This window comes from Apteryx mantelli, chromosome 5 (genome assembly GCF_036417845.1).
Source record: "Apteryx mantelli isolate bAptMan1 chromosome 5, bAptMan1.hap1, whole genome shotgun sequence".
Taxonomy (NCBI): domain Eukaryota; kingdom Metazoa; phylum Chordata; class Aves; order Apterygiformes; family Apterygidae; genus Apteryx; species Apteryx mantelli.
In genome coordinates this window covers 57,727,995-57,840,383 of record NC_089982.1, presented here as the reverse complement: position 1 = coordinate 57,840,383, position 112,389 = coordinate 57,727,995, and the positions used below count along the sequence as shown (strand labels likewise).

Below are 112,389 nucleotides of genomic sequence, written 5' to 3'. Positions count from 1 at the left end.
CCTTAAATGCTAGAGACTTTTAAGAATACTGCAACTGAATACTGCTCAGACTTATTTTGCATTTTAGACCACTTAGCTTGTCCAGTAGGTAACAGATTTCTCTGAGGATGAGGGACACTGTCAGTTAATGCGAAGCTGAACTGTTTCCACAAGATTGTTGTTCCATCTGCTGGGAGACTGCAGCCTGCTCGCTGTCGGACTCTGCTCCTTTTGAGTGGAAGATGAGCGCTTGATAACTTCAGATTGTTCTCTGTTGTCAGCCATCTGTTAGGTGCAGCAGTCTCTCCTCACTGTTTTTGGTACAAAAGCTCAGTGTGGACTTTACAGTATTGTTTTGTGCTTCACAAAACAGAATGGGGTTTGCAAATGGGTCCAGATAGAAACTAACATAGTTCAGTCACAATCAGTGTGTTTTAAATTTTGTAACTTCTTTCAAAAAGGGGCATCAGGACTGGTACCAGTGAAGCCAGCTTTCCTGCGATTTTTGTGATTGACTTTGGGATCAAAGCAAGTAGGAGGTCTGGAGAATTACAGCATTTGTAATATTTTTCTTATTCTTTCCTGCTCTGTCACGCTCTGCCCTTAAAACTCTTGCAGATTTTCTCTTGTTTACCTATCTTCACAAAACTGTGGCGATTCGGAAACTTCTAATCCACAAATCTGGTTCAAAAAGCAGAAGATAGTCATACATACTGTTTGACTGTATAGGAGTGATTCCCATAGGAAGAACAAGATAATAGTGATAATGTAATAAAAATTTAGCAGTATTAAATTTATTTTAGACAAAGAGAAATAAAACAGTGTATATCAGAGACAATTTCCAAAGGAAACTAATCTCAGTACCAACACCAAAGTAAACATAGAAAATTATTATAACTTAATGCAAGGTTTATTACAATTATAGGTAGTTTACTTCTTTTGAGTATCCTACAGTGGTGGTTTTTTTTTTTTTTTTTTTTTTTAAAAAAACAAGTACCATTCTAAATACAAATCCATGGCTTTTGGCTTATGTGTACACAAATGTTTGTGTAGGCCTGAATTACCCTTTGGCTTTATGGTACCTATGTGTTTCTAAATTGGATGCCTAAATTAGATGAATCCAGACTTCAGAGCATAGCATGCAGCTACATTCATCTGATTGTTTAGCCTTGTTCCTTAACTTGCTTTTCTGAAGCTAAAAGCAGCTTATTTTACTGGGGGGGGGAAGGGGAGAGGGTATAAAATCAGTATTTAGCAGTTACCCGGAGCCATAGAACTTCACTTGAAGATACAGTTATTTTTGCACCTGCTATATGACATCATCATTGTGGGAGTCCTAGGTGTTGTGGTTTTACATTTTATACCTCATTTATTGCAGTTTGTTGTTCTCCTGCTTTGCAAAACATTAGCAAATCCATCAAATGCTCTTTTCTTCTTAACAAAAAAGTGACCCTGAGCTACACTGGTCTTATTTTTTTGATCGAGTTTTTCACTTGAATTTTGGAGATTGACAGCTATTGTAGAATTGTTTTCCAATTCTGTCAAAGTAGTATCATCCTCCATCTCACTGGAATCGGTCTTTCTGGAGATTGTATTTCCTCTAGTCTTTTGTGGGAATGACCATAAACTGTATTGTACGCTTTCATTAAAGAAGCCTTGTGGGGGTGGTGAGGAATATGCATTTTCTTCACTCTGATCCAACTGGGAATAATTTTCTGTGTTGAAGACTGACTGTGTTTGCCCAGAACAGTTAAGATGATGCAAATCTGCCATAACATTGCAAGACTGCCTTTCTTCAGGCAGGCAACAACTGGTGCTATCCTGTGTTTCTGTATACTCATCACATTCTCTTTTATTAAAGCCTTTTTGCATTTTCTCTGCACAAGTCTTAGGCGTTTTCACTTGCTTCCCCTGTGGTAATGAGTCTTCTTTCTCAGCAGTAACCATAACACATCTTTCAGTTGTGCTTTGAGGCTGAGATTGAAGAGATGATTCATTGATGGCTGTGTTGGAACACAGTAGCGATGTTTTTCTAACGATTTGATTCAAACCAAAATCAGTGGGAGTAAATGTAAAATGATTGTTCTCAGATGTATTCATGTTTCTTCTTAATGTAATATCCCCTTCCCTGTGATTCTCTTCAGAGGAACTCCTCTCTCTGTGCTCTTCTGCACTGATCTCTGCTGCGTTTTCTTTTTGTTCAGGGGGACTGAATCTCTGACAGTGCTGGGGTTGAATGGAAAGCTGGTACAGCCACAAGCCTGCCTCTGCAGAAGGAGTATTCTCTGTATGCGAGGCATATGTGGGAGAATGTTTTGATGAAACTAACATCGTATCATTATAACTTGTATTTTGTTTGCAGAGAGAATCAGAAATAGAGTTTTGAATTGTTGACTCTGGATTGGTAAAACACTTAAACATATCAGGAACTTTTTGACTAGAAAAAGTGATTGTGTCAGAATCTGACACAGTTAGATGATCACTACATTTGTTAGTGTAAGGTGATTCTGTTTCAGACATGATAGTATCTGATCCGTAACTAACAGTGGTTTCAAAATAGGCATTGTTCATGTTTTCATCTTTTCTAATATGCTGAAGTTCAGCAGCGAGGCTTGGAGACTCTGGCACTGTTGAGAACTTACCAGTTTCATTGTTTGTACCAGCTTTTTCTACTGACGACTGACAGCCTGGGAGATTGTTGCTAGGTTGTCCCAGTTCAAAATCTGCTAAAGAACTACAGTCACTCATTGTAAATACAGTCCCTTCATCTGAAGAACTATCACCAAATATATCTGCTAAATCATCTTTTTCATTACTGCCTTCTGGTTTATAATATTCTATAAGAGAATTTTCTCTTGTTAGGTAGGCACTTAAATTCTCATTATTTATACCTTTCTGGCAGCTGTTTGGTAAAATAAAATCTCCTGCATCACTGATTTTATTTATTTTACCATTTACACCAAGCTCTTCATCGCAGTTTTGTGTTCTGGGCACAAATACCATAGCACTTAGGGGCTCATTATGTGGGATCATTTCTTTCCATTCAGGAGAATCTGGTGTAGCCTCCGTAATTTCAGACTGCAGCAGATCGGATTTGTTAGTTATCTCACTGTTCCCAGAGTCTTGTGCATTTGTATGTGTTTGTGTTCCAGAAAATGGAAAGCCAGTCTCTCCTGTGAAGGGTAAATCTAAATCTGAAGATTCAGTGTGAATTGAGTAAGAATTGGCATTCAATCTGCTGGGTATGGGAGGGAAACTGCTCTTCTCTGAGTCTTCATTATTTGCATAATTTGAATCTTTACGTAATGAAATGTCATTGTTTGTTAATTTTCTTGGTGTTATTTCATTGCTGTTTTTGCAATCCATCCTTATAGAAGATTGTCCATTGTGATCAGCATCTGTATAATTTTCATTGCTGATACTAGTTGCTTTGCTGTTTGAAAACACTGATTTTTGCTTTGCTTTGATCTCATTACTGCTTTGCTTCTGGTACTTTTCCTCAGTATTTGGTGCGTGTACATTGCTATAAATGACACTTTCATATGACCTAGAAGTTTCTGTAGGAAGAATACATGTGTTTTTTAAAGAATTTTCATCACAAATGAACAAATTATTCTGTGTATTTGTTGGTATGCTTGCAGAACACTCTCTGCCCAGAGTTTCATTTGAAAAAGCTTGATTAGAATAAATGTGTTCTGAAGCTGAATTTTTGTTTCTACGCATGAGTCTCCATAAGTTTTCAAGGTAGGGTCTAGCAAAGGCACCCAGACAAAAAGCACAAACAAATGTAATGAACACTGAGAGGCAGACTGCCAATGCAAGGTCTTGCTCGGTTTTTCCTTGTCTAAAAACAGTGTTAGTATCCCGGATTTTTCTGACCAAAGAAGTTGAAAGCTTTTCCTTTACCTCTATATTGTAGATGAGATATTTCTTCCTTGTTGCATTAAAAATACATATATAAAATCCTTCAACAGTTCTATCAGCATTGTATATTACTAAATTATTCATTTTATCCAGTGTCATGCGAGGAAGACTAATATCTTTTGAAATTCTGCCAGTAGGTGTCCACCAAGAGACCCCATTACCTGAAATAAAAGAAAACATGAATTAAATCTGCTTTAAAAGTAGAAAATACTAAGACTGAGAGGTCAATTTATTTCTATAAAGACATTCTATGACCATCTTTGATAAATCTAACATTATTTATTCTTATGAAATGTTTTATTTTTATCCCTCCATAATCACTAGATATTGGGCCAGATGTCTGTTAAATCATCTCATGTTTTTCTCCACACTTAAAATGCAGCACATACTGTGTCTTACTACCAATCTTTACAAGAAAAATAGTGTGGGTAGGAGGGGAAATCGCTGGAATTACGTAAGCATGTTCTGGGTCTTACCAGAAACACATGCTAATCTACTTCATGCAAGATCCATGTTCACAGCCAGCCCTTCTTCAGCATGGCATGGTGGCTACATGTAGTTACTAGGTAAAAACCTATTCCATAGTTAACTATCAGGGTTTCAGCTACTGTGATTTTTTTCGTGTGGTTACTGCTTTGACTGGAGCAAAAATGTTTGAAAACCAAGGCTATTTGTATCTACCTATTGATTATTCCAAACTTCAGCTACTGCAGGAGATAGCTGCTTGTTGGCTTTTGGGAGTACATTTCAAGATTGTGTGTACATGTTTGCTTTTGGATCTGCTTGGGTTTACGGTTCATTTTCAGTGCAATCCAGTATGTTGCTTTTAATCCCATGATCATATTTTTCTCTGTGACTTTCCTTGAAAATAGATAAAGCAGGTGGCATATTCGATCGACCCTAAGTATTTTCGTTTGGGGATAAAGCATTCCAAATGGAAAGGCTTATCACCTCTAAGTGCTGTTAGTCTGTTGGAGTTAAACTGTTTCGGCTTATGACACGTGACAAATACACCTCCTTTTTTAAGTTCTGTCTTCATTTTTCTTCCGCATAGAGAAAGTCTTAACTCTGTAGAATTTGTCATTTGCACTTCAAGTGCTCCCTATTAATTGCGTATGCAGAACTTGTTTACTGAGTGAACTGTGCTGCAGTCTTCGGTGGCTGTACTTCTGTAGAAGAAATATAATTCCTTTCCCTTTTACATGCAAATAATTTTTCATCTCATTTTGCTGTAACTGAGTACTAGAAACACTATTGCATCCCTTCTCATTTTTCTATGTGCCCCAGTAGGACTGCCCCATAGCTATTAATCACAATATTAAGAAAAAAGCCTAATTGTCTCCTATATCCAAGCATTAATTAATTTATAACATAATTATACACAAGTTTAAGTATATACTAGCATCACTTACTAGTTGGATGCAAGATACGAGATTAAATTTAAGATTTTTGGTGGGAAACTGACTTTCCAATATTCTAATTGATGTAATACTTTCTAAGCAAATAATTTGCCTGTTAGCTTGTTTTTCAGTTCTTTTTGAACCAATTTCTTTTATCATTCTGCATGCATTTGGATTTTAGCAGTGTATCGATAGAGTCTGTTTTACATACCCCTTGTGTTATCCAAGTCACAGTTTAGCACAGACGTCTTTCCTGTTGGGATTACAGTTGTTTTAATTGAAACACTGTCATTGCAGTTTAAATGGAAACTTGAAAGAGGCAGGAGAGGTTTTCGTGAGATGTTGGCAGATTTATTGTATGAAATATTCCATTTTTTCCTTATTGAGTCAAAACGAATTAAATGTTTGAAAGCATTTAGTCTGCAGTTACATATCCGGGGATTATTTGATGAATTCACTCCAAGTTGAAATATGTTCAAATTGATTAGTATCTGTGGTAGAAGGGTTGTCAGAGCATTTCCACGGAGATCCACGACCTATTTGGAAATAATTCATTCAAAATTCATTCATTCAAAATTAGTTTATCAAGTCTTAGAATGGAATCTGAATTGGTATATTGTCAACAATAACTTTTTTTTAGTATAGCGAACATTTCTAAGGAAATGGGAAAAACTGTTTAGAATTTCAAGTATATTATTCTAAGCTTTTTGATTTAGATGAAGAAAGGATTGCACTATATTTAGCGCTCTTTCATTGTAGAATACTTTTATCTGTATGACTGGGAATATCACATGGTTCTCATCATGGAATGTCTATTAAATTATGCCCTTAGATGCAGAAGAGGTTTCTCTTAATGAAATGATGCAAAAGATTTTCAGTCATAAAAACACCTTATGTTTTTTCATGGCTCTCTGGTCTCCTTAGAAATGGCCTCTGTAGCCACATTTCCTCTGAAACTCGTCTGGAATTCTTCCTCAACTTGACTATGCTGAAGTTGATAAGGATCTGTGGTATCATTTTAGGGTTTGGGGTTTCCTGGAGGGAATGGAAGAGGGATGTATGTGTATGTATGTGCATATGCAGAAGGAATGGAGGACAAAAAGGATGTGCATGTGTGTAGGAAAGGGGAATGCCACAGAGAGTATGGTCCTTTCCCCTTGTGAACCTCCCTGCAGCTAGTTACCTATCTATAATACTGCCTTGATAGCACTTTCTTTTTCAAAGCCCTACTTGCTGTTAGAAGACCACTGAGATTTTGATTTAATCTGTTTGTGTGGTGTAGGGATGTGATAATGCTTATCTGTTCACACAAAAATAATTAAAAAAAATTGCAAAATCAGAACAAACAATCTTATTAGTATTTTACCCCTTCAGTAGGCATCAGAGGAAGATAATGCTTTAATACTTTGGGGCAAAATGAGATGATACATATATGTTTGTGTGTGTATGTGTGTATATATAATATTTACATATACATGTACATACACTGAATCAACTAATGAGCAATTTATGCTTGGATTAAGTATGAAAGATCTAACTAAAATCTAGTGTGTACTTGATTAAGAGTACTTAAATGTATTCCTAAATGTAATGCTTTTCTGCTCGAGTCCCTCTTTCAACCTGCAGAAGGCTAATAGCCTACCCAGGATAACTTCCGTATTGACTTTCACGTATTTCTGTGTGTGTCCTATTTTTCTTTCCACACTGAAGAGATTAACAGGTCTGCACTGCACAGTGCAGTGTAGTATAGAGATATGGAGGCAGTTGAGTAACAATAATAGTTTGGCTACTGTAGCACCAGCAGCACCTTTTGGAGTTTATCTGTCTTGCCAGAAAGCAGTCTGCAGGGTAGATGCGTCTTTGTTCACAAAACCTAGCAGGAAAAGTAAAACTGATGTGCATGTATTAAATTGTAGAAAATGTGTTGTTTGGTCATTAAGATGGGTGGATGGATAAATGAATGAATGTCAGGACCTTTGTTAAAACAGGTGTCCTGCAGAAGGTAAAGTTATTGATAAAATTAAATTCCATCCTGTAGTGGATCCATAGCCAGTGACCATTGGTTTTCCCCCTCCCCCTGCAGATGAATAATCCAAGTTTTAAGTTAACTAGGTCCTACCTTGCTTCAACACATTGGCCTAAAGTACAGTGTATTAGTGTATATGGCATAGCATGCTTGCTACTTCGTATCTGTTGATATCTGGCCATATTCTGACTTTTGCCATTTAAAGCTGTCCCTGCTTTTTATATAAATCTGTTTATATAATCTGTAAAATCTGTTTACAAGCTTTTCATATCAGACAGACTGCATGTGCCCTGATAAGTTTAAATGAACATAAAACAGTATTGTGAGTCAGAGAGATGATGCTAAAAGGATGCCTTTAAAAATCAGACTGCTTTAAAATATCTACAAGAAAAATAAATCACATATTTTACTGTTCTCCAGTTATGATTGAAGTTTGTGCCATAGATAAATGGTTTTATTTTCAGAATGTATTTTGGATAGTTAAAAAGAGTGGTATGTCTATATATTAAAAACAAATATATGTTATAATACAAATAATGGTTATTTTCACCATTAGCTTTAATTTTTATAATTGTTTGCTAATATCATCTTTGGTGAATAGTTGATAATTAGTATCTTGAACAAGGGTTAATACAAAAACATGTAAACTAATATTACAACTGTTTCTAACCTGTAATTTGTTGAGATCCTTGAAGGCCTCTGGATGAATTTTCGTTATCTTGTTGTCTTGTAAGTAGATGTTCTTCAGTTGTGAACAGTTTTGAAAATCATTCAGATAAATCTGTAATATGTCATTGGATGACAAATGGACAGTTTGTAAAGACTGCAGCATTCCTAGTCCTAAGAAAAACAAAAATGTTTTACGTTTTATATTCTAATTTTCTAATTGCATCAAGCAACTTTTTAAAAATTCTTTGCAACAACTTTCCTTCAATTACTGTCCACTGCAGCCAGTGGCTGCAGGCTTTGATTTATCATGTCTTTTCTGTTCAATGGTGTTATCCCATTTATAAAGTTGTATAGCATCAACAGCAGGCACTTTAATATATTCACAAATCAATGCATGCTTTTTGAAATTCAGACATCCATAAAAGCAGTAACATGACCATGTCTGTACTTCGAGCACACTTCTTTGGAGAATTAGAGATGGGAAAGGAGGAGTGTGAAAAGGGGCAGAATATACCCTGTTTTTTAAATCATAATATGCTAATAGTAAATGAAAGGGAGAGATGTAAAAAGTGATAAAGCTTCTCCTATTCATTGCTGTCTTCAAGTTCGTGCACGTTTTTCATGTGTGGAATTACTTGAACCATATTCGTAGGATGTAAAGTTGACTGAAAACTAAAACTTGTTTGTGTTGATTATGGCAGCGTGCCTGTGAAATACTAAGCGTATCAGCTTATTCTCCAGCGTTTCCTGGTTATGATAGCATCTGTTTTGCATACGTGGCTGTTTTGAAAGCTAGGGATACCTCATTTTTCTAAGACACTGTGCAGGCAGCCTTTATAACTCCAGCCTGCAAATTCTAGTTGGAAGGCTGGCACCTCAATGTTCAGCATCACCGCAGTTTTGTAACATCTATATGTCACTCATGAGTGATTTTTTTGATTGTAGGGCATTGTTTAGAAGCTACTAGTTCTCCTTAAAAATTTTGTCCTTGGTGTCATCAAGTTTACAGGAAATCTTGAATTTCAGTTTGCTCTTTCTGCTTGCTGAGTAACTATCTCTGGGCTTACTGCAAAAGGCTGACAGAATAATTCATTCCTACTGTAAATGTAGAGGTAGGTAGTATGAAAGGCATTCAGAAATTCTGGCAGTTCCATCAATTCTTCCTTGCACCTTTATGAAGATTTGCAGGTTGCCTGATTGAAGCTACATTTGTGCCAAAAATGTATACTGGTATGGCACTGATGGTTTGCAGCCGGATCTCTCGAGTGTTGAGAGAAGGGTTTCTTTATAGTCAACCCCCCTACTCAGAATTTAAGCTTGAGTTTCTTACGACGTCTCCCGTACCAGTGCTTAAAAAACAGAAGGCTAATGAAGTATTTTGGAGAATGAAAATAAAGTTATGAACACGTATTTAAATGAATATGAAATTTAAATGCAACTTGGGAGTATCGTAGCATGATGTGTAGCAATTTGATTTTTGTTCTTAACATCTAGCAATTGGAATTTCTTACAGTAAAAGTGTAATCTTTCTGACCTGGTATGTATAATAATACATTGTTATATTTATATAGCAAAACAATCAAATTCTCATCAATATATTTTATAATGTAAGCTGTTTCTGTACTTTGCACAAGGAAACCTTATAGATACTTACATATACACTTAGCAACATAATGAAGCAAAACAGTTTACTGCATGCCAGAGAATTATTTGGTATCAAAAAAGGAGAATGATAGACCTTCTAGAGCCCTGTGCAATTTCAGGATTATTCTCTTTAATAACCTTTTGAGATATGCCTTTTTTTTTTTTCCTCTGGTATTTATGAAGTTCAAGGCTAATGAATATGATTGATATCAGAGATCAGTAAAATTCAACAAACGAATATATAGGGTTGGGCTGCTCATACTATAGCTTTTGCTTCATTTAAGCACTTTTTGAGCAATGTGAATTGTCTGTTTCTGAGGGCACAGGCTGTCATAAAGGGTATGCTGGCATACTTCAGTGGCTAGCAAATACTTCCTAAAAGTTTACTGAAGACTTAATTCCAGCTTGTTAATAGAAGGTGTCACTTTGGGTGTTCTCTTTTGAAAATATTAACAAAGAGATGGCAGTAATTGTTTTGAATTGGACAAAATGTTTTCCTGCATTTGTGAAATACTGAAATGGGAGCAAGTTTTTAAGAGTATTGACTTTCTTTTGAACAGTAGTATGAAATCCCTTATCCGTCGTTTTCTTGATGTTCAGTTTCACAGTAGGGACTTGGAACCTGGTGTTTTAATTCCAAACATTTTTACTTCCCTTTCTATAAAAGAAGAAAAAAATACTCCTTTGCCTCTCAGAGGATAAATTTGGTAATGTTTGACTGGCACTAAGGCATTATAATTACAAAGACTGTATAAAAAAACCAAACCAACTGCAAAGAACCATTTGCTCTAGTCTCTGTATTTGCACTCAGGTAAAACTTTCCCTTACCTTAAATATAACTAAATGAGATGGTTGTATTCTGAAATCAGTAAGATGTATGAAATTATATCTAAAATTAACTTATCTCTTGGGTGATGTGCTTAAAGGTTTTGAAATACTTACCTCTAGGAATTGTATTAAGATTGTTTCTTTCAACTGATAATACTTTCAAAGCAGGCAAGAGATGATAGGCTTCTCTGTACTTTTCAGACGTGTGTGCAGGTGTAGGTATGTCCAGTGTGAGGGTGTTGATGGCATTACCATTGAGGTTTAGAGTTTCTAAAACTGGTAAATTTCTAAAAGTAGTAAAGGAGAGTTCAGAAATCATGTTGTTACTGAGATTCAGGTGTTTCAGCATCCATTTTTTATTTCTGCCATCGGTGCACAGGAATGTTTTAATGTTGTTGTAACTTAAATCGGCTGTTATCACTGTTTGTGATATATCTTCTGGAATAGCAGATATTCCAGTAAATGAACAATTCACTAAGAACTTCCCATCCCACCAGCAGTCTGAATGATGAGAAATATTGGAAAGAATCTGGTGTGACTTGGTTTCCGTCGATCCAGGAAGGTTAAAGTAAAGGAGCACAGCTATGACGCTCAAGTGAAGGCTATCCATAATATCTATATGTAAGATGTAAAATTATGGTAAGTTCAGCATAACTACAATCAAATAGAAAGTAGAAATACTTCTAACATTCAAAAAACAAAAAAACAAACTTAAACAAATACCCAAACCACTGCCAATGTTCTGCCTTAAACATACAGTTTTGGAGTCTTAGGTATTTTTCAAAAAGCATATTCAGAAATTGGTAATCTTCCCGCGCCCTCCACTTCTCCCCAAAACAATCCAAACTTTTTCTTACTTTTTCCCGTCCTTAACTCGAGAAACACAGCTCCTCAGGAACTCAAGAACTGAAAACAATGGAGACTTTTGAACTAACTTCTGGTATCATACACTATTATCACTGAGCAAAGTCCACCAGTTATAATGTATAACAAATAGATGTGGAATGGTTTTCATACTTTCAGTTAATAACTAGCTTCACTGTCGATAACACAACAACATATCTTTAATGAGACCACAATCTTGCAAGTAACACTTCTAAACCACAGTTGTGTCTTTGTTTTGAAATGGAACAATAAATTCTAAGATGAGAAATTCAATTGTCTTTTACTTATTGAAACAACCACCACCTTTACAAATGCAGAGAATTCTTCACATGTAAGTTGTTTTAAAGTACTCAGTGCTGTATTTTATACAGGCAGGTAGTCTGCACTTTAAACACATCTAGACTCTCAAGTGCATCTGCAGGATTGAAATAAATGTGTGTTTCACACTGTTTTAAACAAGTACAGAAAAATGTATGTTAAGCAGTTAGAAGATAAACCACAAAAAATTCACAACATGGCATGTATGGCACCAACATTTGTCAAATTCTGTAGTGAAAGTAACAAAATACATTAACAATACATAAATAATGGCCAACAAATTAATAATTTATATTAATTGATATCTGTACAATTGGTTTTGCTAGGTTTTTGACTAAAAATCCACACTTCAAAAACAATTCTCCAAACCATAATTTAAACATAGCTTTGTGACAAATTTTTCAGCTATACTGCATGTAGTATTTTAATAGGAGTTCTGATAATTACAAGTAAAGAATCCAGTATTAGCATATAGGCATATCAGTACTAACCTGACAAGAGCTATAATGTGTTCTTTATAGTCTATTTGATCAAGGCAGTATTTGTTATTTACCATGACCTATTTCAGCTTTGGGAGTTCTGCTGATACTACTATTAGTAAGAGAGCAACAGTTCTAAAAATGTCACAGTTTCTTTCCTCCACTTAATTGTAACAAATACTAATAAGGGCACCATTTAGAGCAGGAAAGATGTATGCATGCATGGTTTCAGCAAAATCTTTATTGACATGATTAATAAATACTAACTGTAGTAAAACTACAAATGCAATGTGCAAAATGTGAGCACTTTTCCATTATCTTTACTGTGAGCAATGAAATGACTTCTGTTACATTTTATTCCATTTTTGTTCAAAATAACCCTGACCCCCAACTGAACATCAAAACTTTGCTGTGCCTGTATGCAATTTTAATGACATACTTCCCTCATATGACCCCTCTGACCTGCCATGTGGCATAATACCTGACCTGTAGATCCCCCCTCTAAAATCACTTCCACCCATTTAGTTCCTACTGACTTCTAGTCAAAGGCAGGAATCAAGACCTTAGATAGGAAGTTCTTTGCAGCAGGGACTGACTTGCCCTTTGTGGAATTCTCGTACTTGGACAGCTATAAAACAAGCCTAGATTGTAATTTGTCTTCCCATAACAAATGAAAAATTCAATTCTGAAGTTAATATGTAACATTTGTACAACTTTTATGAAGCAAAGTGGGTGCTTATCTGGAAAAACTTGTCAAGTGCTTGTCAAGTCACCTTTGTGGCCTCCATTAAGGTTACTTGATGCTACTGCAGAAAAAATATTTTAAACTGAAAAAAAACACATGGTGGGAAGGGGGTAATCTTACAATGAGCTGGTCTATTTTTAGTACAAAACACCTTATCTCTCCAAAGTAATTATAAGGCTATAATAGTTTCTGTAAGGTTTCAGTTCATCACATACAAAGTTTCAGTGTTGACAAATTCAGATGCACATTTACTGTGCTGTCATGGGATCCAATACCATCACATTTAGAATTACAGACCTGCAGTTTTGTTAAATTCAGAATTTAATTCTGAGGTTCTCAGTAATGCATTGGTACTGATATTCATGGAAAAAAGAGGCCTAATCTCAAACACTGCTGCTTATAGCCATGCCATGCTTTAGATTATCAGCTGTTAAATAATGAATTAATATATTGTTCACATTAAAGCACCCAGGAAAATACTTTTCTTTTGGGTAGTGAGCAAATTATCAGTACATATTAAAAAAATGTACTTTTAATATAAACACATTTTATAAATACTTCACATAAATCAAGCAAGCGTAGAATACTTAAACTTACACAAATATTATGTAGCTCGAGAAACACTCAAGTAATTACAATTTCCACTATTACCAGCTAGAATATTTCAAAATTAAAATTATACTTCCATACTCTATATTACTTTGCAAATATTATTGATGGTAGAGTAATTTTTTTAACTCCATGAGACTATATGGCAGAAGTAATGCAATATTTAAAAGTGAATCTGCCATTGTCTTTCTTTTAGTACACATATGGTAGACCACTTAATTTGGAGAGAAATCTTTACATCAACCTTTGGAGAGTAGAGGACACAAAGTCTGCCACTTCAACCATCCTAGACAAATCTGCTTCGAACAGCACATTGATGTTCCTGTTGAAGTACTTCAAATTGCAGTTTTGTTCTCAGCAATCTTCAAGGAATTGAGAGGCAGGACAAAAACCTGCTTTAGAGACAACTGAAGGCAGTCAATATAATTTCTAAGAGTATGTTGCCTTTAAATATATTCTATTGGTCCCAATTCAGGAAGGTACTTCAGTATGCATGTAAATTGAAACATGTTACAGCACCTTACTAAATTAGAGCCACTATTAGGACAAATATGATGAAATAATACTGCTGAGCATAACCTGTGTTTAAAAATATTATATAATCAGTGTTAGTATAAACTGCTGTAAAAACAGAAATGCTTGAAGGCATGCAGTTACTTCATACAAACAAATGTAAACAGAGGAGAACTCTCCTGGTAGTACTTTGTGTTCTAGTGTGTGGCTCCACATGGATTGACAGAAGTCTGACAACCCATGTTATATCCTGTCACTTGAACCTTGAACAGTGTTCCATCTGCGCACATACAGAGCTTGAAACGCAACCAGTTACCATTATTAAACTGTTCCCCATAAGAAGAACTTGGCAATCGCGATGGGCTGACCATCACAGTTCCATTCAGGATGATGCTGTTTTCCTATTAAGAGGAGAAAAAAAATAAAAGTACAACTTTTTATGTAACCAAGGCAGCCTGTTTTTGAAAAAGACAAGTTTAACCAATAAATCACATCATTAGGATGTCTGTAGAACTCAAAAGAATAACATTTTTTTAAATCTACAAGGGAAAGTTTCATTTTAAAATTAAATTTGTGAGTGACGTCCACCAATTTCTCAATTATAACCAGGAAAGTACTTTGCTTTTCCAGTGGTAGGTTGCTATTGAGAGAGACAACAGTAGTATGATAAACAGTTCTTCACTTCAGTGAGCTATTAGCCAACACAGTATATCTAAAAATCTATACATGAAATGGAAATCAGGGTTTGAACTTATATTTCCAGATGCACATATCTTTATTTCGCCCCTCCCCTTTAACATTTTTCCTCCTTTTATATGCTCTACAGTCTTAACCTCAAAAAGAGCTTAAATGAATGCTGATGAATCTTGCTGTGACAGCTCATGAAGGTACTGATCCTAACTGTACACTCTGCTCCTCTGTCAACAGTAGCTGTTTGCAATAAAGCTTCCAGAAGGGGATATGTATTTCCTTTGGTGTCTGTTTCAGTGCAGAGGCCCATAGCTTAGCTTTACTTACTTTGTGGGTTTGTAGCATCTTGCAGGAGTAAATCATTGTTACCTTACAATTATTGAACCATTAATTAAAACCAAGATAATAATCCACCTTTTTAAAGTCCTTCCAAATACACCAACTGCAACTAAACTTTTATGCATGCCAATTTAATATAAAATTTGAATCCATACAAAACTACAAGAATTTGCTCTCTGCCTATATTTGAAACTAAGCTGCTCAGATGCTGATCTGAAATACTTACTGCTTTAAGTTCCATGTTTCCTCCCATGCGAAACTCAATGGTCTTGCCTGTAATGAAAACTCCTTCGTTTCCACGGACAATGGCATGTCCATCAACCTTTATGTTTAGATCACTGGTTGCATTACTGGTAATCTAAGAACATAAAGAAAAAAACAAAAAGAATATTACAGATCAATGAAAAAGTGCCACTTGGGTTTGAGTAACTTTTATTACCTTAAAAATATTGTTAAATAATTTAATAAAAAATTTCAATGTATTTTGCACCCTCCTCCCACTATGCTTGTAAAGCTTCCGCCTATTTGTTACTTTCTGCACTTACATATAGAAACAAGAATTACCTAAGTTTGGAAGTATGCAAAATAGCTTATTGCTTGCATATCATTTGATTGCAATAAAAATATCAGCAATTTACATGGAAGAGTTATATGGGATATATAACTAACACTGGTAGCAAATACAACATTCCTGTAAACAGTGATCATGTAAACTTATTTTTCTGTATTCATTTAATTTGGTCTTCCATTTAAAGTTATAGTTGTTATTTTTGTCTCTGAAGCATACTAGTTAACTGTTAGCCTGCAGAGGAAACACAAAAAATAACAAGCTAAGTTCTCTTTTTTGTTTGTCCTTAATAGGATTGGTCACTGCTTCCCAAGACACACTTGACCCTCTGTAAATCTACTGACACTACTAATGTTATATAGTAGAACTATGGACTGTATTCTGTGTGTAAGCCTTTATTATGAGTGATGATATGCAAGAAATAAATTTTAGTCTAACATTAAGATCAATGCTTTTAATGCATACGTGCTGATATTTAGGCTCTTTAGTCTTCTGATCAGAACATGTTTAACCTGGAAGCCTTAAGCTAATGGAACTTCTATAATGCTATTACTGTTCTCTACACTTTCACTCAGACTTCTAAAAATCTGATTGTAATAACATTTATCACCAATGAAAAGAAAATGATGCTGAAATTCTGGTAGTTATTTTTGTAAGTAATTAGAAACAAAGCTTTTCAGAGGTACTCTATTTTTGAAATAGTTATCTGTGCACAGACACATAAATGCTTAATAAAAACATATACAGGCTTTCTAATCCTGGTAATGGAGTTAGTATGGTATTTTAGATGTTACACTCATTTAATAATATCAGTTTTAATTTATATTGGACTTTTAAAGATGACTTAGGTTTTCAAAGCTGCATTTTTTAGCTGTATTAATCAAATTTCTAAACATGCTTGCAAGATCAGATTACAATACAGACATTATTATTCTACAACGAAGGAAATTCTGTAATTAACTTTTGCAAAGAGTAAGTGATGGTTTATAAAAAAGGCATACCCTCTCTGTAGAAGCCTTTTGTACATTCAAGATTTTAACTCCATTTGGCAGATGAAACTCATGAGTTTCATAGTCTGTGCTGAACAAGGTGTTTTGTGTCCGTGGGTCAACAAATTCCATGCCAATGTCACTGGTAATGGATGTTTTGTCCTTCTCCACACTAAGCTTTGTTGTTCCTTGCTGAAATACAATCTTCAGAAACAAAGTCTTAAATTAATGATGTTTCAAAGGTAATGTTTATTCATAATGTGAGCATAATTCCATAGTGTGGCTCACAAACTTTCAATTCATGATATAACTTACAGGCTGATTATTTCCAGTAATCACCAAATCTTCATTACGTCTGCCTCCTACAGTGCTTTTATATAATGGATGTATAACGCCCATGTCAGAAACTTGCTTAAACCTCAGTAAGCCACTCTCATGGAACTCCATACTGTCACAGCCGTTGGGACCAATTCGAATCACAGCCCAGATAACAAGTGTAATCTGGAAGAGAAACACACATTTTTTAAAGCTTACTTTGATCATTCAGGTCTTCCTGCGCAGGGTATTGTACTAATAGATGCTATATTTGAAATAATTATTAATGCAAATGTTTAAGTGAGCTGTAGGGGTAAATTTACTTTAGTATGTTTAATTCCTACTAGAAACATTAGCATACACTTAATTATAAAATGCATTTTGCATGACTTTTTACACTCATCTGAAATAATCTGTGTATTTATATATATACACACACAGATATACATGCATGCATATGTTTGAAATCAAATCATGTCCACATTTAAATCTTTTTCCTGTTTAAGGGTAATCATGGTATCATAAGCTAAACAGTTTTGCAGAACACAGTATTGCAACGCAGGATATACTTAGTTACCTTTGAACTACGAGAAAGCACCTTCTGATGTGGATGTCTAGTTATGAAAAATGATTCACTGCTTTTCATTGTCGAAGCAATAAAAAGGTGGTTCACTGAATAGTCATAATGAGCAAGAGGAGAGGTTTAAACTACAGTGGCTGATGAATTCTGAACAATCATGTGCAGTTCAGTTATTATGTACAGTGTTCCTGCCTGAACAGTTATCCTGAATGCATTTGTACTGCACACACTTGCTGTAAAGTTTTGAGAATGGATAGAGACTTTCAAATTTCCTACTTCTGTGTTGGATAACAGGTAGGTTCCATGCTGGGACCATGATACTGGAATAGTGATGTCTAAACTGATAAGATTTTCCTGTCTAATCTTGTTCAGACTACAAAAGAGCAAGAGGGAGAGAAGAAAAATGAGGAGTCTCCAATACATTTTAAGTACTTCACAGCCACACTGGAGTAAATTTTCTCTCTCTAATAAACAATCAAAATGAAATATATCCCAATGTTACTTACAGCCTCAGTATTATACTCACAATCAAATTGATGACAGCCAAAATGAAAAGAAGAACGATCACACAAATGGCCAAGTTGCCTTTCCTGCCACGTAAGCCTGTCTTATGGAGACGGTCTTCATCAATTGGAATGTATCCTGCTTTAAAGTTACTGTTGTGCTCCTTATTAACATTCCTGCGCTCTACAGCCTTCTCACGCATAGACTTCTTCACAGGGCCGTTAGAACTTTGCTATAATTCAAAACATGGATTAGCTGTTACAAGGCTCGTAATTCACCAAAACCATACATATGTATGTATGTGGGGGAAAAAAAAAAGAAAAATCAAGAATGTGGACTGATTGGTGGAACATACACGATAATATATTCGATATTATATTTTGATCTGCCACTGTATTTGTACTATCCATTTATGCAATGTGCATAAATGCAATCTATGTGCAATCTATGCTGACTACCACTAATATTAGAATCCAGATATTTTCAGACAATTTATAGATGCTTTTATATCTCATTTTTTATGGTGTCAGCTATGAATTATTAGTGAAACTACTGCAGTTAAATAAAAAGGATTCAGCTGTAGAAGAACTTCATCAAGTTTTTACCTCTTGGGAGTAATACAGGACATAATCCTGCAGGTCATTTACCACTACACAAGATTTTAGTTCCCTATACACAAATGCAGGAGTCTCAAGTGAGTTTATCTAAAAATTTCAGGAGGAGTGTGGTGAGTGAGGACTACGCAGGTTACAGTCAACTTCTATTACTTGCATGCAGCATTAAGAAAAGGAAAAATACTTTAAGGCCTCAAACCTGCCATGGAGGGAAGTTGGCCAGTATAGCTTTACCTTACTGTCTTGAAATGACTAGATTGCAAGGTGTATTTTGTCAATCTGATAAATTAACATGCAGAGGAAACTCTCACAGATATTCACAGGGAGAGAAATTTAGATGCATTTTCATAACTTTGAACAAGATTTTGTTCCACCTTCCTTCAATGCAGTGAGGTGCTATTTTAGGGTCCAGTTCTTAAAGCAAGGGGTTGATCTTTCTGATGGCATTAGATTTGCTCATCTGACATGAATCCTGAAGCTGCACCTTAAGCTTGCTATACTCTGTGTGTGTGTGTATACACTAATGTAAAGGGTAAAAATGTCTTCTGCTTTCTTTATTGTTGAAGAAGGAGATGATGTCCAGAAAGAGGTTTCCTTGGTGACACTGTGGAAGCCACTGTAACCCTACAAAAACTCAGAATTAGGTAGGGAAACAGTCTAAGAGAAGAGGTTGGGATTCTGTGGAAAAAAAGACGGAAACCTTGCACAATGGGATAGTAATTTTTTTGTCCCAAGGATCCTGTGTTTTTGAAAGCATTTGATGGTGAGACAAAATTCAGATTCAGTTTTTCACCTTGTAAGGCAGGACAAGAGAAGGCAGGACAGCACCAGGACTGACAGAATATCACTGGCATGGTTGTTGCTGGATTAAGTGCTGTGACATCCATGCAAAGCTAGGGGGTATCTCCTGAGGCACCAGAGACTCGGTTTGGAGAGAATCCCTCAGGAACCGTAGGCTTCTTACCTGCTAATTCCAAAGGCAGCATACATGCATGCACACGCACGCTCGGTCTTATAAAAATTCCCCAGGAAGCAGAGGAGCACCTGAAAGCCCAGCCCTTGTACAGCTCCCCTCTCTTTTCCGGCTGCAGCTGAACCTTGTGTGGTCAGAGGCAGCCACCACGTGCGCCCCTCCAAGCAAGGACGGTACTCCTTTTGAGAAATTTAGCTTTCGCTGAAGTGTGAGAGGTCAGATGCTGATACAGAAGCTGAATTTGAGCTTAAGTCTTATTTATACATTGTCACTGAGCTATCCCACTTGTACTAAGTAAGATGACTCATGTGGGAGCTCTATTTATACCGACCGCACTAGCTAGCTGCTCTCCGACTCACAGATTAGTGGCGAGTATCTGTTTACACAGGGCAGTTACAGCCCTGTGCAGAAACGCTAGAACATTTTATTAGTGACATTCAGATTCTGAAAACGGTATTTTTCCGTGCTGTAGAGTTTACACGTGCAGACTCCGCGGCAGGGCTCTGGGTCCGACGCCGTCCTTGCCCTGCGCAGCGCCGCGAGGCGGCTGCCACGCTGCAAAGCCCCTCCGGGCACCGCGCCGGGCACCGACGCCAGGGGCCACCTCGGCGCCGCCGGGCGCGGAAGCCGCCGCTCACAAGCGCCGTTTCCCCTTCTCGCGGCGGCCTCGCCGCAGCCACCGCGCGGCACGAAACGCGCCTCAGCCACGGCCGCTCCAGAGCCAGGCTCGCACGGGCCGAGGACGCCCCGGGCGGGGTTTCAGGGCTCCGCGGAGCCCGGCGGGGGGAGCCCGCGGGGCGCGGCCGCCGCCCGCGACGCGCCCTGGCGCCGCAGAGCGACCGCGCCGCCCCCGAGGGCCCCCTCCGCCGCAGGAGCCCCGGCCCCGGCCCCCGGCCGGCCGCCGGGCCTCGCGCCCCCCTCCCCGCCGCGGCGGGGCGTCCCGCTGCCTCCCTGTGCCCGCGTCTCCGCGCGGACAGACCTGCTCGGGGCCGGCCGCCGCCATCTTCCTGCGCTCCTGCTGCCGCCGCGGCCGCGCCCCCCAGCGCGCCGCGCCCCCTGGCGGCGCGGCGGGACGCGGCGGTCGGGAAGACCCCGCGCCCCGCGGCGCGGCCCTGCGCCCATGGGGGGACCGGGGCTTGTGACGTCGAAGCGAGTCAGCCAATCAGCTCCCCCGTCCGCCCGGGCCCCCGTGCGGCCGCGGCGAGAGGAGCCCGGCGGCGGGGCCGAGTTTGGGCTCCGTCAGTTATGGGCTGCCCGCAGCCGCCCGGCCCAGCCGCCTCGCAGGTGCCGGGCTCGCTGGCATCTCCGGCGTCGGAATAAGCTTAATTCAAGGGGTTCGACCTAGCTTCCTGTTTTTCAGATGGTGAAATTGAAATATCGCACACCTGGCTACGGTGCCGATGCCACTCAGCCCTTGTTTTCTGGCTCTTCTTTCACAATAGCAGAAAACACAGGCCTGTGTTAATAGACTTGCTGAAGAATGACAGGCTTCTGGCAAAGACGCACTCTGGCTTCAGAGCCAGTACAAGCTCTGCTGCCAGTCTCATTCCACTTCGAGGATCTATAGGAATAGAACATGGCCCTGTAGCATAACACTGATTATAATGGTACTGTACAAATGTCACTTTGTTTCGTGTTTCCTACCACGCTCGCTATCCCCCTGCTTCGGTAAAAGCACCCCTGTGTGGAGATGCTGCTGCATCGGCAGCAGGCTGTGAATGACCTCATTGTTTTCCCAAGATTTGCAGTATAACCCCTAGGGATCAATTTTATTGCTGAAATAAATCATCAAAGGCTAAATTTTGTTTTAATTGACCTCTGTCAATGTACGTGAAGAATGACCCCCAGAAATGTATACGTGAATACGCCTGTGTTCCTACCCACAGATCATAAATAAGTCTTTGATTTACTTGTATTTAACCAAAACTGGTCTTTATTTTTTCCCCCATTTTAAAGATTGATATTTTAGAAGTACAGTTTTGGGAATGTTATGAAATGCGTATTCTGTATAGTGGCCTCCTCCCCGCCGGGGAGAGGCGCCACGGCGCCGCCTGGCGGGCGCGGCGGGCGCCCCCCGCGGGCGGAGCGCCCCCGCCCCCGCCGGGCCGGTGCGCGGCGGCCCGGGCTGCCCGCAGCGGCGGCCGCCGCGTTGCCACAACCGAGGCGCGCCCTGTCCGCGTCGCCCCGGCGCCCGCGGCAGCGCCGGGCCCGGCCCACGTCAGTGCGTTTCACAATCGCGGCTATAAAGGCGGCGGGGCCGCGGCTGGGAGCGCAGAGCGGCGGGTCTCGGCCGGTGGCACCAGCTTCGCCCTCCGCGCCGCTGGTGGAGGGCCCCGGGGACGGGACGGGACGGGACGGGACGGGACGGGACGGGACGGGACGGGGGACCTATGCAGCCAGCCCCGGCCCCCACCCTCGGGCGAGCCGCCAGCGAGCCATGGCCGACGGCTTGCGGAGGCTGGTCAGCACCGAAAGCGGCCGCGTGCTGCAGGAGAAGCTGGAGAGCTGGTACCAGGACTACGAGGTAGGGCTGCGCGCCGCCGCCGCCCCCGGCCCGCCGGCGGCGGCGGCAGGCCCGCGCCGTGCCCCGAGGGGCTGCACCGCGCGCCCGCGCTGCGGCAGCGGTGCCCGAGCGCAGGGCGGCGGGCCGGAGCCGCAGCCGCAGCCGCCGTTGCCATGGCGCCCGGGCCGCTGTGGTTGCCGCGGTGACCGGCGGAGCAACGGACGCCAACGGCCGCGGCCGCCGGGCCTGCGGTCACCTCGGCGCCGGCACTGCGCCGCCAGGGGGTGGGCGCAATGGCCACTTCGGCTCTGATTTATCTGTTGGGGTTTTTTTTGGCTTCGTGTACGTAGAAACGTTGGTCAGGCCGCGGCTTTTGATGTTGAAAAGTAGCTGAATATTAACACGCACCCCCTTGCCCCCAACGGGGTGCTTTCAAAGACCGGCTGAGGAGGGAAGGGGCAGGCAGAGGGCAGTGGTCTGCGGTGGCTGCGGAGGCCCTTCACAAGGGTCTCTGCTGCTCTAGGGGAAGCGCAGGGGTCTTTCTGCTGTTGAGTGATTAAAAACATGCACATTACAGCGCACAAGAACAAAATCGTGCTCTGTCCAGGGATCTGGAAGGCAGGCGCAGTGTGATGATGCTGTGCTAGAAAACTCAGAGGAAGAGGGAACTCTTCTTCCCTCCTTCTGCTACCATTGCATTAATAATTTTTAGGTTTTGAAAATTAATTTATATCAATTTGGAGAAACAATTACAGATGTTTAACATGACTTAGCAGGACATCTAGTACCTGTGAAGAAAACGGCAGGAAAAAAGGAGACTGGGAAAAGGTAAATTGATGTTGAGTCTGGTGTCAGTGCCAGAGTGGAGGTGGGTGTCGCTGTGTAAGAGTCTGAGACTTGCACTTGTGTAGTCTTGTGCAGGTTTGTCCCAGGAGAGGCAGAGTAAACAGCAACCCGTAGTGGATCTGGATGCTGGGGTTTATTTAAGAACCGACAAGATCAGAGCTCACACACTTCCTCCCTCCCTCCCTCCCTGGTGTTATGTTCACTAGGTCTCAACTTCCCAGCAGGGAGGTCAGTGCTCTGGGGAGTGACCCTCTGATCTGGGGAGTTGGGCAGAAAGGCGTGTCTGTTCCTGCCGTGCAGCTGTTTGCCATTACCAGCCCTGGACATTGTCTGCCAAGGTCCCTGGGCATTTCCCACCATACATCTTGCTGGTCTTCAGGCCCTTCCTCCACTTCAAGGATCTTTCCTTGAGCCAGGATCTTCACTTTCTGAGACAGCTTCTTCTTTTTGGCACCTGCTCTTTCTGGAACCACAAGTTCCTGGTTTTCCCAATCTAGATAGCCTATGTGCGGAAGTACAATGTGTGATTAGCCTTCCTAATGGTGGTTTCTGTCTCATGTCACTTTATAAATTGCAGGACTCACGACATGCCGCTCTTGTTTAGTCCAGGTGTTACCAAAATGTACAACCAGCCCATACTTGCTAGCTACTGGTTGTAGCTAGCAAGTAGGAGACTTCTGCTTGGGAGTTCAAAAGCTCAATTTTGGATATTCACACACACATACACCCAATTGTCTGCTGCCTGTCAGCATTCACAGTGTAAGCTTTTTTTTGCCTATGACAAGGTTCACTGAAGGCAAAGATGGGAAGTTAAAAGTGGTGGGTTAGCTGTAATGACTGAGTCAGAATCAGAGAGGAAGAAAAAATAATTTTTTTGGATAGATGGTGGGATGCATCGCGAAAAATAACAGTAGGTGGAAAGATGAAGGGTGAAGGCACATTCAGAGGAAATAGTGTGTGGCTCAGAGAATACAATGGGAGGAAAAGGAAGTTAAAAGTGAGAGGAATGTGAGAACAGCATCAGCTAGCTTCCCAATCCTTCTCTGAAAGAAATCTGTTATAGCCAAGAAAAATCACTGCAAGAGTGCACAGTTACAGAAAGCCTTCAGGAGGAGGGAAGTAGTTATAAGCAAAGAATTTCAGTTATGAGGAAGGAAAAGGCTGGAGATGGATGTAACAGGATGCATGGAGGATTACAGGATGATTGCAGCATAGTGGCTTTGTGAGGAGGAAGACATAATAGGTTGAGGAGATAGAACAGGGGAAGCAGAGGGAAGGGGTAAAATTAAAGGGAAGATGAGGAAATGAAGAGAACTGATATTTGAAAATCTCATTTGAAGTTTCTAAGCGGAGACTGTCTTCACAGGGTGCTCACTCCTGTGTCCCCTAACATGGAATTTGCAACTCTGGCAGTTTAGGTGTGTATCATTTCAGGACACTGATAGTTGTTTTGGTCATGAGCTTGTAACCATCTACTATGTGCTATAGTAGATGAGTAAAGATGCTGAAGGTAGACATCAGGGGCTGGTCAAGAATGACAGCTGAGCTCTCCATAACAAATGAAGTAAGGATAGTCTTTGAGGTCTTAGGAAATGAAGCTGATCATCTTCATTTCCTATCTGCTATTATAGAGAAGAAGGACCTGACAGATGGGAACACCATGGGGTGTTATATCAGTGTAATGTGCTGGAAAAATGCTCTTTCTGGTGGATGTTAGCAGGGTGAGAAGCTCCTTGAGGCCAGAGAAAAGCATGTAGCAGTAATCAAAATGCAAGGCTACTGGAGCATGGATAAGATTTTTTAGCTCTTTTGATAGCTTGTAAAAGCCATATGGAGCCATTGAAGCCTGAAGACCTAGAGGGAGATCCATGTTGAAGATGATATGCAGGTTATGGATAAAGACTGAAGAAGCAGGTACAAAGTATGTGTTTTCCTGGCAGATGCAGTAGCATCCTGGACAGATTTTAATTCCATTAATTCCTTTTCAGAGTTATATTTGCTGAAAGTGATGTAATTTTGCTGTTATGTTGTTTCCTAGGCATAATGCTGGGTGTTGCCCATTCTTCAGTAGTATTTGTTTCACTTGGTAACTTAAAAATCAGGTAAAATTGCATGGAGGCTTCATGTGGCTATTGACAAAGCAAGATAATAACCTTAAATGTTTTACTTCAGCTAATATGTAAAATCCTATTTTCGACTAATATATGATTTTTCATCCAACAATCTCCTATCTTATTATATTAAAAATTCAGTATTAAAGACATCTTTATGATCCTTCTTTGAGTCATATTTGTGGTTATGTCCTCTTTACGAATGGGGAAAGGAGTAAGTTTTGTTCTCCATGACTTAAGTGGGTGGTGGAGTCCTGATGTCTAGTCTCTTTGTTAAGAACATAAACCTTTTGAAGATAAGTATTCTAGCTATGGTAAAGGAGGCAGTAACAAGAGATTTGAAGATGTAATTAGAAGAAAGCCTTTTATGTTATGATCATAACAGGAATCATTTTAAGTAAAAAAGACCAGGCAGATGTTTTAATACTTCTAATTTACAGATTAATTCCTGTGATCAGAATCTGAGCCGATGTTGTGAAATAATAGAAATGAACTCTGTGATTCAAGGGCAGCTCTTCACAATCCTCAGTGAAACAGCTCGAGAAGGTAAATCAGTGCTTTGTCTTATTACTAACACATTTCACACTTGTCTTCTTTCTAAACACTGGCTCTTGCTTTAGGTGTTCTCACAGATTCTTAATATACGTGTTTTCTTAGGTGGGCATTATGCAGGTGTGGAAACAATAAAATCTCGTCTCCTGCCATGGCTAGGAACTTGTTTTTCCAGTGCTATTTCAGGAAGGCCCTTTGAAACTAATCTCTCTCTCACTCAGGTATGTAGGAAAATTATTTTAAGAGAATAAAATGGTATAATTTATACCTGCGGGAGAGGTTTATCACTTTCTGTTAGTAACTTCCCTCCCCAATTTTGCTTAATGAATTATCTCCTTGGTTGTTCATGGAGACAGCTATGCTATTTCTCCCTTTCAGTTTCCATTCCCTTTGAAAGACAAATAAAAGAGGTCATTGAAGTTGCATTTGACTTTCTAGAGCTTCTGCTGTTTTGCAAAAATGAATGACAGAATGGAGTAATTTGCTTTGTAAGAGAAGCTATGTTCTTGGACAGCTTTCCTTACCTAGATAAAGAATTATGCTGGTTTACTGTCTTCGGTTGACAAAGATATCATAGAAGTATTTATGCCATACCTCTATTGATTAAAAACTCAGCACTGTGTGAAAATACATGTATAAGCTAAAGGTATATATCAAACTCCATGCTTTTAACTGTAAGCTCTTTTTCTTTTTTGAAGAAGAATGTTTGCTTAATATCTGAGCATTATAATAATGTCCAGAAGAAAAAAAAATCTGCTTATGCCAATCATGATACCACCACACTCCTGATCTAAAGTTTGGAATTAGTATGTATTTCTTTTATTTTCCTCTGTGTGATATTTACTAGGAGGGTTATAATAATAACTTATAATAGTAACAAGTGTTACTTGATGCAGACTAGGGGAAAATGCTGAAGGTCTTGTGATCTGGCAGTGATATTTCCCTGCTCTCTGACTTCTCATTTGTAAGCCTCTTTTGTCAAAATCGTTCACAATTGCAGTAAGGATAAATGAAAAGTGATATCCCATAGGGTTCAAATTCCAGTGTGCTGCAGGAGTAAGGTTGCTTGCTTTAAGTTTTCTGAAAAAAACAAAATGTAAAATTATGATGTTATTAAATGACAATCTGTGCACCAATCATGGATTTGTCATTGCACATGACATTCAAAATTTAAAGGAAAGCCCACTGCATAGCTACCCATTTAATTATGGTAGTATCAGGCAAATCCATGAGTTGTTATAGACAGAGTTGCATGTGTAGTAGTGTGCCTTCTTGAATTACAACAATTTCTTGATCTATTCTAATAACTTTTCTTGTAATTTTGCCTGCATGAATTCACAATAGCTTTACTTGAATTGGTAGCATAGTCAATCAGAAGACTTTATTAAAAAACAACTATATAACGCATCTGTAAGAACACTTTGTCATGCTGAGGTGTATACAGATGGTAAATACACATATGACACACTTCATGATAGAGAATATAGGAGGTCTAAGTGAAGTGAATATTTTTCCTAATATAATTGTATCTCTTTGCTATTTTCTGTGCCTAGAAGGTATTGCTAGTATCTCTAGAAGGTATGCAATTGCTTTTGTTTCCAACTATTTTAGAAATATTCTTTACTGAAATGTTTAGAAATAGCTATGTCTATACTACATTGTTGAAGGATTCTTTAAGGTAGAGCATTCAAGCAGTGTGATTTTGTGTTTTGTTGTAGGATTCAATGGAGAAAGAGAGGCAGCTGAGAAAGTTTGCCAATAGTCAGACTTTTGAACTGCAAGAACTGCAGAAAGAACTGACTTCTACTCGTCTACAGCTCAGCCATGTGCAACAAGAGTAGGGGAATTAACTATGATTTTTTTGTGTGTTTTTTGTTATTGAAAAAAAAACAAAAAAACCAAGACATTTTTTCCTCCAATCTAAATACTAGTAGAGATTTGTAAAATTTTTCATTTCTGATATAAAATCAGAGCTTCAGAATATAGCTAGGCTCTGGATTGTCTAAATTTTGAAATTGCTGATCTGTATACCCAAGGCCAGCTGTGTCCCGAGTCGGGTACAAATGATACAATCATACCTGCGTTCACAAGTTGACTCTGTAGGTTTTGCTTCTGGCAGAAGAGCTATAAAACATGTCAGTATACCAGGCAAGAGGGTTTTGTACAGTGCATGACCATCCATTGGAACTGCAGTTGATAGACTTGCATGCTGAGCAGACCTTGATAAAAATCAATTGAGTAGCTCCGGACCAGCCTTTATTGAAGGACCTACAGCAGTATAATTAGTTATGGATGTAATTGGTATGTGAACATCTAAGAAGATCAAAACCCATGGTGGCAAGATGGAGGAAGAAAGACAGACATGTTTTCAAATATATGACTAGCACTGAACAGTTTTCATACAGTTGTATAAAACATCCTTTGTGGAACATCAGAGTGACTTACCTGCTTCAGAAGCAAATCAGTGCAGTTAGTGCCACTTCCAGGCACTTATCAGAGGTAGCTCCAAGTGATAGACAATTTCTCATCCATCCTATTAGCATGACAACAATGAATGTTCACAGTCTTTTGGTCAATACAAAAAGTGATATAAATCAATGTTTTTAATAAGTGATTCCAGGAATATATTAAATTCTCAGGCTGTATTAGCAAGATATGAGGAAATAGTTTCAATAGAAAGAATATTTCATCCTGCATCTTATTCTTGTAAGTATCTCCTACTTTCATATGAGTATCAGTTGTATCTCATCTTGCATGAATGCAGCCATTCTAATTTTTGGCTGTCAAAGAAGTCTCCCAGTCAACTCTGAGTTAAAGATTAGTGCACCCCCTTGGAAAGGAGATAAAAGGACAAAAAGTCTTGCAATCTCTCAGTATACGTTAAGTATTGAAAGTGACAAGGTGGGACAGAGAAGGACCCGACAGTTGAGAGCATTTGGTAGGAGAGATGTTTGTTCTTTGTGTTTCAGATAATTTACCAGAACTAGGTAATTTTGCAAAATTAATTTCAGCCTGGAAGCTCTAAGAAGAAAAGGATTTTTTTTCAGTTGGCTTTTCTAACTATGGTGAAGAGTCAGATGCATACGAAGGTTGGTTTAAGGGTCAGACATTCTATCCTCTGCTCCTGTGTATGGATTGAAAAAGATTATTTGATGAGCTGAAGAAAGGTTGAACATTGGATGGTCAAGGTGAGAAGTACAAGGAAACTTAGTTGCTATTAAAGATTGGAGTGAGTGTGTGACAGGTTGCAGTACAAGAAAAGGCAGTTTGGGATTAGTTCCTGTAAGTAGTGGAAAATCAGTGGTAAAGGGTTTATACTGTTCTGGTGTGGACTGCATTTCTCTGTGCAGTCAGGTCAGAGCGGACAGGGAGCTGGTCATCGTTTACAAACATAGGATTCTGGAAAGCAGAGAGTTGGGAAGAGGTATTTCAAATGTGAAAGTTTCAGAAGTAATCCTTTCAAGATGATGGAATATAGGGATGTGGTCATGCAGTTATTGACAGGCAATTGTGCAGGTGTAGGAGAAAGAGAAGTCATGTTCCAAGACTGGGCATTCCATTTGTGGGCAGTGAAGCCAGTCTGACTGCCATAAATTGTTGAAACACGTGGAGAAACTGGAACTGAACCTTCATGAAGAATAATGGATTGTAGCAAAATAATTCTGTTACTGCTTGGTCAGATATGACTTTTGTAAACTATTTGTGTGCTGATAGCTTGCACAAAGCCCACTGTGATTGTTTTCGTGTTAAATTATCAAGGAACTGGTCTGCTGAAACAGGTCAGCTTGTCGTGTTTAATTCTCTGGTGGCATCTGTACCTTTGCAATGAAGGGTATTAATTTTTCTTGCAGTCTGACTGAAACCCAGTTGGCTCTTGAAGACACGAAGGCAAAATCAGCCACTACTCTTTTGGCAGCAGAAGATGAAATTGTTCAGCTAAAAGCAGCGTAAGAAAAATCAAATCTTGGGGTATTTGTGGCAATAAGTCAACATGCAGCAGCACAGTCTGTCATTTACCTGAGGGGGTTCTGTTTATTCAAATGTCCTATGCTGTAGCAAAAAATAGGTGCAACTCCTTAACATCCCTGTAGCTTTGTGTCTTTGTGTTATATATAGAGAGAGTTAACAAAAATAGATTCAGGGTGAAAAGAACCCCTATTCTGGCTGAACCTGTAGTATCTTTTTTTCCTTTATGGAAGAGGAAGAGTACTTTGAAATTAGCAACTTGAGAGCATTTGAGTCCTGTAGATGAAGTTAAATATGAGAGAACCATATTCTGAATATAGCTGGAAAGCATTTTGTTTGTAATTTGCTATGATGCTCTTGGAAGTAGCATGTGTGTTAAATAAAAGATGTTCAAGCACTCTAAGATGAAGTTCTTTATGAAGCTGTTTCTTTTATACTAGTTTTGTCAAATCCTTTTGCCTATCTGCAGAGAAGTGGTCATGACTATTGATAATGTTGATGTCTCTGGTTTACAAATGTTCTTTTGAGCTTCTAAGTGTGTTGATCGCATCTGGGAAGTTGATCTGGATTAGTATAACAGTGCAGCTGGAGGACCTTCCTTTCCATTTCAATACAATGGTCCTTAAAACTAATTTTCCTTTGTGGCTGGACCTAGAAGCGGTTTTAGAGGCAGAACTAATTCTTCACTGTTATGAAATGTAGCCCAAGTCATCTTTTTATTATTTTGTCAGAAAAGAGTATGAAGGTAGACAAAATTCCTTCCAACAGCATATGGATTCTTGTGATAACTGATATTTCAACAAAAGAAATAAATATAGTTAGGCTTGTTTTTAAAAAAAGAAATGCTTGCAGCCTTTTAGTTAAATAATGTTGCTGCGCTTCTTGAAAATGAAGGAGACTTAACTTTCCTACTTACACTGTAGGAAAGGATGTGACTGTCCATGAGTTTGTTTTCTTCTAGGGCAACTAAGTGGATGAACTACTCCTGATAAAAATGAGCAAACAAAAACCCTGCAGGCCATTAGAGCTTCAGCTGCCTCTACCAAGCTGAATATCACTTCTTGGATGTTTATTGTTGCTTCTAGGATAGTGCTGATCACTTCAGACTTTAGCTTTTTAGATGGATTCCTAGGTCCTGAACACATCCCCTTAAGATGGGCTCCTTTGATTTGTTGGGTGAAAAGTAGCTCATATAACTCCTTGATTCTTAGATAAGTAGCTTGATTGTTTGAATTAGTTGGGAACAGAGCCTCTCATATTTCCCGTGTGTAGGTCTCAGGCAGGTGATGCAGAAATTCATGCTGCCGTATGTATACTAAGGAAAGAAGAAGAAAACATTCCTGTCTTCCTGTGAATGCAGGAATTCTGTAATCTCCACATACATATGTTTCATGTTTACCCTCAGTTTAGTTGGCACGCTACATTTGCATCTTATATCTGGGTCTTTTACTTTTGATTGAAGTGAAGGTGCTACTTTTGATTGAAGTGAAGGTGCTACTTTTGATTGAAGTGAAGGTGCTATTGTTCCTCTTCTGTGAATCATTTTACCAAAGTTTGAAGACTTTTAGCTGAGTAGGATCAGATTTGCCTCATCTTTACCTATCTGTCAGAACCAGAGCCCTTCTAAAAATAGAGAAGTTGAGGTCAGGACCGATCTCTGTCACACTTTAGGCAGGATTTTTTTATTTTTATTTTTACCCAAGAACAATTTGCCAGGAATATCCTTTTCATTTTTGTCTGTTAGCTTGGTTCCTGAGATTTTTGGAATAGCTGATGATCTCATTCCTCATTTCTATAGTCTGTCTGTCTCGCACACTTCAACCAATGTTTTGCAAGCCATCTCAACTAAAGTAGTCTAGCCTCAGTATAAACTCCCATAACCAGCATGAGTTTTCATTATATCAAGATATTCATTGTAATAGGATTTAGCTATTTGCTGCAGAATTATGAAGGAATGTCCCCTCTGGGTTATACATCAATACAGAATATTTTTATGAACACTGGTCAACATTTAAACAGTAATGGGAAGTTCGTAAGAGGAAAATGAGAAAAAATAGTGTACTAAATACAGAAAAAAACAGGTTATTATAAGCAGCCTGAAGAAATGGTTAATTCTGTTAGTACTATTATAAATGGAAGTTTACTTCTAGAGTGTTTAGACTCTTCCTAAAAGTAGTCAAACTGAGCAAAGCTGGACAACTCACTTTGAAGAAAATGATGTCATGAGAGCTTTTCTTTTCTTTCTTAGACTTCTGTAAGGAGGACCTCATATACAGATTGGCAGAAAGACATTTTGATAAACATGATTGCAATTAATGACAGCCAGTGCGGTGGCTTGAATCAGTTACCTCAGGAAGCTGGAGTGTCTCTGTCACAGGGGGCTCTTAAGAATAGGTTAAACAGGCATCTGGTGAGAATGACGTAGGTGTAGTTGTACTTGCCTTGAATTTCAGCGTAATGTGACTGAACGAGTCAGGTCTAGCCTGAGGAGTTGGGGAACTGTGAGGGGCTTTATTCCTAGCGAATTATTTTAAACTGGAGGACAGCAGTTGGTTATTTTTCCAAGCAACGTTAAGCAGATACTTGACACGCATTCTGTTGTATTTTCTCCTAAGGAACTGTTTGGTTTAAGATGTCTACTTTATTTTTAAATGGTTCTATGGGGGAGTTTGAAGCACTGAAGAAAAGGAAGGACAGACTGCATTTTTCCAAAATGAGAAGAAAACATCAGTATTTTTTAGAAAGAAGAAAACAACGGTAATATCTGCGTTAGGAAGGAAAGCAGAAATGTTGGGATACTTCCTCTGTGTGCTAAGTAAGAGTAAAGGACAGAAGATAAACTTACTTAACTGGTTGTCTGCCAATATTTAAGAAGTGCTTCTATTGAGAAGAACAGAAGAGTCATAAGATTTTGACATTACTTGAGTAACATCATTAATGATATCCTCTGACTGACCAAAATACTCCATCAAAGAGAAGAACCCGAGGATCTGATATAAGAAAATAAATAAACCAGCTCAGTTTTCTATTCTGCAGTTTAAGACTGTAGGTAATGTGTTCAATACGAGAATCCAGTCTCTTTTAGACCCACATCATCTGAGCTAGTGCAAGGACACCAAAGATTAGCAAGTGATCTGTCCTGTAAGACAAAGTTTAGTGTATTCAGTCTCCTGCTACGATGCACTTTTACATTTTAAAGTGTAATTGAGTGTGCGCTTTGGAGTTTGTTTTTAACTCTTGATTTCCCTACATTTCAGCATAAGGAATCTGACTTGCTCAATATTTCTGTTCTTTTTGTCTGGTGATAAGGATTAACTTGATAGATGGTTTGCATTGGTAGAAAGGCACCTTGTAACTAACTTTATTCTGTGTGGTTAAGTCTGAAGGCTTCCCATGCCCAGGAGGAGACTGCTCTGAGGAATTTAGATTGTCTGAATGACTATGAGCAGCAGATTCAAATACTGAAGGATGAGATTTCTATCTTGGATGCCCAAAAATCTGTTCTGCAAAGCAGGTAGGGGTGTTAATCAGAGAAGTCGCTGAAGCCATTGAATCAGAGAAATAACTGAATTTAGGCAACATGAACTCCCACCTCATTTTAAGCTGAAGTGTAAACAAAACTAAACTTTTGCACTTTTTTATCAAGGAACATAAACTCTTTAACAGAGTGCCCAAATGTGTTAATGTCACCATGTTAGGCTGTTATGTTGAGGTTCTGGCAAAACAGCAAAGAGAACAGCTTTACAAAATACACGGAGAGCAACAATACAGGATAAAAACAGATGGTTAGTTTTTGTTTATAAGCTGCCTTTGAACACTGTACTGTTACAGGGCAGAACTTGTTATTACGTTCTTATTTGTTTGACTTTACAACTCTGCACTGTTACTGGAGAAGGAACAAATCTCTAAAGTTTTACTAGCTAAAAGCATGCTTTGCTGAAAAAAAGTGCTTGGCTGCACACACATTTGGAATTATTTTAATTTTATTCTTCAGGATTTAGTCCATAAAATGTAATGACAGAAGTGCCTTCATACTGAGCTAATCACTATTGTGGCTGCAACTTTACTTCTTTAATTGTTTTGGCTCAAAATCTCCACTAACTCTGATAATAATAAAGTTGGCACAAAACTCTGTGCAACAGGCCAAGGCATCTGAGGATAGTGAAGTGACTTCATGCTTCTTTGCATGTCTCTTGTAGACTTGCACGGAGCCGCTCTCCTTCCCCAAGACACAGTCAGAGTAGGTCACCTAGCCCACTTCCCCTGAGGAGCTGCTCACCTGGCCGAGCCAGGCTTACAAATGCTTCGCGTCATGCCTACCTGGTGGCTCGCTTCGGTGACATTTATGCTCAAGAACGCTTGGATGCAGAGACCCTTCTGAGGACATACATCAGCGATATGGAGATGGTGCAGAGGATAATATACATTGCAGCTGTGGTATGACAGTTAAACTGAACTCTCAGTTTGATGTTCTTTTCACATTTTTTCTGAAGCATGTTATTCTTTTGTCCAGACACCATAACAGGGTCAGTAATCTACAGTACAGGTGCTAAAAGGGGCACATAGGAAGATTTTGAATGGTCTTGAAAGGTAGATGATTCCTGCACTAGACAACACTGCTTTATTTAAAGGAATACTTTTGAAAAGATTATATTTTAGAAAGGTAAAAGTCTTTCCATATCATGATTCACACTTACCTATAGATATGTTTACCAGTTTTCTTGGGTACCTTGAAAATACCCAGATACCTCACATTTACCACAGGCTCAGCCTGAAAAAATTGTTTTCATTTTTCTGTGCTTAATTTTCTTTTCTGTAAAACTGATGTAGTACATACCTGTGTCAGAGAGGCAGCATGTCTCTTAGTGTATGTGATCCCAAGCATGTAATTTCCATAACTGTCAGTCAATTTACACCTTCCAAGTATAAATTTTCTTGCCAACAGAAAAGAGGTACTGCTATCAGACAAGTTAGGCTGTGACATATAAAATACTCATTATTAAACTCTGTTCCTTGATATCTTTGAATGTGGTTCTGTTGCTTCTCTGCGTGTGTGATGGTATCTTGCAGAAAAACAGAAGGTTAGGTGGGAAGCATTTTAATTCTGTCTTCTGAAAATAAATCACACTTGGCTTAATCTGAGAGATCCTCCCTATTTTTAACTTTCTGTTCTACAGCAGCATTCCATCTTCTTTCTTACAACTATGACACTGGGTTGCATTCATCCTTTCAGATCACTGATAGAAATCTAATCTCAGTCTTCTGGATTTAACTAAATGTTCTTTACATTTGCAGGAGGCTTTTCGTGCAGCAAAGATGGCCTACAGGCATTTCAAAATGCGTGTGAGAAAAACTCTGTCTCTAGGTCACTCGGGGCCTGAGTCACTTGAAGACACTGTCCTGGATTATATAGTTCGCCATGAAGATCTGTATGATGTTCAAGCCAGTGTCAATGTAAGTCAAGGGTGGTGGGGGAGTGATGTGTTGATCTATTTCAACATCTAATGAATTCAGAGTGTATGAACTAGAAATTCACTGTGACTTGAAGTGGGAAGAGAAGTTTATCACATGGATTTTGTCCTGTGGCAGTTTGTTTTCCAAAATAATATTGCACCATGGCCCAGTTATCGTCTGTTTTATTTGCCTGTGACAGTGATGTCTCTTTCTGCTAGAATAATAATATTGGCAAGATACAGTCTAACTATAGTTAAGCAAATAAATTTATGCTAAATTGTATTATTTTTCTTAAACTCTGTACTCTACTGAAAAATTGCATTCCCCTCCTAAGAGTGATGCCAGTGACATGGCTGATACTTTATTTCTAAACATAACACCATGTTCTTTCCAGAGCTAATATTTTCTGAAATAGCCTAAATACAATGTTTCTGGGAGCCCTTTATTGTAATGATTTTTAAATGTAGAAAGCTAAGAAGCATAATTAGGAGGGATTTCAATTCTTGCCCATGAGTAAAAGTGTTAGTGAGCTCAAATTTCTCACTTATTGTGTTTATTTTCAGGAAGTAATTCGTTCCATGAACATCAACCCAAAGATTTCATTCCCACCAGAAATTGATTTCATTGTGATCAGCAGTTTGATTCGAGAGTTGTGCCGTGTGGCATTTTCAATGCAGACACTGATTCCTCCTCTTGATATTGCTTTTGGTACAGATGGAGAACTTTTCAATGAGACCAAGTAAGAACTCCTTTTCATGGACTCATTATAAAAATCAGAGATGGGGAAAAAAAAAACCCAATCCATCGAGTTGTACAGCCCACTTCTTTCCTAATTACTGTAAAGGTTTAAGATTGATGGTAAACATTAACTAAGGGCAAATATTCCTGGTCTGTAATGAATTCAGTATGTCTTTAAGGTTTATGATAGTATATAATTGCCAGGATGTAGTCCAGTGTTAACAGCGTTTTTTAATCAGCAGGGGAGCAATTTTCTCTATAAACCAGCCTCTTCTGCATATTTAATTTATCCTTTAAGAGGTGAAATAACATCATTTTTCCTTTCCCTGCTTAGTCTCTCTGCCTCCAGTGTTTATAAAATGCCTTCATCTTTGTTACTTTGTTCTGGCCCATTTGGTAGAAGTCATGTTTACAGAGATCTGGCAGTTGGTGCCTGATATCAGGATCCTCAACATGTGTGCTCTGACCTACAGGCTGTGACTGCCGTATGACATATGGATCTTAATACACCACTGTCTCTTCTGGTTTGGAGTTGAGCAAAAAGCAAAATGCCTCTTAGAAATGGGATTTTTTTTTTGTTTATAAGAAAAAATGCACACCATAACGTAGTTTTTGTTTTTCTAGACTCAGGGCTGGCTGCTGTGTGAGCTGATAGAGAACTGTAGGGTACTTCCCAAGTCTTCAAGAAAGCTAATGGGATTGAAAGCTTCAAAGAAACTTGCTCTCAAGAGTAAGAAAAGCCACAGCAGTAAAGAGGTTTATGATAATAATTTAAAATAAAATGGAGGCCAGATGGGGGAAGAGCTTGAGAAGCCAAGGAGAGAAATAGGAAGGCAAAAGTAGCCCTTCAACAGGAGAGTGTAGAGTTGCACATGACTAGTTAATGGTCCTGTCCCAGTACTGGGCAGTTAGCTATTTGATACCCAAAGCTATTGGCTGAATTAAAAAGGCAGCAATGCTGCAGTATGGCCTTAGGATGCTTTTTCAGTCTATTTGATGTGTGTGGCCTTCAAAAAATGTATGTACGTATTTGCTGTGGGAGATATATATTTATATGTGTCATAGATATGTACATATGTGTGGTATAAATATATGTGATATATGTGCTACAGAGATATGGAGCAAAATTTGTAGAAATTGAAATGACTCTGCCAACTATATGGGACACCATTCTATAAAAGGGCTGACCAAACTTTACTGCATCTTCTATCTTCCTCCATGCAGAGTTATGTGGCTGTTTACAACATTGTTTTATAGTTTATACATTTTTTTTAATGTCAGTTATTTGGTATTTGTTTTGAATACCAGGTATCCATAAAACCAGACATGTAATATTCAGCCAATTTTGCAGACTTAGGAAGGTAATATATATCTGCTATATTAATAAAGCCCTTTAGAATATTTTTTCTTAGCTTAAAAGTCATTGTTTCATTATCAGTATCTGAGGAGCTTGCTAATACAATTGTCTCTCATGGATCATAAGATACCAGGATGCAACTTCATAGTCAAGATTGAGTATTTCTGTAATATCCTTTATATGGGCCTTGTTTTGGCAAGATATTTTGGGAAGATGGGATGACTATGATTGCCAAAACATGCTTAGGAGTTTTGGTCTCAGTGGACCCAAGGATCCTGACATGTATGTAGGCTATACAGGAACATAGCCTAGTAGTCATCTGAAGTGTGAGATGGCTATATCAAGGTGTCTCTGGGTATAAGTAGACAGTATGCTCTGCTAAGAGTTTGTCTTAATAGTGTGTTCCTTTCGCATGTATTCTTAAAGAAAACTTATTTTAGTGGTATGGAAATATTGTCAAGAAAGATGTATTTGAGCTGTAACTAATATTCTGCTTTTGTCAGCCTTGGTGACCTGAAGCATCATGTTTATCTTTTGGCACTTACTTGTGGACATGTCATATACTCTGTCTTTGAACAGGTACCGTCGTAGCTTTGACTCTGATTTCACAGCTCCCCTGGTGGCCTATCACGTGTGGCCTGCTCTGATTGAAAATGATGTTGTAATTGTGAAAGGGGAGGCAGTTACAAAAAGAGGAGCTCTGGTACGTACTTTCATTAAGGGATGCATTAAGGGAAGTCGTCAGACTTAAACTCTCTGTTTACAAATTTAAAAAGATACATTCTTGATTGCTCCCTGTCTGGCTGGAGTTGTGTATATCAAATATCAGATTTTAGATCCTTATCCTGCATTTAGTTTTACATAGATGTATAGTCCAATTTACCTTCCTGTCTTCATCATGCAGTAAAGATGCATGATTGTTGACAGAGCCTTTTTTAGGCAGAAAGTCAACCTTTTGTCCTCAAGCCTTGTCTCCAGCACAGCAAGGCTGCTTACAGAGTCTGTCTTTAATAAATAGTCTCTCTCAAAAGAGGTTTGCTAATCTCTTCTCTCGTAGTGGTCTCACAGGAGCAGAAGTAGAAGCAGAAGCCGCAGCCGTAGCACGAGTCCTCTTCGATCTCATTGTGTAAGCCCCAGCTGAAAGCTGGTAGTATAAACAGCATCTAGGATTTTAAACTTGGAATGTGGGCAACCTTTTAAAAATGCTAATGTGCTACATGCATATTTTGAATATTGGGAATAGATGGTTTTGTTTGGAATGAGGTGAAGCTGACCTGACAGATAGTTATTGCATGGTGTAATTGCCAGTGGAGAAATTGTATGAGAAGCAGATCATCATTAAACTCACAGAAGTATCAATTAATTGTGGATCTCACAATACTTTCCCATTTGAAGTCCACTCTGTCTTTCTCTATAGCCTTTTACTCCCTCTGGCTTCAGTACCCTTCTAAATAACAAATTAAACCATCTGGAAGTGTTTTAGACATCTTGCAGTACGTATAAATAGCACATGGTCCCTGCCTCCTGGAATTAGTAATCTACATTTACTCTCCACTGCCTCAAAAGAACAGGAAATCAGTGTGGGATGGGCAGGAGAGGAAGATCTGAAGCAGTACAAGTAAGGTGATGTGAAACCTCAGCAGAGTTCCACATATAGCTACATGATATTTTTAATTATCTCAGCGAAAATCATGTATATTTTTCTGATTGTTTACCCATATTATTAATTTGAAATAAGTACCCTCAATTTAAAATGTGAATGTTATGGAAAATATGAAATGCTTTGGGTAAGACTCACTTTTTTTTTGCGCAGGGTGTAAAAGAGGCGTACAAAAAACTTGTTGAATTTGACTTTGTAACAGTGGAGTTTCACTGACATAGTAACGTGTGCAAGTTTTCTGAATGTTGGTGTGTCCCTGATGCCTTTCTTGGGTGCAGTTCTTTAGTGGAACTGAATTCCCGTTTCTGTTTGTCTTGCAGCTATCTCGAAGCCGCAGTTCTTCACCCTTAAGGAGCGGAAGCCCAAGTAAGTGGGCTCAGTTCATAATGACTCATGGTTTTCACATTAAGCCCTTGAGAGACTGAGCAAAGAGAGGAAATAACATGCTGAAGGTCTTTGTCTCTAACATGCTTGTCCAAGTTTTGTGTTTAAAATGAGCGGCCCTTTTCTCTGTGTGGAAAAGGGCTGAGATTTTTGACTTGGAAGAGAGCTTTCTTTTTACCCTGCTCAGACCACTGTCACATGTTCTCTTGCTGCTGGTTGCTTTTATACCATGGCCAGTTCTATAGCCAGTAAAACTTACTCTCTTTCCCACAAGAGAGCCAGTTAGCTGCATGCCTGCTGGCTCCATGCTTTTCAAAATCCAGAGAGAGTTAAAGAGATGGTGAAGGTGAAGTGAGGGTTTTTAAACAGTATGAGGGTGTGCCCATCTTGAAGCTAAGCCTATTTACAGATTCAGAAAAAAATAGTTTTGCTGAAATGTGTATTTTTTTCCAATAGGGCTTTAGGCTAACTGGATATGTTTCTGTGATAGTACATCCGGATCAGTCAACTTCAGTGGTGCCTTCTCCTCTTCCATGAGTACCTCAGATCTCACAATAATGTGAATGGCAGTTGTTTGTCGCTCCAAATGGAGGGTTATATGTTGTTTTTGCTTAGTGTGTTTTTATAATTATAGAAGGTTTATTTATAATTTTAAAAACTAATTCAACCCTTTTGATAAAAAACCAAAAAGGATAAGGTGCATGTAATACAGGATCATACTCATTTGGCAAAGTTTACAGAGCTCTGAGGAACCCATGCTGTAATGTTGCAGCTGTAGATAGAACGATTGCATCTAGAATGTTTTCCCCAGATACCAAATGATGCAGTTCGTCCTGATAGGATGTTTAATATAGCCAAAATTGTAAGCATTACAGGTGTTCAGATTAGCTATTACTTGAAAACAATTTCATTAAATGGTGCTTATTTACAATTTTAGGAAACAGCACTAATCTCAGGATGTGTGAATCTCACACAGAATCATTTTAAGTATCTCCTTACGATAATCTGAATTTTCTAACTACAATGCAGAAGTTGCGCAGAGTAGTTATAAATTACCAGTATTTTATCAATCCTTAGGACTTCATTCGTGATTTTTTTATGAAGGCACACTGCCACATGTGTGCTTTTAATAAAGCAGTAACAGTCCTTGTTAAATTCATTCTGTTAATTAAGAAATGAATATCACAAAGATTGATAATTTGGACCTTAAAATATTTTGAAAGTGTGTCACTGACTATTTGCAGGCTTGAAATATTTAAGGCTAACGTAAGGTGACCTAACTATTCAGTATCACTTTTAATGAACTTCACATCAGACTAATAGATTAGTAATTCTTGTGAATGCAGACACAAAAACCTGGCCCTTTATCACTTATTGTGGGTATTTATCACATTCTAAATATAAAAATTGAAGACCTGAAAAGTTTTTCTTCTGACATTTTAAATATTTTTTGTTCCACTTGTAAAGTTGATTTTAATATCAGCATTTCTGTTTCTAAGAGAACTGACACTGTCTTTCTCTTTGAACCTCATCTGTAGGGCCAGCCTTAAATACAAGCCACACAAGTGACTGTTTGGGTTCTTGTGCTTTTACATAGGAGTGTAGGATTTGTCATAATGGATCTGACCTTTAATTCACCAAGTCCACTGTCTCATTCCAGTCAATACCTGATGCTTCAAAGAAATGTGGAAATTCCCCCAAATTCATCTCTGCAGTTCTGGAATATAAACAATCAGAGGGAGGAAAATTTCCTTTCTGCCTCCTGTTGCAATCATCCTGTGTCCTGGAGCATGACATTTCATTACTATAACAAATGAACAAATATGTATTTTATTAGTTCTGAAATTATTACCTCTTAAGTTACATGAACAAATTCTATGATCCCTTTCCAGGGATCTTGTGCTGATTTACATGTTCATCCTCTTTCTCTTTGCTTCTTGTGTGGTTTAAGACTTTGGCACAAGGCTCTACAAATATCAGGATCAGATTTCAGGCAGACTTTAGTATTGGTCCCCATGAGCCGTGAACAACTGAGAAGCTAGTTCTACAGGTGCATTTTCATTGGAGTTAGGCCTCTTAGTCACCAGAGCAAAATGAGGTCCTGTACATGGAAGGTCATTCACAGGACTACTATGAATGAACTAAGGGGACACAAATGAAAGGAGCACACGTGTATGTGGTATGCTTTCTTGTTGTCTAAGAAAGTCACAAAAGAAAATGCAAAGCAATCTGTTTCCTCCAGTATGAGAACCTCATAGTTAGTCACAGCTATGAGTCTGTGCTTGTGATAAACCTGCATATTTCTGCACTGCTCTCATGACTAAAGCAGCACAGTTCTGGAGAAACTGAGCACCTGCAGCTTGTGCTGCAACCAAGGGTAATTAGATTTCTTGAGAATGGGTTTGAGCAGCAAAATGAAGAATTTCTCAGAATTTCTTAATTACCAAGGGCTGAAGAGATGCAGGGTTTCTTGTAATTATATATTTTATGTTTGACTTCTGCACGTAATTACCAAGACATGTCTGTTTTTTTTAATCATTTTGAGGTGAGCTCGGTTTCCATACCAACTGTAAGAAAACTAAAACTAGACCAAGAAAGTATGTTTTTCTTGAAAAGCATGAGACACAGGGCAGACCCAGACTCATACACCTGTAATGCCACTAGAAACTAGTATTCCTCAAGATCTGAACATGCAGTACAAGACGGATTCACAGTGCTTGGTGAACCATCTCACCTTGTTCCGCAGCAGGCAGCAGGTTTTCTAGTAGTCTCAAAGCAAAAGAGGAAGCTAATGAACTGACAGACAATGACTTGTTTTTGCAGTGAGAAAGTAGCAAAATTTCTTGCATAATGTTTCAGAGCTGACCATTTTCAGCAAAATAAGAAGGCAGTCCTCAGCATGGTAACACTTAATTCATTTGTTTAAACAATTCTTACTCTTTACTCAGTTATACTCTGCAGCCAGTAGTCTTTTTATAGGAATATACTGTTTTGTACTAGTTACCTGCACAGCTTATTTATAGCCAGTTAAATCCATAGGCCAGACAGAGGATTGCTTTTAATGTCAAGTCAGACATTAATAGCTCCTGTGCTTCTTTTTATCCACATGACACCAGTGTAGAGTGTACAAACCAATAAAGATCAGTCTATATGATTGTATGGAATTAACTGTCAAATGCAAAAGACCTTTATAAAAAGGGCTTCCTGTAATTGCTTCCTAGATTCTGTGAAATTGATGATTTGATATTTTAATAAGACTTTTTAAAATGTTAAGCGAGATCAATTGTTTTTTCCCCTCCTGCCCTAAATCGCAAGCCTGTGTAATGCTAAGCTTTTAAATACAGCAGGGTAGAATCAGTACTGTAAGGGTGGACTCTTATAAGTGACCAAAACAAAAATCAGCGGGGCTTATATTACAAGAAAATTGTAGTACTCATGATCAAAGTGATAATACCAGGGAAAAAAAGGCTATGTTTTGAGCTAATTTAAACTCTTTGGAAATGGATTGATGGAATTGAGGCTGCACATGATGTAAAAAAGCACCACCATTGGGCCAAGGTATTCATGTAGGACAGCATACATGTTTGCAAGAGCTTTTGTGATTGCTGAAGAATTTCACCTGCACATCAGCTCTTTGAAGGCTGATTATGTGTGGTTCAATTCAAAGGCTATCCCTGAGTCAGTCTAAACTTGTGGATGTTTTATTACCCATTTCTGGGAAACTGGGTGGCATCAAAATATCTTCAGTCTTCCTTCTTCAATGTTTGCAACTGAATAATATAAAGTACAGACTGTCATGCAGAGTTAGCAGATACCAAGGGCAAATTGCTCAGCTAAAATTCCTACTGCAGAATGAAGATTTGAATTCAGAAACTATCTTAGATTATCCCAAAATACTGATGAGAAAGTTGGGGAAAGGGAGCTGGTGGAGCCCTCCCATTTAGTCTGGGTGGCCATGAACTGTGGGGTTGATTTAGTATTGCAGGAGGCTCTGGAGACAAACACATTCGTGGTAAACTAATGCAAAAATTCTCTACAGCTGAGAGAAAGCAAATGGGAAGGCAAAAAATTACCAAAATGCTCCCTGGAAAACATACATCCATACAACCCCTGGGATTTGTGCCCTTGAAGTTTACTTTTATGCTGCATGTATGTACTGCAAAAGTTTGTTATTCTGTAAAAGTGCCATCAGAATTAAATAGTGTTCTTCAGATTTATGTAACATTTGTCAGCTATTTTTGATTAATTACTGATTTTCTTACTGTAGCTTTAAATAGTCTAGCTTTGCACTGAAGAAATGGAAAACTGTTATGGCTTGCAGCTATATGAGCATGTTGTGTTCAGATTTAAACTTTAAGTTTCAGGATAGTTCTGTATTTCTTTTAGTCATGCACTGTACAAATCAGTTATACTAAACAAAAGTGTGTATATTTCATTTTATGGCTGAAAAGTTGGAAACAGGTTTTCTGGTAGTTTAAAACACGTGCAAGCAAGTACGTGAGGATCTTACTGATGCACGTGTGTTGTTTGTGTGGAAGGTATACTGTTGACTCAATAAGCAGAGCACAAACTTAGAGCATTTCATGTCATTGTGCTTCTAGAAGGCAAAAGTATGAATACAAATAGAGTTCGTAAACTGAAAGTGGGTGGTATTTTTAAATTTTCTCATGGCTTTGAGAAGGCGACATTCCTGCCTTACAGAAACAGGTAACAGAGCTCTCGATGAAATGTTAGCTGTTTGAAAGTAAAAATGTCAGCGTGAAGATGCTGTTTAACACTGTTAGCATCACTTCCTGTGAAATTGTTTTTCTTAAATGGTTTCAGCCTGAATAAGTTCTAAAAGAAACATTTTATAAGGAGAGATCATTTTAAGCTAATTATTTCTTTTCACAATAGCCAGCATTCTACCCTTTATGTTGGAGGAATATCACATCACTACACTATCACTACACACATCACTATCACATACAGCAGATACGTTTGTAAACTGCCTTCAGGACCTTCAGTGAAAACCCATGTGATAAATGCACACACAAAAACAGCATGGACAAGACAAACATTTATTATTTGGAAGCATCAACCATTTTATCTAATGATCGTTCATGTAATTTGCGCCCCATGACTGACTGTCTCATTTTAGTTAATAAAAATACTTGGGGTTTTAAAAAAAGTTATAAATATTTTCTAGTTATATGGTATCTGTCTTTGAAAAATAAGGTGCAATATAATTCTCAGTGAAAAAATCAGGCAAAATATTGCAGTTTTGGAAAATAATATCATTTACTGTAGAAAATGACTAAGTACTAAAACAGTTTTTAGAAATATTAGAATTATACAGTTTTCACAGTAAGTAGCTCACAACAAAGATTTATCACAGTTGTAGCGCAAATGTAAAATTCAAAACTGAAGGGCTATTCTATCAAATTTCTCTCTGCTTTTTAGGGCTGGGCTTTATGACTATTCTCAAGGTGTCTTATTCATATCATAATACTACATTTAGTGATTACTGTGTAGACAGACTTATTTTTTCCAAAGCTTTATACATGCTTTTACTTGGTTTTATGTGTCAATCAGAAACTGAGTATTTTATTCTTTAAAAGCACTTTACAAAGTGCAAACAAGTGAATGTTAGTATTCAGGCTGGGAGGCAAGTAGCTTAGATGAGGGAATATGAAGTATTAGCTGGTTCAGTGCAAAGTTGTCCCCAAGGCACGTTATCACTGCCTTCGACTTTATCCTGAACATCACACCTTTGCTCAGAAAATGAAACTTAATTACTTCTACATGCAGCTGTAATTTGGGCAGAAATCTATCTAACTAAAACCAGATATGGATAGAGCTGTGCCAGTCCTTTACTGTATGAATACAACTGTATTTTCATTTCCAGTCAGTGTGTGGTGTATTGCTTGACCTGAAGAGTTTGTGGTTTAAATGAGGTACTGGCTTCAAATATTTCAGTTATTATATCAATGAAATGCAGATGAAAGTTTGAATTTAACCATTTTCAGTTGATTAATACCACTTAGTACCATATGTTTTTCTCACCCAGACTGGAATTTCAGGGATGACTGACTACAGTCTAAATAACCTGTCCTTTTCAATTAGTCTGCATAAACATCAAGAATTCTTGGAGCGTGCTTTAAACTAGTACCTCAAAACTGTGTTGAAAATGGGTTATTTTGTTAGAGAATTAATAAAATGCTAAGACTAAGCTGTCTTTGTATCTTACACTAACAGCACCTGACCTCCTCTGAATTCCCCTTGTAAAATAAGAGTGCATTTAGATTAAAACAAATCAAACCAGATCTCTGTTGCTGTTACTGCAAATGAACATTGCATGCTGAAGCTCCAGGTGACATCTTTTCTGTGTGAGCTTGTGGTCTTTTTTTCTTGGTGCAACTGTAAAGAGGCTGGTACAATTTATCATGGGTTGTGATGGATTGTCCATCACCAGAATTTTAAACTTGGCTGTGGGTGTTTGTCTTATTTCATGTATAACAATCCAAGAAAGTCCTAGGGCCTCAGAGGGAAAGCCAAAATATATGATTGTGACATTTTCTTCTCATTTTACAACTTTGGGAAATATGCAAGAGCATACAAATGATAAATGAAGGTCCTCTCTTACATGTTCTCCTGACACTTAGCTTCACTGGTAATGCTGAACCAACAAAAGCATGGAAATACCAGCCTGAGATTCATTCTTGAGCATGGCTGGTATTGCTAAGCACAGGCTGCAAAAGGAAGCTTGCTATGAGCATGGGATCCTATTTAATTCCTATTTCTGGTTCATATCTATCTGATGGCTCCAAAACACCACCTTTTTCAGAGGAGCTAGAAAAAAAAAACAACCCCCCCCAAACTACTGTGTGTTACCTTAATGTGATTACAAAGAAGTTGGTTGGCTGGAGTCCAGCTGGTTATAGTGTGCTGTAATTTTGGCCAGGGAGAACTTAGTGTTTGACAATTCTCGCTGGAGCAGTGTGGCAGTGGGAGGAGAAGCCTTGCACGAAAGGCAGGAGTATGAAGTGGGCACCTGGTTTCTGTTTAACACCTCTGTGTAAAGGGAAGTTGATTCAGGTTAATCAATTCCCTCCTTCACCAAGGAGCCGTACAAATGTAGCTAGCTGGAAAAAAAGACCTTGTTCCTGCCACACTTCTTTCAATGCTTGTTCCACAGAGAATAATGAAAGAAACAAATGAATCCTAGTGGTTTTCCCTCTGTAAGACAGCTGACATTTTAAATGGAGAAAGGCTTTCAGAACTCTCTAGTATGTGAAGTGCTATTTGTATTTTCCTCACTCTGCAGAGAGTGAAGAAAAAAAGGCATTAAACAGGCAAAGAGGCGCAAAATCAGATGAAAAGGACTGAAAATGTAGAGAGGAGAAGTGGGGATGGGATATGACTGGCAATTTGTGTGTGTGTATGTGTAAACGACTTCATTCTCCAAAGCCAGATGTGTGATGGCAGTGCACTGGCACGAGGTCCTGAGCAGGTCAGAATTGTCTGACGACGATTGTGCCTGTTGCCTTGGCATGTCACTTCTGCACCCACAATTCGGCACATGTGCCAAGGACCCTGAGGACTCGTTGCTCATGCTTGCCCAGTGAGGCTGGTCTTGCTGGGTGATGCAAAATAGCGTCACTCTGTATGTGGGCAGAAGTCAGAGCTGGGGTCAGGTGCTCTCCATGGGACCCTTCGTAGCAGGACAGTAGGACCTTGGCTCCCATGGGCCATCCCTGAACAGAGTACTGCAGCAGCATGGGTCTGGAGGAGAGCAGCTTGAGCAAAAGCCTTACAAAACCATAGCACAGCACCTGGCAAAAGCTAGTGGGCATTTTAGATGAACGTTCACATGCTAACTTGAGGGAGACAGCTTTAAAAAAACATATACCTATACTTTTCTTGAGGAGAAGTGTGTGAGAAGAAACACTCCAAGCTGGAGAGTTCTGTCAGCCTTTCTTGTTTGCCCACTCTAAGACACGAAGCAGAGTGTTTCCCACGAGATGGCACTATTGCCTTACTCACAGAAAAATCACTTTCCTAGCTTCAATTGCAAATTTAAAAGCCGGTTGCCAAAAGAGGTTTGCAAATAAATGTATAAATGTTACAAATGGGAGAAATATCAACAGATGTCAAACAGAGAATTGGTTTCCTGTTTGATCTGTTAAAGGTTGCTGCCTGAAAAGAATGTGAAAAATCCTGACTTATGACTGATGAAATGAGCATCACTATCAAGCCATTGTTCAGCAAAGCTGGTTTTGGTTTAGGTTTTTTTGGGGTCAACTTTTTAAAATGAATGTGGCTCTCTAAAGAAAATGGTATTTACCTGGTGGGTATAATATTTGGACTGATCTTTTCAAAATATTTTTACCTGAAAAAAGAAGCTTGTTGAAAAATGGAGTACTTCATACATTTATCCATTTTTGATTATTTCTGGTTCTTACCTAGCTCAAGAAAACATCAGCTTGCAAATTGGTATATTTAGAGAGATTGTTCAGTTGTGATAGAGGGCTAGCTGGAAAGTTTGCCTATTTTTCCATTTCCCTCTGATTGAAAGAGGTATTTTCCTAACAAATTCTGCAAAGTCTTTGAATCAGAAACATACTCCCTGCCATTAGTTGCACCTTCTGTTGATTTTCTGATCAAAGGCAGGGTCAATTGCATCAGCTGAGCTATCAGTGTAAAACTGGAAAGAACAACACTATTTATTGAGCCCTGCTGTCACAGCAACTGCTTTGGATAATCATGTTTGTAATCTTACCAGTTACTGTTTTAAAAACAAGTTTGTTTTGTGCCATCCTCTAACTCTTATTGCAATGTTGTTCCAGAATTTCACTCTTCTTATGCTTGGAAATTTTCTTTTCATTTCCAGCCTAAATTTATTTACTTCCAACCTGTATCTTTTTGTTCTTCTGCCAATATCATTCTTTATCTACAGAAATCATTCTTTGCTAGTTGCCTACTGATGTATTTCTGGAGAGCAACCATCTCTTTTAGTTTTTGTTTCTCTGGGCTAAAAAAGCCAAATATTTCCATCTCTTCTGAAGAAAGAAGTTCTCAGTTCCTTTGATTATCCTGCTCGGCCTGCCCTAAGTATATTTGTCTTTGAATCCATCTTTCTTGGACACAGATGACTAGAAATGGTACACAGTATTCAGGACAGGTCTAACAAGAGCTTTGTACCATGACTTTCTCAATTTCATTGTACAATGGCAGCATCTCTGCAGGAAGTGTCCCATAGGATCGTACTGCTCAAGGACGATACCAATCTTTTCCATCACACATTGATGGCTCAATATCCATGGCCAATTAATAAGCTTTATTATACTTAGTCATTTCAAACTGATTAGTCTTCAATTCATTGACACACTTTTTTGTGGGTTCTTGTATTTCCCTCTCTAAATGCCTTTAATATGGACAGCAGAGGTATCTCTGCTATCTGAGCTTCTGAACTTCTTTCTTCCAGTGTTTAGTTGGTACATAACTAAAATAAACCACCTCCAAGTGCAGAACATCTGTTTGCACACATAACATGACAGTGATGTCCCGGGATGCCCTAACGCATAGTGATTTACTCTTGTATTACTAACAACTGCCACAAGGCGATGCCTTGCATTAAGTTGGCTGAATGGAGTTTAACAATCACCCTTACAGGGGTTTACTAGCAATAAAAGATAACTGCCTGGTGCTTGATGTTACAAAGGAAAATATTTTATTTAGCACAAATTACATCCACTTTTCCAGGAGAAGAACTAAATGCTAAGACTGTCACTATAATCTTGCCAAAATATGAGGCACCATTCAATGGGCAGAAAGTATGTGTATGTCAGTGTTAACAGAATGAAATACTAGAAATTCCACATGAAAATAATGTAATTTATGTATCTGATTGCTTTACAGCAATCAATTTGAAATATTTTAAAATAAATCTAACTCCTTACCTCTTGAATGACTCATGGCATGGCTTTCATTTCTTGCCAGAAGTGTTTCCATGATTTGAGTGCTTTTTTCTCAGTCGTATCTCTTAAATTCACCAAGGCACATCATAGCCAGCTCCACAGTGCGTGTACATTACTTTGATGTCACAAACAAAATACCTTGTGAAAGTATTTTCTGCAATGGTCACAGGTTTGTGCTGTTTCCCTGTAAGTCCCAGGCTACCCAGAGCTTTGAGGGCTGTGCTCCCTTGGTTGGATGGGCTTTTGCCCAGGCTAGGGGTGCTCTGGTCCTGTGAATTCATGTGTGAACTATGCAACCAATAATAGCCAAGCAGGCAACATGTATGGTGCTGCTGTTGCCACCGACAAATCCTCTTAATTTATGTCTCTGGGCGCCCACAGGATCCTATTATTGTCCCCATTGTTCTCCCTCCACGTTTCCTCAGCTTACTTACTGTACAACTTGTTGCCTCTTGCAGATTAAAATCTTCTGGCCAGGAACTGTTTCGTGCTTCTGCTTGAACAGCAGGAGCAGATTTAGCAGGCGATGTGTCTGCACAGCAGACACAGCCTTGCCGTTACCACTAGCCAGTGCAACATGCTAGTGTCCTGTGTCCTGTGGTACAGCTGCGTAGCCATCCTCCGTACAGTTACATGGCATCAAACAATATCTGTGCCCGAGTATTGTGCTGTTTGAACAGCTCCATTATCTTCTATAAATAACAACAACTCGGGTAGCTGCGTGAGTGTTTACATGCACATATTCCTTAGAGGCAGGGAGGGAGGATTAGAGGGAATATGATCAAAAGACAGATTGCCTTTACACAGAAAGCTTCCCGAAATCGCCCATGAAACACAAATGGGCCTTTAAGCATTCCTGCAGATAATCATACACTTTTCCTTTATTTTCTGAATAGGCTTAAAGGTAGCCTCATTTTATCTCGCTGAAGCACATAGTGCATTTAGCAAACAAAGCTGTTTGGGAGATATGGCTGAGCCAAGGACAGGAGATTTTCACAAGGCAAACTTTCCCCCCCAGCTGCTAATAGACTTTTCAGAACCTGAATAGATGGGCTGTTCTTATGACCCTCTTTTTTTTTTTTTTTAACTGGCCTTGAAATAATATGAAATAAATGAAGACTTCAATGAATTGTGAAAGTCGCCTGAGAGAAATTGCTTTTGGCAACTGTTCCTTCTAATTAAAATGAAAGTCTGAAAAGCCTCAGTCTTCGGGAACAATTAATAAAATGGCAGCACTAGATAAGATACAGATAATTCTCTGTGCCTATTAACTGCTTCCTAAAATTAGTAAATGTGTGTTCAACAAAAAGAAGCCTGACCCTGGTAGGGTATGAAGTTTCTGATTAAAACTGTGACAGCACCTGTCACCCTACTGAAAGGCTGGTTCTTTACCACCTTCTTGCTAACAATACTGCTAATAATAATTAATAGAAAGTTAAGACTACCAAAACTGTGAAAATGAGATTACTGTTTGGAAAAACAAATGTCCCTTGGAGATAGCAGAGCATGAGGGAAGTGGTGGGACTGATGCAAAGCTTGGAAGACACCAGGCTGTGTTTTGTGCACTCATGTGTGAGTAACAGTGAGGTCCCTTTTGGCCTGTTTTCAGTATCTGCCTGTTGCATTTTTCAGTGACCTAATAGTAAAAGTCACAACTATAAATACATTGTTACCCTTTGATGTTCAAACCTTGTAAGACATGGTGAGTTCAGGAGTGGTGTGCCTTTTTTTAAAAGATTTTCTTCTTCTGACTGGTATGTTCTTCCACAAGCAGGTTGTCTAGAACCAAACCTATTTCTTTAGGTTTTTGAAGAAAAGCTGAGGTTTTGGTGCAATCTTTGGATTCCAGAAGCTGAAGCTGAGAGAAAAACATAAGCTATTGGGCGACATTAAATTAAAGAGACAGGCAAGACAGAGTGATAAGCATGTATAGGGCAGGTTAGAGAAGGTGGTCAAGCTACAGGACTGGAGTCAAGGCAGTGGGCATCAGGGTATTTTGTTCCAGTCCCTTAGGTGCCGCGGCCACAACATCTCTGTAAGCATTTGGGCGGATGGTTAGACAGCAATAATAAGAAAAAGAAAGAGATTCTCTCCCTCTGGGGGTCCAAGGCTAACTGTACTAATTTCCTGGCTGGCAGGCTGGGATGTGAGTCAGCCCACAGGGCCGGGGTTGGTGGGAGACCTGCTGAGTGAAGGCCTGTCCTTAGGGTGTGATTTGAGGGCTTGGCGTGCGCACGGCCGGTGGCGCAGTGCTGGTAAGTCGCCCTGGGGCTGCGCTGGGTCTCTCCCAGGTGGAAGTTGCTGAGCCCCACGTCTCTTTTCTGGGCAGACGGATGAAATGTGAGGGAGTGAGCTGCCTCCTTTCCCGACCTCTGGGGAGCTGTGGTGTCAGAGGGGAAGGAAGAGCAAGAGAAAAGAGGACGGCTGGGCATACGCTCATTGCAAGGAAGGTGCAGGGGCTGCCCAGCCGGGGGAGCAGGCCGGGCTCGCGACAATGAGCTTGGCTGGAAAACTTTCTCGGTCCTGGAGGCTGCTGCAAGAGGTGGAGGCTCCTGCAGATCCAGAGAGGCCGAAGCAGCAGGCTCGCAGGAGCTCCCGTTTTTGTTTAGAGCTACTGGTTCCTCAGCCCATTCAATAACGGGCCTGTGGGACCCAGACGAGGTGGAGACAGACCAGGGCGGGCAGTTGTGAGCCTGTTACCTGCGCTGGAGAGCGCAGGAGCCGACGACACACGTGTGTGAACGGGACCGAGGGGCAGGGGGCAGCCACCCCGCTCCTCTCGGGCACAGCAGCGGCCAGGGGGCCAGGCAGCACCGCCGAAGTCCAAGCGACAGGAAACGGAGTTTCAGACGTCAGGGAGTGAGAGCTGACGCTCGCAGATCAACGAGCTGCTCTTATGCCGGTGCCAGCACCCAGGCTGGGGGTGCAGACCTGACCCCAGCTCGTGGGAGAAGCCCTCACAGTTAAAACAGGGGCATTTAAATTAGAGAGTATTTAAGGAAGAAAAGCATAGCGCAAGTTAAAATGGCCTGAGGGACCCCCCACGCCAAGCAGGGAAAAGCACTGTTGCCCACAGCGGTACAGCCGTGTGGGACCGGGGACCGTACTGTGGTGACGGCAGCCCCGCGTGACAACCGGCGCTGAGGTGCCATGCGCCAGCGCGCTGCGTGGTGTGGATCTCGGCCCAGGCAGCTTCGCTCAGCTGAGGCCCAGAGGAGGTGTGGAGAGAAATTATGATTAAGCAAGCTGTGCGTATGAAAATGCGCCTGGGACATGCTGCAGTCGCCACCACAGTCTGGGGATTTCAGAAATAACTGCAGGGTAGTGGTGCTGCTCCTCTGCTGCTGGGCCTTGGCTCAAGGGCAGGATTTATTCTGGCAGTACTTGCACTCAGGGTCCCTGGGTACGCCTGTTTTTCCTTTGCTTTGTGTGCAGGAACGAGGAGCAGGGCCCAAGGCCTCCCTGACTGGGCTCATTCCCAGAATAATTCCTCTCCCAGCCCGCCCTGCCCCCAAGAAAAAAAATCTTAATCAAATATATAAACACTGGCAGCTTTCAGGTTTGTGTTTCTTTCTGAACCTAATTTAAATGAACAGCAGACATTTTATGGGCTTTTCCAAGTGAACCTACAGGGGCTTATTTGCTAGAGTCTGACTTTCTGACAGCTCTCTACAAACCTAATCAAAACCAGACTTACTCACATATGAAGCAGACTAATATATATTCACGCAGCTACAAAGACCCAGGCTAAATGTAGTAAGTCATAAACCACTACCATGGCAGCAATCATTCAGTCATGTGCATTTACCACACTTGGATTTTGAAACAATGGCTGCATTTGTTTTGTTCCCGTTGTACAAGGGAAGTTGTAATGGTGAAGAGCCTAGTGAACATGTCTTCTGTCTAGAAACGCCCCATGGGTCATATGGCATTTCTAGTTATAACACTGAGGACCCCTCTTCATTCCCCTGCCTGCAGATGCGCATGCTGCGTTAATGTCTCCTGAGGTGTCTCCTGAGGGTGGGTCCCCCCCGATTCCTTAGAAGAAGCTGCTGAGATGAGGCACAGCCTGGAGGGACACATGCTCCCTTCCAATGGACAGGACAGGCGCCAGGACCATGCTGGATTGAAGGATGATTTGTCTTTATCACCTTAGCAGTTTGTCATTCTTCAGTATATAGACCGTGTTTCTGAAGTGTTCCCAATACTTCCTTTATTTAGACAAATAGTGGATGAGATAGTTAGTGTGGGGAATACTGTGGCTATGTTAAATACTTAAAATGTCTTTAAAAAGATTTAAACACTGACCTCTAAAATAAGTCTTTTTTTCTATTTCTAATTATCCCACAGTGTTCCTTTCACATAATATCACCTCTCTCTCTGCAAGGATTTGCTTGTTTTCAGTTGCTGACATTTGGAAGAAATTTCTCCTTATCTAGCCATGTGCATTTTCAAGTGAAATGTGAAAAGAGGTGCTGAACTGATAAAGCAGGGATGTACCTTTGGGCCGGACCAAATGGTGAGGTGCTGCAAAGGAGAAGGCATTTAGCCTAAAATAAGAAGGAAAGGCAAGGAAATCTGAAGGACTGGACTGAGCTGGCGGAAAGGCACGGCCACGTGGCTGGGCTGCTGAGGAGCCCTGCCCTGCTCTCACTGCCAGCCTCTCCTGACCGTATGGGGCGCATATGCTAAGCTCAGCGGCAGAGACCAGCCCCGTGGGGTTGCCTAGCCTCCTTTCACCTTCCAACAGAGGCATTAAGTTTGTTTAAAGTTGGAGGGACTTCAAGCAGCTTTGGACTGTGTGCCTGTTTTGCTGTCTGATTTAGATTTCAGTGTTTCCAGTTTCTTTGTCGAACTTTTGCATGACTGAAACTCTTCCCAGGTAGAAGGCAGACAGCACAGACCACAACCTTTATAGTATGGTCCACCTGATTTCTTTAAACAGTTGCCTTTCAATAAAGAGCAGCTATTCCATGCTGAAGCCAGTTTACCACTTGCTGTATCCCCTTAGTGATTTTAGGCTTGATGATGGTTGCTCTTTTGCTTAAGAAAACATATTATTTGCAATTACCTGTTGCAATTTCTCTAGAGGATAAATATCAGTAACATTTTCTTTCCCAGTAACAGTGCAATAGTGTGCTTATCTGCCAGGTCTTGGGCTGAGATTCCTTGAAACATTGTGCTTGTCCAAAGGGTGACTATTAACATGGGGCTTTGAGATCCCCTCTCTGTGGTCCCCCAGTGATTAGGAACAAAAACTTTATTCCTAGAGAAAAGTGGTTTTGTCTGACCCTTTCAAAACTAGCTTGGGCTCTGGCAGCACAATCTTTTCTCTTAACTCCTTGTCCGGCAAAGGTGTGCCTGTTCATTATCACCGTGTGGGACACAATGGGCTGTGCTATTGAGCTTTGGTAGCGGTGGGAGTCCATCTGCTGCAGGATACAGGAGAACATCTCCCGTGGAGAGCTGCAACAGGACCTAAATGTGGAGTTGTACCATCTCCTGCGTGGTCGCACTCAATCTCCATAGGTTGTTTTGGTTGGGTGTAAGACTGAGAGCAAGCTGATTCTGGTTTGTTTGTTTGTTCTCTGTATCGACTTGCACTGAGTGGAAGGTGAAGATCAGCTTTGTCTGTGTAGACTAGAATGGGATTTTTTTCCTAGACTCTTGTCTTTCAGACTGCTCAGATCTGAAGTTTGATTCATGCTCTGTTAATGGAGAAAGGGTTTTTTTGTTTCTCTTTGTTTTTTGCTTGTTTGTGCTCTTTACTTTGTGCAAAGCCAGCATACAGACAAATGTCATCAACTGCCTGTGTCAGGTATTTTATCTGATGTCATCATTTTTTACTGCTCTCTGCAGAACATTATCACCAAAGTTTTTCTTCTACACATTGTATCCATTTGATACATTTTCCAGGTTTGGTGTCTCTTAGCACAATGCACTACAATATGATAACTTGCATTTAGAAAGGCGAATGACTACAGATAAAACATTATCTTGCTTTAAAAGTATAGAAGCGTCTTTTATTCTTGTTTTTATGAGTAATATCCAGTTTTGGCATAAGAACACCCATGCAGTATAAATCAAATGCTTTTAGATACTTCAGCTTTTCATCTTTTTTTAAAATATGGATGTGTTGACATTTTCTCAAACCACTTTTAAAGCCTTTTTGGAGGGACCGTTTATACTACAACATTTTTTAGGCATTTTAATCTTTCAGTCTGTCCAGTTTTATAGGTATCATGGTGACTTTCGGAAACAGGAATTTCTGTTTCTTTCTGTTGCTGTTGCAAACAGACAAAGTGATTGTAATAGCTGACTGAAAAACCTCAGACTTCAGTAAGTGTTTTTCCATCTCTGTGTAGAAGATGAAATAATTAGAAACCTCTGGGAGACTTTTTAGCAGGAGTGCTTTTTGCTTTGGCCGGGAAAAAAGACTTAACTTAAACAAGCAATCATGTTATTCTTTTATTGCATAAGCTTTTAGGAGTTTTAATGATAGTTGTTGCACTGGATCAGAATAAAATGCAAATGCTCTTCTAAAAAATGATAATTATAATTTTAATGACCAGTTTGCATAAATTTGGTCAGCATTTGAAGGGTCTCATCAAGAACTGATTCACAGCCTGACTCCTAGTGACTTCTATCCACTTGAACACACTGGGCAGCAGAGAGAGCAGTAAAACATTTTTACAGCTGTACTTTGGACTTTGTATCGTGCTGGCTCATTGATGACAAAAAACCTTGTTTAACAAAAGAAAAGCCATTTTCCAAGCATGCTGAAAGAGTGGCACTCAACACAGCAATGGTTTCATTATCAAAAAGTTGGCTGGAAAGGATATCCGTAAAATGGGCACCCAGGAGAATATTTCACTTGCATGTGTACCTGGCTACTCGCAGGACCCCCCTGCTTTTTGCCCTTCCTTTTTGTGAGAGGAGACAAAAAGCTCACAGTATGTATTTTCATAGAGAAAATGATCAAGTAAATCTTTACATAGCCTTTGCAGTGGAAGACAAATAACTTTGCCTGTGCACTTGTGTTAATGGTGACCATTTAAATTCAGTGGACAGCTGACGCAGTGGCAAGAATCCCTTGGCTAATGATGGCATGGCAGAACATGCAGTAATAATATTAAAACAGATTACACCATTGAAAAAATCAGATTTTCATGGATTGGAGATAGCAGGAACATTAGTAAAGAAGAAAGGCATAATAATTCACAAAATCAAATCTCATGGACTGGATTTAGCCATTCCTTTGCTCAGTCACTCCTCTTTAGAAATCCTGAGCCTACAGAAGACCGCGTAGCCACATGAATGAAGTGTGAATGGGTTTGTCCTTTCTCAGCAAGAACAATCATTTGTTTAGTGTCTTTTGAAAGCAATTTTGAGGTCCTCTCTGAGATAGATTATTTCCTTATTACGTAAATAGTCTTTTCTGGTCCCATACTACTAAATGTGAATCAGAATATCAAAATACAAACTCAGATTTCTTGCAGGTGATGCTGGCCATCATTATCCGTGCCTCTGATTATTTACAGTGATGTAAATGCCATCAGGGTGCTATGTCTCACTGCAAATCGCAGCCTTGTGATGACCTAATGGTTGAACTGTGTAACTGGGCCTTTCAGAAAGAATTAGTTAGTGAATAGTAACATTGAGTAGGTCTTCTTCTGGACATAAAGCATCAAGGTATGTATTTTTCAGAATCTAACTCTATCTAGACATATCCCAGATGTGTTCCTTGCTGCTTGGCAATCACTGCATTCTTCAGATAATACTATGATAATTAATGATAATATTAGAAAAATCCTACTTACTGATGATGTACAGCAAGTTTCAAGCATATGACAATTTCCTGCTTGAAAAGAAGATTCAGGAATGTTCTTTGTTCATAGTCTTACTAGGAGGACTGTCTTACACCTCTTTAAAAGGAGGAAAACACAAAGTGATACATACACAGACTGTACTTTTCCTACTTCATTCTGATTGCCAGCAGATAACATAAGATTTAGGTTTCATTACTGCTATGCTCTTTTTTTCTTTTTTTTTTGTAAAAGCCTGGATACTATGCCAGAGTTTTCTTCTTCTTTCTTTCTTTCTTTCTCTCTTTCTTTCTTTTTCTTTTTCTTTTTATTAAAGAAAGTATGTATAGGGGAAAACTGAAGTCTTCTGCTGAATTTCTATCTATTTCTTGCCAAGTCTTTTCAGCTGCAGGATATAGTGAAGGCCAAACTCTTTGAAACTTATTAGGACTGTCAGAGTAAATAAGGAGAATTGCACTGTGATAAAGTTGTGAATCTATGCCACAGTGCCCTTGTGTAATGGATTTATTTATATATATATATATATATATATATATATATATATATATGTTTATTATGCCAAGGTGTTGTGGCATAGCTCCATATTTTTACTGCAAATGCAATTGCTCTTGATCCCATTTATGTGTGTGTGTATATATATATGTATGTATATATATGAGGGAAAGGGGGAGAGAGGGAAAGAAAGAGAAATATCTCCTCCTCCTACTTTGTCTAATTTTTTGAAGGCAACATCTGCTCATAATGATAGGGCAATTGCCAGGCAGATGTTCCAAAGCTGGATTTAGCTATAGCATAAATTGAGTTTTCAACAGCTCCTTTATATTTGGATATGGCACTTTCAGGACACCATATATTTTGAATTTAGGAAAGATAGAAATTTAAGTGCTTTCATTTCATGTGAGATGATTGTACCCAAACAGTTGGCTTTTTTAATGATGAATTCCTCTGTCAGGAGCCACATTTTGCAGCGTAGCCAAGATTCCCCATGGAAATGAAAGCTCTGATATGGGCCATTTGTTCAGGCGTGTGGTTACTGAGGCTCTCCCTGCCTCGGCTGGTATGTGAAGTGCTCTAGGCTCCTTACAGTAGTTCTCATCAGCATTTGTAAGGACGTTTATGTTTACCAGAAGTTATTAGGTGGACGACATGGCTTTCACTCAAATAAAACATGTAACAACACTCACAGCCAAATCAGCTTTTATGAAAATAGTTTGAGAGGTCCTGCTTGTAGTAAAACATGTCAGGAAATTTGTGCCTGAGGGGGACAGTCCAACCTGCGCTGTTTTGTCTGGGGCTGCAGGAGCGGGGAGGAAGGCAGGGCGAGCATAGAGCCGTCACCGGGGATGCAGCAGACTTTGATTGCTTCAGCTCCCTGCTCACAGTGGGAGACTTTCTGGGGGGAAGGTGCAAGCAGCAGGTTTCAGGTCCCTAAAGGGGACAGGCCCGCAGCCACGGCCATTTTCCATGGGGCTCGGCTGAAGCCTTGCCCAGTATCAGCCCAGTAAGTCCCAGCTCTGTCTGTTTTCCGTAGCTTACCCACCACGTCCTGCCCAAGCTATATGGGACTGTGCTGTTTTGGGCTGTATATTTACCCAGTTCACATGGTGGGCTACAGCTGGGTGAACTCCAAAGCAACATTTTGTCCCTTACTGATAATTATTTGTCCCTGGTTAGTGTTTCAAGCTGGGAGATAATTTGTCCATAGTTAAACAGAAGATATTTATAGTGACATTAGCTGGTTGTACAAAATACTCCAGAAGTTGTTTAGAAGTGATTGAAATCAGCTGTTACTGAACTGGAAAACCAACTGTGCAAGCTAAGTCTGCAGCCGTTGGTCTATCTGTTGTCAGTTAATGTAGCACTTTCTTCTTCCAACAACATTACCAATTCAGGGCAGTAACAACAATCTCCTGGCTTTCATTGGTAGATATTAATAATCCAAGGATTAAACTCATCATTGAAAAGGGGCAATTCCAGTGGCTTTTAATGAGAAACTGCTCCAGCTCTTCTGCAGGGCTAGAGTTGTCTGGGGGCAGTCAGAGAGAAACAGGAGGAGCAAACAGCAGTTTGCTAAGTATGGAGAGACCTAAGCACGCAAGAAATATGAGCAGTAAGGCTCATTGTCATTAAAAATGCAAGCAGAGCTGTGATGCAGTTAAAACAGAATTATGCCCCAAATCAGGTAAAGCACAGGAAATGATATATCTAATATTAGTGGAATTGTTGAACTAGGCAAAAGGCAGTAGTTTGGCAGATCAAGCTCTGTATCTGCTGGCCTGTCCTTCCATAGGCCAGTTTTTACATTGGCCAAGATCCTGGTCTGGTGAAGGCAAAAAGGAAACATGCTTTTCTTCCAGTGTATTTCTGGTGTAGACACCCCCAGGATATACTCAGTGCATGACAGAACCCCCTTTCTGCATCAAAGTGTTGCTATGTTTGAGAAGTAAAGCACTCAAGAATCAGGAAATCCAGTGTTTCCCCTTTTTCTGCAACTTGTGACTTAGTTGAGTGGGAGGGCGATACATGGGAGACAAGGGAAGGCACTTCCCTGACAGAGTCCCTGTGAAAGTCAGTTTCTGGGTCTGAAGCCGTTGGGTTCTGCGGCCTCTCAGCCAAACAGTCACGGGATTTCTCATGAAGGGAAAACAAATATTTCTTCCGCATCTTCTTTTGAAAAACTGTTCCTCTTTTTTCCGTAAAATAAGAGTGGAGAGAGTAGTTAAAAGGCAAATCTTAGCTGAAGAAAATACTCAACACAGAGAATTTCAGCTTGGGCCTTTGAAATCTGGCAAGGTTTTAGCTGAAAATAAGATTGTATTATAGTGAGAGTGTGACAATGTTAATTTCTACCTACCAACTCTACTGTAGTAAGCTCAAAGAAAGAAAAAGATGGGTTTAGTTTGAATCAGAGTATTCTAACACCACGCAGACCCTCTGGTTGTCCCATAAAAGCAGTGATTGCTTTTGTCCTTACATCCTGACTCCTACCCCAAGTTGTGGGCCCAAATACAATAATATGTTTAGTACCTGCTGAGTGAGTAAAGCAAAAACTTGCATTAGGAATGAACTGAACGTGTCTTGTGAAAATGAGCTTTCCAAATGATACACTTCTCACTGAAAGCAGCTACACTCCACTGGCGCTCTTCCTCTGGGCCATTTTAGAAAATATCATTAAACATAAGCATGCTTTGACTCCTATAAAATGCTCAAAACAGATCGTTGATCTGAGGGGATTAATCAATCATTAATAGCTGAAAGGCACCAAGTTGGTGATATTTTATTTTTGTTTTTTCTTACATTCAAGTAATTACCATTACTTAAATAGCATTCTTAACTTAGAAATACTTAATATCACAGGATAACCCCTCCTATAGCATTTTCTTTTACGAGATAATGATGACCCCCCTCCCTCCCCATACAGGCTCTGAGAAATTAAATGTCTGCCACAAAGTCACACAGCAAATGCACAGCAGAGCCAGGTATCTTCAGTCCTGCTTAACACCTTCACGGCTAAGAACCATCCTCTTCCTCAGCTATTCCTGGGCAGGAACTTCACAGCCTTGGCCTCTAAAGAGGGTGTCTCTATGGGTCGACTTCTCCTGATGGTGACTGAATTCCAGGGACATACTTCCTTGATGAATAGTGTGCAAAATGCTTTCATAACAAAAAATACCACAGATGCCTAAAAAATATCTTGATGCAAGGCGCCTGAAAATGGGGTAAAAGGAAAACCTCACTATATTTAATCTCAAAGTCAGAAGTTTATTGCCGATGTTTACACAGATGCCATAGAGCTGGAGCCACTGCACATCTGGGAAGTAGATGGCTAAATCTCCCTTTCAGTTTTTTACTGGAAACACAGTCAGAGGAGGCTGTTGGACAGCATGAATAAATCAGCATGTTGTCTACAGGAAACAAGGAGATAACTGGAATGAAGCATAAATAATGTAATACTAACATGGAGAGATTATTCATACTTTTTTTTCAGAGGACTATTGTGAATACTTTTCTGGAAAATTTCTTAGAGGGCTGCTTTAAGTGCACTGTTATGAATGATCTCTTCACCTTCATGCAGCAGGGTAGATTAGCAGAATTCCACATGGCCGCAGACAAAGAGGCAAATGAAGATGCACGAGATGGAAGACAATGTGGAAAGATCTTTTGATATGTTTTGTTCAATCTTTGTTAGGGGAGTGAAAGAACAAAGACTTTTTGGTTTCAGCAACATGAAAAAAATGATTGTCTTTTCCATAAAACTCTGCAATTATAAAAATGAAGAGGTATGCCTTTTTTATTCATCTGCTTTTCCCCACAAAAAATGTTCCCATGTCTCATCTTTGACAAGAGCAGAGTTGTTAAAACTTGCTGAGTCAGAACATTTAAAAACCTATTCCTTCCCAGCATTTTTCTTCTCTGAGCAGAAGCTATGTCCCTCCTCTACCTAATTGCACTTGAACACTGAAGCAGAGGTACCAGCCCAAGGGTAGTGATACCACAAAAGCTGTGTTGATGCTGAAAACCTCAGCTACTGTCAGCAGAACAGAAGGTCTGATGCAAACAGAAGCACCAACGAGGTGAAGTCTCAACAGTCACAGTGGCGGCTGGATGCAGGTTTGCCTTACGTTCACACTGGTACCTACTCCTTGGTTCTTCCTCTGCAGTTTACAGAACACCCTCTGGAAGCAATGACTTGCCAGGTATTTCAGGAGGCCTAGGAAAATGGTGATGGTTAGCACAAGTGCCTGTTGTTTCCCGAGAAGCTTTACCTGGTCCTGGGAAATAAAAGCTATTCAAGTGATCAGCTCTTGGCCTTTGCTGAACCAGAAAAGCTTCTGGTCTTACCGTTTTGAAAACGCATTGCAAGGCAGCTGTGCAGAGATGCTAGTGGAAGAGCTAAATCACTGAGAAATGCTAGCAAGAGACGTTACAATTCGGATTTAAATTCCAGTGACTTCTGTTTGGTTAGGGGGAAACAGACTACACAGGCAAAATGATTAAAGCAAAAACAATCTGTGATTTTTCCAAATCCCTAGATTTGTACAAGCTTGTTAAAATGCAAAGCATACACACAGATCATGGGAGAGTGCATGAAAGATCCTGGGACAGGTACAGCATTAGTTAGTGAGAACTTCTGCTACTGTCTGTTTCCTTGTTGCTGGGTTTGAGGCTATTTTCTAAGCCCATGGCTGCCAGAAGACACCAAAGCTCTACACACAGCAACAGCAATGTCAGTGCCTCTACAGCATGCTTCTCCAGAAGAATGTCCTCTGTTGTAAAGGAGGAGTTCTTCTGGCAGGTCAGGTACTATTTTTTTTTTTTTTTTTTTTTGCATCTGTTATCTTTGTGCTGTCTGCCTTTCCCCAAAAGGTAATTTTCTCTTGCTTAATTCCTGAGTGCCCATAGCTTTCCAGCATGTCTTCAGGGTTTTTTCAAAGTGTCTGGAACAATGAAATGATATTTATGTATTGGCAGTTCTTTTTCTTGTCTCCTATAAAGTTTTTCATTTTTATGTTCTGCCTTTGCCACTGAGACCAGGAAGCTTTTGTACTGATCTTCTGAGAAGATATACTTCTATCTGGAGAGGATGTACTTGCCAGCTGACTTTCCAATCATCCACTAATGATACCTCTCTTTAGGAAGTGTCTAGTGGTTTTGAGTATATCCCAGAAGCTCCACAGCTCCACTCTGGTGGGGGCACCCAGGAACAATTTCTAGTTTTACAAATGATGCCAAGGGAAGAAAGGACCATTTCTTCTCAAGCACACTCATTCCTTTGTGAAACTTACCAGTTCCTTTCCTCCTACAAAAATACCTTCAGCTCTTACCAAGGCTGTCTGGCTGCTTTTGCTTGTGCCAGGTCCTACGTGTGACTGAAATCACAGCGCTCTGGCTTTTCCAGACAAGTGGCAAACTGTCCCAAATTGTACTCCTGAAGTTAAAGAACCTTTGCAGGGAAAGAGGACCTGTCCAGATCATCAGTCTTCCCCAGGCAAGCTGTGCAAACAGCAGCCTATACTCAGATGCTTCCTATGGGTGGCATAATAATTCTTCTGCAGGGTCTTAGATTTTACTGTGGCAGTTCACCATTCTCTCAAGGTTTTTGTGTTCTTGTTTCATGCTGCCTCCAAACCATATGTGCTAGCATGTGTGTCCAATATTAGAAGTTTTGAGACACAAGAAAGTCAAGACAGGAGCAGTCATGAGGGATTTTTCAAATTTCAAAAATGTTTCATCACATTGTAGTGACCAGAGAAATGCTTTCCCTTTTCCCAGAGTCTATGTAGCTTTTCTAGGATCCTGTAAACCCCCAAATGAACCTTCTGTTGTGGAAGAGCACTGCAAAACTCTGCACATCCACAAGGCTGGAAATTTGGCCAGTTCTGCACATTCTCATTTTGTTTTTATTGGTGGAAATTCCCTCCTCACTGGTTGTGCTTGGCTGAATGTTTTTGTTTTTTTTTTTAAAGCATGCAACAAGATATCATTTAGATGCAACAAAGTTGATTAGAGAGGCCTGTCATGCAGTAACGGTCTCTTAGCTATTCCAAGATAATCACTGTGCCCTACAAGCTGCTATAGCCACAAGCTTTTGTATTGGCTCAGGCCCTATGCTATAGGCTTGGCGCAGGCTTTCCCCTGTTTTTTGGATCTGTTTGTAATTACCTGCTTTTAAGAACTAGCATGGAAAAACAAGCAAGTCTACTACAGTACCCAGAGTAGTACCTTTGTGTGGTACAGTATAAGATTCTTCCGCAGTGACTTAATGTATTTTTGCGTGGCCAACCCTGGATAGTCTCAGATATCTTTGTTTTTAGCCAAACAATGGCCAAAGACTCTTGGAACAGTTTTTTGATGGCCTGTAAGACCACTTCCCCTTAGCAACTTTTGAAGGATGAGGCAGTTGCTTATTGAGCCTCTTCTCTCTGTATCAGTCTGCATGATGGCTGGATTGATGCTGTACAGCTGATCATATATGAGATAGATTCCTAAACAAAAAGTCTCCTCAAATCATGCTAAAGGCATTCATTTAAGATCCACCCCACACTATACAGAGCCAAATAGAATCTAAACTCTGGGAACTAATGTTTCTGCCTGCAATATTCTTTCTCCTTTTTTAGTGTTTGTCAGAGTTGAGACCTTCAAGATGGAAACTCCTTTCCGTTCATCTTCCCAGCAATTTTCCTGGGCTGGATAACAAACTGAGAGAAATAAGCCTCTCAGCAAATGCTCTCCTTAAACTAACATATGTTTTCCTTATTTGAGATGAGAGAGTCTGATCTCTACTTTTTGGCTCTCTGTAGGTTACAAAATGATTGTGAAATTCCTGTCCTAGCGAAGTTGTCTGGTGGGCCTAATTCTTTACCCAGGTGTGACTTTTGACTGAGGTCTTTGAACTTTAGTTTCTTGGTGGATCTACTGCCTCTTAGCTTCTGCAATTCTTACTGCAGCTCATCTCCTCAGTGGACCTAGGATATGTGCAGAGAAGCCAGGCAGATAAGCTAGGGTTGAATTTGTGATGAAGACAGAAGCCAATACTCAGAAGACCAAGAGAGGCATGAGCTCAAGGGGCAGAATGAAGACAGTGAGAACTGAGGCTGAGTGTCAGAGAGCTCACATGTAGTGGTCACAGTGACAAGGGGAAACAGGAATAAAGGCTAAATAAAGCCAATCAGTGAGGTCAGGCAAGTCTGAAGCACAAAGACATTTGGGCTGAAGCACAAAGAGGGAAGATCAAGGCAAAGAGCCAGGATTTGGGTAGACAAAAAGCTCTGGAGAAGATTCATTCGGTCATTATTGGCTGTGAGCTGTTGTTTTGCAGAGCACCTCTCCTTGTGGAGGAATGGCTGCCTGAGGAATTGGTCACCCCAGCAAGACTCATGATAGCAACTTCCATATTGATATAAAAGCTCCTGGCCTCTTCTTGGCAAATCAGTTCCTCAAGAGATGGTTGGTGGTCATCCCAGTGATATGTCTTGCTACTTGAGTTTGGAAAGCTCAGCTATAAAACCCTTGCCTGCTGTACTGCTGTTCAAACATGAAGTTGGAGAGGTTTCTAGAATAACTTCCGTACCTTTTGCCGCTTCTCCAGCTCTTGTTTTACTTCCTTTGGGCTATCTTTTCTTACCAAACAATTCTACTGTTTGTCTGTCTAGAACCCTCTATAGTCATAATTTCTCTCCTTTCTTTTCTTACAGTCCCAAGCCATTTTTTTCTAGCACCTATCCCTGAAAACTCTCTTGTGGCTTTCTTCCAGGGCCATACACCAGTGGCTCTGCGCCTGTGCCTGTTGTTGGCTCACTTCCTTCTCTCTCTGCATGGTGTCTCTTCTGCTTCTTTTGCTGATATAACACTTGGTTAATGCCGAGCTCCTACATCCGCATACCAGATTTTGGAGTAGCCTCTCCCGTGTCCTTACATTGGTTGGAGAACACTGGCCAAGGTTTCAACTGGCCTCTGTTGTTGACTTGTTTCCAGAAGAGGAAGCAGCGCTTTCTGTCTTAATGACAAGAGGCTATAATGGTCTTCAACTTCATGATAAGACCCTGTCATGATAAGGAGATAAGTGAACAAGCGTTACTCAGAAGCATCTATCACTCTGCATGACTGAGGGTTTTTACGTTTATGTGAGTATCCTGAGTTAAGTGTCTGGGGAAGAGTGGAAGAGCATAGCTGCCACACCAGAGGAAACCAAGGATCAGTGCAGTCGCTTTCCCTCTTGTTGTGATCCAAGGGGCTGCCGAAGGAAAGAGTGCACAAAACACGAGTGATTCTTCCTCTGCACACCCGCACAGCTCCTGGAATCAACTGGTGATCAGCAAATTAAACTGTCCCAGGTGAGACAAGTCTTTGGGGATTCAGATCCTTCAGTCCCAAGGAAGGCAAAACTCCACGAGAGCTCCGCCTGCAGCAGGATTTCTGCTGTGGTATGAGCTGACATCCAGCAGGCTGCTCCAATGACCCTGAGTTTACGTCATTACTGAGTTAAAGTCAGACTCCTAGTTGTGTTCTGCATTAAAAACAGTAATTCCAGTTTGACATGGATTATAGGAGACAGTGACCATAATTCTGATGATGAATTTGCTTCTGGTAGTTTCTATGCTAGTGTTGATGGTATTGCTCTTTCCTGAGAAACAAACAGTAATTATACTTTGTATTAATTTGCTTTGAGATATTAGGCCACAGCTAATAGTTCTGCACTCCCCTGGCTTTGTTTTCTTAAAAAAAAAAACAGTTTAAAGATTGATTGGTACTCTTATTCAGTTTTTGGCCAGACTCCAGCAAAATAAAATCTAGAAGCTACATTCTAATTAAAACAGTCTTTACTGAGAACTATCAAGCTATGAAGCATATCTGTGTTTTCAACTCTGAACTTCCTTCCTGAAGACATTATATATTTTAATGAAAAAGAACATGATTTCTTCAGCAGTTTCTTTCTCTTCATGAAGCACTAAGATAAGGGCTGTCACATATGTTATATATCAGAGAAACACTCAAACGGTTAAGAGAAAAACAGAATATTGCAGTCAGCCTGTTTCATTTTGACAATTTCTTTATTTCTTTAGCAAAGGGGGAAAAATAACTGACATTAGCTGAGGCCTTGCCAAACAGACATTTGTCTTCCATTAGCTGCACATATCCTTTCTTAAGGGCTTACTATGAATTGAGACACAACTCTGGGCATGGATCTCATTTATGTAAGGCATTTTTGATAAGGGTAAGTAAACGTCACACTCGGAAGTTTACTGACTGTTCTTCTAATTCTGCATTGATTATCTCTATGCTTAACACCCAGGGGCTCTGAGTCTGTCCCAGCCAAAATGAGATGTCCCAGAAGAGGAAGGAGTGATGAAATTAGGTGGCACTGGGCCTTCAGAAGCACTACAGCGCTCATATTTAAGAAGAATATGCTATTCAAGCCTTCAGTGTCATTCTGCAGGCTTGGAGATATAGTCCATCTGGGCTCTGGTGGATGCTGCAGGGAGAAGCATAACTCCTCAGCTGATCTGCGTAATAATCTACAGCAAGAGGAAGGGAAAAACGTTCCAGACATTCTTTATTTTTAGCTGAAGTGTGAACTGGAAGCAATCCTTTGGCCAGTTGGTTACCAGCAATCTAATGTGTGTGTAAATAGTAACTTCTTTTGAAATCAGGTTTTCACATGTTGCAGGCAGAAGATGCTGTTCATGGCCTCGTGGATGCCAGAGGGGCTGAGAAGTAATTTTTATTTATACTTTTAGATTGAAAAAACATGGTAAATAATAGAACTTATCACAGATTTCATTAGTCGCATTTTCTGTGGTGCTGAGCAACACAAGTGCCATGAAAGGTGACTGTCTCTGAAAAATCAGGCCATCAGTTCTTTGAACAGCACAAAATCCCCTTGAAATCTCAGTACAAACTACAAGGAGAGTAAACGAAATGCAGCAGTTTATCACTACCACAGCCCCTGAGTGAAAGCAAATTGCCAAGAATGCTGTAGTGCAAAAATATCTCACCAGCCTCGAGGCCCCCAGACTGTACCCTGCTCCCCATCATGAGAAGCCAAGGGAAGCAGATGGGGTTTTCGATGTTTGTGGAGGCTGGTGGGTTTGACCGCTACAGGACCGCAGAAGGAGAGCGCTGTGCAGCCCAGGGGACGGAGCGGCGTGTGTCCTAGAGCCATGGGCTACAAGCCTCATCTTTGAAGCTCAGAAAGGACATGATCAAAACCAGACGGTGAGAGGGGTAATGAAGGAAATGCTACCGACTCTTGAGGCATTAACACAGGATAATAACAGGCAGGAATAGAGCGACAAGCGCCTGCAGTCCTGCCAGGGCCGTATGCGATAGCCAACACACTTGGCAGGGTGCCTCGGTTTAATCAAGTCCCTGATCTGGAATTTGGCAGCGGAGGTCGGCTCTGCTAGGCCTGGCTGGCAAGGCAAATGAAGGAATGTGCATCATTTCTGTCCGTGAGGGCTCTATTTACAGATTTTCATCTTTGACTGGAAGGACAAACATTTAAAAATAAGACACAAGCCTGCAGCTGAAGGAAGGCGGGGGCATCTCTGCAGAAATATGCCATGCTGAAAGAGCTTGAGGAAGTGGGAGCACAGTCAGAAATGCCCTGCTGCCTTCAGAAGAGGCTCTGCTGTGAGCAAAGGCACGCCGGCTTGTGGGCAGCCCCAGCAAATCTCCATTTACAACTTATGAAGAAAATGCATTGGTTGGAATAGGTGATAATTATTTTCCAGTCTTGCGTAATAGACAGCAGGAAGACAGAAATGACCTTTGTGATGAGAAAAGAGATGAAGTGGGGAAATCTTTGCCCAGAAAAGTGAAAACTCTAGCAAGCTGTGGCTCAGATTTCATTTTCGTTAGTATGATATGACACGACATGGGAAATATTGCCCAGATGAGATTCTTTACCATTTAAAAATTTCATGTGCCTAATAGCTGACATGCTCATGACACATACGGTATGGAGAAAAGGATAAATTAACAAAAGCACTGTGATATAATAATGACTCCCAAAGTAAGGGTGATTCCCCCCAGATATTATTTTGATGACTCCTCATTATTTGTTTAATTGCTTTTAACTGATTATTTTAAAAGGTCATCACAGTGTGCAAAAAAAAGAAGGAAAATCTGTGCCCCATCAATCTTACAACCCAAAATTAAGTGAGGAAAAAACATTTTCCTATCTGGAATTCTATCCCCCTTTTTTTTTCTTTTGCTTTCTAAAGACTCATTAGTAAAGTATCTTCCTGAAAAGACTCAGGCTGTGATATGAATCGGGGTCAGGTTTAAGGCATATAACTAAAATACAACAACTAAAATATGAGAGCCAGTTTCTCTGTAGGATGGCTGAAACTGAGAGGAGGAAATTCTTCTATTTGTATTTGATTTTGTTAAAATCAGCTTTGGAAAAAGTAGGCCCATCATGAGATGGGCCCCAGGTCCTCTGATGCACATCTAGGGCCTAGCTGCTGCGATCTTTGATGTTTCCTTCCCTGGATTTGGGTGAAATTCTTACATCTTGTGTTCCCTAGGACTGGAGGCTATAGTGTTTTTTCTGTGTGCTCTGGTGCCATCTGGACAGGATCTCCAGCATCTCAGTACAGAGAGTGGATTTTTGGAGCATAAAAACAAACTATCATCCAGAGAGAATTTAGTCCCATGAGAAAACATGGAGGGCATCTAAGCAAATTGCATCTAAGCAAGGTTCTCATGAATAGGCCTATGGAGAGGGAAGATATTTCAGGGACAAACTCTGACAAATATTATCAGACATAAATGCCTTGAATATTCCTAGCTGCCCAAAAGGAACTGAGTAGATGTTTGCTAAACAATGGCAGATGCCTTTTTGGGGATCCAAATACGAACAAATCCCATTTTTTTAATAAAAGGGAGCATTTAAAGGAGTATTCTGTGTTTTTTGTAGTGTTTGGATAAGCTGTAGTCAACTATATAATTATTGCCAAAATAGGCAGTAGATACAAATTCTCTAGCATCTGAGTATTTTTAGCTTAAGGAATTTTATTTTGTCTTTCAATTTTTTTTTTTTTGGCAAATTCTGTTTGAATGTGTAGACTTTTTTTCTTACATTGAGTAGCAGAGACTTTCTGCTTTCCAGGGCAGTAACTCAGATAAGCTGGTTCAAATAAGATCATGAAGTTTTTAATTCACACCTTTTTATTCTTTCCTAGGCACATATGTTTCCTTTCCTTAAACATGTTCCTTTTGAATCACGTATGCCAACTCATCTTCTGGCCAAAAGGAAGATAGCAATGCTTATTTCAAGACCTTCACTGTTCTTTTTTAACTTAAATCTTGCATTTAAACTGTAGAAAAATGTGTACTATATTATATTAATATGTGCAGAGACTTCACCTCACTAGGCTGTTCAGTTAGTGTTAAATGCAAGAGGTGCTAAGGGACCACAAACCTAACTACAAGCTCTCAGACAAAGCTAAATGGTAATTCCCTCAGAATGAAGATCTAGCTGAAATGAAGGAGCTGTATGGTATTTCTCAGTAGATGTGTCTGAGAGTAAGAGGGAGAACGAAGCCCATGGCACACGCAGGCTAAGGGCAGTGAGCAGAAAGGCAGACATGCAAGAGTGGTCCAAGCCTGAGAAAAGGTACAAGGAGCAACCAAGTGCTTTTTTCTTTTTTCTGATGCTGGTTTATGGAGTGCTGGAGCTGTGAGTGAACTCGGATTTAGCTCAACCATTAGCTTAATTCAACCCTCTGCCATCCCCAGCATGCCCACGAAGTGCCATTTCATCAGTGTCTCGGTTGCTTGGTCCTGAGAGCACCTGTGCTGGTGTCTTTGCGACCACGCTTGCATTTGTACTTTGAACTGCCTCCGCCAGTGCGTGCCGGACTGCCAGAGCCTGGGGCTGCTCGGGTGTGCATGGCCTGTGGTAGGACCCATGCCACAGGGCTATATCAGCCTCTGCCTTGGTGTCTGCTGGCACTGTGCAGGAGTTTGGAGAAAAAAAGAGGCAAAGTGCAGTATTTCTGAAGGGACTCACTGGAGTACAGTCCTGCCCATGGGCCATGCAAGCAGGGCTGAGGCAAAGACAGAGCATGCTGCTGTGATCAGGTCTTGCCCACAAGCTTATACTAACTGCTTTCCCCATCATATGGATTTATCTTCTGCAGATGGAAAAGGGAGCATCTGCTGTGTCCTCAACATCTGTGGAGAACTATCTCCAGCCTGAGGCAATCGCTTGGCAGTGGTACCTCTGGGTAATGAAAGAGCTGCTGTATGTGGAAGCTGAGAGGGGATCCTGGCAAAGTGGGCTTTTTCCCCCTTTGGTTTTATCTTTGTGGGGCAGTTTTTCCCAACCATGATTTTACATGTTGTGATAATGGAGAATTCTTAATAAAGTGGTGGGTGGGCAAGCCCTGAAGGGCTGATGCTCATTTCTCCTTACTTCTGCAAAGTATCTCAATGTTGTGGAGTTGCTTTTTGATCCTCAGTGCCTTTAAAGGCCAGATCACAACACAGCCTGTCTGTCGCGGTCCGCGGGAGTGACGGGAAAGAATCATACGCATTCACAGAATGCAGGTTCAATTCCATCTTTATTCAGCAATTTGCCCATTTTATAAGTACAGGTATTCGGCGCTCTGGCCCTTGATTTGTGGTTCATACAGATTATGTCACAGGTAGCCAATCATTGCACCGATCACGCACGCAGCGGTCATGCCTTGTACCTTGCTACTTATTTAGCAAAACTGTCTAGCCCTTAACCTTGGTTCCCACTGGCTTCTGCTAGTTTATCTGTACTTTCTCAGGATGTATCATTCCCAGCTGCACCAGTGTCCTTGGTAAAACTACTTCAAAGCACGTAGCAGCGGCTACAGCCTGAGGCCTAAGGCTTCAGCAAATTTAGCTACTAATGCTAAGCAAGTTGTGCTAAGCAACTAATCCTAAACAGTGTAGTTCCATACTCTATATTTCATATAGATTGTTGTTCTGAAGTACCGCAAGGGCCCCAACACCTGTCCTTCTCTGGGTTATTCTCCTCAGAGTCCTAGTGCAGGGACTAGGATTCCAAGGTGGCCCCATCGACTGTGGAAGGTCTGTCCAGGAACAAGTGTGCTCCTGGGACTGGGTAATATCCCCTCATGTGTCCCGATTTCTCTTGGACAGGACAGAAAGTGTGGTTTGCTGTGTGACTGTGAGCTTATCTGATTAACAGTATAGACATAACCTCAGTGTTTAAATTGTGTCCAGTCTGAGCTGGCTCCTGTGAATAAGCATGGCTTGTGTGAAAATATTTTGTAGCTAAGGACTCTGAGTATTGTGTCCTGGCTCCTGGAGCTGGGCCTAACATTCGTTGTGTATTCTGGCCCCAGCGAGGAGGGTTGGCCTGTGTGTGTGTTCTCCTTTGTTTCCCAGTCTCTGAGGCAGGCGGTCCCCAGAGTGCTATGAAGTGTGGGCTGACTGTTTGGGCTTATGTCTTGCCAGCAGCCTCTCTGTGAGGCCCCTATAGCTCCTTGCATTTGACAACATAAAAAGGTTTTACAGTGGTCAGCAGTAAAGCATTTCTGTATTTTTAAACATGCATCTGTTTGCTTTGATCTACTGTGTCTTTACTGCCTACAAGTCACAGGTGTTTGACTCATCTGTGGGCATTTGTTGTGTGGGCAAGGGATCCCCATGTTTGAGGGTCATCTGGTAGTTCACCAGGGAAGTTGAAGCTAGGAACCTCCAAGAGGATGGGGAAAAATCTGGAATGAGACAGTGGGATCAGGTCTAGGTTCAGAAGACCTGGGAGCTGGCCCCTATCACTTGCACTGCATGGTCCCTTGCCTCTTTCCTCTTCCCTCACTTGGTCACACCTGCAAGGACATCGGACAGATTGTATGTGCATGTGTATGTCCTTCCATGCATGTCCGTCTTGCTGAGAAGCCTGACTCTGAGGCTCATCTCTGTCTGCCTGGAAGAGATGCTGGAGTGCAGGCTTTCTGAGCAGAGTGGTGGTGAAAGAGAGGGCAGTCCCCAGCAGGACATGACTTCTCCCCTCTTGGTCACCAGAAGGTGGAAAACGCAGGAGGGATGGAATGCTGCATGTGAAGGCATTTTTGGTGAGTGGGCTGCCCAATGGGACAATTATGCAGGGACAGGAAGAAGGAGGCAGTTAAGGAAAACCGTTTGATGGAGGGAGAAGAGGCATTTGTAAAGACTGGAGTGAAAGAGAATTCAGAAGTCTTAAGGCCAGAGGCAGATGCACTAGTCCAAAATGTCCTGGAGGCCAGACAGCTCTGCTGATTTACATGCAGATGGTCTTGTGTGCAGTCCGTTCCTCAAAGAAGCTGCCCTGATCTCCTAGGACCATGCCTGTGGCCAGTACTAGGTGTGGTGGATGCCACCCAAACTGTCTGATATTTTTGCAGCCATTCAGCTTGGCAGAGCTCCCTGCTTGCCTTGCACAGGCTGTGAAGTGTGCAGTGGTGTTTCTGTCCTTCGTGTAAGCCCTGAGCCAATCTCTTTGGCAGCGCCAGCAGGCGCTGAGGGGCTGAAGGTTCACTGGATGGACACCCAGCAGAAATTTAGGCTTCAGCCTTCTGGAGGGCTGTGACTGTCAGAAAGGGACTACCTAGAAACTGTCAGCAGAAAGTGAGTGCTGTCCCCAGCTGCATGGGTGTGTTCCCTCCTCCTGTCCCTGTCTCTGTCACTGACCAGAAAGAAGGAGGAGCCTGCTTGTCCCAGTCACCCTTGACTCATGCATACAGTCTGTGTGTGAAATGCTGTGTGTGCCTGGTGAGGCTATTGAGTACAAGGAAATGTTACTCTTAACATGAGTGTGGGCCTGCATTGGAAACCCTGGGAGGAATTGTAGTACATCCAAATGAGGTCCAGTCTGCAAGGAGAGAAGCTGAGATACCCCTGGGACACTCCTGCTGAGCTGAGGTGGAATATAAATCGGAGTGCATGCAGGAATCAGTGATGATCCAAAGGAATGAAATGGCACATGAAACGCTTCAAGCTTTGCAAAAGTAGTTACGACTATTGCTAAAGCTGGGGCCTTCACAGGGTGGATTAAAAGAGCTTCAGGTTTTGGAGGTTTCCCAGAAAGAACTGATATAACACTTCCAGGTGGAATAAAACCTCTTCTGAAGGAACAGTTGGATAGACCAGGGGAGTGCAGTTGCAGTATATCCAGCCTAGAATAGCAAGATGAACTGATGAGGTGACTGGCAGCCTGATTGCCACAGACAGGAAGATTTTTTTGCACAATACGATCAAGAGAGCTCTGGCCAACTTGGAACTTGTTAGCTGACAGGAGCTAAGGCTGAAACACCTAAAGAGTCAAAGACCAAAGTAGAAATCCTCTGAGTGGACATGAAATTCAGCCAGTTAGAGGACTTGCATAAGACATGAAACTTTTAAAAGTTTCCTACTCTATTTATAGCCTTTAGTGCTGCAGAGGGAAGAATTCAAATGGTTCTAGCTCGTAACTCCTTAAAAGGTTTATTTAAATTTAATGTTAAATGCTCAGGTGAATATGTAGGAAAATGGAGATGTTTCTAGCATCCAACATGACTAATAGAAGGGGCTTACAGGACTCTACATGGCTCTTTCGAACTGACCTCAACTGTCCAAAGAGAAGCAGTTATCCGGAACTAAGACAAGCTTTTAAGTTTACTGCTCCAGAGGGAGAGGCTGCCTGGGGAACACCCAGGAGTGAAAGGCAGAGAAAAGTCTCAGGGAGTCAGGGTGATTGGTTGCTCTGTTTAATTTCAGAGAGAGTTTTTTTTCAAAGAAGATTTCAGAAAAGTCACCATGAGCATTTTTACACTTTCTGAAACAACACCTCCATTCTGCAGGAAATTACTAAATTCTGAGTTTTCATCCCAATTAAGAAATAAAACTTAAAAGATTCTTGGAATTTCTGATAAAACAGAAATCTCATTCCTCATCCCCTTACAGATACTAACCAAACTCTTGTTTTTGCCCTTTGAAATTAGTGGGTTCAACAGAACCAGAATTTTTCTTATTTGGTGTTCCAGACATGGGCCTTTTTACTTGATTTGCTGTGGTTCCTATGACAGTGATTTGCCTACAACAGTGAACAGCCACTATTTTCCATTATTGACCTCTCATTGCTAAGGTGATCTTGTGAATTGGCATTCCTCTACAGACATATTTGTGCTTGCATCTTACAGAACTGTTTTATCCTTGATGATTATTAAAAATATTTTTCTGCAATGATGGCAAACAAATATAATCATGAATGACAGCTAAAATTGTTCTGGGACAAACTCCCTACACCCAGTTTCAACATCTGAGAGAGCTGATGATTGGAGGAGACATCTCACCTTCAGAAGCTGCTGTTCCTCAACTGGTCCATTTCTCTTGGATTTTTTCTAAAACTATGCAGCATTGCAAGGATTGGATGCTTGATCCAGCAAGGAGCTGAACACTTTTGGAACTCAGTCAGCCTACTGTCATCCACCTGAGAGATCCAATTAGTTTAACGGGGCCTATAAAAGGCAGAGGAGTGGTGGGGTTGGGTGTGTCTGGTACTTGCAGCTCCTGAGAAAAAGGTATTCTGGATTGTGAAGCTGTGAGATAAAGTATGCCAGCAGTATGGGTAAAAAGAGAAGAGGACTGCTTTGTTAGGGGTAAGTATGGTGATTAAATCAATCCTTAAGATGGAAAAGGAGTGATGAGACTGAGGTGGAGGTGACAGAGAGCAGCTGAGTGCCCAGGAAGGTGGTGACCAGCTGGTGTTGGGTGGGGTGCCGGTCCCAGACCTGGCCTAGACCATGGATGCAAGTACCTAAGGAGTTCTGAGAGCTCCAGGTAGACCTCTCTCTTCCTATAGCAAGTGCCTGGAAAAAGGTTAAAGAATGGAATTAATGAGGCTGTTGCTGTTGAGTATGGTGGAAAGAAGTGTTATGGGCATCCTTCCGTAAGGTTTGGGCCTGTTCATCTGCCCTGAGGTGCTTACAGTGGTGGTAGCTCTAAGGCAGGCAAAGAGATTGTGTTGTCATGCTGTGTTTGGATTACAAAGAGCTGATATTGGCTTTCTCCATTGTGCAGTTGCTAGTTAAGGTGGGGAAAAGTGGATATGAGCTGCTTTTGACTCATAGACTCAGGATAGCACTAAAATAGAGTACCATGTCAATCCAAGTGTTTTGTTTGTCTTGACATTCAGTAGGCTCTCATACAGACAGCTGAACTTGCTGCTGAAATGTGAGACCAAAAGAACAGCTACGCTTGGGGATGCAGATGAAGAGACATTCAGAAGTGTTATGTAATACAAAGGATCACTTACATCCAGGAACTGTAACGGATCACAAAGCCAAGAACAGCAATACAAAATAAGAACATCTGGTGAAGGGTATAAATACACTAGGCATACAGATTTTTAATACCACCTGTGCAGCAACTGGTCAGAAGTTGCTGGTTTACAACTGAAGGATTATATGCATTTTTACTATGTCTAACTGATGATGACAGTGAGAGCCCTTGCTAAACTATGGCAGCCTTCCTAGGGCAACAGTCTAGATGGGGACTGACTGTTTTATTTAAGTACTTGCTGGGCTTTGTCTATTCAGGTCCCGAGATTTCTTCCTTTCTTCCTGTTGCGTTCTTGGACTGCTACCGTCTCCATTTCCTGCATCCTCACTACTTCTTTCTTCATCCTGTACTCCTACTGAAATCCTGCTAATCCTTGCATAAGTTGATGACCTTAAAATTAGGAGAATGCAGTAGCTTCTCTTATCTCTGGTCTCAGGTGACTGAACTGAATCTTTAATAGCAGGAAGTGGTGTTACAAATCAAGGTCCTTAGTTACTGAAATATTATTCAGTTTGCAAGGTTGCACACAGTAGCCCCTTAGTAAGGGTCAAAATCCCACATAAGTGTTGGTGAGGGCTTCAATATAGTACTGGAAACAGTTAGACTGCAGGGGTGGTCTAATAATGTTCAGCATCTCAAATGTTGTAGTCATACTAACTAGACTGCAGGCTGCTAGCGTGAGCTGTGAAGGAAGAAGAAAATCCTGTTGATGAGTATTTGCTTTCCTCTAGCAAAACTAAGTAAACTAAGGGTTTTATACAGAACTGTGAACTGCTTCTGCCTAGATTACTGACTAAGATCTCAATTTATTTACCTTAAATTCCCCAACTGTGGGAATCCGTATGGCAAAGCCTTTCTCTCAGGACTCATCTGAACAAACCTTCTACCTTCCAGGCTGATGTCAAAGGCTTGTAGTTGCCCAGGGCTTGATAGGGAAAGCTCCTTTTCTGGCAAAGCTGTCCTTTCTCACACAGGTGAAGAATCCACTCCATTGTCAACCTGCATTTCACCCTCCTTTCTCAGATGCCATTGCAATTCATTTCCCTTGTGTCAGGGAGGGAGTTCTGAGTACTGGGAAATAGGCTTTGAATTGTGCTTAAGTCCTTGTCGTGTTGTGGTTGTGGATATAGACAGGCAACAGACTTGCTGTAGTCTTTAGCTGCCTGGTAAATGTGAAATTACCTGCACCTGGAGAATCACTGCCCTGGATCACAGCTCTGGTCTAGCTCTTCTTGTTGAGATCCTTCCTACTCTGGGGTTTCTGTGCACCTGGTGCCCATTTCACACCTAATAGGAGGGATGGAGGGAAGGTCTGCTCTCTGCTTTGTGTCAAACCCCCTCAGCACAGGACAAAAACAGGCTGAAATGACATGTGTGCAAGTCAAGAGGTGCTGGAAACTGCAGGAGGTGTTGTCACTGCCTACATGGATCCTTACTTGGAGGAGCCTTCTGTGACCAGATGGATATCTTCTGTTGCTAGGGAGCAACAGAAAGTAGACACCTTCCTTTGCTAGCATTAGCCTCTGTGGTTGGGGGTTGAACTCAGGAAATAAGGGAGAAGAAGAATTCACAGCACTGGCATCCCAGATCCAAGGCCAGTGAACGCTTCTGGCTCATTGGGAAGGAGGAGCTTGGGTTGCTACAGAAGAACTGGAACATGCAAGTTTAGGTCAGATTTGGGTGTCACCCAAATTGTACTTAATATGAATTAAATGTGCTTGTATGCTAAGAGCCATTTGGAGTTGCTGAGAAAACATGAAAAAACACCTGATCTTGGCACAATGTCTTAGCACATTTTTTATTTGAATGCTATTAAGCTCCTGCCTAAATATGCTTTATCAATGAGATTTCTTCAAGATAGCAGGGCATTACATCACTGTGGCTGTTTATACTGTGCACTTCCCCAGGAAGGTTAGGCAGGTCCATGCCTAATAATTAAATGATCAGCAATTTTGGCACTGAAAGAATGTAGCTCAGTGCAGGCATCTCGTCTGTGTAGACTATACTGCTTCTTTGGTTAGCCTGTGTAAGCCTCTGCGTGCATAACTTTTAGCCTAGGAAGAAGAAAAATCATACTGAAGACAACAATGCTATAGTATTCAGCCTTCCTATAGTACACATTTTGGGCAACATACTTCAATGTTCTGAACAAAATGAATACTCTCAGAGATCAAATTACTGTAGTGGATTTTTCCTTTAAAAAATCAGGAAGGTAAGGACCCTGAATCCCAGTCGTTACTCTTTCCAATCCATACAGCTACATACAGTATAATATAACTGCAACTTATTTAGCATGTGTGTGAATAAGCTGTATCAGGACCAGGAGAGGAACCATTTTAGGACCAATTTCATCATGGCCTTATAGACCTCTAAGCAGAGTAAGAAATGACGTGTGTAGATATGCCAGGACAGACTCGTCCCCTTGCTATTGCAAAGGAACACTGGTGTACTGTGTAGGTTTCTGCAGAGGGATGAGTCTTTTACCACTATTCACACTCTCAAACAAGGTAGAACAGCTGGGTAATACCCTTTTCGCTTAGTGTGTGTCTGTGTGTGCACTGACATGAAGAACAGCATAGCCTGGCTTGCTTGTGGGACCTCAGAGTACTTCTGCTCTATGTTCAGTGTCTGTTACAAATTAAAGTGGAAATACAGGGCCAACTAACAAAATCCAACACAGGACCTTTGCTCCTCAGGAGAGTGTCATGTCTCTAAAAGCTCATGCACGCTCTGTACAGCTGTTTGGCTGGGCACTTGGTTGTGTGGTATGGGACATATAGGCCCTTTGCAAAACCTTAGCACTTAAAGAAAACTTCAAATCAGTAAAAAGAACTGTTCTAGTTATTTTTATGAAACTGAACATGCATACCTAATTTCTTGAACTTACAAAAAAGCATAAAATTCCAGGACCACATTGAATCTTTTGTTTTAATAATTATTACTTTTCTGTTTTCCCTTCGTATATTTGGCACAAATCATACAGATTTCCATAGCGTCTGGCATGCAGTTTTCAGTGAAATAAGAACTATAAAGTGCTTTATTTCCCTTAGGAACTCACATGCTAATTAAATCTGTACTACTACAGCTGATTTGAGCCAGATGAAATCAAAGCTTTGAGTCTGTATACCTTGACTTTGGCTTCAGTTCTCATGGACTGGACCAGTTTGAAGGCTTCAGAAACCAGCTGTAGCTCCTTGGAAGCTATAAAAGGTGAGGAAAAATTTGATTTACACCTGCTGAACAAGTCATAAACTGAATTACGCTTTGCCAACTCTCATCCACTGAAGCTGGCTTCAAAGCATGGTTCTACACAGTTTCACCTCTCTCCTGGCTCCTTTTTAAGAGCTGTGTACTACGAGCTTCTCCTCCCTGCTATTGTCAATAGCAATACTATGTTGGGATGGTTATGCTCTGTGGGGTGCTTCTCCTTTAAAGTTCTTCAAGTTGCATACAGTTGACAACAGAAGTAATTCTGAATGCTACCAGGCAAGGTGTTATACTTTAGCTAGTAGCAATTAGCATCCTTCTGTGTTGCGCATAACTTCTCACGAGTGCTCCATGCCCCCTATTGTAACTGTAACACTAGTGAATGAAGTTTGCATAACTCTTTGGAAAAATAAAGCCTCTAAGTATAGCTTGATTAGCAACTGCTCCACAGTTGCATCTAACCACAACTGGACACCATTTGGTTCTGAGTAGCAGATGCTCTTGTTGTATCATGTAACAACTGTAATCCAGCAGTGCTGCAGAGTGACCAGCTGAATTAAGATCTGACTTAAATCTTATCAGGATGACAAGAATCAAATGCTTTGGATGAAGTGGTTAGGACAGGGTTGTCCAAGCAAACTGTGGTATGCTGTCAAGCTAAAAAACCCTAAACACTTGTCAGTCAGGATACCATAAAATTTTGATGCTGATATTCCCATATGTGCACAGGAAATAGCTACGTAATGCTCCCTTTGCATTTGTAGGTAACTGTCGAAAGACATAAGAGGAATGCTGTATTTGCTAACTACTGTCCCTTTTGAAAGGACACTATAGGCAGAAATTTTAAGTGTCATAGCATGGAGCAGTTCATTACGGATCTGTATTTTAATTTTACATTAAAGGGTGAGTAACAAGAAGTCAACAAAGGACTTTAGGGATAAGAAATAGAATTTACTCTGGCAAAACGCCCTGAAATGTTGTCCTGTTTAGGGAGGGCTGTCCTTACTTCTAACCACAAGCTGCATATAAACCAATCTGCAAAGTAGACACTCAGTCTTTGAGTATTTTTTGTACTAAAGCACAACACATCACTATGCTTTTGAATTGCTTCTATGACGTGGTTAGAGCAGGGATTTGGAAATGAACTCCTTAATCCTTTGTTCTGTTTCTTATTTGCATGAAGATAGATAATTAATTTCACTTTTATGCCTTAGCTGTATTCATTTTACAGATAAGAAAACTACCTTTTACAGATTTTTCTGAAGTATAGAAAGTCATAGTATACCTGAGGCCTAATGAGCTAATGAGACCAAAAGTCAATATTATTCAGTGTCTCATCCTCAGATGTAGCCAATACAAATGATTCACAGGTGTATTAAATCCCATTTTGATCTTTAGGTTTAGTTCAAAATCTTGAAATGGAAAACTTGAAAGTTCTGGATATTCATATAAATATCCAGCTTCTTGAATCTTGCTGATTGCTTGGCCTCAACTTCTGCAGTTGAGTTAAGCAATGCATGAATAAGATTTTATTTTTGTTTTGTTTTTGTTTTTAAACTTTCATCCTTTAATTTCATTGAAATGTCTTGTTCTTTTGTTCACATATGTTCTTTTGCAATAATCCAAGTGATCTAAAAGTACATGAGAACCATTTTGACGCTAGGTACAGATTGGTGGGCTAGCTGCCGCATCGCAAACTGACAAAAATATCGTTACGCTTGGGATTGTTTTCCTGTCTGGGAGTTGAGGTGAAACAGGATGTGGTAGAGATGTGGGAAAGAGAAGGGGAGGGTTTGAGGTATACCTAACACCAAAGCTCATCTCGGAGGTATGTACCTGGCCAATCGACAGACCTGCTTTAATAAGTGGTAAGTAACCACTATGTTGCTTCTACTTTCTGAGGTTCAGTCATGTTTGGAGAGGACAAGTAATATCTCGTGCAGTTTGCAGTCAAGCGAAGCTTAATCTTGTGTTTTGTCTCTTTAATTTTGGGAGATTAAACTGGCAGCAAGAAGGGATGCTCACAGTTTGTCAGAGCCTTAACAAGGCTGTCTCTGTCTGCCCGACTAAAGACATTCAGATGGGACATCAGGTCCCACGGAGTTGTTGTGAGTAATGGTGTTAGTAAGTCCCCCACAAATTTAATCCAGAGCAGCATTCTCAATTAACTGTTACTGCCTAACAGTACCAAGTAGTTAAACAGTTGATTTTTATCCAATAGCTTTTGCTACATATTTCTCCATTAGATTCTGGGATTATTCTTGGCTTTGCAAAAAGACAAGATAATATTTCTTAAATTGCAAGCATCTGTAAAGTGAGCTCTGGTTCCTTTCAATCTGTCTGCCTGAATTTCCCTCCCTTGGAAAAAGGGAGATGTGGTGTATGCTCATACCCTTCTCCATTCCTGCTTTCCCTGTGGTTTCTGAATGGAGCATGGTTAGGAAGTCTGAAGAGCTCCTGGATCTCATACTAGGTCACAGCCTTTGTGAGCAAATGAAGAACATTTCCATTTTGAGTGACAATGTTCAGAAGGGTTGACTGTAGCTTAACTCACCTAACAGAAAAGCTAATTCTTCTACGGAGTTGCTTTTGAGACTCTTAAAGACACCTTGCATAAATCTCATCAAAAGCCAGAATTATGAAGCAGCCGTTCACTTTTCTGGGAAAAAGCAGAATCAAAGCATTTGTTTGCTTAGTCACAAAAATTGAAACAAAGAACTCAAAATAGGATATGGTAAGAAGTAAATGATATTGTTACCTTGTCAATGACTTGACTGATCAATCGCTGCAAATAATAGAAACTAGACTGAATCACACAGATAAATTATGCAATATTTTGAAACAGAGGTTGAGGAACTGCACATATCCTTTGTACTTCGAAATAATTTCTGAAAGTTCCCAACCCTAGTCATGGCATATGGCAGCCTAAGCATTATGTGTCTGAGATCTAAATATAGTGAGCCAGAACCTCTGCTGCTGGATCAGTATCTAGAGATCAAAATGACACACAACCTGTTGTGCATCAGGATACCTCTTTCTACCTACTCCTTCTCCTATCAGTGCTTTGTGGATTGCTTTTATTTAACAACATTAAATTTCTAATTTCTCAGTTGTTTGGAAGCCTGTTTATATTGATGATTACAGCTGCCTGTGTATCTAGCTGACCCATAAACTTATCTGGATTTCAGATGTGGCTTGTTAAGTTTGAACATATGGCTGCCCTATGTGAGGAATCAGTAATGCTCTTTTCTGTGAAATGACGTCATGGGTCAAGGACTGCGTACTTTCACTCTAGGTGAGGAAAAGTCCCCCAGAGTGAGCTGATGACTTTCCAGTGGCCTCCCCCTGCGGTAAGATGCGGAGGCACAGCTCCTGCTGGGAGCCCTGCTGGTCCAGGCATACTTTCATGACAGCTCCCAGCATCCCTGCTACGAAGCACTCCAGGAGCAGCAGGATAGGTCAAAGACTATAACACTGAACTTAGCTAGGTATTGTATTCTAGGGCACAACTGCCTCCCCCAAGTAATGGCAGGGTAGGGAGAAGCCACTCAGTTGCGAGTTAGATGGCCATACAGCAGTAGCAGAGGGGGATAATTCTCAAATCAAGTCACTGACTTCTTCCCACTAGAAAGAGGATAAATATGGGACTCAGTACCCCCATTCAACATCAACTATAGAGGAGGAATTTTATTGAAGGCTTTCTCTGGAGGAATCTATTCATGACCAAAACAAAAGTGAGTCCTGGGTACCTTAGTGTATAAAGGACTGATCAGCTGTGCTCCCCATGGCTTAGAAGGTCTGGACAAACTGCCCACGCACCTGAAAATGCTACAGGCCTGCTGGTAGCTCTGCAAGACAAGATGTTGAAGGGTATCTGTGACTGGATGCAACATGCTGTGATTAATACTAAATGAAGGCAACAAAAATCCCTCAACAGTCCAAATGTGTGGTCTTTTGGTGTATAAAACTAAAGAGATTATACTGGGTTCTTGCCTATCACTTCTAAAGGTAATGAATGTTTGATGAACAGCTTTGGATTTCACTTCTAGCAAAGGGGTAGAAGCATTTCCTATTAAAGCAGCTCTAAATGCAGCTAGATGTCTGTCTGAAGCAGGGGAATTTCCAATGAAGTGCGTCCTTTGTTCTGAGTCCACAATCACTGGAATTCTTGTGTAAATGATACTCTATTAGCAGAGACTCTACATATAAAATTTATACTTATTCTCATGCAAGCAGCGCTATTGAGCTCTCTAATTGGATAACTAGCAGGGTTGTGTGGTTTGTTTGTTTATTTTTTGAGATCTTTTAGTCAGTCGAAGGCTGAGCCACATGAATTCAACAAGGACAAATGCAAAGTCATGCACTTGGGAAGTAGTAACCTTGTGGAATGACAGACTGGGGACTGACTGGCTGGGGAGCAGCTCTGCTGAAAAGGACCTGGGAGGATTTGGTAGACAGTGAACTGGGCATGAGCCAACAGTGAGCCCTGGCAGCAAAGAAGGGCAACAGCATCCTGAGCTGTATTAACATGGCGTGATCAAGGGAAGTGATTATCCCCTCTCTTCAGCACTTGTTTGACCACATCTAGATATTGCATCCATTTTTGAGCCCCTCTAAATACAAGAAAGATGTTAATAAGCTGGAACAAGTCCAGAGGAGGGTGCCCAAGCTGGTTGTAGGCTGGAGCACTTGCCTGAGGGAGCTGGGCTTCTTCCACCTGAAGAAGATGGCTTTGGGGGGCTCTAATAGCAGCCCCCCCGGTACCTATGAGGTGGTTATCTGATTGGATATAAAGAAAAGACTTTTCCCTGTGAGGACAGTCCAGTACTGGAGCAGATTGTCCAAAGAGGCTGGGCAGGCTCCATCCTTAGAGGTTTTCTAGACCTGACTGATAAAGCCCTGAGCAACCTGGTCTGATCTCACAGCTGGCCTTGCTTGAGCAGGCAGTTGGACTAGACATCTCCTGTGGTCCCTTTCAACTTGGCTTATCCCATGATCATAGGACTGACCTGGCACATACTGACATGTACTGTACACCAGTGACACCTCTGAGTCAATTATGTCTGGTTATTTTGTGAGATCTTGAATGATGGACACAAGTCCTTAAGGTGTCGTATACACCAGTGTTTGGGTTGGTGGCAGGTTGCTGTTTCAGCTGACAGATGTGCAGCTCAGCTAGCCAGCCCCTAAACAGAAATCAGTCCAACAGCTGGGAGAACCTTCCTGCAGACTTTATTAAACAAACAAACCCCTTCTCTAGTAAAGGGGAGTAAATTACAGTGATTGGGGGGGGGCAGCTAAGGTGTAGTCAAAACACTTGGCCCAAAGGACCACGTTTTCTCTTTGGTGTAAAAGCTCTATGTGATCAAAGAAAGCCATACTGCTTAAATGGTTTAAATGTGCAAGGAAGATCAAGTAAAACTTTAGTTTAGAGAAGGAAACAACTTCAGTTTTCTGAAAGGCAAAAACTTGAGTTAGCTGTAATGACAGCAAGCATGTTGTTTGTTATGATATAGTTATGTTATGCTTATAACATTATCTTCCCTCTTGACTATGTTATAACATAACTAATCTCAGGTTTTTTTTTTTTTTTTTTTTTTTTAATGTGGGTTTTCTATCTGACATAGGACTCTCATTCAACCACCTCTTGGCAAGGTATTCTGGAGAAAAATAGAGGGCCAGGAATTAAGAGTGGCTGTTCAGTCTGTGCTGTTTAGAGTTGCAGCAAGAGCAGATGCTGATGTCTTTGTGGATGTATCCAACTAGTATTTAATACTGCAGACTCTCTAGATGCATCACACACACTGCGCCCTACTTCAAAAAATATAAATAAGAAACCATCATAAAGCAATGATGGTTCTAGCTCTGGGTATATTATTGATCTTCAGGTGCTCGGAGACCCTATGCAGAGGTCATACACTATCTCTCTTCCCATACCACAGTCATGTAGCAAAAGGCTGGGAAACAAGTTATATAAAAGCAGCTGATGTCCTGATAGCAACTCAGTTCTTAGCTTCTTAATTTAACTGGCTTTGTTATCTTAGAAAGTAACGGATCGTAGTAAGCGTTTAGCAGCTTTCCAGAGAGTGCATGTTTTCCCCCTCCATCTCTTGTGTGGCTTGGTTTGTCCTGAGTTCAATGTCACTAAGTTGAATCCATGTGTTTCAGCTGAAAGCATTAATTTCTCTGCAATCTATGCTGACTTGAATTTTAATTTGTATATTTTCCATTTTTTTTTGCTTGCCACTTAAGCCAAAGTCTTTGTAACCTAGTACATCCCCTCAGGACTGTTGCTTGCTTTACATTCACATGAGCTTTTAGGCTGTTGTCATGTATACAGTGGATGCTTTACCAAGTTTTACAAACCCCATTTTTTTGTTTGATTGTACTAACATTAATAGCATGCACATACAAAATCTCACTTTGATTCCCTGTCTTTTCCTTGCTTCTGGCAAGGAAAATTATTTGCTGAACAATTGCCTGTAGCTCATTTATGAAGTATCCTTCATCAGGTTTTGGTCTGTGTATCCCGAGTTTGTCTTTGCAGCTTGCTTTTCTTCCTTCTAGTTTTTTTGTTTTATTCTTTTTTTATTTTTAAAAATCACCCAGTTCATGCTTTCCTTAAGTTACCTGATATATCACCTGTCTGGGATATGGTTCCTGACTTTCACAAGGCTATTGCTCTTGTTGCAGGCAGGGTAGATTATCCTATGTTCTTATTCAATTTCCTGAATATTTTGTCTCAAATGGTCTTCTACCACTAACTAGTTTATCTTCAGAAATAACAACTGTGTGTGTAATGGCCTTGCACTGTTTGGACAAACAGGATCTGTCAACTTAACCTTGTTTATGGTTACTGATGCTCTCAGTGGGATGAGATTGCTTTTGGAGCATTCCTGAATGTTTCCAGGCCCCTGCTTACATATTGAATGTTGTGGTTGTCATTGTCCGGGGCAGCCAATATTGTGATCTTTTTATCTGATTCTGTTGCAATTTAGTAATTTTCACATCATGATCTAAAAGACAGCTAGTTGTTAAATGCATCTCCTTTCCTCTCCATCTGCCTGGGGAAGAAATCTGATTTTTATACCTCTTTTTTCTTTGTCTTTGATTTATTTCTTGTCCACTACTCTAAGTTTCTAACTTCACTTTCCTGCAGGAAGTTGTTCTCTTCTGCCATCCTATTCAAGATTCAAGGATTAAAGTGAAAGAGGCAACATGAAGCATTCAGGTTTTATTCCTTCCTCTTCATGTGCTTTCTCAAGGTCTTCCTTCAAACTTTTATAAATGGTCCTAGACCCCCAGCTAGTAAAACACTTAAAAGTGGTAGGCTAGACAAAGGTACGAGCAGCCTTTCCTCCCTTGATAGGCACGGGTACGGACTTCCCCAGACACGCAGAGCAGTCTGCTCTGGGATCGTCCATTCAAATTCGGGCCCAGGCTGCCTCTGCTTAACTCTGAAGAGTGTTGGACAGTGCTGCCAGTGGGTGCTTGGAGCTGTGTAAAGCTCTGAGTGACAGCAATGCAACACTTCAGAGGGGAATATCGGAGTGGAGCTGGCTTCCTGTTCCTCCCACAAATGCCCTCAGAGGCACAGGGAGCTACTTCCAAGCGGAGTGAGTTGTGCCGGGAGCCAAGAGGGCTTGGGTCTGTCAACGCTACTGTCTCTTATGTAGGTAGAAGAGCAGATCCTTAGGGATGATTTGGGTCAAGGACAAGAGACAAATAATAGCTCTGTAGCTTGCATATGTTGAACTTGTTCCCTGAGGAATAGCAAATGACCCCTGGCCTTAATGAATTTGCAGTTTCTACAGTAAACCAGTTATTCAAAACAGTGGTGGAAAACTCTAGGAGGCTGGGGTAAAGGATTAAATAATAATTGTAGCATTGAAAGGAAAGGACTAATGCTTTGTAAGCATGGAACAAAGCTCTTTAAATACCCTCAGCTATTCAAATTGGATTTTATTTCACCCTTCTCTCTGCTCTTCCCTCCTTCTGTCTGCAGACTACTCAGTGCCAGTGAGACTGAAATAACAGTGAAAAGGATACTGTTTATTTCGAATCTTGCTTAGAGCAATAAACCAGGAATGGAGGGAATCTGATCTGCTTGGCTTAGGTCCTTAATGTTTGCACTAATTCATCAGCTTTTAGCCGCTAGGGCTGGAGAGGGGGGAGCAGAAGCCAAACAATCCCATCCACTGCCCTGGTAGGGAAGCGCCTCAGAGAAGGATACCATCTCCCATTGTAGATCTACAGAGTATCTCCCTCCCGCTCCACTGGCTGCAAGCAGGCTTGAGACACCTCCTGAGGGTGTCTGGGCTTTTCCAGGGAAGAGATGTACCTTTTCATTTATGATATGGGGAACTGTAAAATGTGCACATCTGACCTGATGGGAGTCAGTCTGTATGATGGTGAGGCTTTGGTGCAGTAGTAGAGTGGTTAGAGCACTGGCTTTCAGTGTCTGCTGGTCCCAAGGAGAATTAAATCTATATATCTTCCATCCTAGTTGAGTGCCCTGATCACTAGGCCATGGTGAAGTGCTGTTCAGGTGCCTGTCTGCCTTAAACTAGTTTGCAGGGAGCTTTAGGCAGGTGGCAGGTATTTCTCTCTCCAAATCAGGCAGCTAATGGGTTTAGTCACCTACACACCTGTGCAGTGATTTTTTAGATGGACCAGACTATCATTTGGGCTGTCAACAGACAAAATCCAGCCTATCATAAGTCATATTCAGGTATCCTGAATTCTTCCTCATAAGCTTCATAGGGTGACTATTACTATTATTTTTGGCAGCAATTCTTCTAGCATTTAATTTTTTCACAATATTTTCAGTTTGTAGTTGTTGGGATACTACCACTTCCTCTGGATTGATGAATCTTGTTTTTAGGCAGCCTCAAAAGCTAAACTGCAAAGACAAAGAATGAATCCTATGCTTAAACAAAGAGCAAACAGTAACTAGTAACAGACTGCATTCAGTCTTGAAGTCCTGGCCAAATGCCATTTACAAGAACTGAGCTATATCCTACATGATAAACCTTAATTTGAAACTTTTCCCTGCTAATACTGAAGGTAGTAAGCAGGGTTAAATAATTCCTAAAGATATTCTCACCAATGAAAAAACAGTCATCCTGCCAGAGAGCAGTATCAAATAAAAAACTGCATAACTCTCCTTCATTCCCTATTCCTGCTGTGACCAGACCATTAATGATAACTACCTAGCTCTCCAAAGGAGACTTAGTTGTCAGCAAACAAGCCTGTGTCTATGGTCAAGGCCAGAAATGTAAAGTAGAAAGGTGTGGCTGATCTATCTAGTTCTCTTTCTGTCTGTCCCACAAAACTCTACTTCTGTGCAACAAGAATTTGCTTGAATATAAACCAAATAAGAACCTTGGCATTTGTCCTACTGCAATAAGAAAACAAGAGACTAACCCTTTGACACTTGTTCTAGTCTACCACAATTGTTTTTCCTATCTATCCTGTTGTGACAAGAGAGAATTACAAATGCTTAGAACTGAATCCTATTTTAATACACCTGTAGGTAATAACATACCTTTCCCATACATCCTCAAGTGGTTTTACATTATAGAATTGGCTGGTTTGAGCTACCTGGTCCTCCTCCATCCCCCTACTCAGCATAGCTGAGTTTCTGGCCCTGTTTATTATGCTTCTCCTTGTTTCCATGCTGTTCTGAGTATGCTGAGTAGCTCTTAAATGTGTGTGTGTGTATATATATATATATATATTTTTTTTTTCATTTATGGTAGAGTTTTCACTACCTATATTTGTATTGTGTCAGAGCTGCAAGCATGCTTTGCTCTTGTGATGCATTCAGAGTGCTTGTATCATCTTGGATCCTTCAGTGATGGCCACTACCTTTTAATGTATGTTATTACTTATAATCACTTGCTGAGTTCCTTCAGTAAGCATAATAAAGGGTATCATTCAGTCCTGCAGCCTACTGGACACCTGCATACTTTAGTACCGATGCAGAGGGCAGTAAGCCACTAGTATCAAAAATGGCATGCTGGTGGGCCCCTGAGTAGTGTGCACCAGGGCTGGGACAGGCTCAGCAACAGACAGCCCTAGAGAGATTTAAGAGAGGCTGAGTCCCTTCCTGGGTCTGAGCTCAGTCAGGAACAGGAGCTCCTGATATCAGGCTATAGCTGATAAGACCATTCATGGTGTCCTGTCTTCTGGAGATCAGCATCCACTGGTTTTCACTGAATAAAAAAAGACTCCAGCATGATTACCTCAAACTTGGAAAGGAAACCAGTTGGGGGCATCACTTGTGATGGGGTGTCACGGCCTGTCCTGGTGTAACCATCACGCATGCTAATGACTCTTGGCTACCCAGTACTCAATAACACTATTGAGCCTCCCTTTCTAGACCAAATATGAGAATGCTCTGTTTCTATAGACTGTCTCCAGGGTATCCAAAGACATAGTCCAAACCTACTTTTCTAAATGAATTCTCAGTGTATCTCATTCTGACTTTTTTCTCCTCATTCTCACTTATACAGGATCACACTGTTGTGTTACTCGATAATATGGAATTTTACCAGCTCCTGTGGTGTTGACAACATTTCATTCTCTTCCAATAATAAGAGTGACTAAACAGAGCAAAGAGTTCATATATATTTCTGTATGAATTGTGGACTTAAAACTGTCTTTGTCAGGATTGCACATTGTTCTTTTGGGCTGTGGCTTGGGTCATTGTGCAGCCCTGGGGTTTTTCTCAACAGCTCTTCAGGGATGTGTTTGATCACAAAGTTGTCTGCTGAAATTTAATGTCTTAACTGAGACTTACTGATTTCCCTCTGACAAATAATTCTCCAAAATTATCATCCAGAAATATTTCCAATGATAGTGTCTCCCTACCATCAGAAAAGCTAAATGGATGAGCTGTTTGTTCACTGTTGAAAACATTTGTATGAGTTCTTCCAGCTACATTTGTTGATTGAATTGCTAAGACAAATGCCTGCTCAGCAGTTTGCTAAGTGAGATGCAACCTGCATGTAGCATGTGAATTTTTCATTTTGTTAGATTCTAATCACTTCCATATCCTCCTCTGAACTTTCTGCACAAACTTGCTCTGTGCCCAGTAGGAAATCTTGGCTGGATATCTGCAGGAGCCTATGAAAGCCCGCCAAACTGAAATATTAAGACATTGCTTCCAATATGAGTTGTAATTTGTGGTAACTTATTTCAGGCTTGACTAGCAGGATCTGTGATGCCAAACTTCCTTTTTAATGATATGAAGGATCCAGGCCTTGGGCTAAGCGCTAGATAATTTGGAGTAAATTAATTGATTATTAAAATAAGTCTCTTCAGACGGAAGAAGTGTGTGGAACAAAAAAGTGGATGAGAGTCCCTTTGTGCTCTCTTTAAATTGCCACCAGATGACAGTGTTCTATCAGATTTTAAAACTGTGTCTTAGGTTTATGGTGCCACTGAGAGACTGTGCTGCTGTATTTTGTTTTGCATTATGCTATAAATAATTTGGTAACAGACATCTTAAGATTTTATTCAAATTTCCACTATAACCCCCTTTTATCACACATCAGACTAAAAAAAATGATCAGCTAGAGTGTTTTTTTAAAAGTAAGCTTGAACAAAATCAATTTCTTTGAAGTTCTGCAAGTGTGATAAAGGAATAATCTTTCTGTTCAGCTGACAACTAGCTCAGGTTTTAGAGGCTAGGACACCATGATAATTCGAATGTGTGCTATATAAAATGTTTCTTAAATTTAGAGCCCTAACTTCTAATATCTTATTTCTGAGCCTGAGGTCAATAATCTATATTAGTTCATTAAATATGCATAACTTCATGTTGCTATTTCATACTGAAATTCAATGTGATAACTGTCCAAATAATTACAGCATAATATATTCCCTTTTTGGTAATGGGATCTGACTGAAGAACTGATATTGGTATCCACCTTGACAGAAGGTTGTCTCTGAAGTTAGATGATGACTGGCATAGCAAGCAAGAATGATGCCTCTAGAGGCCGCTTGAAGTTGTAAAATCCAGCAGGAAGTAGTCAATGGACTTGCACAGGAGTCTGCTAGTCTTTCCCTACGGAAGGAGAGATCCCAGTCTGCTGAATGGTGTTAGTACAAATATTTATACACTCATTGTTACTTGAAACAGTCAATCAATAAATAGGTTTATCTGTATGAAGTTGGAATTAGTGCAGATATTGTTGGTTTTGTGTTGGGGCAGAAGCACAGACTAGAACAGAATTACTCTGTCACCCATGGGCTTGTGGTCAATGACATATCAAAGGTGGTCCATAAAAGCACTGCTGAGAACTAAATGCTTCAGTCATAGTTGGCTGTTATAGAGATGAAGTTTTGAGAGACATATTAAAATATTAGTATTAACTACATTTGTAATCTTGTAGGAATAAAAATATAACTCTGTAAAATAATTTACTAATGTTAATTACTTAATCATCTCTCCTGATGGGATGCTGAGCAATAATACATTACAATCAAACAATTGATTAAATCAATTAATCAGTTTTATTTATATATATTTTTTTCTCCAGAAATGTCAGGCAGTTCCCTTTAAAAAAAAAAAAAAAAAAAAAAATTGAGCAAGTGTCTTAGATGGCCTCTAGAGCTGCCTTCCAAACTTATTTTTCTATGCTGTTATTATAATTGAGCAGCAAAGAAGTAGGTAGTTAAATGTTAACAGCAAGAATTAGTGGAAAGTCAATGTTAGGAATTCAAATGAACTACATCTATACATGCGAATATTTCTGCTAACCTGACAATGAAACTTCATTGCTATGAATTTTTCTCTAACGCACATGCCCTTATTTTTCTGATCACTAGCCTAAAAAAATATATTGAAAACCTATAGTAAACCCACCATGAAATTTCTAAAAAATTCTGAGTCGTCAGTTGTAGCACAATCCTTTAGGAAGCGCTGCTTACATTTTTCTTTCTGAAGAAGTAATTACTGGCTCTTGTTTTTTGTATCCAGTTGGTACTGACCTATCAGGTGATGTCTACTGAAATTGTAGGAGACATGCTTGATATCTCTGGATAACTACAGAGTGAAATATTCAATTCCCTTGGCATCTTCATTCCTTCTTAGAGAACTAATTTAAAGAAGGTTCTTGTTTCAGCTGAAAAGGCAATGGATATTGAATGGTTTTCAGAGAATCAAATAGCTTAAAATCACTCATGACCAAAAAAAGCCTATCATGAAGACTGTGTATAAAGTAGATGTTTATCAGCAGAGCTGTCTACCTGCTAGACAGCTCTGCTGAACTCTGCTGACCTGTTAGGCTGTCTGATCAGGCCTGCAAAATCAATTCATGGTGTCAAGAGAAGGGGGTTGGAATAACACTCAGGCATACATTCACCTCTCTTAATCCCGTCTTTAACAACTATCTAAACCAAAAATAATTCAGTCTAGTAAATGAGTCATGAACATTAGAAGAAATGGATGACTTTTCCACAGTGAAAGTAAACCCTCCAGTGAGGGCAGCTCTACTTTTCTCCAGGCTTCTTATCCCCCTTTACCTACAGCAAATTCTCTAATGGCAAACTTACTTACAGATGATTGAAACTCTCCAGGGATAAACCAGCCAGGAGCACTAAAGACAAGCTCTCTGGGAATAGATGGCTAAAAATAGCAGGAGGTCTGGGTGAAACACTGTCTCAGCCGGCCAGAGCTGTGATCTAGCTAGGGTCCAGCTCTCTCAGCTGTGTACGTGGTGGTGGAGGATGTGGTCTGTTGTTACTCTTTGCATTGGTTTTAATCCAAGGTAAAATGTTTTAATCCACTCCAAAAGAGATTTATCCGCAGTATCACTAGCCCTCTGCATCCTTCCTTCTAGTCTTTCTCCCTGGTAGGCTTCCACACCTTGTTGTATTAAGCCGTCTTGGAGACTGTCGCTATACAATGGTAAAAAAATTATTGTTTGGTTGTTTTACTTCCCTACACCCATACTGGCTGCTGCTTGTGTGTCCTACACTTTTATGTACCTAGCCCAGCCATCCTTTTTGCCTTATTTAAGCCATTTTTGCCCTCCAAAACATGACATTAAGCAGACCCTCTCTGTTACAAACAGTTTTAGCTTGACAGAAGAAAAGACTGATCTGATGGCATCGGTGTCTACTTCCAGAAGCTTCAGTAACAAAATTTGAGGTGCAGCTTTAGACCTAAACCATCTGATTTTGAGCTACAAAAATGAAAAAATCCCTTTTCTTGGGTGGAAAAGGAAAATAAAACACAATTTTCTGTTTTCATAATGAATCGGTTGTTCATACCTACTTTTGTACTTGCTTGCACGATCACTGTGCTTTGCACTGCCACCCACCATTTGCTAAGATGGAAACGGTAGGCAGCTTTTCTAGGTTCTCCCAGGATGCTGCCTTTCTGCCCAGCCCCGCAACAGGATTATCGAGGTCAGTCACTGCCTGTGGGATCCCTTGAGGTCACGGGGCAAACAGATTTCTTTGCCCTTCAGCTCGGGCAGCCACCACTTGGTCAAACAGCAAAACCCATCTGCCTTGGCATTGTGGCCTTTGAATCCTCCTAGATTTAAATAGGAAAATCTAGTGATCACTTCTGATAGAAAGAAAAGAGCATGAGGTGACTTACCAGCTTGATGACAGGTGACCTCAGGCAGTAGGAGAACTTGTAGTTAAAGGGATACATTAATTTATATGGAGGTTTCCAAAGTTAAGTCTCCAGGCAGACAAAAGACAGTCAAAAGCACTAATTCATGTCTGATTGGGAATAATTAAAACATCTTCCTGACTTTCCAGTCTGTTTTTCATCATGGCCAGTGTTTATGCCATACCTCAGCTGAAGGATCTTAAATATTCTTTGCCATGCCCAAATTAATTTTGGTAGGTGAGTATCCCTCTAGGCACCAAAAAAAAGTTCTGTTTCCTGTTTATCTATAGTTCTCACCATTTAAAAAATCAGGATTGAAATTAAAACCTTCGTAGGATGACTGGTGACTGCTATCCTGCTGCCGTATGAAGTCAGACTCTTGGAATATCGCCAGCCAACACTTTTGGCAGTATTCCTGGAGCAGCAAGAGGATTAGCTGACCCCAACATCTGGTGCACCTTATGAAATCCAAACAATTAATCTGGATCCAAGGTAGAATCTCTCTAGACTGGCTAAAAACGTCTGTTTAGCAGAAACCTTGTGGTATTCATTAGGACCTTTCCAGATAATTTCCAGCAGGTAGTTCTCCTAGCCTTGAACAGCATTAGGTAATATGTTATCCAGAGCTCATTCTAACATTCATCTGTGCTTTTTTGGAAAGTAAAACAAGGATTATTTACCAGGGGATATGGCAGACTGAAAACAAGACTGAGGATAGAAAACAATCTGTATGCACTTGTCTGAGATGCCTTCAAGACTAAGTGTGTCAAAGAATAGAGTAGGGCTTAGTGGTGTTGCACCCCTGAAAAATGGGTCTTGCCCCTTATTGCTGGTCAGTCATGCTGGATATACTGTCACAGTTACGCTGTCATCAGTCTGGTGGGAATAGACCATAGATGACGACTTAGTAAAGTTATTTTTAAACTCTGGTGGTAGCAGGTTTTACTCTTGCCACAGATGAGTAATGAAGAGCGTGTGCAAATTTTATTTGCTTGACTGTGAATGTATGAGTGCTCTAATGTAGGAAGGACAGCAAGATGTCATTCAGGTAGATATAATATGCTCCAGCAAGTTACATATTTTGAAGGAACATAGCGTGTTATGGGTCACTCTCTGCTCTTGTTTACAACAACAGGATTGCACAGATGGGGCAAGGGCAGGTGTTTGAGATGCCAAGAGACTCTTGTTCACATTCAGTGAGAATCATGAACTGATTTCACTAGAAGAAAGACTACCTAATTAGCACTATGAAGCTGTCATCAATGTTGTGCAAGGCAGGTATCTTTCTCTCCCATACTTTGCTGTCAACATTTGTGATTTGTCTCTATCCTGGTAAATACGTTTATTACAATGTAACTGCAGCATTGAGATGTCATCTTCATTCTGGCTTACTATGTTGCCTATAAATAAACAGGAACCAACAGGGGAAATTTAGCCCCAGTGTAAATGGATACAACCCAGGTTAAGTTAAAGGTATATATCTTATTTAAGCCATACCTGAATTATATTACTCCTGGGCAGACCCACTGCAAACAGTATCATGTTACAAGATGAGGTCCAAACTGATAAACATTTAATATCATTTAATTATCTTACAGGGGCCGGGGTTAATTTTTTTATTGTCTGACCAGTGTTTACAGAACTCACTAAAAGGTGGAACTGATTGGCTTTATACCTGATCGTATAAGACTTCTGATTCCTAACCCTCAGGTGGTAGTTCCCTGTAGAATTACGGTGCAAATACAAACTTTTAAATAATATCTGAGCCCTTAAAAAGTGGGATCAGCGCTAAGTGGAATTGATTATTGCACAAATAGTGTTTAAACTGACTGTCAATACTGAACATATAAACATGATTTGCTGTGGTGAAGTTTGGAGATCTTGCAGTGCAGGTGCTTGCTTAGCACAATTGCTATGCTGGGAATTGTGAAGTCTCAGTTAATGTGTGCAAAAGCAACGCATCATGCAGAGAAAATTCCCAGTTTGTAATAAAGCATGGATTTTTCCAGTGTCTGATGTTAAATTGTTCTCAGCAGGATACTAAAGAAAAAAAAGGTGCCTGGAAAAAATGTTTAAATTTCCTGTCCATTTCAAATAGTTGTCATTTCAAAGTTGCAAAGTTAATGGAAGGCATATTTCTTGGCACTGTGGTTTTAGCAGTCAGGTGGGCTTTTTTCTTTCTTTCTCTTGTAGCTAGCTGATAAAGATGCTGATGATTTAGGGTAGGGCTGTGCAAAAAAGCATGAACACATTCAGACCCCGTTCAGGTAACCTGGAGCTAAGAGTACCCAGAGCTTGGAAGGACCTCCCCTATATTCTGGGATATGCAGTTTAGAAACAAACAATGTCCTTTTTCATCCATATCTCCTTGCTTTATGTTTTCTTCTTTCCGTTACCACTTCCAGATTGTGATGCTTATTTGCCAATCCTTTTACAAGTGACTTTGTTGAATGTAATACTAGTACACTCATAGAAGACCACAGAAATAATGAATATTGTTCCTACAGTGGGGATAAAAATAATTCTCACTTTTCTATTTGTATTTAAGGCACTTTGGTCACAGCTTGGGGTGTGAATCAACTGCTTGCTGTCAAGGATCGGGATAGCAGTACTGTGGAAGGAGTTTTATAGTCGCCCATGAAGATGTTTAAGCCCAAGCAATAACAGTGATTTTCATAGATAGGATGTTGAACAAGAGAGGCTGCAGGCCTGGCAGTTGCCATTTTTTCTTTTAAAGTAGAGCATGGTGGTTCTGATTTTGAAAATCCCTCTTTAATACCAATGACTTCAGGGGAAGGACTCCTGTCTTGCACTGATACAAGGCAGAGCAGAATCAGGCCCTGCATTAAAATAAAACAGAATGTTCTCCCCAGCATAGCTGCAGTACTCATATGTCCTATATTTAAGCGGTGTTGCAGATGTTTATGTGATAGAGACAATACATCTTTGTCAAGGTGACAGATCTCCTTTGGAAGGAAGGTTTCTTCTCATACATGTTATAAAGTACTGTATGTTCTGTATTTAACGTTCACAGTACTGTCTGATTTCTTAAACTTTGTAATTCCCTCTGCACCATCTGTACATCTTGTTGGAGGTTAGGATACTAATTAGAACTCTCCCGTGCTTTGCATAAGCCAAAATGGAGCCTTTAAATCATCACCTCTTTACAAAGTAGGCAATTCTTGGTGCTCTGTCCTGTTGCCGACCTCACATCAGCATTGCTGCTCTGAAAAATCTTTCTAAATACTGTTGGGAGTCTGTCAGGTGCTCCATGGTTTCATACGGGTAGAAAGTTTTCAAAGATTAAAAAGAAGTAATAGTGCAAACTATTAGTTTAGAAAAACAAACAAACTGATAGGTAGGTGTCATGTATTCATGTGCTAAAACAAAGGAAAAAAATATTAGTTAAGTACAAAACTGTGAGCCAGCATCAGAAACGGGAGAAATTAAGGAGGTTCTTTAAAGGATGAACCTTTATTTCTAACTTTACATCTTGGAAATATTTTGCATTAACAAGTCTGTTGACTAGGGGCTTATGAGTAAGAAAATCAGAATCTGTCCTTAACTCTGCCTAGAAAGCCTTGTTTTTGGGTAGTAACTGAGGGATAAGAGAAGCATACTTTGCTCCTCCATTATGTTTTGTAAAGGAAAGAAAACCCAAAACTCAACAGTGTGAAACTGGTAGAAAAGAGGAGGAAGGAAAAGCATGAGAGCTAGGGCAGAGGTAGTTCTCTGCCAAGATCACTGAGGAGTGTGGGACGGAGGCTCGTGGAGATGCAAGCGTTATGTATAGCTGGGCTGTGGTTTCTCTATGGTTAGATCAGGGAATTCAAAGACACCATTTATCTTGCTACTTGGCAGTAATGTACGTAATGAGGGCCATCTTTCTGGGAGCGTTCAGTCTCACAGTCACTTTCGTCTTTCAATCTTCCTTCAGCTACAGTGTTCCCTTAATGGCAGAGATAACTTTTGGCTGTCTGTGTTCATGTTGCAGAACTACAGCCTCAGTCTGACACTTTTTAAATCCATAGGATTTATAGCATTTTATAGAGGAGGTCAATACTGAGTCAGAAGCACAAGCCATGTGGATGACATGGCTGTGTGGCTACTAATACCTTGTGCGACCAAGAGGCCGGCATGCAACGCACAGAAACACAGCCAGCTTGGCCTCCTGGCATGCTACAAGTAGACGGTGATGTTCAAGGAGCAAAGTGACTTGCTTGACTCTGCTTGCTAGAAGGCAGTGGTAGAGATGGGAACAGGATTCTGATCCCCGGATCCCGCACGGGGGCACGGTCCACTGCATCCCTGCAAACATTGTCTTCACTGTGAGGCCCTTAGGGAACTTCCAGCATCTTCTCTGCCTCTCAGTGCTCAGGTTGACTTAATGGCAAGATAATGACTCTTTCAACACCTGGTCTTTGGGATGAAAACCTATCTGTAATGATACCTGGCACTTTAGAGACACGTGATAATATCTTCTTGGTGACTAAAGCCTGAGGGGTGTGGGGTTGAGGCAGATGGATTCCTCTGCTGAGTCACAAGACCTTTTGTCCAGCAAGTGTTTAACTTTCTTCCCTCATACACTAATGTGACACCTGAACTTTGGGCTGCACCTCATTTCTCTTTAATCACCACCTCAGAGTAGGTACCCTTGTATCTATAATCCAAATAATCACTAGCTCAAGAGTATGCTGTGACTGCTATGCCAAGGGCTCTTGCTCATGCATAAAAAGGCTAGACTGAAATGCATCTACATTAGCATTTTAGCCTCAGAGTTTGCAAACTGCGTTCCTTCGGGGTGAAGCTAAACTGGAAGCTGTGCACCAGGAGGGCGCTTGTGTTCCAGCTGCTAGCAGGTGTCCTGTCCATGTGGCCAAACTGCTAGAGCTTCTCCGAGGTGAACCCCTTGGAACCAGGGGTACTGTGGATATCGCGTCCTCAGCACCAGCGATTTTGCTTTACAGACCTGCTCCTGTTGTGCACCATTGCTTGCTAATGTAGACATAATCCCAGTGGTGCGACTGTGCTTAGCAATTTGTTGGTAACGATGATATGGGTGTCTCTACCCCACGACTGCCAGAGTAAACTTATTGACCAGTTTTGTGTCTATGGTTGTGTGGGTTTGGGAAACTGGAGAATGGGATCTGGAGAACCAAATCATCATTTTTTTTCCCCAGTGGTTTCCTACCTATCTACTTCCTGTATGGGAGGAGGAACAACATAAGCAAATTTCCATCCTAACTCAGTGATGTCTGTAGATTTTTAACATCACTTTCCCCATGTGTTAGTAATGTGATAATTTTTATGAATTTTAGTCATGTGACTGAAAGGTTTTTCTGCTTTTCCTTTAATTCAGTGAAGAACCTTCAAAGTCCAAACCGTGAGGAGCATGTGGAATACAGGATGTTAAATCTTAAAGAAGAAGAATTACTATGTGGTCATTTCCACAGTCCCCATGCAACTTGTGCTGATATAGTGTATTAACCCAAGCATTTCAAGTGGGCTACATTTCAGTAGTTATTATTTTTAAGTCTGGCCATTTACCGAGCTTTAAGAACCCAAGGACTAATTAACTCTACCTTTTAAAATTAACCAGATGCTGCCTGAAATGTGCTTCCAGGGGGAAGGAAAATCTACTTGACTTCTTTGCAACACTCACACTTTACTTGGAGGACCTGGAAGCCACACTGAGACTGTTCTGGGAAGGACAGGCATCTTCCACTTAATCATCCAGCAGCAGCTGAGAAAAAGTTCTCCAGAGCAATAGCACAACTTTTTAAGTGGGATGCAAGGGGTTACTGGCTGCAGCTGCTCTTAAAGGGTGGGGGGAAGCCTGTAAGCCATCTCAGAGCTAGTGTATGGAAAAAAAGGGGGTTTATACAGCTTGTAGAATGACTCCTTGCATCCTCTGGATTTGGTGCTGTGCCCTGAGGGCCTTCAGTATGTGTCGGTGATGCTTTCTTCAGGAGGAAACCTGGGGGCTGACAAAGGTTGTCCTACACAAGTCTCATTTTTAAAGACCTCTTCTTGCCAAAATCGCCAGGGAGGGTGTAGCTTGATTCTAACCATGCAGTAAGTTGTGAAGAAAAAGACCCACTGTTACATGCCACTAGATGTCAGAAAAGCTGCATGATCCAGCTGGAGAGGAAGATATAGATGAGGGATTTTTTTCACTATTTATGTGCTTGCATAACACTTTGGACAGCTCCCAAGGAAAACAATTAGACACTTGAGCTTATTTTTGTGTGCATGAAATAGTAAATATGCTATTGGGTCAGATTCTCCTCTCATTTTCCCCAGAGAAAAATGGAAATTAACTTTTTGTCAAAAGTTATGCCACCCTGGAAAACAGCAATTTCTTTTAGTCTCATCAGTGAACCTTTTTCTTCTAGAGTGCTGTGTTTTTTTTTTATTTTTTGGATAAAGCTTGTCTCTAAGTTTTAGGCAATTCTAGTGGAAATTTTGTGGAAGGTGGGTGGGTTTGTTCTGCTTCAGCACAAATGAAAGCTGTTGTGGTTAGGATGTTGTACATGTGCAGTAAATATTAGATATGATGTTTCTCCAGTTAGGAACATCCTGAACTCTGGGTTCACCAGGGTAAAATTGGTACAAGCTGAAAGTCTTTATTATGAAGAACACGGGCTTTCATAGTAATGCCTAAAACCTTCTTTAGAATTACAGTGGCGGACACCCAGATTCACCAAAAATTGTGTCCTGGTCTCTACAACACAATTTAGTCTTAAGAATACTATCTGTCCTATAAGGCTACTGTTCTGTTGCTTCACTGACGCAGCTGCAGAGTTTGGTTTGTATAGCTGGCTGCAATTCAACAAATAAATGAGTTGTCAAAATTATGTTTACATGCTATGTATAATGTGAATAGGGCAGGTCGCTGCTTTGTGCATAAGTGCATATGTATCTGAATACTCCACAGGTGTTAAAATCCCCTTTGGAAACACCGCAAAAGATCACACTCAATGTATTGATTTTATATGCTAATGCATACACCTCCCTTTGGGCAAAAAGCACATTCCAAAGGAAAAAAGTATATGAATTTTCAAACTTGAAGATTTCTGAAGTATTTCCATATTTTTAAATGCTTGATTCTTATTATGGACTTGTGCAGTATTCGATATTTAAGAATCAGGCTATGACCTTTGACAGGAACACTGCCAGGAAAATTAGAGGGATGTTAAGCCAGAAGGCAAGCATCTGATGAATAAGAGTACAGAGACATCCAATTTACTCAATGTCTTGAATTTCTGTGTAAATGATTGTGCTTCCTTGTTATCTATGAATTGCTGCATATATTTCTGAGCAGCAGTATTAGAAAGAAAGGAAACATTTGTTGAATACAAGCTGTTTTTAAAAAGCAAGTATGTATTTCCACCCTATACTGATAATAACTGCCAGTAAGAAGAGCATTCACACGTGAAAGTCAAATGGAAATGTTCTTTAAACAACTGTAGTGTTTCAAAGTAGTTTCAGATTTTATATCATCAACATAAGTCACCAGATCAATTCAAAACGACTTTTAAAAGGTTGTTATAATTTGCTTTCTATTTCTGAAATTTTGAAAAGAGGAATCTTCACCATGAAGGTAAAGATTTACCTTTCTCACAGAAACAGAGATTCTTAGACACCGTGTGACTCCAGAGTTAAGGATTTAAGATAAAAATCTTTAAATCCAGTAAACTTGTGATGTAATTATGAGTAGGTAACAATAGATATTATGGACTTTTATGCTTTGGTGAGGGGGTATAATATTGTTGATAGTCCTATAAAACAGCTGATTTTGCATCCTAAATGGACATGACATTTGGAAACAGAATTCTGCAGGGACCCTCCTCCCCCACGCGGGCCTGGAGACAGTGACTGCCTGCCTGCAATTTAGTGTAGGAGAACGAATTACTTCCTAAAAGCGTGTCTTGGCATTGGTGATTCTCATTGGGTCTGAATTTCGGGTATCATAGACTAAATTTGAACCTCATTGAAAACCTCTTGAAGTTAATTCCTCAGTGACTCCTCCCTGGGCTTTCTTTCCATCAAGCTGAGGTTGGGGTACAGACACCCTCAGGGTCATCTCATGTTTGATCCTTCCCTGAAAAGTCCGCATGTGAGTCACTGCGTGGTATTTACACTGAAATGTTGACTCATACAACGACATTTGTAGTTGGCTTTAAAGGCAGAAGAGCAGTTTTTAAGCTTCTGTCTCTCATTTTGAGTTTGTTTTTTTCTCGTGTACCATACTCTGCTACCCAGTCTCTCATCAAAAAAAAGTGGAGAAATACAGCCTTTTCCCTTACCACATGTATTTGCAGTGCATAGCTTTCAAATAACTAAAAGAAGCAGCCAGATAGCTTGCTGTTCTACTGCACAGGGATGAAAAACGTTAACCTGTGCATCACAGCAAAATGAAATGGGAGTTACCTGTTGTCCGTGTGACTCTGGGTTACATCTGCTAAAAATAACTCTGTTCTGATAGATTCTCTTTTCTGCAGAAACTGTTGAAGAAAATGTTGTTGATGGATACATTGCTAAACATGGGGACTGTTAGACAAAGCTTGCAAGTTGTGAGCAAGTTTTGGGTGGAGTGAGATGTTCCAGTGCAGAGTGTGTTTGCTGTCTGATTAGCAGTTGTAAGTGACAATAATATAATACAGAAACTGCAATTTTCTAACTCCTACGACTTCTTGCTAGTCTCAGTCTTTCCTACCAGAAACTGCTGTACAAAAACAAACATCACTGATAATTTACAGTGACTGCTTGATTCATTCATAGCTTCTTTTGTGTTTCTTGCCTACTTTATTACTTTTCTAATGTAATTTTAATAAAAATGTTGTAGCGGTCCCTCTGTCATAACATTTAGCTGGAAGATTTCTTCCCACTGTTATACAGATTTTTTTTTTAATGTGAAACCCTGCATTGGCTTTGCCACAATATGTTTAGAAATGCAGTTTTACACAAGGACTTTTTGGAAGGGAATTTGAAATCAAATTTTAAGCATGTAATAGAGGTGCTCAGAATTGCCCCCTGGAGATGCCTCCTACCTGCCATTTGCAGATTCAGACCTTATGCATTTTGAATTTTGTCCAGCTTAGATACCTAAAACACACAATGTGAAAGCCTCCTTTTCATAGTATATGTATATGTGTTATGTAATATATAGCAAATGTACCAGGAGATTTTTTATATGATTTAAATGAGAAAGCTTCAAAACCTGGATATTTTTAGTGCAGATTGGTTTTAGCACAAGTTCTTTGGGCACACAAGCCCCGAAGGCCTGGCTGGGCTCAGGTGTGGGGGGTGGTGGCCAAGGGACTCGGTTACTTGAACTTTTCTATCAGGCATCTGAGAAAGCGCTCGCATGCAGAACGGGCATGTGACTTTAATTTAGTCGCAGTGTGGTTCATTGCAGTTGAAAGGAACAAAGTGGAGTGAGGAAGAACGGGATCTGCAGGCTTTCAGCAGGGATTTAGGGAAATGCTCCCTGCAGGGAGTGAGTGCTGCTCTGCACATGCCGGGAGCAGTGTCCTGGCCTCTGCCCCAGCTCCCTCCAAAGGGTCCGTGGTGTTGGGGTCTGCGGCAGCAGCATGGGGAGTGCCATTTCTATTTATATATGTAATACATATTAAAAAATATGTGTATAGAAAGGTGCCTTCTACTTGCATAGTTGTGACTAGAGTATGGGCAGGTGCTGTGAAAGACTAAGCAAAAGGAGTGCGAGACAGTTGATATTTCTCATCTCAGGTAAGAGCAGTTAAAACAGTCTAAATCAGGACAGAAATGTCTAGGATGAATTTTAGAGGAAACAAATATTTTTATATCACCTCTTTTTTAACATTAAAGCCCATTTTGCATGGGCTTTTAGATTAAGAACATAACTGAATTAATAATTTTGGGGCTTATGCATGGAGTTTACATACTTTCACTGTCCTCAGTACGGCCTCTGTCAGCAAACTTTCAAACTCTCTACCCATCTTTTTCTGAAAAGTCATGAAGCCATGCTTTCTTAGACCCAGATTCATCTTATTAAGCAGCAAAGACTTTGTAATTTTATTCTTAATTTTTTCCCTCAAAGTAAATTTGTCAGTGTCTTAACTCGCATGGAGAGTAAAACCAGTATTGTATGTTTGTGTGGCCGTATTTTGGTATCCCATGTATTTCCATATGGAGAAAGCAAAGGGAGACCAGAACATGACTATTGGTGTGAGGGGCTATTTGAAATGCTTTAAAAATTCTGAAGAGTTGTTAAGTGGCATAATTACAGAGCTTTCTATACTATTACTCTAAATAACATGGTAATATCTGAACTACTAAGAGTTTTAGTTTTGCAAATTTTAATTTTGATCCTTTCCATTGAAACCTATGACTTTTTTTAGCTTTTGTGCTATTAGCAGGCTAGAAGTTATTTTCAGTATTCATGAGAAAAGATCCAGTTCCAGCTTAGCCTATATAGCTGCAGCTTCAATGTGAGAATGGAATTGCTCCCATTCATACAAGCCCTGATTTGCCTGTGAAGACTTTTATTATCTTATTTCATGATTGTGCGGGGAGTGAAGAAGATTCTCTTCTTTTGTGCACGATACCCATTAAATCCTAACCAGCGAGACTGTTCTGGGTAGGGGATGAATTGTTGCATTTGGACTCCATTGCATCAAAACAGATGTTTCTTCTTGGGAGTTTTTAATCTGTGAGGACAGTTCCTGAAGCATTTATTAGTAGCTAGATCCGATGGATGGATAATAATGTGAGTTCTTTTTGTGAAAACCACCTTTTAGAAGTTAGATTGCATACCTATATATAGACATGTACATAGATATGTACACCTTATTTGTATGTAAAATATCCTGTTTCTCTTACCTGGCTCCTAATTGTGCAAAACTGACCTGACCAAAACAAAAAATGAACTGTTCCAGGTATATTATCCAGAAGAAAGTTTTGGAAGTCAGAGGAAGGCTTAGCTGATATTATTGTGACTGAACAGCACTTGGTAAGAAAGTCTATAGAGGATATCTAGAAAGAACATACTCCAGCTCCTGAGTTGCAAACTGGTTTCTTGCCATGATTTGTTGTCTCAGGGATAATAGGAATGAAGAACAATAATAATGTATTTTGAGTCCTAAAGTCACCAGACCACAATTTGTGTATATTGAGTAAATGCTACTAGTTAGAAGATGTCAATAAGAGGTTGATCTCTTTCAAGATGAGTCACACTTCAAATATTGTGCATCTTTTTCCAAACTAAGTAGGCCTCAAAGTCCCATAGACAGAAGATAACCAAAACAATTTGTAATCTTTCAGGAAAGGGATGCTGGAACAACAGCCGTGCTCAAATCTAAAACCAGAAGTGGCTGTCCATTCACTGTACATGGCTTGTTTAGCAATAAACTTACTCTCAGCTGTATCATCAGCTGCTGTGGATGTACAATAGCCAGTGACTGAACACAGGCTCCTTATTGCTGGTTGTCTTGCTAAGTGTAAATATGAAAAATGAAGAAATAGTACAAAGTTCACAGATCCATTTCCCATCTCCCTCTAAAGATGCTAATTAGAGGGATGTCAGGTTTAAAAAAAGCTTGCAAAATCAGGCCAGGAAAATAATGCTGCCAGTAGCTATTCCTGCGTTGAAAATCTAGACATTCCCTGGAGGTACTGGAGAAAAAAAAAATCTGCTGTGGCTGCAAAAAGAACAGTAACTGACTAAAAACAAAAGTCTGCCTTGAATGTGAATGTTAGGTTCTCCCTTCAGCTTATTTTACAGCTATGTCAAAACTCTAAATTTCAGCTTTTAGGTCTCTGTGCATAGAAGAGTATGTCTCATTGAGTTATGCTGGCAGATATATAAAATATATTTACCTGATATTGTTCAATATATAAAACTTAACTATATCTTGTAGTATTTGTACTTGTACTAAATTCCACTATGCAGAACGTGCCCTGAACAATTTACCTATAGGATTTAATTGTCAGCTATTAATGAAACGTGGAATGGGAAAGACATGTATAAAGTTCTCTTGTAGGCCATAAAGGAAACCAGTGACAATAATGCTGCAAATTTCCCTTGTCCAATATCTTTGCATTATGTTGGAACTTAATGGAGTTGTTAATTCCTGGTAGTGTTCAAAATATTCTTTCCTCAGATCTTCCTCAGCCATCATATTACAATACTAGAACTGCTGAGAGGAGCAGGCAAATTTTTCATCAAAGAATAAAACCTAAGAGAATAGAAGGTGTTATACACACCCAGGTTGTCTACCTGTGCTAAGAGGGCTTTGTTTAAATGTCCCAGTTGTGACCAGATTCCGTATATGGATAGCAAATTAGTTTTTACTTTCAAGGAGAGAAAAAATACATGTCATTGTGGCTGTATCTGAACACAGAAGAGATGATGATGTAGGTTGGGGAAGAGGAGCACATCAAAGAGCCAGCCATGTCTATCCCCTTTCCTGAAGAGGCTGCACAATATATTTTCTTGGATGCCTCAGCATGAACATGACTTCATGGGTGCTCTTAGGAGCTGCGAAAAGCTCCTTAGGCAGCGATTCTAGCCTGCCAGGAAAATGAATGAAAAGCTTTCTTGCTGCTCTAGGCATACAGTTTGCTGCCTACCTGCCACACTTTTATAGATGCTGTGCATGTGTATTTGTCAACCTTGAGGGATGCTTTCCCTGCACAGCTGCTTCTATTGCCTATCAGATGTGTTTAGTTATAGCTCATGGGACTATTGCAATGCAACTATCAGAGCAATTCAAGATTTTATATGCCATCTCCAAAAGCCAATGAGACTGAGCTGTGTTGCATTTCAGGAATGCAGTGCAAAAGGTAAATAACACCATAATCAAGAACAAATGATTATATATATGATTCTTCTTCCCCTCATTGCCAGGATAAGAAAATATGAGCAGATATGCCAACTTGTTCTCTCCACATGTTTTTACAAGTGCTTTTTTTGATGTAGAAAGGATGCTTTCCTGTGATGTAATCTGTTTTTTATGTTACTGTAATTTAATCTAAGATCTGATTATTTCTGGGAAAAGGAAAATGAGTCCACCAATTTATGTCCTTTGAGGAAACACAGAGGACAATGCTGCTATCGGGTTCTTCTATTTCTCCTGTAAATGGTTTTGTTAAAAGACCCTCTTAAGTCTTTGAGGTCCACACCTCCCTCCTGCCCCTCTTGAAACTGTCCTGATCTCTGTTCATCCTTTTACATGGTGAAAGTGGTCTTTTGGCTAACATTAAAGCTTGTTCTCTGTAGATCACATGTTTCTGCCAGGCCTGTGTAGTTCATTGTAATAATAAACCAGGAATGGGTTCCAAAAAATATCTCTGCATTTCGATTTGTTTTGTTTTCAGCATAACTTCAGAGATCAGAATGTAAGATGAAACACAAATCCATTTTTGTTGGCCTGTGTCCTTGGTGAATAATGACAAGTGAATTATTGCAGGCTTTGCAGGAACATATTATAGACTTTATTACGGCCCTGAAAGTCTGTGGAGATCTGGAGGCAGAAGAGTATTCAGCTAGTTAGTCTGTGAGTTGTGCTGGGAAGCACAAGCACTGCTTGTGCCATTTGAGCTCCTCTCTGATGCCATGGTGCTGATTTGAAATGTTAGGATCATGGTAATGAGACCAGTGAGCCAAGCCCTGGTGTCACTGGTTTCTGCTACTTCGCTGTGTGACACAGTCACCTCCCCAACCAGCCCCTGCTGAACACAAGTGGTCCATGACAGCCCGGTCACCATGGCCAGCAGTGGCCTGGCAGCACGGGTCCTTCACCTGCGTGCCTGCGTCCCTCCCCGAGCACAGATAGGGGCACCTGGGCTTTAGTGCGCAGGTTTATCGGGGATCCCATGGCAGCAAGAAGTACAGTTACCCCATCACCCCATACACAGGCCATTTAGTTATGATTTTAGCGACTCTAGGTAGACTGGCAGCCCTGTTACCACGGCTGCTCACCATTTCCCACAGTAAGACTGCTTTTCATTCTCTACAACCTTTCCAAAACTTTATTTAGGCAAATTTTCCATGCCTTGGCTGCTTTTTCTTTCTGAAAATGCCAGTCAAATTGGTTCTGCTGTTTATGAGAACAAGACTAAGGGTAAACAATGAATTGGTTTCCAAGGCTAAAAAAGGTTAGGTGACCTTTTCCTTGGAAAGTTAGAGTGCCTTGAAGCTTTGTAGTACGGGCTTTCGGTTTGGTGCGAGAACTGCCTTTATGTCAGGCATGGGCTTTTTGGTCCTTCAGGGAAAATCCACTCATGCTTTGCCAAGTTATAAACAGTTGAAAAATTGCAAATTATTCTCGCTCAGAACAAACTTGTTAGAATTTAGCAACTGAAATCTCTGTGGTGTGCTGGAGCCTCTCGCAGCTTCCTGTGCTGGACGGGCTCCACATGCTCCAGGCTCTGGCTACAGGGATGGTGCCAGATGGACCAAGTTCCCTGTTTGAGCTGTAGTGTGGCCAGACATGACTGGTGATGGAGACCTATCTTTCCTTTGCACCCAGACAGACTTGGAGAGGAAGCAGCAGAGATAACAGAGCAATGTGAGAGAGGCACAAATAGCAGATCAGTCTGAAGAGTTAGGAAGAGGGCAGAGATTTGGCCTGAAGCTGGTATTGTAAAGGTAGGAACTAGCTCAAAGGAAAAAAACAAGAAAAGAGGAGGTTGGGAGCCACTGTGCAGACCAAGAGGCTGGGGAATCAGGTGGGGAGACCAACCTGCCAGGGAGCAGGGCAAGAAAGGGACTAGCTGGACATGAAGATTAGGGCAGAATGCTGAAAAGTGGGGACACTGAGGAAGGACTGGGTCTTGAAACCAAGTGCTGGGGTGTGTGCATGTGTGAGCGATGCCTGGTCTTAATCCCGTCCAGATATGTCTTCAGCAGTGCAAACTGAATTCAGTTATATTCCTTCCAGAAGCAACTTCATGTTGCTGTTTGATGTCAAGATGAAAAGCAATATCTAGATATTATTATTATTTATTTTATTCTAATACTAGTGGTATTCTCTAAGTATTCAGGAAGGTACAGGAGCTAAGGTATTTTTATTACTGTTGCTGTCATTGGTACTACTATAACAGTCTTTTCCTTGTGTTAGCCCCTCTTGTGGACTGTAAGATTTCAGGGACTCATGCATATACAACTGACTTGCCTAATAATTAACTGCTGAGAACTATTGTATTTACTGCTGCAAGAGAGTCATTAAAGTGCATGGTTACTATGCAGAGAGTACAGGATCTGTTTGCATATGGTTTTCTTAGGCACACACTGCAATGGAAAACAGGCTTGGGAGAACAGACAAGTCATTGCACATGCTTTTGCAAATTCTTTGGCAAACTGATAGCAACACGGATTCTTTCCTCCTTCCCTCCAAAAATAATTTACTTAGGACACCCGCACACTGGTGTTTCTTTTGTGTAAGTAAGTGTTGCCTGCTCAGGCTCTCTGCTCAGTGTCGCCTTTTGCAAGGCTGTGCTAGCATCTCATCACGTCAGCCTGTCACATCTTGGACTTTGGAAAGACACCTCCCCTCTGATTTCTTCTGCTCTCCCTTGCCATCATGCGCATTTTGTAGATCTTAATATCTGTTTCTCAGCCCTCTCTTGCCTACCACCTGCCTGGAGTCCCAGCTCTCAGACATGCTCGGCTGCTCCAGCAGGGCTCCCTCCGCCTCCGTGGGGCCCCGTTAACAGGCTGCTGGAGAGCGGGACCAGACCCCGCGCTCGGTGCTGACGTCGGCAGCGCAGAGTGAGGCCATCTGTGGGCAAACAGAGCCTGCACATTACTTAAAAGTCCATGGGGCCTTGTTCAGCCAAAACAGAACTGCTGCCAAACTGCTAATTGTAGCTCAATTTTCCTCTCCTTCATTCACAGGTTGAGAATGAAAACTCAGCCTTTTGCAGGGCTTCCTCCCTTCCTGTAACTCTGGGGGGACCTTCATGTGCTACCACCTCTTTCGGTGCATGGCTAGCTGTCTGACAGTTTTCAGCATCACTTTTTAAGATATTTTTCTTTTTCTCAAATGCTTTCCTTACCTGGGCCTGACATATGGTTTTGTTTTAAGAGGAAAATGCTTTTCAATAGACAGCTGGTGAGGTCCCTGAACACATGTTCCTCCAAAACACAAAACCGTAGAAGACATCAATTCCCACTAGAAAGGTTACTTACATACAGCTGCAGAGCATTGCTTTAAAGTTTTGGAAAAAAAATTATAGTCAGCTGATGTCATTTATTCACTTTGATTTGTTTCTTGTGCCTGATCGTAGAATGTCCTGAATAATGACAAATGAGGCTTTTTCGAAGATCACATCTATATGCACTTAAATAACAATCAGAAAATAAATCATCATTTGATTTGGAGCTAAAACTGGGGGAAATGGCCCCAGGCTGTAACTAGATTAGCTGGACAGTTTTTAAAATAAATGTAATTACAAAATATTGTAGCCAAAAGTATTGTTTGAAAAGAGGGTTTTCCTATGCTTTTCAGTCTTAAATAAGATGGGGAAAATGTTCTTTCTGAAAAGGAAACAAGGGAATTGAAGAGACAAAGACCAGCTTAAGAATCAAAACCACATCCATTCACCCACAAGCTTTCTCTTTCTTGAATGCATGTGGAAGAATGGGCAAGCTGTAAAGTCAGAAGAAACAAATGCATTTCTTCCTGAGAACGGGAACTGGAATTGTGTAAGCGGATCCAAATTTCCTGGCCACAGGCAGAAGCTTGGTCTTTCCTCCAGGAGCTCTGTCACTGCCACGTGCTCCCTGCCCTGCCATCGGATGCAGCAAGTGCTGCTCCTTGTGGAGCCTGAGCCTGGTGGGAAAGGCTGGGGAGCCTGCGCCGGCTTGGCGAGAAGCACGTCGGGGGGAAGTTGTTGGCCTTTGCTGTAAGGGAACGTCTGACTTGGCTATTTTGGAAGCCTCTATTTTCAGTTCTTCCCCGCATTAAATAAAGCCGTCCATGACAGGCTGTTCACGTGCTGTGCCTTTCCTGCCCCAGATGTATTTTTAAGCGGCTCCTTGGGACAGCCAGCACTGTTCCTTTTCAACAGTGGAGCTCTTGGTTTTCCTGTAAAGTTTCTTGCACTCTTTAATGTTTGCACTCAGAGTATATAGCTGAGACCCTAATGAGATGCATTTAAAAAAAAAAAAAAGTAGTTCTCTGTAGCAGTCCTGTTTGAGGGAGCCCCTGAAAGGGCAGGCAGTCACTTGAGGGGTGCCCACTCTTCCCATCTGCCAGCTGGAGATACCATGTCAAATAACCCAAGGGCTAAACTACCCCGGTGGCGAAGCAGCTCGGGGCAGCAGACAAGACCACAGAACGCATGGTGGGGATGCCGCTGCCTGGGAAAAGGCTTGTGACGGTGCCACTCGCTCTTTTTCCTTTCTCCTTGCAGGCCCCTTGGGTGCAGGGGAGTGCGGGAGTTTTGTGGCTGCGCTTTAGCGGTGGCTCGTGGTCGGCACTGCTGCAGCCACGCTCACCCATCATGGGAAACCTCAGAACAGTCCCCCATGATTTCCTCACTTCTTTTTACTTTTCCTCTTTTCTGGGCTACCTTGGATGGACAGCAGAAGTTGTTCACAAGCTTATGTGTTTGAATTTCTGTCCCACTCTCTCCAGGGTCTCCTCAGCTTGGCAAGTTACTCTCCAAGGCAACAGCAAAGCTCAGTCTACCTCAGTGGGAACTCATGAATGCTGGCTGGTACCCTTGCGACAGTACCTTCTGCCTGGAGTTTGGAAGCTGTTGCCTAAGAAATTGTGCCGATTACTAGAAGCAAGTAGTTGTGTGTCTCTATAAAGGTGTTACTGCAAATTTTTTCATTGGGGTAAGGATGATTTTAATTTAAAAAGAAGCTATGAGAAAGCAGGTTAATATTTTTCTTAGCATTTCTCTCTGAACTTCATTTCCTCTAAGAGAGTCCTTTGAGATAATCTGAGTGCTGTTTGCTTTTAGCTGAAGACAATTTAGAAATATTAGTAGTATTGTTATTGGCATTTTGGTATTGGTAATTTGGTATTAAACTATTTGGAGCCATTTTCCTTTCTACTGCCAACGGTTCATGTATTTTATCTTTATCATGTCTACATTTTGGACAGATTTTTGCCATAGACCCATGGAAACTGTCAACAACCCAATGATACATTTCAGAGAAATAGATTTTCTGTTCCATTTTTAAGAAGAATCTGGATCTGCTCTATTAAATAGAAACCTTCATTTTCCTGAAATATCTAAATCTTTTTGTTGAAAATGATGGAGGAAAGAGCTAGCAGTTTAGCATTTTAAAATATTAGATTATTCTAATCCAGTGTCAGTTCATCTTAAAATGAAAACAAATCACCACTTTTTTTATAAAATGGTGGATCCTGATTAATTCTAGGGCGATATTTTTGTTCCATGATATCATATTTGGGTCCTTAAAGTCTCTTCTTTCCATAAGCATTGAGTTATGAAAGGAGAATCATCAGGAAAAATGTAGCACAGTTTTTCAAATTGAAAAGCTCCAAAGAATGTCTCTTTTCAAACTTCTGCAAGAAAAGGGAACCAGCCATACTGGACTGGATGTAATCTTGGATTTTTAACTTATAAATGGGATTTCAAGCTGATAAAAGCTACAGGATGATTTTTAGACAGGAAGCTGAAGCTACTTGCATATGAAGTGCTAAAATGTGTCAACCGTTGCATGTATTTTTAAAACGGGTGTGAAAAATCACAGCTATCTGCTTTCAATAAAGAAAGCAGGAAATTTACAATAAAACAATAAAACCAGAAACCCTTAAAATATGCACAT

General features: G+C 40.5%; 3 protein-coding genes across 3 annotated transcripts; 1 reads left to right on the top strand and 2 right to left on the bottom strand.

Moving 5' to 3' along the window:
* Window positions 1–843: 843 nt before the first annotated feature.
* Window positions 844–11,420, bottom strand: LRRC66 (leucine rich repeat containing 66). Its single transcript, XM_013949551.2, has 4 exons — window positions 10,585–11,420; window positions 8,000–8,169; window positions 5,515–5,839; window positions 844–4,064 (listed from the first exon to the last, which is right to left on the bottom strand). Exons 1-4 carry the CDS (start codon window positions 11,078–11,080, stop codon window positions 1,345–1,347), a joined length of 3,711 nt encoding a protein of 1,236 aa, XP_013805005.1. The 5' UTR covers window positions 11,081–11,420; the 3' UTR covers window positions 844–1,344.
* Window positions 11,421–12,375: 955 nt separating this feature from the next.
* SGCB (sarcoglycan beta) lies at window positions 12,376–20,652 on the bottom strand. Its single transcript, XM_067298062.1, has 6 exons — window positions 20,571–20,652; window positions 18,027–18,236; window positions 16,921–17,106; window positions 16,618–16,809; window positions 15,275–15,406; window positions 12,376–14,420 (listed from the first exon to the last, which is right to left on the bottom strand). The coding sequence occupies exons 1-6, from the start codon at window positions 20,592–20,594 to the stop codon at window positions 14,217–14,219; spliced, it is 948 nt and encodes a 315-aa protein (XP_067154163.1). The 5' UTR covers window positions 20,595–20,652; the 3' UTR covers window positions 12,376–14,216.
* A 1,328-nt stretch (window positions 20,653–21,980) lies between these two features.
* SPATA18 (spermatogenesis associated 18) lies at window positions 21,981–43,379 on the top strand. The gene is made up of 13 exons (XM_067298061.1): window positions 21,981–22,115; window positions 25,492–25,597; window positions 25,709–25,824; window positions 27,322–27,440; window positions 29,455–29,550; window positions 32,949–33,083; window positions 33,769–34,006; window positions 34,865–35,023; window positions 35,587–35,762; window positions 37,698–37,821; window positions 38,176–38,244; window positions 39,099–39,144; window positions 40,823–43,379. Exons 1-13 carry the CDS (start codon window positions 22,029–22,031, stop codon window positions 40,831–40,833), a joined length of 1,482 nt encoding a protein of 493 aa, XP_067154162.1. The 5' UTR covers window positions 21,981–22,028; the 3' UTR covers window positions 40,834–43,379.
* The last annotated feature ends 69,010 nt before the right edge of the window (window positions 43,380–112,389 follow it).

Excerpts from the sequence above, each read along its gene's own strand:
- LRRC66 (XM_013949551.2), bottom strand. The coding sequence starts at position 11,080 with ATGGATAGCCTTCACTTGAGCGTCATAGCTGTGCTCCTTTACTTTAAC. Across the intron at positions 5,840-7,999 it reads AGGATCTCAACAAATTACAG|GTCGTGGATCTCCGTGGAAA; the intron begins GTTAGAAACAGT and ends ATTTCCAAATAG. Across the intron at positions 4,065-5,514 it reads TGACTTGGATAACACAAGGG|GTAATGGGGTCTCTTGGTGG; the intron begins GTATGTAAAACA and ends CTTTTATTTCAG.
- SGCB (XM_067298062.1), bottom strand. The coding sequence starts at position 20,594 with ATGGCGGCGGCCGGCCCCGAGCAG. Across the intron at positions 18,237-20,570 it reads CGGCGGCCGGCCCCGAGCAG|CAAAGTTCTAACGGCCCTGT; the intron begins GTCTGTCCGCGC and ends TTTGAATTATAG. Across the intron at positions 16,810-16,920 it reads TTACTGGAAATAATCAGCCT|ATTGTATTTCAGCAAGGAAC; the intron begins GTAAGTTATATC and ends TTGTTTCTGAAG.
- SPATA18 (XM_067298061.1), top strand. The coding sequence starts at position 22,029 with ATGGCCGACGGCTTGCGGAGGCTGGTCAGCACCGAAAGCGGCCGCGTG. Across the intron at positions 33,084-33,768 it reads AAATCTGTTCTGCAAAGCAG|ACTTGCACGGAGCCGCTCTC; the intron begins GTAGGGGTGTTA and ends TGTCTCTTGTAG. Across the intron at positions 38,245-39,098 it reads GTCCTCTTCGATCTCATTGT|CTATCTCGAAGCCGCAGTTC; the intron begins GTAAGCCCCAGC and ends TTTGTCTTGCAG.